General features: G+C 34.7%; 20 protein-coding genes, 3 non-coding genes and 1 pseudogene across 28 annotated transcripts; 12 read left to right on the forward strand and 12 right to left on the reverse strand.

The window, feature by feature from the left end:
• Positions 1-6044: 6044 nt before the first annotated feature.
• LOC125217309 (U6 spliceosomal RNA) lies at positions 6045-6147 on the forward strand. The gene has a single exon (XR_007175721.1). It is a non-coding gene; the product is annotated as a U6 spliceosomal RNA (small nuclear RNA).
• Positions 6148-6344: 197 nt separating this feature from the next.
• DEG15 (protease-like protein) lies at positions 6345-13055 on the forward strand. Its single transcript, XM_048111315.2, has 15 exons — positions 6345-6496; positions 6629-6760; positions 6962-7008; positions 7192-7336; positions 7442-7489; positions 7587-7652; positions 7887-8024; positions 8717-8842; positions 8979-9079; positions 9371-9456; positions 9539-9633; positions 10266-10971; positions 11660-11855; positions 12185-12276; positions 12527-13055. The coding sequence occupies exons 2-15, from the start codon at positions 6695-6697 to the stop codon at positions 12775-12777; spliced, it is 2163 nt and encodes a 720-aa protein (XP_047967272.1). The 5' UTR covers positions 6345-6496; positions 6629-6694; the 3' UTR covers positions 12778-13055.
• A 566-nt stretch (positions 13056-13621) lies between these two features.
• MBAC1 (Mitochondrial substrate carrier family protein) lies at positions 13622-16737 on the forward strand. Of its 2 annotated transcripts, XM_048111316.2 has the most exons (8): positions 13622-14007; positions 14715-14804; positions 15172-15273; positions 15452-15556; positions 15630-15728; positions 15798-15986; positions 16076-16174; positions 16264-16737. In XM_048111316.2, exons 1-8 carry the CDS (start codon positions 13903-13905, stop codon positions 16396-16398), a joined length of 924 nt encoding a protein of 307 aa, XP_047967273.1. In that variant the 5' UTR covers positions 13622-13902; the 3' UTR covers positions 16399-16737. The 2 variants fall into 2 exon arrangements, with proteins under 2 accessions (XP_047967273.1, XP_088924680.1); XM_089068554.1 differs by lacking the exon at positions 13622-14007 and having other exon boundaries at positions 14715-14823.
• Positions 16738-18048: 1311 nt separating this feature from the next.
• Positions 18049-19506, reverse strand: LOC125211736 (squamosa promoter-binding protein 1-like). Its single transcript, XM_048111650.2, has 2 exons — positions 18987-19506; positions 18049-18423 (listed from the first exon to the last, which is right to left on the reverse strand). Exons 1-2 carry the CDS (start codon positions 19286-19288, stop codon positions 18321-18323), a joined length of 405 nt encoding a protein of 134 aa, XP_047967607.1. The 5' UTR covers positions 19289-19506; the 3' UTR covers positions 18049-18320.
• A 3884-nt stretch (positions 19507-23390) lies between these two features.
• LOC125212922 (dof zinc finger protein DOF4.1-like) lies at positions 23391-24534 on the forward strand. The gene has a single exon (XM_048113219.2). It carries the CDS (start codon positions 23490-23492, stop codon positions 24120-24122), a length of 633 nt encoding a protein of 210 aa, XP_047969176.1. The 5' UTR covers positions 23391-23489; the 3' UTR covers positions 24123-24534.
• A 7043-nt stretch (positions 24535-31577) lies between these two features.
• On the reverse strand, positions 31578-33253 carry LOC125212909 (uncharacterized). The gene is made up of 2 exons (XM_048113203.2): positions 32995-33253; positions 31578-32571 (listed from the first exon to the last, which is right to left on the reverse strand). The coding sequence occupies exon 2, from the start codon at positions 32563-32565 to the stop codon at positions 31876-31878; it is 690 nt and encodes a 229-aa protein (XP_047969160.1). The 5' UTR covers positions 32566-32571; positions 32995-33253; the 3' UTR covers positions 31578-31875.
• A 4789-nt stretch (positions 33254-38042) lies between these two features.
• LOC125211687 (uncharacterized) lies at positions 38043-38986 on the reverse strand. The gene is made up of 2 exons (XM_048111585.2): positions 38810-38986; positions 38043-38746 (listed from the first exon to the last, which is right to left on the reverse strand). The coding sequence occupies exons 1-2, from the start codon at positions 38927-38929 to the stop codon at positions 38159-38161; spliced, it is 708 nt and encodes a 235-aa protein (XP_047967542.1). The 5' UTR covers positions 38930-38986; the 3' UTR covers positions 38043-38158.
• Positions 38987-42172: 3186 nt separating this feature from the next.
• Positions 42173-47676, forward strand: LOC125209106 (signal recognition particle subunit SRP54, chloroplastic-like). The gene is made up of 15 exons (XM_048108715.2): positions 42173-42401; positions 42474-42609; positions 42948-43015; positions 43094-43195; positions 43491-43643; positions 43763-43840; positions 44794-44919; positions 45009-45111; positions 45325-45425; positions 45879-46016; positions 46109-46252; positions 46393-46468; positions 46769-46854; positions 46944-47069; positions 47188-47676. Exons 1-15 carry the CDS (start codon positions 42255-42257, stop codon positions 47290-47292), a joined length of 1689 nt encoding a protein of 562 aa, XP_047964672.1. The 5' UTR covers positions 42173-42254; the 3' UTR covers positions 47293-47676.
• A 305-nt stretch (positions 47677-47981) lies between these two features.
• LOC125212252 (protein ORANGE-LIKE, chloroplastic-like) lies at positions 47982-51002 on the forward strand. Of its 2 annotated transcripts, none has more exons than XM_048112360.2 (8): positions 47982-48297; positions 48463-48580; positions 48656-48763; positions 49078-49164; positions 49299-49375; positions 49491-49618; positions 50032-50165; positions 50673-51002. In XM_048112360.2, the coding sequence occupies exons 1-8, from the start codon at positions 48116-48118 to the stop codon at positions 50748-50750; spliced, it is 912 nt and encodes a 303-aa protein (XP_047968317.1). In that variant the 5' UTR covers positions 47982-48115; the 3' UTR covers positions 50751-51002. The 2 variants fall into 2 exon arrangements, with proteins under 2 accessions (XP_047968317.1, XP_047968318.1); XM_048112361.2 differs by having other exon boundaries at positions 48466-48580.
• A 150-nt stretch (positions 51003-51152) lies between these two features.
• Positions 51153-51232, forward strand: TRNAL-UAG (transfer RNA leucine (anticodon UAG)). Its single transcript has one exon. It is a non-coding gene; the product is annotated as a tRNA-Leu (tRNA).
• Positions 51233-54410: 3178 nt separating this feature from the next.
• Positions 54411-55348, reverse strand: LOC125212423 (VQ motif-containing protein 4 pseudogene; annotated as a pseudogene).
• Positions 55349-70113: 14765 nt separating this feature from the next.
• On the reverse strand, positions 70114-71175 carry LOC125216340 (pistil-specific extensin-like protein). The gene is made up of 2 exons (XM_048118030.2): positions 70888-71175; positions 70114-70620 (listed from the first exon to the last, which is right to left on the reverse strand). Exons 1-2 carry the CDS (start codon positions 71135-71137, stop codon positions 70310-70312), a joined length of 561 nt encoding a protein of 186 aa, XP_047973987.1. The 5' UTR covers positions 71138-71175; the 3' UTR covers positions 70114-70309.
• Positions 71176-71968: 793 nt separating this feature from the next.
• Positions 71969-72272, forward strand: LOC148930136 (signal recognition particle RNA). Its single transcript, XR_016137492.1, has one exon.
• Positions 72273-73743: 1471 nt separating this feature from the next.
• Positions 73744-74709, reverse strand: LOC125216998 (transcription factor bHLH162-like). Its single transcript, XM_048118813.2, has 3 exons — positions 74474-74709; positions 74092-74397; positions 73744-73988 (listed from the first exon to the last, which is right to left on the reverse strand). The coding sequence occupies exons 1-3, from the start codon at positions 74600-74602 to the stop codon at positions 73908-73910; spliced, it is 516 nt and encodes a 171-aa protein (XP_047974770.1). The 5' UTR covers positions 74603-74709; the 3' UTR covers positions 73744-73907.
• Positions 74710-93679: 18970 nt separating this feature from the next.
• On the forward strand, positions 93680-95093 carry LOC125211103 (uncharacterized). The gene is made up of 3 exons (XM_048110798.2): positions 93680-93992; positions 94139-94352; positions 94447-95093. The coding sequence occupies exons 1-3, from the start codon at positions 93747-93749 to the stop codon at positions 94863-94865; spliced, it is 879 nt and encodes a 292-aa protein (XP_047966755.2). The 5' UTR covers positions 93680-93746; the 3' UTR covers positions 94866-95093.
• A 4725-nt stretch (positions 95094-99818) lies between these two features.
• Positions 99819-102864, forward strand: LOC125215136 (DUF2921 family protein, putative (DUF2921)). Its single transcript, XM_048116460.2, has 2 exons — positions 99819-102589; positions 102671-102864. The coding sequence occupies exon 1, from the start codon at positions 99849-99851 to the stop codon at positions 102579-102581; it is 2733 nt and encodes a 910-aa protein (XP_047972417.1). The 5' UTR covers positions 99819-99848; the 3' UTR covers positions 102582-102589; positions 102671-102864.
• Positions 102865-103089: 225 nt separating this feature from the next.
• LOC125212815 (putative 2-carboxy-D-arabinitol-1-phosphatase) lies at positions 103090-105495 on the reverse strand. Of its 2 annotated transcripts, none has more exons than XM_048113078.2 (8): positions 105169-105495; positions 104699-104850; positions 104233-104352; positions 104059-104158; positions 103806-103945; positions 103652-103731; positions 103434-103560; positions 103090-103314 (listed from the first exon to the last, which is right to left on the reverse strand). In XM_048113078.2, the coding sequence occupies exons 1-7, from the start codon at positions 105302-105304 to the stop codon at positions 103434-103436; spliced, it is 855 nt and encodes a 284-aa protein (XP_047969035.1). In that variant the 5' UTR covers positions 105305-105495; the 3' UTR covers positions 103090-103314. The 2 variants fall into 2 exon arrangements, with proteins under 2 accessions (XP_047969035.1, XP_047969034.1); XM_048113077.2 differs by having other exon boundaries at positions 103090-103267; positions 105169-105494.
• Positions 105496-105895: 400 nt separating this feature from the next.
• On the reverse strand, positions 105896-106863 carry LOC125209033 (CASP-like protein 1C1). Its single transcript, XM_048108616.2, has 3 exons — positions 106553-106863; positions 106348-106450; positions 105896-106270 (listed from the first exon to the last, which is right to left on the reverse strand). Exons 1-3 carry the CDS (start codon positions 106858-106860, stop codon positions 106037-106039), a joined length of 645 nt encoding a protein of 214 aa, XP_047964573.2. The 5' UTR covers positions 106861-106863; the 3' UTR covers positions 105896-106036.
• A 936-nt stretch (positions 106864-107799) lies between these two features.
• LOC125216579 (DNA ligase-like protein) lies at positions 107800-110475 on the reverse strand. Its single transcript, XM_048118332.2, has 8 exons — positions 110202-110475; positions 110005-110094; positions 109272-109331; positions 109130-109169; positions 108935-109028; positions 108340-108399; positions 108158-108249; positions 107800-108069 (listed from the first exon to the last, which is right to left on the reverse strand). Exons 1-8 carry the CDS (start codon positions 110306-110308, stop codon positions 107983-107985), a joined length of 630 nt encoding a protein of 209 aa, XP_047974289.1. The 5' UTR covers positions 110309-110475; the 3' UTR covers positions 107800-107982.
• A 5069-nt stretch (positions 110476-115544) lies between these two features.
• Positions 115545-117240, forward strand: LOC125210972 (E3 ubiquitin-protein ligase RMA1H1-like). Its single transcript, XM_048110634.2, has 2 exons — positions 115545-115691; positions 116413-117240. Exon 2 carries the CDS (start codon positions 116443-116445, stop codon positions 117142-117144), a length of 702 nt encoding a protein of 233 aa, XP_047966591.1. The 5' UTR covers positions 115545-115691; positions 116413-116442; the 3' UTR covers positions 117145-117240.
• Positions 117241-119958: 2718 nt separating this feature from the next.
• LOC125214701 (heat stress transcription factor A-7a-like) lies at positions 119959-121617 on the forward strand. Its single transcript, XM_048115830.2, has 2 exons — positions 119959-120237; positions 121032-121617. The coding sequence occupies exons 1-2, from the start codon at positions 120010-120012 to the stop codon at positions 121338-121340; spliced, it is 537 nt and encodes a 178-aa protein (XP_047971787.1). The 5' UTR covers positions 119959-120009; the 3' UTR covers positions 121341-121617.
• Positions 121618-121689: 72 nt separating this feature from the next.
• Positions 121690-124686, reverse strand: GRXS17 (thioredoxin family protein). The gene is made up of 3 exons (XM_048115829.2): positions 124414-124686; positions 123457-123531; positions 121690-123126 (listed from the first exon to the last, which is right to left on the reverse strand). The coding sequence occupies exons 1-3, from the start codon at positions 124594-124596 to the stop codon at positions 121897-121899; spliced, it is 1488 nt and encodes a 495-aa protein (XP_047971786.1). The 5' UTR covers positions 124597-124686; the 3' UTR covers positions 121690-121896.
• A 3147-nt stretch (positions 124687-127833) lies between these two features.
• On the reverse strand, positions 127834-129087 carry LOC125215632 (stem-specific protein TSJT1-like). The gene is made up of 4 exons (XM_048117104.2): positions 128853-129087; positions 128515-128755; positions 128226-128346; positions 127834-128134 (listed from the first exon to the last, which is right to left on the reverse strand). Exons 1-4 carry the CDS (start codon positions 129041-129043, stop codon positions 127962-127964), a joined length of 726 nt encoding a protein of 241 aa, XP_047973061.1. The 5' UTR covers positions 129044-129087; the 3' UTR covers positions 127834-127961.
• LOC125215804 (heat shock 70 kDa protein 15-like) lies at positions 129027-134875 on the reverse strand. 3 transcript variants are annotated; one of them, XM_089069410.1, is made up of 10 exons: positions 133507-134875; positions 133125-133355; positions 132919-133014; positions 131759-131974; positions 131098-131289; positions 130870-131016; positions 130618-130779; positions 130462-130544; positions 130021-130254; positions 129027-129154 (listed from the first exon to the last, which is right to left on the reverse strand). In XM_089069410.1, the coding sequence occupies exons 1-9, from the start codon at positions 134596-134598 to the stop codon at positions 130023-130025; spliced, it is 2451 nt and encodes an 816-aa protein (XP_088925536.1). In that variant the 5' UTR covers positions 134599-134875; the 3' UTR covers positions 129027-129154; positions 130021-130022. The 3 variants fall into 3 exon arrangements, with proteins under 3 accessions (XP_088925536.1, XP_047973316.1, XP_088925535.1); XM_048117359.2 differs by lacking the exon at positions 129027-129154 and having other exon boundaries at positions 129817-130254; positions 133507-134640; positions 134713-134875; XM_089069409.1 differs by lacking the exon at positions 129027-129154 and having other exon boundaries at positions 129817-130254.
• Positions 134876-140829: the final 5954 nt, after the last annotated feature.

Genomic DNA, 140829 nt, shown 5'->3' on the forward strand with positions numbered 1-140829 from the left:
TCGGTGAAAGATTGCAATATTCATGTTGATGAGATGCGGATGTTAAGACTTGGAGATGAAGATGATAATGCCATTCAACATATGTTTAAGAGGCTGCAACAAATGATAAAGACTTTTTTATTTGTTCGATATTGTTGATGACTCTAAACTCCACCATGTCATGCGGATTCGTCCGTGAGTCGAGCTGCATTCCAAGATTTTCACGACGTCGTGAGCTTTGACACAAATTATCTCGTGAATTATTACAATATGCCTTTTGTATCTGTGGTCGAGGTTAATTTTCACCACCACTCCATTATATTAGGATGTTGTATATTGAGCTATGAGCGTGCAAAATCATTTAAATGATTTTTTTTAAGAATTGGTTGGATGTAATAGAAGGTGTCCAACCGATGACAATTTTGGATAGTTAAGATGAAAGAATTACGATTGTATTGAGTGACGTATTGCCTGTCAGTATACATTGCTTTTGTTTGTGGCATATTATTTCGAATAACTCAAAGAATTTCAAAGGTGTAGTTGATTTTGAAATGACTTGTTTGGATTTCATTAGTGTGATACATGGTAGACGGTAGTTTTAGTATTACAGAATTTGAAAAGAGTTGGGCTTCATTTCCAAGTTAAGTACTCCCTCCGTTCCATAGTAATAGAGTCATTTTGTCATTTTGGTACGTTCCATAGTAATAGAGTCATTTCACTTTTTAGTAAAAGTCAACACATTTTCCCACGCCTACTTTACTCTCTCTTACTTTATTCTCTCTTCATCTCTCTACCTTTTTCATTTTCCATTTTACTCTCTCTTTACTTTAACTCACCTAACACAATTTTTCTTAATCTCCGTGCCGAAAAGAAACGTCTCCGTTACTATGGAACGGAAGGAGTATAAACTTACAGGAAAACCACTGGATCAAAAACTTATACATGATTGACTGGTTTTCTGCACGTGTTTTGGAAAAATGATACTCCATTCGTCCAAAAAAATAGACTAGTTTTACCATCTTGTGGCGTCCATAAAAATTAGATAATTCTAAATATGGAAACTTTTAAACAAATATTAATCTTACACATCATTATGAATGTGGACCTCATAATCCAATAACACTATTTCCACCATCTTTCCCCCCCCCCCCTCTATTTCTCTACCAATTACGCATTAATGCCATTTACAATTTTGTATGTTTTTTATGGATAGAGAGAGTAAATAATAGTTAGAGTGAATAGAGAATAATATAGAGGAAGACCTCTTCAACATCATTCTCTCTCTTAGTTTTACTTTTTCTCCACTTTAACTACATATTATCATTTTCCCAAGATAACGGTAAAAAAGAAATCAATCACATGAGCTGGCCTATCACTTGTGCGCTGGAGTTTGTAATCACAATTTGCTAAAGTGTACACTCATAATATTATAGAGCTACTTCAAAAATAAATGAAGAAGATTTAGAATTGCAATCTCATTTTGTTGGAGTCTGATGATAGTAGTGTAATGGACAAATATAATATTACTGAGACACGTACATTGAGCAAGTATTTCTCTCCCAACAAGCTACATTTCATTGTTGAACATTGGCTTACTGGAGGCTATTTTTAGTGCAATTGCAAAAACTTAGAGAGCAAAGGTATTTTATGTTGTCATATATTTTAAAAAAAAATAATCATGCCAACGAAGATAAATTTTGTGGCGATGGCGAAAGGATGTATATATGTCATATTTTTGCATTTCTTTTTTACATGTGCATATCCACACATGTCCAAGGAGTACAAAATATTTCAAGAGTTGCAATGAGAATTCATAAACTACAACAATTTAACAATTGATTTAAGGAGAAAAATCTATTTTGTCAAAGATAAATTCAAAAAAAATTCAAAGAGATCTTAATAGATGAAATCCCGCCAGCACAACTACTCTTCGAAGTCAAAATACATTTGGAGCAATTGATGTACTTTTTTTTTTATCACTAAAAATAATTGCAAGTATGGCATATAATTTAGTACTCCCTCAATTCCATGCTACTTGCACATTTCATTTTTGGACTCTTCCAAACTATTTGCACTATTTTTATTTTAGATAAAAAATTATGGTATTTAATTATGATATTAGAGTTAGTTCGTGTTTCCTTTATCAAGTACCTTATTGCACTTAAAATTTTAATTTAATTACATTAATTACTTATTTTCAAATTTACGCTTCAAAGTGAAAATTGCGAATAACATGAGACGGAGGGAATACTATAATTAAAGGTCAATACCAGATATCACATTCAAATAGTTTCACAAACTAGCTACCAAGTTCAGTTTCATGTACTTTTTGGACAAACGTGGTTTTTGGGATGAAAACACTATTAAACAGGGGTGATCCAACCCATTGGCAGAAGGGGCAAATGCACCCTCTCATCCCCTATTCACAATGTATATTTACGTATAAATTTCAATAGTTATACAAATATTTCAAAATTTTCTATATATATATTTTTCCCCTCCTAACGGGGATTCATGGCTACGCCCCTGCTATTGAACTAAATATTTATATTTATCATATTATGATGTTTATTATTAAATTATTTATTACATTTTATAAGTTTAATAAATAAAACTATGTACTAGTATTTACTTATTTTATAAAAAAATATATAAAAATAAGATCTTTATTTATTTATTACTTAATTAATTAATTTATTTTTATTTCTTATAATTCATATCGAAGTGGGATATTTAATCAGAACGAAATACTAACAAACATAAAAGTATACTCGGTCCTCATTAATTGACACCAGTTGACTTCGTGGATTTAAAGAAATTTAGTGTAAAGTGGATGGAAAAACTAAGTGAATTGTGGGTCCCACTTTTATATATCAATTTTATATTAAAATGTTAGTGGAATGAGTTAGTGAAATGTGAGTTTATTACCAAAAGTGGTAGAGTAAAGAGTAAGGGTGCCAATTGTAATATCCCAAAAATGACCCTAGACTGGATTTTCCATTCCGGCTTAGAAATAGTAGAATCAACCTTACGACAAATAATTCTATATAAAAAAATAGTGAATTTACCTCGTCAATAAAAAGTCAGTACATGAAGTGGTTAGATTAAAAGTTAAAGGAACAATAACAACTATAAAAATGGAATTATGTTGGTACTATTAACTTACATAATATATATTGTATGAGGTGATCACACTCATGCAGTTGGCGAAAAGTGAAGGCGTGAGACTAAGATAACTGTTATATGAAGACGCTTTGGGCTTTCGAGGTAGGATGTCCTATGTTAGAACTCAATTTCGTTAATTACGTGCATATTTTGTTAAATAAGATTTTTATTAATACTAGTAAATGTATGTTGATGTGACCATGTGTATTAAGTTTGAATGATGTGGATTATACATTCATGTTGTGATATAATTAGTAGATATATATGTGAATCTGTTAATTTTGTTACATGTTTACGTGAGATTTGATTTTGTTACATGTTTACGTGAGATTTGATGTATTGAGTGTGGTCCTATAGAATTTTGATGGGTAATAGTATGACATACAAAAATGTGTTTATGGATTGTGCTTGAATATATTCATTGAGTATACTTGCTATGTCATGTGACAACAATTATTGCATTATACGTAATCACTTATCTTCTGGATAACTGAAGTGGGGATAGTTTGTTATCTGATAGGCTCTTATCTATCTGTCTGATATACATTGCTCTTGGGAGCATCTGACATAATTTGTTATGAGAGTTTCTGATATGATTGGCTCTTTTGGAGTGTCTGATACGATTTGTCGTCTACACCCTAAATGGGTGGTCCGTGGGGCGTCCTTTCAAGGGCAATAGCTGCGTCTGTATTTGCATCGGATTTGACCCGTGTACCGATGTCTGTTACTAAGCCAAATAAAGGAGTTGTATGTGTTGTACTATGCTATTGTGTGAAATCTCTATTATAATTAGGATATGTCTTGATATTTAGGGCATGACATAGAGTTATGTTATGTGTGTTTCTGTGGAGCTATGATATAAGTGTTGGAAATTTGATATTTTGCTAATATGATTTGACAATGTATATGAACTTATAAGTTTCAGAAGTCTAAATATGGGATGAGGATTCTGTAGCTGTAACGGGAATATAGATAAGTTTATTTACTAAGAATATTAATTTCTAATGAGGTAAAGATCATTAGATATCTACTTACGTAAATATGTTGGTTTATTATTTCTCAGTTCTGAATAATTTTGTTTTAGTATATGAATACTCTACTGGGCTTTCTAAGCACTTTTCCCTCCCTACAGGTTAAGCATAGATTTTGACATCAGAGTAGCGCAGTGGCTGCATCTTCAGCGAGTCTTTAGTCGTTTGAGAAAGTTTATAAAGTGTATCATGTTTGGTATGAAGCTTTGATAGTCCATTTTTGCTGTAATGTCCTAATATGAAAAATTTTCCGTAATGAATTTTTGTTTGAGTTTCCACAAATTCCAATTGATGACGTCATTATGCGGTGGATTTTTACCTATCGAGTAAGAGATGTTACACCAATTAATCGGGAACGGATAAAAAAAGGAAATTGGTGCCAATTAACGGGGGGACGGATGTAGAATTTTAATTCTTATGATCCTAACTACTCCTCTCGTCCTTGAAAAGTGTGAACTATTTTTTTATTGATCCGTCTCTAAAAAGTATGAACTTTTTTATTTTATAATAGTTAAACAATACATTACTACTACACGTCATATTATTTTCAACTTATACAATCACAACAGAGGCGGACCTACATAAAGCCTTGGGGTCCTATGGAACCCCCAACTTTTTTATCTTTGCCTATATATATACTCCCTCCGTCTTCGATTAAGAGTCACACTTTGATCGGACACGAGTTTTAAGAAATGTAAAGAAAAGTTGGTTGAAAAAGTACGTGAGAACCATATTTTTATATTGGTTTTATAATAAAATGTGAGTGAATTGAGTTAGTGGAATGAGAGACCTACTTACTATTTATGGTAAAAATGAAGTATGACTCTTAATCGGGGAAGGGGGGAGTATATATTAGATTCACAAAGGGTAAGTGTACACCTGCTCGTGCAAGTGGCTGAAATATAGGCCTTTCACTTGAGAGATTTGAGTTTGATGCGAGGGCCATAATTCATCCTCAATTTGTTATAACTTTTTTTTTTCATTTAGTTAACACTTCTCATTTTTTTCAAATAGTCAAGTTATTAATTTTAAAATATACTACTCGATTTGCAATAATTTTTTAATTTTTTTTATTTTGTTAACCCTTTCCATTTTTTCAACTACTTTTAATAATCATATGTGTATCTAGTTATTGTCACACTTTTATTATTTGTCATTCACTATAATCTATATATGTCACAACTTCCTTATCACTTATGCAACAACTACTTGCGGTGATATCAAAAAATACTCTGCAACTATTAAAGTAATTTGGACCCCCCAGTTGCAAAATCCTGTGTCAGCCACTGAATCACAATACACTAATCCACTCTCAACTAAAATTACTTAAATCATTCTTTATCTATCGTTTACATTATTAATGGAGTACTATAATTAAAATTTGTGCCTCATACTTTTGTTGGACACAGATTGGGAAGGAGATCCTTTGTTGTGTTAAAAAACACAGTAGGCCTTGCAGTGCTCAGAACGCAACAAAACCCAAATAAGATGCAACTTCAAATCCTTCCGTTTCTTTTCATTTGATATGTTATATATTATTATTAAAAAACTAATTTAATAATAAAATATATTCACATCAATTGAAAAGGAACAAAAAAGGAACAAAAGGATTTTTACTACGTTTCATTTGATTTTTGCTGCATTTTGAGCATTGCAGGGTCTGCTGTATTTTTTTAACATAGCGGAGGATCCCTTCCCCAAAGAGTGTATATCTAAGGTTTTTTTTTTTTTGAGTAAAAGTCAATTTTGATGCTTAACATATGACTAAAATATGAATTTAGTCTAAAATATTCACTTTTGAAAAATAGGTCCATAACAAATAAAATTATTATTGGAGTGGTCCTTTTTGGACGATTCCGTCAAAAACTAGTCCCTTCGGGGACAACCGATAAAATTGGAACGATACACAGAAAATTAGCATGGCCCCTGCGCAAGGATGACACGCATAAATCGAGAAATGGTTCGTTAAAAAACTAACGGTCATGCCATTGTGCAATTAGCGTTGACTGTTAGTTTTTTTACGGAACCATAAAAAAATAGGTTTACTTCGCCGATATTTTCATTTGTTATAAACCTATTTTTCAAAATGTGTATATTTTAGAATAAATTCATATTTTGATGGTATATTTTAGGACTAAAATTGATAATTTTACTCTTTATGGTGGTTAGTTTTTTTTTCACAGGTGATGTTACCGTACTTCACTTCAAGAATTCCCAGTCTCATAGTATCAGATTATGGGAAAAAAGGGGCAGAAGCGAAGGAAAAGTTTCCAAGCAACAGCGAATTGCGGCGGGCCGGCAAACGTCGTCGTCTGCTCCTGGTATGCCTCGAGAATTGGAATTTTCCCCAATTCAATTCAGTCAACTCGTGTGATATGCGTGCATGCGAACTACCGATTCACTCAATCTAAACTACCGATTGATTGTTTTTCTAAAATCACTTAAATCCCTAGATAAGAAGGCGGCGCGGTGGTCTTATGCAACTTCACGGATAGACCCTTGGTTCTGAGCTTGTCGGCATGGGTCTCCCTGAAGTTGCTGAATTTGCTCGCAACTTCGCTGTGATGGTCAGAGTTCAAGGCCCCGTGAGTTTCTCAATCCATTCTTCACACACATATCTCTGTGTATTATATCCATTTTTCATTCAATCTTTCATTGAAGTCAACGCTTTTGATATTGAGATTCGGCCTTTTGTTGTTTCCAAGTTTTGTTAATTTCTTATTTTTTGCTCAAAACTGATTGATTTTTGTTATCATAATATTTTTTTGTTCCTTGGTTCTTCTCAGGACCCGAAGGGTCTGAAGATGCGAAATCATGCTTTCCACCAGTATAAGTAAGTTCCAAGTCTCATCATATTAATGCCACATAACTTGTTATTGTGTGGAATTGTTTGATTGACTTGTATCATAAATGCTTGATGTAGAGTTAGATATATATAAATTAATTCAAGTAATATCTGTTGTGTTTCTGTGGACTTGTAAATTGAAATTTGAAGCAAAATTTTCTGTTTCCGTAGTTCTGGCAAAACTATGCTATCAGCTTCAGGAATGGTTTTTCCAGCATCCAGTAACTTGGAATTGTCAGAGAGCGTCTTGGTCGTGACAGCTGCATCTGTGGTGGAACCATTTGTATCTCAGTCATACCAGGAAAGCAGTTCAGAGGTTTGATATTTTCACATATATATGTGCAGAAATTATGGTATATCAAAATTTTCAACTAGTGTCTTGGTCATTCAGTTATCTGACAGTTATTTTTCAATTTTGTAGAAGAAGCCTCGTTTGATACCAGGTGTTCAGATTGATATACTAATGGAGGTGCACAACTTTGTACTAGAGATATAATTTTCGAGCCAATCATTGGATGATAGTGTAATTTTGGCTGACATAGTTGTATGGGTTTTTTGATGATCAGGCAAAGTCTATGGTAGATGGAAATGTCGAGTCTTTACCTTGGCGTCCAGCTCAACTACTAAAGATGGTACACAATTATCTAGGACACTTGTTGTTAAATATTCTGAAGGCCTTAGGAACAATAAGTTACTAAGGTGTTCAATATATAAGCTTTTAGTAGTACAACAAGTTGTGTGCACAAGTCATTCTTCAAGGATGCTACTTTTTTTCAGACTTTTCATGCTCAATAACTAGTGCTTAATTTTATCTAAATATTCGTCAACAAGAATTCCTGACAATAGTGGTACATATTCCTCTGAAGCTTGACATTCCACATACATCTGCTGCTGTCCAATCTCTAATTGAAGCTTCTTGCGGTTCACTGGAACATAGTTGGGAAGTTGGTTGGTCTCTAGCCTCTCATAGCCGTCCTCAACATATTGACAGCTCCCATGAACAGGTAATTTCTTCACCTTTGTGTTAACATATAGTAGTAAGTTTTTGATAAAAGCCAACATGGACAGTGATCTCCTGAAATTGTTTTTGAGACAAGAAATTGATGGATCATAACTTCACTTTCATATTGTTTACAATTCTCATTTCAAGTTGAGCTCTGGCTTTTTGCTGCAAACCATGTAGCTTATGAAATGCATAATAGATTCTATACATTGACTTCTGCTGCAACAATAATGAAGCTCCCATAAACATCCATATCCACTCCATTGTCATGGGCAGGTAGGACTCTAACCTAAGCAAGTATAAAACCTGCAGTTGGAAACCTTTCTGGATGCTAGATTGCTAGTTATTCCAATTATTTGCCATTTTTTCCACTGGTGTAGCCACTGACACTGGCCTAATCAATGCATTTGAGGGTCTAGTTTTATGAAGCTAGTTATAATGCTTGATTAACACTGCAAGCTCCCACAAGATGAGCATCTTGCCTCACGAGACCTTTATGCCTGTGGGCTTCAAGTCCATCCTTTTCTGTCATGCTTAGATTGACTATTCTGAAAGTTTTTGACAATGTCACTGTCTTTGAATTTCTGGACCTTAAAAAATGAAAGATTGGCGTGCTTGTCTGGGAAAACATATTGATATTTGACATTATAGATGGTGTATTATGTAACAGGAACTATCAACTGCTGATTTCAGGTTGAGCAATCACCCTTCCAGAATCATTTGCCCATTGGGAGTATGGGATCAAGCAGTCCTAATCTCTTGGGGCAATCAGCTACAAGAATTGCCCTGCTAGAAGTTCCCTCCAAATTTTCTGCAGCTGTATGATTTTTATTCTAGTACTGTCATATTAATATTGCATGCCCAGTACAAATGCTAAGTGGTCATTTTGCACCATCGTATCATTGAAAACCATTTCCTAGCTCTGATTGTAAAGGTCTTGATATGTTTTTTCCAGAATTCCCTGAAGGTGCTGAGATCTATTCCAAAGAGAGGCGGTCTTCTTCTGGCGATGGGATCTCCTTTTGGCATATTATCCCCTCTACATTTCTTTAACAAGTAATTTATTGCTTCTTCTTTATACTTGCTCCATGATTGTGCTTTGTCTTTCCATGCCATTCTATTAATTCATACCTGCATGGAGTGGCAACTTAAAGAATGATTTTTCCTGCACAATTGTTGCCGTATTATGTCTGTGAAACGGTTCTGTTTGTTGGATGTATGATAGTACAATGTGTAGACAACCTTCAGCTTTAGGGTTAGTAATTGATAGTGTACACTTTGAATCTCAACTCTCAAGTGATTGAGTGCTGGATTGCTATAACTTATAAATATAATCTCTGCGTGCAGTATTTCAGTTGGGTCAATTGGCAACAGCTACCCACCCAGTTCTTCAACAAGTTCTTTATTGATGGCTGATATTAGATGTCTTCCTGGTGTGAGCAAAAAGCTCGTCAAAGTTGTTCTTTGATTCTTGTATTTTTCTGATTCTCATAGCATTAACCTTGAATATCTCAGGAATGGAAGGTAGCCCAGTTTTCAGTGAACAAGCGCAATTGGTTGGTCTTCTGACGAGACCACTGCGGCAAAAGATTAGCGGCACTGAAGTTCAGGTGTGCAGGATGATCTCTCTTCCCTTGTTTATGCAGAACTTGTATTGGTCAGTCTTAGGGGAAGATTCCATTTTTAGGACGTGCCTTGTACAGGATAAGATTTAGGGGATGTTTGGCAACAACTTATAAGATTTTTCAAGATCTTATAAGTTGTAAGATCTCAAGAGCTTATAAGTTGTCAAAGTGTGTGGATAGTTGAACTCACAAGCTAGAGAGAAAAAGTCCTAATTATAGAGAGAAAATCCTAATTAGAGAGAAAATCAAAGATATATGAAATTGGATAGGTATATGTTTGTAATAACAAAACAACGTAAGCTGGGTCTAAGAACTTATACTTAGGGGGTGTTTTGTAAAGTAAATGTTGCTTATAAGATTCATGCAAAAATAAGTTGGGGTTGAGGAACTATCTTTTGGAGAGATTATAAGCTATTTGAGCTTACTTTTACAGCTTATAAGTGGTTTTGGAGCTTAGTTTGCCAAACACTTTCCAAGAGCTTATAAGCTCCTCAAACAACTTAGTTGTTTGAGGAGCTTATAGGCTCGGCCAAACATCCTCTTAATTAGAATGGACCATGTCTATCGTTTGAATACTGTAACTATTTCTCTATATGTCTGTGGTTGACACTTGACAGATGGTGATTCCATGGGAAGCCATTGCCTCTGCATGCAGTGAGTTGCTGCTACAAAAGCCTCATAGTGCCTCAGACAGAGTCAATGTTGTTGAAACTTTAATACCCAAAGACTATGACCTTCCTAATCATTCTCATGCGCCGAGTCCATTTGGTTCTCGGACTTTGTCTCCAGTTGAAAAGGCTATGTCTTCGATTTGTCTTATCACCACTGATGATGGATCATGGGCATCTGGTGTTTTGCTCAATAAACAAGGTCTCGTACTTACAAACGCTCATCTCCTTGAGCCATGGAGATTTGGAAAAGCAGCTTTGACTAGTGACAGAAAGGAGAGGAGATCGGAAGTTTCTATTATTCCAAATGTTCATACGAGGCTTGAGACAATTAATATTGAAAAATCAAGTCAGAATCTGCTTGCTACAAATCTAAAAGCAGCAGACATTTCTTTGAAAAATGACGATGGACTTTCTCGATTCAGCTTGCCCAAAATAAATCACAGAAATATACGCGTGCGCTTAGACTTTATGGATCCCTGGATTTGGACTGATGCTACGATAGTCTATGTCTCCAAAGGCCCCTTAGATGTTGCACTACTGCAGCTTGAGATAGCTCCTGATCAGCTTTGTCCCATTTCCTTGGATGTTGATTGCCCCTCATCTGGATCGGAGGCATTTGTCATTGGGCATGGATTGTTTGGGCCTCGTTGCGGTGATATTTCTTCCCCACCTGTGCTTTCCTATTAACTATCTGACTGATGGTTATACAAAACTATACCTCATATTTGTTTCGATATCTTTGGCCTTGTTTTTCTAAGTGAATATATTGGATGTTTATGTGGAGAAAGTGAATTTTATGTTGGCACATTAAAGGCTCCTGTGGCTAGTTTTATGTGCTAGATCATTAATCTATTTATTCAAATTTGTTGCTGGCTACGTTAGCTCTGTTAGCCTTCCTCAGTCCTCAATGAGGAGAAAAAGCTCATTGTGCGGGGCACCTGGCACCTGTTAACTTTTTATGCCTTGGTTAAGAAAAGGGCTACCCACTTATTTACAAGGTGAACAGCTTGACTTACAGCACAGCATGTTCATCACCACCAGTATGGCCGGTGCATCGTCAGCTGTGGGCTTGCCTGCTAAAATTTCATAGCCCAACAGGCTATAACGAGAATTTCCTATTCCATTTTCTGGATTAAGACAATTTGTTTTTCCTATTCATTAACTGTACTGCCAATCTTCTGCGTTGAGTTATTAGCCCAGCCCCAGCAGTACATTTAGAAGTACATTATGTAGCAAGTAAATAGTCATTATAGTATTTGGTGCTGTATTTTTTTCTTCTCAGTGTCACTTCTACATCCTGTTACCCTCAGTTAAGGTTTGGTAATTTTGAAAAAATTCAGATTTCCTTCCATCTGCTTGCGTTGGTGTGATAGCTAAAGTAATTGAAGCTGCTAGATCTCCAGAGACCAGATCCGGTAAACTGAACTCATGTGAGCGATTCCCGGCCATGCTTGAAACAACTGCAGCAGTCCATCCTGGCAGTAGTGGTGGTGCTGTTGTCAACTCAAATGGTTGCATGATTGGTCTCGTCACAAGGTATGTGTTCTTCATGGACAACTAACATGTCAATGGGACACTTTTTCTCCAGCTAACAAGCTATGTTTATGACTTGCCAGAAGATCCAGAATATGTCTCTTTCTTCTTTTCGTTTTCTCTTGAGATATGAAGTTTAAATCATTTTACAATTGCTACTGCATGTGACTACTGTCAATATTTGTTGAATAGAAGTTGGTTTTAAGTCTGTATTGTCCTCATAATACTTTTATTCCTCCCCCCTTCTCTGATCTTTTTTTTTATCTTTGCTTACGTAGTTGTTTGTATCTTGGATCGTTGACCCTAAATTTTGTTACTTATTTCTTTGCTAGCAATGCCAAGCATGGTGGAGGAACTGTCATACCACATTTGAACTTCAGCATCCCATGTGCAGCGCTAAAGCCCATCTTGAAGTTCGCTGAAGGTTATTTTTTTTAATTTGCATTTGGTACCAATTTGCATTCTTCATTCTATTTAAAAAACCAGCAATGGTAAAATGTGATGAACAACACAAACCAATCAGTAGATATTGAAGAAAATTTGCTAGGGCGATCCTACTTGCTGTACTCAATCTCTATCAAAGGCTATTCTTTCCTGGATCATCTTTTGTGCTTCTTGTTAACAATGAGGTTAAGAATTAAATTTGATGAGAACCCATACTTCCTCTTTTCCAGATATGCAGAATTTTGCGGTTTTAGAAGAACTTGACAAGCCTAACGAGCACCTTTCGTCTATATGGGCGTTGATGCCACCTGTATATCCCAAGCCAGAGCCCATACCCGATATACTGAAATTCCCTGCTGAAGACAAAGGTAAAGGTATAAAGGGTTCTCGTTTTGCCAAATTTATAGCTGACAGAAACAAGTTGCTGAAGACGACAGCACAGCACAGGGTACCTACTGACCTTATACCAAGTAAGCTGTAATCGTCCAATGACTCTTCTTCAGCGAATGAAAGATGTTATACACTCCCATCGAAACAATAAATATTGCCAAATATTTGGAAACTTTATTTGTTGTAATTGATAAATATATGGTTAAGTTTGTCATCGGTTGTGGTGATCATACTTACTGGGATTAGTACCCGTATGTGGCAATGTTGATCCATTTAGATGATTGATGTAACAGTTATAGTCATATGTTGTACTTCATCCAAAGAAAGATTTTGAGGTCTCTATATATAGCTAAGCATGCTTCACTTGAACCATTTTTGAGGTCTCTGGAGAGAAAAGATTGCCTTCTCCAGTGGTTACTAATCAACGGCTCATCATACTTGAATGAGATCAGCGGGTTGAGATCCCGGGAGATGGTCACGACCTTAATAACATGAGAAGAGACATTGGTCTGAAGTCACTGTACCAAAGAGAAGAACCTCAAACTAACTAGAACCCAAAGAGAAATTGTACTAGACTGATCCCAAATTAACGCCTCCATCGCACCGTACCAGAGAGAAGAGACGACAGCCATGGAGAACTAACACTACCGCAGTACTCATCGTGTTTCTCCAGTCAAAGCGACGAAGAAAGGAAAAGCACATGGGGGAATGAGAATGAATGAGGGTACTACAGTCGACTAGAGTTACACCGGATTCTTAAAACGAGTCATATATACAATAGCATGATATTGTTGTGATTTCATATCCGGTAGAAAGAATACCTTTTTCTGCAAATAAATCTAAATTTAAAAATCGTATCGTATCATCGTGGATTCGAACTCAAAACCTTTTAAGTCTCACAAAAGTATAAATCTTATTGATATCAGTTCTAGCAAAAGCGTGCTAACCAAAGTATAAATCTTATTGATATCAGTTCGAGCAAAAGCGTGCTAACCGTTCATAATCAGGGCACGAACACAATTCCACTAAAGGGCGCTTACCGTCTTTCTCAGCTGCCGACCTATCTCCGCCGCCGCCGGAGTTTTATCAACCGTGAGAATTTGATTGCAGTTAGTACAATCAAAAAGATGATACTGCCCAATGCGGTTTCTCATAGATTATTCACGGGATTTTGAGTTTCTGGAGTGAGAGAGTGTTCATATAAGAGAAAACAGAAATGGGGGAGAATGCGGGTTTTATGTCGGGTTACAAGGAGTATTTTGCCGGTATGCTGGCCGGAGTTTCCACTGTCATTGTTGGTCATCCATTCGATACTGTCAAGGTCCCTCTCTCCCTCACGCACACGCACATTCCTTAATCGTTTGAGATTGCTTTCTGGCCCAATTTCTGATGACTTGCTGGTTGTGAACTGATCCTTTAGTAATTTTGTTTAGTAGAGAGATTAGATAATATCTAAGCTGATTGAAATAGGTTTGAATATACTTGGTTTGCTGAGGATTGATCTCTTTGAACGAGTTAGCATTTAAAATATACACAGTTGATCTTTGTATTCAACCTGCATAAATACAAATGACAATCAGAGTTCGAAATTTAGGAGTTCGATTATTTGCAATGGACTGAAATGCACATTCTTGCTGCCGTTAGTTCACATTTGGATTTTTTTCACTGGCCTTGTAGTCCGTCATAGATTAATTCAGGATAAATCCTCACATTATTGGTTTTTGGTGTAACTTGACCAATAGCCTACAATCATTATCCTGAAATTGTACTTCCTATCAAGTGTTCGTATCAGTAGTGTTTCTGATAAATACAACACAGCCAGCCAATTCTTTTAAGCAATTTATGCCGAAAATAATCACAGAAACTGTCTTAGTTGTGAATTAAATTAACATGCCTTTCTGGCTACCTTTTATGAGTGATGGAGGTACTTAATGAATTGCACAAGCACCACTGTTATTTAGGAGAACTTGAGGGTAGTCCATCACTTGGTATCTATTTTTTTTTGTCCTTGTTGATCTGTATTAGCAGGTGAAGCTGCAAAAACATAATACTGAAGCTAATGGGATCAAGTACAAGAATGGTTTGCACTGTACTACAAGAATATTGAAGACGGAAGGAGTATGCCTCTTGAATCCCTGTGAGACCTTTATTTTTTATTCACACATTTCAAAGTTATTAACTTATTTTTGAGTTGGCTGCTATGTGGCTGAAGATTCTCTTTATTTTTCTAGTATTGATTCCCCTATTTTACTGTCTATGATGGTCACCGGAGTTATCTCAAGCAATAATGTTAGTCCACCCAATAAAAATTCTTAGTGCACCCTGTTGTTATCATAATTCCACAAATCCATTTCATTGCTTCAACTTCACTGCTTCGTATGCCATGGTCTCATATCATGTTCTAGGTGATTCATGGGTTTGATGCAAGTTGTCTAGGTTAGTATTTGCTTCTTTTTTGTATGGCCAACTCTTTCTATTTTGACAGGTGAAAGGGCTCTATCGTGGCGCAACGTCTTCTTTTGTGGGAATGGCCTTTGAAAGTTCACTAGCCTTTGGAATATATTCCCAGACAAAACACTTTCTTCAGGTTTGTTATGCTAATATATGTTGAATCTTACAGACATCACCACCACCATTCATGCTTTAGAGTGCTCTGATGCTTAATTGCTGATGATGCTGAAAAGTAGCTAAGCTACAACTTTACAGGTTGCTTATATGATTACTCTCTCCCATATTTCATATTTATTTTTGGGGTACCTTTGAAGGGAACAACACAAAGTGGAAAGCCACAGCTTCTTTCCATAATTCCTTCAGGAGCTTTTGCTGGAGGTGTTGTTAGCTTTATACTCTGCCCATCCGAGCTGGTAAAGGTAAGTGAAATTCAGGAGCTTGACATTTCTTTATGAGATGGTCACATCATTGGTGTGATTGTGGGATTTTCAGTGTAGAATGCAAGTTCAAGGCGCTGATTCTTTCCTTCAAAGTACAAGTCGGTACAGCAGTCCGATCGATTGTGCCCTTAAAACTGTAAAAAGCGAAGGGGTGAGAAACATGATACTCAGTTGATATAATACAGTGAATTACTTTCTAGCTGAGATAATTTCACCTCAGCTTACAGGCATTTTCCGTGGAGGAGGTGCCACGTTTCTTAGAGAATGTATTGGAAATGCTGTCTTCTTTAGCACCTATGAGTACATGAGCTATTACATGCATAAACCACTCAGGGATGCCTCCTCTGATCTAACCCATGTGATTGATGTGGGAGTTGGAATTTTTAGTGGCGGGCTTGGTGGGATAGCCGTAAGTGTTCCAATTAATTGCTCTTTCTGAATATGTTAATCTGCACCAATTTTACTTCTAACTTCTTTAATCATTTCTGCAAATGTTAGTGTTGGTCTGCTGTTCTACCATTAGATGTTGCAAAGACCATAATCCAAACTTCAGCGGACAAAAACCATACAAGAAATCCAGTCCAGGTTCTTGAATTGGTATGCAAGTTATTATAGTTATGCAACAAGGTTCTGTTTCAGGTCTGCCGTACATTAGCAATAAATGTGTAATTCTTTCTCACTGATAGATTTATCGGAGATCTGGAATCAGAGGATGCTATACAGGACTTGGTCCTACAATAGTTAGAGCCTTTCCCGCTAATGCTGCTGCTATTGTCACATGGGAACTGGCTATGAAAATTCTGGGGATCAAGCATGATTAAGCCTGGTGTGCCTTCTGAGGTCATAATTGCTGATTAAATTTCTGGTTACTCTAAAAGAGATGGTGCTACTCTTTTATCGGTGCTAAGTGTGATTCCACCAAGATTACTCCCAGTATTGCTCAATAGTCTCAAAGTCATCTGATAATTTACATACAAAATTTATTATGGTCCAATCATACTCGGGTTATCAATGATTGAAGCTTGATTTGATGTATTGGATTGTTTGACATATTTTGGTTGGATCAGTTTGTACTAGAAAGGACTAAGCATATATCATGGACAAATGCATATGAAATTCTGTTCTGGATGTGTTCAATTCAAAGTATTATTTTCTTTTTATTCTTTCATATTGCAGACTCTAAATTTTGATAGATCAGATGGTCTTTTAAAATCTGTTTTAACTGAAAAATTGTTGGTTGGACTATGGAGTTGCTCTCATAATCTTATTTATACTTTGCCTTTTCAAGATAGGGATTTTCGTAACAAATCTCCGTGTTTCAATTAACTTCTCTAAATGTTAATGTTTTTGGTTGTCTTGGAAGTACGAACTCTACGCTTGTCCATGTTATGACATACATGAATCAGACATTCTAAACATTTGTATAAAATGTGTTCTTCAGTTGATAACATATGGATTCGATAGTCAAAGCACACAGGTGCTACTTTGTCAAATTCCTGGACATTAATTTTGTGCAAGCTACACTTTTTCATGTGTTATATATGAGATTTTCTATAAGGCTTAAAGGCACGGACATTGAAAAAGGTATAATGTGTTTCAGCCATTTTCATGGATAATTGCAACTGAGGTTGGCCTATGGAGGCCTTTTTGGCAGGAACCCAGTCCTTGACTCATGCTTATACGGCTGGGGCTAAACTGTGTTTACTAGAATTATGTCAAGAAGGGCCAACAATCAAGAATCACTAACCACAGCTCAATGTTTAAAAGGTCTAAAATATTGTCACATGGATTGGAGTTATTTATAGCAGCATTATTCTGTGGTTAAGAACAAGGGTAGATTGCAGCACAGCCCATATGGTTTTATGAGTATGTGATTTCAAAATTTTCACTTTTACTTGATTCTTTTGCTGTACTCTTTACATCTGTTGATGATGATTAATTGCTAGTATATATTCTTTAAAAGATTTGCAGGTGTGGAAGTATTTCTAAGTCCTTATGATGGTGTGATTTTGAATATTGGTTGTATCTCTTATTCAGGTTGTGCTCATATAATCTTATCACTGTTCTAGAAAATAGTTCCCTGTTAAATTTCATAATTTTGTGCTGATGTTTCTATTATAATTTTACATATCCTATTGGAAGCCTGGTATAAGTTACAGAAAAAGGTGTATCAGCTTGAAGGTAATTTACTTGTGATTGCAGGCAGGTACATGTGATTGCTACTAGTATTTATGTCCTGGATTATAGCCAAGACATTGAGGTATGATATGTTATGATATCTTATTTCAGACATCACCTTTGGAAGAAGCATAACAGCACTCAGGGAAATCTTAATAACATTAAGTCCATGGTTTGATGTCGAAGATCTATGTCTCAACTCATTTTCTGAAACCAAGCTTAGGAATGTTCATGATAAGTTCTAGATCTCATACATCACTTATTGGCTGTAGAAGTTAGGTAATTGATAGGTCTAAAAGATCAAAGTAAAGATAAATAAAGCTTCCTTGGGTGGCATGACACATGTTGTCAATACCAATCAAACCACAAGGGCAAGAAATGGTTTCAAAGTATTTGACTCATACAGAATGAGCTGGTTCTTCGTGCAAAGAAATCCAGCAATTGACAGAAGATAGAGAGCACACTGAATCCTCAGGAGTAGGGCCCATTATAAGGCAATCCTCACCAATCTGGATTGAGTGAATTTCAGTCCTCTAGAGACTAAATTATTTGATTACATCTCCTTTTAGTGAGAATCATATGAACTCTTGCGCCGTCGCTCATTGTGCCCTGCCAAACGCCTGCGGCAACTCCTTTTAGCTTCATCAAACTCTGATAGTTCATGAAACCTGCACATGATGGAGAGAGAGTGAATACTGAATAGGATGCACATATTATATCTTATTTTCTTCATACATATGTTTTTCTATCCTGGCTAAGTTTGGCATCAGACTGTCCTTGACAATTCATGAGGTGTTTGTTTTTCCAGCTGAGGATTATAGGATATAGGGTACCATGGCGGCATGGCCCTAGATAAACATATACTGTTATAAGTAGCATGATCTATAGGTTTTTCTGCATCAAAAGTTTTTCTTTAGTACACGCCTGTTAACTTTTGCAGCTAGATGCGCTAGATTTTGAGTTCTACTGCACAGAATAAGTCTTGCTGAATCTACCACATCAAATGATTATAACTCTTCTTCTCTGCAGAACTGTGGTCTTACTACCTAGATTCTTTTCATATATTCCTCTAGTGTCCTGCTTCCAATTGTACGAATGGAGCAGTATATGATTTGCCACTATCCATACCAGGACAACTGAAACAAAAGCTCATGTTTTTCTATCCTTAATGAGTTATGATATGTACATGTATGCATATAACTCAACTTAATTGCAAATTTTAGGAACAAACCTGCTACACTGTTGGCAGAAACGCTGTCTTATGCCAGAAATAAGAACCACTGCAGCCTTGGCATGAAATTCACAAACTTTATGTCGACGATGATAAGGCTTGGCATCAGCCATATCAGCAGTGCAGTCTTCTGCCTGACAAGAACGCTGTGTCGATCCTCCTGCACTAGATACTCTTCTTTTGGAGGGAGTCAATGCTCCTTGTTTCTTGTTATCTTCTCCGATGTCTTCGTCATCGTCACCGTCCTCGTCGAATTCAGTTTCCTGGATGATCCTTTTCCCTACTTCCTTGTTGGTTTCCATTCTTTAGGCGTACAATCCTGGAGAGTGAATGCCCGGAGAATAGTAACCAGATGACAAAAGGAAACAAGGTGAATAAGTCAAGCTTGACTGGTTGAAGAGAGAGCAGAAATAGGCCAGGACCACAGGTACTGATGCCATCTTTTCCCTTTTCCTTTAGTCTAATTTTGTACAAAAACAATTTTGGTGTTAAAGCATGCTAAAGTGTGTGATGGTAGGGGTCATTTGCAACCCTATTGATGTAAGAGATAAATAAATTTGAGACCACTCTTAATCTTTCGATAAAACTCTTTAATGTGACCCTACATCAATTTCTTGATATAAAGCTTGGACTGTACAACTCATCTGTCTATACATGCATTTATCATGTTTTTCTGTTCTTGTAAAGCTTATCCCAGCGAATCATGAATCGGTTCAACTCCAGAGATTTTTCTAAGGTATTTTCATACCAGAGCCTTTTTGATCTGAGACGGTTAAATTTTGTGTGCCTCACACGCTTAATACCATGTCACTCTGTGGATCACTTTCTAGCTCTCGGTTTCTTCCTCATTATTACCCTGGATTAGTATAAATAGAAAATGAAGATGGTACTGAATAATAGCTTGTTCGTTAAATTATTCTTATTTGCCACTTTAGAAATTACTCCACCTAGAAATGATTTTCATCTTTGTTTTGGTGGTCGTTGTCCCAAGAGGGTTCCCCACATTGTATTGTTAGGTTAGGTTCTTGGCTGGAAAGTGGGAAGTTCAATAATTGTATATTTTACTCCCCACTCATATCCAGACACGTGTTTTCCAAATTTATTAAATTGTCACATTATATTATATTTTCCCACATGAAGTTTTGGATGCTAGGAGCCAATGAATTTGAAGCAAAGTGGGGACTTGGCTATTTTTGTTGTGAAAGTAGCGAGTTTCAATTCAATGTCTTGGTACAAACATTATTAAGTCTTGTTAGGTCATAAAGTTGTGGGTACTGTGTGGAGTATTTGTTTTGGTCCACATTTGTACGAGGACAGCTGTTTAGCTTGTGCTACGTCCAAATCCTTGATTTTTCTTGTGATGGACGGTGCAATAGTTGCATTGTTTTGTCGAACAAAGATTTATTAGGGCCTCCACATAGGGGACCCCAAAATGGGGTTTTTTACTGTGGTGGAGAATAAAACGTGGGGATTTTAGTTACGGGTTCTTGGTTGGGTCCAGGTTTATTAATAGGCAGTGGGCCCCACAGGAAAACAGAGGCGACGCCCAGTATCTGGGATGCAAGCTCAGCATGTACACTGTGAGAGTATGGTGCTCGTGTCCGCTTCGCAACTGGGCGACACGGCCACAGTTTTGGGGTATGGTCGTGCCTTAGCCATTTTAGAGTCAGTTGTTCAAGTAGGCAGCATCTTAGGAGTCTAGCCTAATCTAAGTATGATAGTCTTCTCTTTATTACTCTCTTTGTCTAGTAAAGTTTCCCACATCTTAACAAGATACGATTTTAAGAATTGTAATGAAAACTGGGTTAAAAAGTTAGTGGAATGTGAGTATTACTTTTGTATATTAGTTTTATAATAAAATGTGAAGGAGGATGATTTAGTGAAATGTGTGGTCCATTGTAAAAACTGATAAAAGTGAAATGAGGCAAATGGAAATGGAACTATGTGATTATAGGACAGAGGGAGTATCTGATTGTGATTTAGTCATGAAATAATGAAATGCAGAGTTTTACAATTTATTTGATTGTAATGAATCCCACTTCAGTATTTGATATGATTATGTTGCTTCTTTGAGAGTCTTGTGTAAAACATCCACTATGGATCCAAATCCATATGCAATGATACATTTGCTATTATAGATAACAAAGTTATAAACATGACGCATAAATATTAGTACTAGTTTGGATTCAGAATTTGATGTCCAACTTCTAAGTGGTTTTTTGTGTTTATTTTTTGTTTCCTTGTTGCTTCTCTTATCTAATAGTGCGGTACTTTTCGAGCTTGTTTACTTTAATTTTTACTCATTTCTTTGCGTTTAATTGCACCATTAAAAATGCTTATTTGGGCGGTTAGGTTATATCTGTACTGTACTGGTCTGTCAATCGATATTCAATTGATTCTTGTTGCCAGTAACCGGATGCTGTGACCCAAGAAATGCTACCTTCCTTTGTAGTTGGTGTTTGCCTTTTCTTTTCATCTTACACAAAATTGAAAGATGCATCCAATCACATGGTTAGATGGAAAGCTTTGGGCCAAATGCGATTTAGCCCATCTTTATAGTGATAGCATCCATCTAGGCCTAGAGTGCATCCACCAGCCCACCTACATTCCTCCTCTCTTTGGGCTGTAGACGATATAAATATACCACTCCCTCCGTCTGCCATCTGGAGTCCTATTTCTTGGTGGCACGAATTTTAAGAAATGTAAAAAAGTGAGTGGAAAAAAGTTAGTGGAATATGAGCCTTACTTATATATCTATATTAGTTTTAAATTAAATGTGAGTGGAACGAGTTAGTGGAATGTGAAACCCTATTACCATTTATGACAAAAGTGACCCAAGACTCTTATTCACGGATGGACTAAAACATAAAAATGAGACTCTTATTCATGAATGGAGGGAGTACAATATTGTATACGTATTTCCTAATTCGTTATTGTTAAAATCTTCAACAATATGATTTGAATGTTTTTTTATAATCCGTATCAAATAGTAGGAGTACAATTGTTCTGTCACTCAAAGGACCACAAATCCAGGATAGAGACTTGTGGTCCCCATATTCGGCAGCCAACATAATCCATATTAGTCTAATTATAGCCACTATATACCTGGATTAGTGTCCTCCATTTACTTATAACTCGTGCTTAATTAATCCCTTCATTGATTATCTATGTCTATTCCAAGCAACATCTCCATTGCCCATTGGTATATTTCTACAATCACTTAGAATTATAACTCCGAATATTTATTTTCTATTTGTTTACATAACATTCTGTGAAGATGGCTGTTTCTTGCTTTCCTATAATCCTATAGTAAATTAACTATTCCTACTTTTCTTTAATGCCGGAGTTGTTGGTTAATAAATTCCTTAACTCCATTGCTTTAATAATGTTTATCTGCCTTCATTTTCGCGTTGTAAGTGTGTGTTTGTGGTGTGATCCTGTCTATTTCCATTCTAAGTTAATGTTTTATTGCATAAAATCTTGCTATAAAGTGCGCTGCAACTATATATGCTTGTGACCCACCCACACCGAAAAATCTCTCTTTTCATTAATACAAAAAACTTACTACCTATATTCTCCTCTCTAATTAGACCGCCGGATGAGTTTGACTTCTAGCCATTTTTCTAATGTTTAGCAAAAGGAGGTTGAGGTTGGGGGGGGGGGGGGGGGGGGTTATAAATCCCTTACTGCAGAATTAACACATTCTAATTTATTGTATTAAAAAATGGATGATCAAGACTGTCTAAGAGCATCTCCAAGCAAGGGAGAACGGTAAATTGAGAAGGTATATTTCTCATTTACGTTTTCATAAAGGTAATTATACATTCTTAAAAACTAATATATTTTAAAAAAAGAAGGTAAATTGAAAAGACAAATAAAAATAACTAACATTTTACCCTTTCTACCAAGAGATAAATATACCTTCTCAAAATGAAAGAAGGTATAATATCTTCATATATACCTTTTTCATTGGAGCATAAATTTTTTTGAATAAAAGGTAAATATGATAGTTATTTTTCTTTACCTTTCCATTTACCATTTCCCTTGGAGATGCTCTAAGGCAAATCGCAAACGTACATAAAATGTGTGAAAACTCAAAAAGTAATTGAAGCAGTCTTGCTGCCCTTCACGTGAGTGAAACTAATTAACTAATAGTTGAAGAAGCAAATTGAACTCTAATTTGCATTCATGGCTTGAAAATAAAACACCCTCAGCATCTCCTTGTCTTGATATTGCTACTCTTTGGTTAAAAACCAGATTCCTCTTTGTGTGAAAGACGGACAATGGTAGGAAAGCGTGACAACAAGATCAGCTCTTCTCCCACCACTAATCAAATGGTTCCCTTCTTCTCTCTCTCATTGTCTCAATTATTACACTAACAAAAACGACCCCATCTTTTGTTTTATAGCTTTTGTCCAAGAATATCCGAATCGTGTAGTTAACATTTACCCTAAAACCTCCCCATTGAATGATCAGAAAATTAGCTCCACACCAAATAAAGCAATGGCCGATAAGCCAAATATTCCCCACCCTCTCAACTGCCCCCGCTGCGATTCCTCCAACACCAAATTCTGCTACTACAACAACTACAGCTTCTCTCAGCCTCGCCACTTCTGCAAATCCTGCAAGCGCTACTGGACCAGAGGCGGCACCCTCCGCAACGTCCCCGTCGGCGGCGCATGCCGCAGAAACAAGCGCCACAAGAGAAATCTGCCTCCGCCGCCTTCCAACAATCTCCAAACCCCTTTGTTCCCCAGCCTTAATGCTAATCTCAACTTTCCCCTTTCCAGTTTTAGGGTTTCTTCAGATGATTCTGGATTCGATCGAATCAACGGTCTCGGGTTAGGGTTTTCATCGAAGCCGATCCAAGTGGCTTCTTCGTCGCCTTTCGCATCAGCTGCAAACAATTCTGTCTTCTTCGGATCTTCCTCCTTCTCCACATCTTCAACAATGGCGCCTTTGCTCCATTACGATGATAGACTGGCTTGGAACCCGAACCAAACCCCGAGCCTAAACACAAACCCTATCGATCAGATTAATATTTTTGATCACGTATGGAACACAAGCACAAGCAGCGCCGGGGCTTGGTTTGACCCCTCAACCATGGGTGGCTACTCCGTTCCATCTCTGATTTAGAAGCTTCCGTTGTTCTTCATTTAATCTCATTCATTAACTGATTGGGTGGAGAATATTAGGATCGGAGGGATCATGTCAGCAGCAACAAAGTTCAGCCTGATATATTTTTGACATGGAAGGCTACTTTGCGCTGATGAGAGGAACCTCCGATCCTCTTCTTCTCGTATTCGAACACATGGATAGGTGAACCTTGAGTTATAAGTATATATGTTATCATGAGATTGTTTTTTTTTTTTTTCATTTTGGTGTATCATGTGTTTAGTTTATGTAGCATGTTTTAGAATTGGGGTTTACTATAGAGTTATACATCTACATCTTGATGAGGCAATTGGTAAAGTGTCTGTATTTCTTCAAGAATTTGTTTATTTTCGGTTTTCGAGGTGGTATACAAGAAAGAGAGATATTGTGGTTATTTCGTTTTCAGTTCTAACGCATATATTTGGATTCTTTTAATTCACAAACTTTCCTAGTAGTTCACGTAGCTAAACTTTTTTGGAGATTTAATGTAATTTTCTGGATAGTACTATGCTGTTATACTTGTTTAAATAACTAGCTAGTGGAACTATATACGTAGCTATTTAATGTATTTGGTTTAATTCCATGAATCTCAGTCATAAGATATAGTTGATGTAGTTAGTGGTCGTCATGTGGCTGCAGTACAAACTGCAGTGGTAAAGATATTTATATTATGTTTTAATTAAAAAATTACAACCACTTTTAAATGATTTTGAACTCGAGGAAAAAAAGTAAAATAAGCCCATGTAACTTTTTACCTTATACTGTATCTAAGTGAAAAAAAACTCATGTAGTAGCACCCATATATATAGGATGCTCAAGTAAGAGTGAATGAGATTTACTAATGTTTCTTGTTACTTTTGCTCTCACTATTATACTCCCTTCGTTCCATAGTAATATAATCATTTCTTTTTTTAAGTAAAAGTCAACACATTTTTCCACACCTACTTTACTTTTTCTTACTTTTTTTTCTCTCTTCTCTCTCTACCTTTTTCATTTTCCACTTTATTCTCCCTTTACTTAACTCACCCAACACAATTTTTCTTAATCTCCGTGCCGAAAAGAAACGCCTCCATTCCTATGGAACGGAGGGAGTATTTTCTAGCAAACCAAGTTACCAAACCACCATTATTTACTGGATGCGAAACGCATTAAAATAATAAGGAACCATGAAGTCAGAGTAATGTATATACGAGTGTGGGGAACTCAACTTAAGCTGTGATACTCTAAATAAAGTGAATCAGAAAAATCCATCTCTCTTAATTATCTCGACAAGTCCTTCTTCCCCAACTTGAACCAAACACCCCCTCATTTATATATTCATCAAATTATTCAAGTTTATTTTTTTATATAGACTAATTAACTTAATAATTTTTACTGCGTAGGAACTGCACTATCAATGCGCATTAGATAAAAGTTTCAATACCATCATTATTATCAAATATAAAGTCTCAAGTTTTGTTTGTCTTTTCTCTTCCATTTTTGGAGAAATGTCATGTTGAAATTCTGAATTCAAGTGGAACTTCCCTTTTCATCATTTTTGGCCGTCATGCTATTCCATTCACATCCACATTAGTTGTCAAATGAAACTAAAATCATATATGTATTAATATTTTCGGTAATTTATGGGCAAATACGTAAAAGGAAAGTGATGTAAAAGAAAAACATAACAATAGTCTTTCCTATATATGAATCTTTTTGGTCTATATGTAGAAAAGGAAATACGCATGCAAGACTAGAGTGACTAGATTTGTAGTTTTCTACACCTATGCTCTATTATGTTTAAATGGCACTTTATATATACCAATATGGCAATATGCACATGGGAGAAGATAATTTATGACAAAATCGTTTATTGGGCTGGGGCGGTCCAAATTTAGCTGGATTAGAGTAACTTCATACTTTGTTAGTTTGGTGGGCTTTACAATTCTACACACTTCTTTGCTTTTTAAGGCAAATATTTGTACAGTACATATGGTATAAACCACAGATAATGAACTTGTATGGGCAGCTAACATAAAATCTACTTTTAAATTATAAATTAAAAACCATGAATTTGTTGTGGAGCATGAATAAATTTTCTAGGAAATTACTATTTGAATCCGAGAATTGAAAATTTAGTCATCTTTAAGATTTTAACCAAAACCATGAATTCATTCAATACTGTGATAAATTCATCGTAGATCTACCCATTTATTAAATTTTGAATATCTATATATGATTGATTTTATGATCTTGCATAAAGACATGATCTTGAATTAGAATCTCCAAAGTGATAATTTAAAATTTTTGAATTTGTACAGTTTGTAAGAAAAATTATACATGCTCAACAATGATTTTTTGGTTCGTGATTTATATTTCAAATGTTTTTATTTTATTTTATTGTGATTATATATATGGAGATGATCAAACTAAAATATTTTTCTTATTTTCTCTCATTAAATACTGAAGATTTTTGGTGGATACATCTCTCTTCTGGATGAATGTAAATCTGGATTCAAGGAGTAAAGATAGAATACTGTTAATAAATAAATATGGAATGTTATGACCATAAAGAATCAAACAAATATGCCATTTATTCTAAGAACGATGAACTATATATAATTTTCCAACCATAGATCAAGTAATATGTTAATTATCGAATACTATTAGAACAAAAGAAAGAAACCTTGCTAGATGCGTGACACTTTTCCTTTGAATTTGACAATGCATGATTCAGCACTTTTAAAAGGTAGGAGACTTAAAGATGATGTGCTTCGTTGGATTTGCTAATCCTCGTAACATCCCCACTACCACATGTCCTTAATCACTAAATCTTTCTAATAATTCCACAAAATACAATGCAATTAGTTAATTATGAGAACTCCGGCCCACTGATTTTCCAATTATAATAATTCCTACCACAAATCCTTAATCACTCCATCACTTTTGAAAAGGAAGTAAAATGTTAGATCAACTCAAGATTAACTATAGGCCGCAAGTAATGGGAAAATTATAATGTACTAATATAATATGTTTCGATTTGAATATTCGTGATTCAATTCCAAGTATGGATTGCACCAAATGAATCTCAGAATTCTCGCTTATATTTAGATTAGGGGCACAATTTAATAAACTAAATAGATCAGCACAACAATTAAAAAGAAATGAAAAATAACTTGTCATAATTAGTTTATGTACATAGGATAGTTGAGTACATTATGAGCTTGATTGATGATATTAATGATGAAGTTGAATACTTAAGGTTGAAGAGAATTCGAAAGCCGTGACACGTAGGGGGTGATATATAGTGCATGATTCAGACAATTATTTACTCAAAACAAATATGTAAATGAGTGTGTGTGGATATATCAAGTGGATTAAAATCATATCGATCGGCACCACACATGACCAAAAAGTACAAAACAGTGTGGCTTCAAAAAGACTTTTAAAATTGGTGTAAAATGGTTATATGTGATTGGCTAAATAAAAAGTGTATAATCATAACAGAATCAAATTGACCAAAGACCGACGACCAAATTATGCCGGGTGCTTTTCATCATATTGATTTGTCATTTTCAGGTGAAAGTTTGCTTTTGAATTAAAGTTTGATTACAGCGAACATAAATAGGACAAATGTAGATGAAAAATGCACTCCATTGTGTCTCTAATATATTCATTTCTCATGTTTTCCGAATGGAAAATCTAATTAATGATGAGATATATAAATAAACGAACTTTAAAAAAAAATTTAATATCACCGAACACTGATATGCATGTAAATGTGCTATAGCATAAAATGGCGCCAAAGGTTAGCAAGCACAACATGCATGAGCTAATGTTGAGGTGTTGGACAGTTGGAGAGCTCTTGGTGTTCGGTTTCCTTAGATAAAATAATATCAAGATACAATCTAAGATTGAATTGTGAGATTATTATAATCATACGGGGTTAGCTATGACTAATTATTCCATGATTATCCATCTACGATTGAATTGTGAGATTGAATCTCATAAACCAAACACACTACAAATTTAATCTGAGATACAATCTTGCAAACCGAACACACTTAATGTGACTCCTTAGTATAACGAGTCTCTTGCTCCAATCCAATCGATTCCACTTTCCTCGATCGGTTGGAGCCCTTTTTCCGACCTCGATTCAACATGTTCCCATTTCGGTTATGCTCATTTTTTCATTTCCTCGTTTCTATCATCATCCTTTGACCTTTCAGACATTGTTCGGATCTTTGGACATGACTTTGCATTTGAAATGATTTATTCTCAAATCTGGTTCTTGGAACATGTTTATACTTATGTTATGTTATTTTGTGTTTCTAAATACACTAAATACGCTTTAAAAGTTTCTTCAATCTCCGTGTCTCTACTAAAATTAAGGAACGCAAACGAAAAAAATACTTCCTCCGTCCACCAATAAACTTACTCTTTTCTCATTTTCATTCGTCCACCGATAAACTTTCATTTTTTTTTACTATTTTTGGTAATAAACTATCATATTCCACAAATTTTATCTCACTCGCATTTTATTAAAAAACTAATATATAAAAGTAGTGTTCATCTTCCACTAATTTTTTCAATTAACTTTTCACTACATTTCTTAAAATTCATAATGAGTCAAAACTCTCCTTTATTGATGGACGGAAGGAGTAGTAAAAATATGACCCAGAATTCAATGCGAAGTAGCAATGCAGATGGAGTGGTAGTGGTAAAGGTCGACACTGGATTGTTCCATTAGAGCACTTGTCACCAATCCCTTGGAAAGTAGAGAAAATTAAAGTTGCAATTAATGAAAAAGAGAGATTTTCCCACACAATCATATCTATGTCATGCTTTAATTTGCCTTTTTAATTATTTTAGCTTGTTGGCTCCTATGGGCTATATCATCTTGTCATTGCTCTCTCCACCACCAATAATTTTCACCTCTCTCTATATATAGGGATTTTAAGAGAACTTAGACTTCTACAACTATCTCTCTTTCTCTCCACTCATCATATAGAAATCTACTTGACTCTTATATAATTTACGGTATTAATATGATGCGTGCATACACATGAAACATTCCAATACCTGTAGTAATTATATCGTCAACAGGTCCCAATTTAATATTCTAACTAAGTCGTATAAGATGGAAATGGTTTCTTTTACTTTGTTCCTGTATTTGTAGTTATGTGCATTAATAAAGTTCAAAATTATGTTTGAGGTATTTATATTCAATTTTGCGCAGATCAGCTTCTGCATATTTTAATAAGTGCATAAACTTAAGTGGTCAAGTGAGCTACATATGCTGCCGATATTTGTAGTATATAATTGATCGAATTTTTCTTAAATCTGCAAAAATCTTAGTATATTTTTTGTGCGGACTCACAAGAATCAATTATATATTGAATCATTGAATGTATTGAAATATAGAAAAATCGTTGCTCCAAATATAAGTCTCCCCAATCCATTCCTTCATCATCATCGTGATTAAGCGCACATTATACCCTTATTTTAATATTTTTGTTTACCTCCATTTGTAAAAAGTTGTATTACAAGGAGGAGGGACGAAGATACTGTGCGGCCAAGTGTGAAAAATGGAGAAGTAAAAAATACAAAGATACGCCGAAGAAGATTAGAAAATCGCTCTGTAACCGTCGTGAAAGAAATGAGAAGAGAAAAAGTGAAATTTCTTTGTGAAAGTGCTTAGGAAAAGGAATAACAACCTCAGCTAACTAATAAAATGCTAACTAATTACATTTTTATTTTTCAATTTTAACACCGGGCGGCCCATATTCATACTTATAAATAATCCATATATAAAAAAGTCCTCGCGCAATGGCTGACGGGAGGCCCATATACATACTTAGATTCTACTCCATATGACAAAACTCCGCCGTAGTTGGTAACTAATTTAGTCTCAATGACCATGAGATTCAGTATCACTCTGCCGCTTTTTTGACATTGCCATATTTTCGACATTATGACAACCACATTATATATCTCTAATTTGTATCGCTCATCTTCTAATTATTTATCTCATTAGTCATGTCACCCTCTCGCATCTTTCTAATGTCCATGTCAAGGTCATCATTGGCGGAACTACATAGAGCTAATAAGGTGCTTAAGTCCCTACTCAATTTTATTTGTTTATTTTTTTATTAATATTAAATCGTAGAATTTTTGGTATCTTATGTTAATCGTTGTGCAAAAGTTCCCATCATCAAAATGAAACATAGGGTAATTATTTTTTCAAAATTTCAAATTGAATTTTAGCGCCTAACAAAATAAATTCATGCGTCCACCCCTGACAGTTGTTTCCAGCAACGCCGATATAAATAAAATATCCACGATTATCTATTAACAGAGCTAAACATTAAATTCTACTCGGTCATTATTTGCCAGATTTGAAAAATGGGACGCATGAAACCTTCGACGTCGTTTTGATGATGGATTTAATTAATATATTAAGTTTGTAATGGTTTAGGTGTCTACCCGTCCCAGCATTGTCGTCATTGAATTCTAGTGTATTAGGTGGGAATAATGAGAAGGCATATATGTGAACAACATTACGAATGAGTCCTCTGTAAATTATACAAATACTGCCAACTTATTAATTAATAACAATACATATAGTCCATGGTACAGTTCATATGTAAACGTACGTTTAAATATATAGAGCTTCAATGGTGTAAAGCGTATCTTTTTGACTAATTAATAATGGATTTAGACACAGTGAAAAAGGTTGTTGTCGATGTCAGAAGACAGAGGTGGTGCGACAGACGTCACGGGTAAATGATGGCGAATGGACATAAAGTGAAGTCAAATGCTAAAGGTTGGGGCAAGGTTCCATAGCGTGAGATTAACGACAACTCTAATGGCCGAATTTAATAGAGTTTTCCGATCTCTATTGGTCGATAGTGAAATTGGTCACCCCTCTAACGCCACCTAAATTTGTCATCAAATTGACTTCAAAAAAACGTCTCTCATAGATGTGAAAGCTTACACAAGCACACACACAACGAGTGGTTGATTCTATACAAATTAAACAAGTTCAATCAGCTAACGTATAGAGCTTCTCACACAATGAGCAACTCAAATACTAGGAGAATGCGATTTGTCGAATAACACCACAAACAAGTTCATTCTCATGTAAAGTAAATTAGCAAGTAATTAGGGGGTAATTTGTGGGTAGGGGCAGGCGCATGCATGCGACATTACATAATAATCGATCTAATCAATCAGCTTTAGGTGTTAGCTTTAGCTTTAGCTTTAGACTGACAGAGAGCTCATCCATTCATGCATTATTCTCTTATCTTGGTTTAAATGACTTCCTTTTTCGACTTTACACAGTCTACGAAACAACACCTACTTAAATTATAAAGCACTCGTACAAAACCAATAATCTCACTCCCTTCATGCTCTCTCACAAGTGATAAAGTAGCATTCTAAATTGTCAAAACTGAATTAAAGCAACGGAAAAGCAAAAGGCATTACCATTAAACTCAATAAACTTTTGATCAAAAAGTTGAACAAGCAAACCTAACCCAACTTATTCTGAATCTCTATAAGATGGTGAAATTACAACATTTTGTATACTCAAGAAACATCCAATCTTGCTACTAGTAAATGTTTGCAACCTAAAACACCCATCTATTTTTTTTTTTCAAGAAAAACAAAACCCAAAAACTCAATTTGAAAATATAACGAAAGAGAAAAGACACACACGCCGCATGCAAATGAAATCGAAGAACACATCCAAAATTCACGGGGAGGATGGATCGAACCCCGCGTCGAAGGAAGGCCCCGCCAGGTCATCGCTGTCGCCATCGCCGCTCCAGAAGCTCAAGCTTGTCCCGGGGGAGGAGGAGGTCGTTGCGGTGGGTGGCGCGGCGTTGATGAAGGTTTGAGGCCAAGGAGCGCGCGCAGCCGGATTAGTCAGGCTGTCTGATGGGAAGCTGTACTGATTGTTCTGAAGAGGGAATTGGTGCTGCGGCGCCGGGGGTCGGAGAGTGACAGCATTGTATTGGCCGCGCGCGGCGGCGCCCTGGTTGAATCCGGGTTGCATGGAGGCGAGGGTGGAGAGGAAGGTGGGGCCTCGGTAGTAGTTGGGCCCGGCCGGAGGAGGGAAAGCGGCGCTCAAGGCAGCCAGGGTTTGAGGTGGGATCGCGGCGAGGACGGGCTGAATCTCGGCGGGGGAGGAGGAGGAGGAGGAGGGGCGGGGGCGCTTGGTCTTGCGGCAGCCGCCGCCGACGGGGACGTTTCGTAGGGTTCCGCCGTGGGTCCAGTAGCGGCGGCAGGACTTGCAGAAGTAGCGGGGCTGGGAGAGGCTGTAGTTGTTGTAGTAGCAGAATTTGGTGTTGGAGGAGTCGCAGCGCGGGCACTTCTGGGGCGGGGGAGGCAGCATCTCCGGCGGCTTGAGGCGGGGGGGCTGATCCGGGCGCTGCTGCTCCATATTTGACTGTGGGTGAAAGTGAATAATGTGAGAGGGGAATTATATAGAGAGGGGATTGAGTGCATGAGGAGATTATTCAACGGAAGAGATATGAATTCAATCCCGATTTGTTTGTTGGGATTAGGAGAATCGTGCATGAGCTTTAATTCTTCCTCTACCTGACAAGGGTTTGCCTTATCCTCTACTATACAAAGGGCAAACCAAATTTATGAATATTTCTCTTTCCAAACACAAAAAGGTAAAAATGTAAAAATCTCTTTTTTCACTCTTCAGCTTAACACTTACGAAAAAGGAGAGAATATAAAAGAGGGGCGCCTTTGTACGGACGTCTCCCTCTTTCTTGATAATTAATGAAATTGCATAATTTTGAGGATTTGTTAACAATTGAAAGAGCGATGATAATTGGATGGATTCATGAAATTGACTAACCTCAGATCAGAATGTCAGTTGAGGAAGAAGAGAGAGGGGGGGACCACCCACCCTGCAGAGAGATTGCGGGCGGCCGGCGGCTCCGCTGCCTTGTTGTGGCGGAGTGGTGGCTGTTGCAGCTTTATTGTCTTGCTCTTACGATAAAGATAATTAATCAACTATTCTCTCTCTCATACTTTACTTTAAGCTTTTTGTGTGGAAATTCAATTGTACTGACATCACTTGGGTTCGTCGGAATTCTCCTAAATTTTCCGATAATTTCTTCTCAACTAAATTAACTGACTAATTTAATAAATTAATTTATTTATTTTGTGGACGGCCCTTGGACTAAATTGTGTATCGAATATATCCTGTTATCAAATGTTATGTGTTGAATATGAAAATGAATATTGCAGATTCTCATTATATCAAAATTATCATAACTTGATCTCTAAATTTTCCTTATTAACTACTCCGGTGAGGTATGAACGTGTATACTAATTTTCCGGTGACTGCTTTTTGTACATATTTTACTACATACTTTTACCATCGTCTATAAATTTATTTTTGCATGAATTTTGAGAAATACTACTCTGTATAGAATAAAAATGTTATTTTTATATTAATTTAATAATGAAATTTAAATGTAATGAATCAATGGAATTTAGTTACTACTTAATGTTCATAATAATTTGAATCAAAGTTTCTATTATTTGAATGAGCTAAAATTCTAAAATGCAATACTCCCTTCCTTCCCAATATATGTTCCGCTTTGACTCGACACGAATATTAAGAAATATAATAGAAAGTAGGACGAAAAGGTCAGTGGAACGTGAGTTTTACTTTTTATAATAAAATGTAAGTGAAATTGAGTTAGAGGAATATGAGCTCCACTACCAAAAGTGGTAAAAATGAAATGGAAAAATTAATATGAGACCAACCAAAATGGAAAATTGAGACACATAATAGGGGACGAAGGAAGTAACTTTTGTTTAGGACAAGAGAAATAGTATTAAAATTCTCCGTCCCTCTCAAGTTAGTTGAGTCATATTTCGTTTTTAGATATTTCAAAGTAACTGGGTCATTTTTTCCCCCGCAAATTTGTATTTAACTGATACTTTACTCTTTCTTTCACTCTCGTATTTTATTTCTTTTACTTTAATTTTTAACGCATTAATTTCTTAAAATCCTATGCTCAAAAAATGTACTGTATCAACTATTTTACGATAAAAGTAGTAGGATTTTTTTCAACAATAAAATTACATGTACACTATGGAACATGAGCCCCATGTTATTCAATAATTTAAATTTATTGTGGGTATTATAGTACATGCATATTATAATTAAGGAAGTAGTCCACAAATTAAATATATATTCTGATTTTATGCGTGTTTTAAAAAATGTAAAAAAAATGAGTGAAAAAAATAAATATAATATAGAATTTACTTTTTTAAGTAATATTTTTAGTGGAGTGTGAAATCCACTTACTTAAAATAAAATAAAACTCTAAACCAGGGGCGTGCTGAAATGGCAAATTGAAAAATTATTTTGCAAATAGGAGTAATATAGCGGTGCAGCTGTTTACCGCGTTAGTCGTAGATTGGATGAGTTGGAGAGATTTATTCGGTCTTATATTTCCACTTTTTTCCGTTATTTATTACAATTTCTTATTTTTACGCACACTCTAATTGACTCATTTCTACTTTTTCCTTAGAGCCACATACTTTTTCGCATAACATTAATAACCTTATTTCTATTATTAAAAAATTATATTGTCTTCGTCCGTTAATAAAAGGCACAATTTGACTCGGTTTTAAGAAATTTTTTGAAATGGATAAAAAAAATTAGTGGAATATGGTCTCATTTTCATATATTAATGTTATAGTAAAATGTTAGTGTAATATGAATTAGTGGAGCATTGGGGCTACTTAATAAAAATAATAAAGTAAAAGTATCTTTTCTCGGTAGACATCCCAAAATGAAAAAAGCGCGTTTTTTTATGGTTCATGTCAAATCAATTTGCAATTTTGGTTATGTTAAAAATCAATAATTATATTATTGTTTTATTTCAAAAAAAAAAAATTTAACTTGCATAATTGATTGAATTGGTATTAATATAGAATATCAGTAATTTAATTTGAAAACTATGCCTTTTATTCTAAAACTAATCTATTATCAATATAAAGTTTCATCGTGGAGTTTTATAATGAAAGATGACTAGATTTATTATTAAAAGAATATTTTCCTAATATCAGTTGTGATTAAGTGGAAAAATAAAATATTATAGCAGTACTCATCTCTCTTGCAGCTCCCTATTGACCATGTTGTAGCTGATTCAGGTGTCACTAATACATAAATATGGCTTACAACTATAGTAGTAGGAGTACTAGTTTAGACCATATTCTGGTATTCTAATATCTAAAATAGAATAAGCAAATAGATAATAATACTACAAAACCTATGTCATTCTAGATTTTTGAACAAAGAATACTCAGATCACTTTTTCAAATTTTGGAATATAAAAATAAATGGATAAAAATATTCTTTTAAATTTAAATTTAGTGAAAAATAATTGGTGTACAATCATTATTTGCATGATATTTACGTTAAAATGAATTTGAATTTGATGTAAATAATTGTAGATGCTACTAGGGTCATCATCAAAATTTTCACCAATGTCCGTAAAATTGCAACTTTTCTCCAATAAAAATGTAATTGTACTTTCAAGTTATTTATTTTCACTGGTCCATGAACTTTGGTTTGTAAAATTGTGTACTCGTGTAATTTTGTTTTGGTCTAACGTCTTTGATGAAATCCGACTAATTTTGTTCGACCAGGTTTGCGAAGTAAAGTCGAAAGTCTTCCTGCAGGTGGCATAATTTAAACCTGTGACCTCTAGATCACCACAGCTCCGCGCTGCCAACTACTCTATGACCCATTGGTGAGTGCGTATAATTTCATTCATCTTATATGGATTAATATAGATTCTAATTTGACTTTATTATTTTGGACCGGACTATTGCAATCCCTAGAATTTACACTGTGTTTTCTTGGGTCCCCAAAATTAATAAAGTTTTGCTTTCTCCTATTTTATGAAAATTGCATTTATGCTCAGTTTCTTACAAATTTAAGACCATAAGGTATTTTTCACTTTTGGTGATTAATCTAGATATATAAATAAAATAGTATAGGGCTATAGGCTAATGCCGCATTTCTCTTATAACTTCAAATTCGAATGTACTGGAGTTTTTTGGATTAAAATAAATATTTAAATGCCATGTAATTAATTTTACTGCAGCTGAAGTTACAAACAACATAGTTACATCCTAGAATTTTGAACTTTAATTAATGTATTTATATTTTAATTAATTAATATATAAAAGAATGCAAACTCGGGAGTTCGAGTGGTGCAATATTGTTAGATGATGACAATTAAAGTATAGCTAACATATATCAACAATTATAACATTGATATCACACTCCATTGATGCATTTTTCAGTAATACTAACAATCAACCACAAATATACTCCGTACATTATAATTACTTACTATAAGGGGGAGTTGCTCCAAACCTTCTATCAAGGAATGACTTTCGAGAACAAGCATTTGATGAACTCATCAAGCGGAGGCCAGTTCTCAAGGATGAGAGTCAACATTGAATGAGAGCTTTGATTCAAAGGCTGGTGGAGGCCACTCATGAATACGATGATCCACAATGGAAAAGAAGCCAAACTACTGAGGCAGCAGCCTTGGAATGGAAATTGGAGGCAAAGATGTATGGGATGGAAATGTTACTTGCAAAGGTGGTCGATAGGGTCGAGAGGACGTAGGCTGCTCAAGGCAGTGTGCACTTTGTGCGAAAAAGATGGATTGGGATGGAGCAACTCTCTAGCCAGATGTGTAAGCCATATTTCAATGCTTTAATGAAATGTATACATTGCCATGCAATATGTAATCTGGGTTATCATTCTATCGCATCCCTATATATATTTACTTTATTTTCCAATTGCTGCATTCACAATTACATTACGAAACTATAAACATGTCATCAAAAATAGAAATCTTCCAAAACTCCACATTATATGCACACTTTATTTTCCAACCATAACATCTTGTTTTTCGTCTGCTTTTCAATTTGAGTTTTGCTTAAGTTAGCTAATTGGACTAGTTATAAGCCCACGAAGCCCACAATATGGAGTGGCCCAATTACAAAGAGAAGTAAATTCTCTGTTACCATAATTCATTTTGCTCACATCCCGTCTTAAGAAAAATACTGGGTCATTAATCATTAAAGAATAAATCAGCTATATTTGAAGAGGTTTAAATAAAAATTACTCCATCCATCAGCTAATAAGAGTTCCGATTTACTACTATTTTCTTGCTAATAGGAGTTCCGATTTACTACTATTTTTTTGCTAATAGGAGTTCCGATTTACTTATTTTAGGAATTCCGATTTACTATTTTAGTCCGTCCGCTATTAGGAATCTCAAGAGAATTAAATTATATTTCTTTTTAAAATATCCTAAAATAATTAAAATTTTTTTTTAACTTTACTCTTACTTATATTTCTTTTGAATTACACTTTTATCTCTACTAATATTTATTCAATCTTTATTTTCTAAAGATGATTGAATTATTATTCAAAACAGTTTCATTTTATTTAAAAAGTACATTATTCTTATTCATATTATACTTCGCTTTTTCATGTTTTTATTTATTCTTCCTTAATACTTTATTTCTAGAAATTATTGAACTGGCGCTTCCTTTCATATTTTAGTTCTCCCTAATATTTTATTTTTCTAAAGATAAATTGAATTGTATTCAAGATACATTTTCTAAAATTGAATTCTATTCAAGATAATTAAATCATTTTCTTTCCTCAAAAAACATTTATTCACATTTCACTCATATTTTCTAAAGTTCAACCTTTTTAACATCTCATACTTGATTACCTCAAGTTTAATCTTTAGAACATCAATTTCATAAATTCAACTCTCAAATGAGGCCCTCGTCTCGATCACAACAAAAACCAAGCAATTTTTGTGATTTTTAAGGGTATTCAAACTATTAACCCAAAAAGTATACTGTATTAATTGAAACGCTTAGACCGCATCTATAGAAGAAACATACATGGATCGTTTACATAAAATTATTCGATGCTTATAGTCGCTCTAACCAGAAAATCAAAGCTTGCCACGGTCGTGTTCGTCCGCGCGACGCCGCCTCGCGTCCACCACATCCTCATCCATGACCTTCTCACCCCGGTGCTCCCGGGCGGGCTTCTTCACGTGATCCTCTATATAATCATCCAAGTCATCCTCATCCGACTTCCCCACCACCGTCTCCTTGATCTTCTGCGTGGTCTCCTTGGCCGCCCCCCACGCGCCCTTGGCCGCATCCGCCACTTTCTCCTTGGCCCCCTGCGCGTACTCCTTCGTCTTGTCCGCAGCGCCCTTCACCTTGTCCGTCGCCTCGTGCGCCTGCCGCTTGGTCTTGTCGGCGACGCTTCCTGCAGCGTCGGCAGTCTTCTCCCTCATCTCGTAGGCCTTATCCGCCATGGATCCTAGATTTTCCTTGGTTTTGTCGTTCATCTGCTGCGCCCTCTCTTTTACAGAGTCGGCGGTCTCGTTGGCGCTCTCCTTGGCTCTGTCCTTCATCTCTTGGGTCTTTTCCTTGGCCTTGTCCATGGTCTCCCTCACCTCGTCCCGCGGCTCCTCGTCGTTGTAGGGGGTGTACTCTTTGCGGCCGGCCTCGCCCGCCATGTTTCGACCCTTGAGACGCGGTTTCGTGTGAGTGAAGGATTTGATAAATGGAGAGTGAGAGTGTAGTAGTACCTGTTGGTGTCTGGAAGCGGCGGCGAAGCAGACGCGGGAGACGGTGGGGCGGAGGGGGAGGGATTGGGAGAGCTCCGACGACTTGGAGAGGCTGAGAAAAACGTTCTTCAGTGCTGCCATGTTTGATTTGATTTTACTTCAAATTTGATTTGGGGTTGGAGAATGGTGGAGAGGGGGATAGTTATATTATAAGGTTTGAGTTCAATGGCGGAGGAAGGTGGCGGAGCAACAGTTGGACACCTGTATTGTGAGCTGCCACGTGCATATTAACATGCTATCTTGGAAACACTTATCCTCATCCTCTATTTATTTAACCTCTCTTTTACCGTATTTTTCAGTGCATGTAATTGAGGTTTGGAATTCAATTAAAGGTTAATCAGATACTTAGCAACGCAGTAAGCGTGAGTTTATTAGTTAATTAAATACTAATCAAAATAAAAATAATTTCTATTCTTAAATAATTAAGTATATTTAATATTTTTACTTATTCCAAAATTCTCTAATACCTATATTTAAAAAAATTCTATATCTATATAATTTTATTAAAATTATCTAGATATTCTGTTACTTATATCTAGAGAATAGTGGTACAGTATAATAGAAAATAATGGATATAAACCTAGATAATATCTAGATATTAATTGCTATATAATAACCAGATTACATGTGAAAAGTGTAAGGATGAGATTTGATATTTATAAGTTCAACATACAATAAATAATATTAGCACATAATGAAATCTATGCATGTAAATACAAGTATTTATATCCGTTGTGTTCTATTAATCTATATGTGATGGTTGAAAATAGGATATTCTTTTCCCCTCTATTATCTGTCGTTTCTTCTTCTCTCTCAATTAGAAGAAGATAAAAAGGACAAATTTGAAAGGCGTTCGGACGTCTGAAGAGAATATTTACACAAACAAACTATTAGCAGTGAAGAGAATATTTACACAAACAAACTATTAGCAGAGTGGCAGAGGTGGAAGCAGATCTCAGTGGACTGCACTGCGTATGACCATTGAAAACGGGTGGAGTGGGTGTGACTCTCTCCAAAAGTCACAGCAGCTCCGCCACAATCTCTTCAGTTTTCTAACTCAATCAAAACGTAATTTTAGATTACTCGTTTAAAACACTTAATTTCATTTCTTTTCTAAAACAGAGGAAATGAAGAATTTTATAGATGACTCAGTTATAATAAAATCCTAGCACGAATTTTAAGAAATGAAAAGCAAAGTAATTTAAAAAGTTAATGGAATATGAATCTCATTTTTATGTATTTGTTTTATAATAAAATGTGAGTGGAATAAGTTAGTGAAATGTGAGACAAAGAATGTAAGTGGATAATTAATAAAGGACGGAAAATGATAAAAGTGAACAATTAATGGAGAAAGAAGGCAGTAGTTTGTTATTGTAGTCATTGTTGGATTTCTTCTTTGAATAATTAACTCTGTGATACAAAGATACACTAACCGGGCGTAATATAACCCAAATGAAGAACGAAGATAAAAGTACAAGAATTGAAATAACAAAGAACAATAATCGAAACTATAAACCGTAAAGATATTAGCCGAGTCAAGGAGTCCTCTTTCCGCAAGACGAGATACGCCCCGGTAGTGCTCTCGGATTGGCGTGTCGTCCCCAAAGATAAAACGGTTTCGTCTTGTTCGTTGCAGCACCGCAAACATAACAAGCTTCGGCGAACTGGATGATGGCGAGGGCAGAGCTTTGATGGAAGACTATGCAAAGAGAGGGAGAGCTATGCAAAATGATATGCAATCTTGCACCGCAAACATAACAAGCTCCGATGAACTGGATGATGGCGAGGGCAAAGCTTCGATGGAAGACTATGCAAAATTATATGCAATCTTGTTGTGTCTCATGTTGTGTGTAGAGAATGCAATGGATGTATACCTATTTATAGGCCAAGTCCACTCATGAGGTATTGATGGAGTCAACGACCATCACACATAATGGCTTGACTGTAACCGCCGGGGTTACTAGCCGTTACGGGAGCTAGAGGAGACTGATGCATCTGGACACGCTACACGACGGGGTTCATTGTGAACCTTTTATTCACACGATGCGTCGAGGTCCATCGGGGACCTTTTGTCACCCGCTATGCGTCGGGGTCCTTCGTGAACCTTTTAGCACCCGTCCACTATAATTATTACACGTAATAATTCATCTTATTAAATCAATATTTAATAAGGTTCTCTTCACCAATGTGGGATAATTAACTCTTTTAATTAATCTATTGGTTTTACCTAATAGCTTCTTTATAGTTCACCACTGTGACAAACTTTAATTTATAATTTCTCACTCACCGGGAATCGATTTATAGAAAATGAATATACTACGGACATCTATTTCAAAAGTAGATCGTCGCTATTGCATTTAATTTTTCAAAATTAAATGTCTCATCATATTTATATTGGTCAAAGTCCATTGCCCAAACACGATTCCAACCATCATTTTATTTGTATTATCATATCATATATGCTTTTGACAAAATGTTCGTTACTATTTGCACATTCTAGCTTTTGGCAAAATCTACTCGTATCAACAGTACGCACTAATATTATCAATTTCATTTTATGTAATAAATTAATAAAGCATATTCCCTCTAGTCCCATTAAATATTTTATATTTGATTAGTGCGAGTTTTAAAAAATTATCTGACTTTGTGAAGGTAACTGGGAGGGGAAAGTTAGTAAAACATGGACCTCACTTTTATATAAAAATTTTATAATAATTGTGATTAGAATAAATTAATGGAATGTTGCATCCTTTTACTAAAAGTGGAAAAAGTGAATTGGGATATTTATTAAAGACCGTCCAAATACGGAAATATGAGACCTTTAACGATAACAGGAGAGATTAAAACTAAAATATTTTGGTGTTACTTTCAGGCTCTCTTTATGTGTTAATTTTTAGCTATGACTCTAATTCATTCGATTTTGGACTATAAGTTTAGATTATATACAAGCACTTTGTAAATAACAAGAGGTATATAAATTTAGTTTAATGCAAAATTAAAGGTTGTTTATTTATTGAGTAGTAGTATAAACAGATTATATAAATTTAGTTTAATGCAAAATTAAAGGTTGTTTATTTATTGAGTAGTAGTATAAACAGATTATATAAATTTAGTTTAATGCAAAATTAAAGGTTGTTTATTTATTGAGTAGTAGTATAAACAGATTATATAAATTTAGTTTAATGCAAAATTAAAGGTTGTTTATTTATTGAGTAGTAGTATAAACAGATTATATAAATTTAGTTTAATGCAAAATTAAAGGTTGTTTATTTATTGAGTAGTAGTATAAACAGATTATATAAATTTAGTTTAATGCAAAATTAAAGGTTGTTCAAGATGGAAAAAGAAAAAAAGATGAGATGAGATAAAATAGCGGATAACAGAATCTCTCTTGAAAGCTGCAATCATGGAGGTGATCTCCGGCGTTGCTTCCCGCCATTTCCCGGCTTCAACCTCACTCCAAATTTCGCAATTTCCACTCCGCAGCTCCCTATTCCCCAGGAGCTACGGTTCGCCGCAATCGCTCTCATTCTCCGCCGGCAACTCCTTCGCGGTGGGTTTTGCTGCTTCCTCGACTCTACTCATTGTTTGTTGACTGTTAATTTATTTATATTTGATGATTTAGAGAGAGGTGTGGGGTGTTATAAACTCTAGGAGCAGCGCCGTTCAGAGAAGGGAAATGCGAGGCGTTGTGAGAGCGGAGATGTTTGGGCAGCTCACCAGCGGCCTAGAATCCGCTTGGAACAAGCTCAAGGGAGAAGGTTTCTCGCTTATTTCTATTTTTCCTGATTTGTTCATGCTGTTTTTACATATTCAGCTGGAGTATTCATCAGCTAATCATGTATAGATGCATAAGTATACAAACCACGTTTCTTGTATTAAGCCTTAGGTCTCATGTAGCAAGTGTATAACAACAACTAGAGTTGATCTAATCACCTAGGCAACTGCAATAACTAGTGCATAAGGTCTCAAGCAGAAATAAGCTCCACTTTTTTTAATGTTATGAAGTGATGATTTTGTGCTTTGTCAATTCTAGGAAGCTAGATGCAGGGATTTGCCATGTTTAACTAATCTTGTTTCTGACGTTTCTGATATACAGAAGTCTTGACCAAGGAAAACATTGTGGAACCTATGAGAGACATTAGAAGAGCTCTTCTGGAAGCAGATGTAAACTTATTTTTTGTTTGATAATTACATTGTGATTTCCAATCTGTGTCCCACATACATTTTATTCATTGTTGGCAGGTCAGCCTTCCTGTTGTTAGAAGATTTGTGCAGGCGGTTAGCGATCGAGCTGTTGGCACTGGATTAATCCGAGGAGTAAAACCAGATCAACAATTAGTGAAGGTATATTTGTTAATTACTGCCATAGTTGGTCTTGCATAGTATATTGAGTTAGTCATTTCTTATTTCTTCATTTTCAAGTGCACTTACATTATATTATTTGTATTGGAAAGTCATAGTTTTTATAGTCAAAATACATATTGTAGGTTTTTTATGAACTTTCATATGCATATAGGCCCTTGCTTTGGTTGAAGTTGTTTGTTGATATTTATGTGTTATTTGGAGAAAATTGTAGAGAAAATTTCATGATGTTGAACAATACCCTTAAATGATCATTATATTTCTGTAACCTATGCAGATAGTTAGTGATGAGCTAGTAAAACTAATGGGAGGAGAAGTTTCTGAGCTGGTCTTTTCAAAAACCAAGCCAACTGTCATATTGTTGGCTGGGTTGCAAGGAGTTGGAAAGACAACTATCAGTGCAAAACTAGCTTTATATCTGAAAAAGCTGGTGATCATCTTGAATTTATATTTCTTCTAGCAGACTTCTCCTCCCTCCAAATTTTTACAGTCTAAATTATGTTTGCCTTTGAACTGACCTTGCTTGAGCTATAATGATATGATCAACAGGGGAAGAGTTGCATGCTAATTGCCGGGGATGTATATAGACCTGCTGCTATCGACCAGCTGGTTATTCTGGGTGAACAGGTAGCTTTCTTTCCGAGTTTAAGATTCCAATGTTAGTGTTAAATTCTGTGTCAATAATATAGGTCATCATCTCCTTTAACATAAAATAGTACATTTTGAAATGAGAATGAGGTCAAATTAAGCTGAGGTGATAATGTGGATGCATTTGTGTATCTTGAGAAGGCCTTTCAAATCATTGCATTATATCTCATGTATTCGTTGAGCATCAGATAGCCTAATAATACACAGCTAGCTGGTATGTTGATGTTTGACAATATATAACTTACTAAAACTGTCAAATGAGATATCAATGATAGTTTACACATGATAAGATGGCATTTATATGCTCAATGCATTTAGATGAATGACATAAATAATTAAGTGAATTAACATTGAAGATTGGATGTCAGTGTTTTTATCCTGTCCGAGTTCATGTTAACTTGAAATATTCAATTATCTCATTAGTTGCGACTCTATCTCTGATTAACCACATCCATCCCACCTGAAAACTTTAAAATAAATGCTGGTCCCATATAGTTCACCAGCTAAACAACAATTCTTGCCCTTAAATATTTGGTTGAATGTGTACATATATGATTGCTTGATATGGGACTAAAAGCTTATCTGAAGTGAAGTTAGGCATGCATGATTCATGAAGATATTTGTTAGTATCTTATTTTGACCAGTTTTTCCCCACAAAGAATAGTATGAACTGTTTGTAGAGTTTTTCCCTCAAAGCCTCTATTGCAAGCCTACCACTTGAATCTGAGTGAGTCTTCTGGTTTGTAATGAGTGTCCTGCGTGAATGTGTAAGTATGCTAAAATATGTCATAACATCACTGGAAACGTATACTCTGTAACATGTTGGCTAGCTATATTCAATATTGTATCTTTAAGTAAATTAATTTGTTGTCTCTTATCCTTATAGTCGTTCTCCTGACTTGATTCAATACTGACATGTAAGCTTTGAAAAGGTCGGGGTTCCAGTTTATGCAGCTGGAACAGATGTTAAACCTGCCGAAATAGCAAGGCAAGGATTGGCAGAGGCCAGGAAGAAGAATGTAGATGTAGTTATAATGGATACTGCTGGAAGACTTCAGGTAAGACTCCCGCTCTTTAGCCATGATATTTTGAACTTATGACCAAGTATTCTTCTTTCAACCAATAAGAAAACTTTTTTTCTTGTCAGATAGATAAAGCTATGATGGATGAACTGAAAGATGTTAAAAAAGTACTAGATCCCACCGAGGTTTTGCTTGTTGTGGATGCAATGACAGGACAAGAAGCTGCTGGTATATATAGTCTTTAACAGGAGTACTACCTTTTATGTACTTATCTATCTGAATTTTCCTCTTGAACTCCCATCATAGAATGTGCTTTCTCCGTATCATGCTGATAATTTTTAAGAATCATGGTTTGACAGTTACTTAAGCGATCAAATGCAGCGTTTCCTGCTATAAGAAAGAAAATTTATTTTACTTATAGTTTCCTTTTCTGTTATTTAGCATTGGTCACAACATTCAATGTTGAAATTGGAATTACTGGTGCAATTTTGTCAAAGCTAGATGGGGATTCTAGAGGCGGAGCAGCCTTGAGTGTAAAAGAGGTCAGAGATCTCTACCTCTTGTAGCTTCCTTCCCATATTGCATTTTCATTCTCATTCTAAGATTTGACATATGTAAGCCGAGGTTAACTGAACTTTCTAAGAGATGTAACATTTTGCTTTGTCGTGATATAGAGTGTTTTTGGTGGGAAATTCTTGTTTTAATAATAGACATGCCTTGGATTAAAACCCCTTGAATTGAAGTTTTAAAGAAGTAGAGGATTTTGAGTATTTTTGTTTATGATTACATATATGAGCAAGTTGTTCTTGTATGTGTAGATTTTCAGCCATTGCTGAATCCAAGCAAATTTACCAACCTCATTTCTGCTACTTGTTGTCTAGAGATGTTGTTCTTGATTTTCAATTTTGTGTACTTTGTATACATTGGTGCAAGAGTACTTGGAGATTTTTTTTGGTATGAAAGTTTAATTACCAATGGGCATGGACCTGATATAGGTATCGGGGAAGCCAATTAAGCTCGTGGGAAGGGGGGAGCGTATGGACGACCTTGAACCTTTCTATCCAGATCGCATGGCCGGACGTATCTTAGGAATGGGTGATGTTTTATCTTTTGTGGAGAAAGCCCAAGAAGTTGTGAGTACCATATTCTCCATCATCTGAACTGTATATATGTACGTCTTATTTATACCGTAAAATCATTACTCGGCTTCTGATGAATTGGGTAGATACGACAAGAAGAGGCGGAAGACTTGCAGAAGAAGATAATGAGTGCAAAATTTGATTTCAATGACCTCCTGAAGCAAACTCGTACAGTTGCACGGATGGGCTCAATGTCTCGTGTAATTGGAATGATTCCGGGCATGGGAAAGGTACTAGGAAGCAAGTGAGACAAGTCCAGTAAATATTTATCCATGTTCATCAAATGCAAAGATATGTTTAGAGATAATATAAGTTTCTATAAGGCATTTTAGGATCATAAACAATCTCCAAATTAATGGTATTCAAATAGGTTACTCCCGCACAAATTCGAGATGCAGAAAAGAATTTGCAATTAATGGAGTCCATGATAGAAGCAATGACCCCAGGTAATTTACCTCTCTTCCTTTTACCAAGACTTAATATTGTTTACATTCTTTCTTCCAACATCCTCCTTTTACACAATCACAAGGAAGTGTAGAGCATCTTGGCTGATTTATGTGTCTTCTAAGAATATTAAGTGGCCAGATTATTGAAACTTAAGCATCTTTCTAAATTCTCTTATGCTCCCATTAATCAAGCTAGATTTCATTGTTAAAATAAATGGTGTTGATTGAATTGTTGAGTTCCTGGTGCATGCTGCCTCTGATGGTGGAGGGCTGTATCTGATTTTAGTCATCTCAATGCAGAGGAGAGGGAAAAACCAGAACTATTGGCGGAATCGCCTGAAAGGAGGAAACGAGTCGCTCAAGAATCTGGAAAAACAGAGCAGCAGGTGTATATGGAGGGATAAGTTGGTAGCTCGAAATGATATTACTCTCTCCCATACATATCTTTTTTGTGACTGTCTGCATTCTTTTTTAGGTGAGTGAACTTGTTGCTCAAATTTTCCAAATGCGTGTACGAATGAAGAACTTGATGAATATTATGGAAGGTGGGTCGCTTCCTTCAATGAGCAACCTTGAGCAGGCCATGAGGGCAGAACAGAAGGTGATCATGTTTGTTTGCTTTATTTGTGTCTTTGTGACCATTTTTGCCATATCAATTTTGATTTCCGAAGTTTCTCTAATTTCTTGTGATGTGTGGCCCTTTTTCTCGTAACTTTCAGCCTCCCCCTGGCACAGCAAGAAGAAAGAAAAGAGCAGACTCGAGGAAGCAATTTTCAGACTTGGCTGCAAGCGCTATTGCTCGTGGCTTTGGGGATAAGAATTAATATGCAACTCTTTGTTTCAAATTCAACAGTTCATCACAAAGTCTGCTATTCAAGACTTTCCTGCTATTATTAACAAGAAAATGGCTGTCAAATGTCAACTGTTGTTGCTGGAGGAAACATAATTCAACAACATAAGCAGACTATCTCTAGTAGGAGGGAATGCTCGTGTCTAACAATATGGTGCTGTCTCCCAGCTACGTGAACAGCATTTCTATCACCGGAAAGAACATACCATGCTTTGTTTAGACTCTTCCTCTTGTAGCATATCTCGTTTTCTCTTTTCACTCTCAATTAGTATATTGTAGTAGTAATTTGTGACTGATGCATGCATATTTCTCTCCAATTTGTAAGTGTGTTGTATAAAATGAGTAAATTTTTTTGTCTTGCCTTAACTAGATAAAATGAAACTGTTGACATACTCAAATCTCATGAGGATAGAAAGAGATATAGTACTATTAATTCTATACCTTACAGGTGATTTAATACTATTAATTTGTTAATTTGCACTTCCTGTTAAAATGTCTATTATGAGTTTAGGACAACAAACGTTTGAACTGATTTGTTAATTTGGAGTCCAAAACTTGGAACTAAATAATTGTTAATGTGTAAAGTATGGACATTTAAATATCATTAATATTTAAAATATGGAGATTTAAATATTTAGGAAGGTAGGATGACGAGTAGTTTTTCCAGTTAAAAGATACCTTAAAGAATTCCATGAATGTCTTCAGTGGTTTCAGACAAATTCATCAAACTCGCCCATCCCCTGTCCACGCCGACCTCTCTTTCTCTATCTAAGAATTGGATGAGCTGCTAAAGCATTATGGCGTCTTTCTATTCTCCCCTGCCCCATTCTTACAACTACAAGCTTAACTTTTCCGGCAAACCCCTCATCTTCTCCGCATATCCAAAACGCCTCTTCTTCTCCTGCTCTAGAACCAAGCTCATTGCATCTTCATCTTCTCCAAATGATGCCTCCACCGCTCCTGGAGACAGCGCCGCGAGGTTAATTCTTCTTTTAATTTTATATACTATCAATTGGGTTGAGAATTGTTTCTGCGGAATTTCATTTCTGAATTGCTTTGAGAATATTAATAGTTTATGCATTAGTGGATAATTCTTGTAATTGGCTGATGTTGTATGGCTAAGATTAATTTTTTTTAGCTGCAGCAGTTTCTGCATTATAGAAGGGCCAGAGACTGTTCAGGATTTTGTTCAGATGCAGCTGCAGGAGATCCAAGACAGCATTAAAAGCCGACGCAATAAAATTTTTCTTCTTATGGAAGAAGTAAGTAAGCTCCCCCTAATCAATCTATTTCTTTTCAATAGTACTAGTAATATTTATCTGTTTCTTTCACTCAAGTTGAGGAGGCTGAGAGTTCAACAACGCATTAAAAGCATGAAATGGGAGCCTGATGATGAACATGAGATGCCGGATATGCCATCATCAATTCCATTTCTTCCTCATCTGGTAACTCTCCTCATGAACTTCAGCTCATCTTCATTCTTTAATTACTTGTTTCTTGTGGGACTTCCTTTCGCGGAGGCACAAGACATTTATAACATACTCATATTTTTCCCGGTTCAATTGTTATTTTGTTCTACGTTCTTTTTCATGATGTTACCATATTTTCTGAATATCCTATAGTACTTTTCTTGAGGTGACTTGAATCCCCAACCTATTGGTCGAAAGGAAAACATCTTACCAATTCAGTTGTGTTGCGTCGTATTTTTGAATATCTTGTGCAGTAGTACCTAACACGGTTATCCATTCTCTTGAAATAGACCCCAAAGACACTGAAGCAGCTGTATTTGACAAGCTTTTCGTTCATATCTGGAATTATTGTGTTTGGGGGTCTCATTGCACCAACTGTAAGTTTCTATTAGCAGCATTCCGTAAATGTTTCTGCCTGTTTTGTTACTTATGATCGATGCAAGAAATTATGGGGATTCTGTGTATAGTTCAAAGGGATGAACTGAAAATATCAAATCTTTTTACATTGTAGCTTGAGCTAAAATTGGGTATAGGAGGAACTTCGTACGAAGACTTTATAAGCAAAATGCATTTGCCTATGCAACTAAGGTACACGAATGCTTAAGTTTTAAACCAAAACTGTTCTTGTTATCACAATATTGTCACTCTTGAGCTAAACCTGATTTTGCATGGAATAATTTAGCAATTGCTCTGATTGTTCCAGTCAGGTAGATCCTATTGTAGCCTCGTTCTCAGGTGGGGCGGTGGGGGTTATTTCAGCGTTGATGCTGCTAGAGATTAACAATGTCGAGCAGCAAGAGAAGAAAAGATGCAAATATTGTCATGGAACTGGTAATTATTTACATTAAATTATCAATCCCAAAACTAGGAACGCTTAAATCACGACTTTCTTGTTAGTGCCATACTTAATGCTACGCATTCCAACATAGCAAAGTCGTCAACTTTGTGCACTAATACTTGGTATCTTAAGAGTTTCTCTTGTTGCATTTGAAACTAGTAAAGAAATGTTGAAACAGTTTATCTTTATGATAGTTAGGCCTTCGATCTTTTCTCTCCGGTTGGCCTAATTTGAAGATAACTACTTATATTACAGATCTAACGAATATTTTCTAGTTTGAGAAATCTGTAGACTCAAACTACACCATTACTTCGTAATCTTTTGCATACTTGAAGTTTTGTGGTCCAAGCCTTTTCTTGACTGATTTCATAGATAATGTTTCATCCTTTCTTATATTTTTGGATAGGTTACTTGTCATGTGCCCGCTGTTCAGCAAGCGGTTTGTGTGTGTCCATTGAACCCATTGTGACAAGCGCTACTGATCGTCCGTTGAATGCACCAACTACTAGAAGGTGTCAAAATTGCTCTGGTTCTGGAAAGGTATTTAATTATGTGATTCTATCATATGCATCACCTCTCCGGCTGGTTTATGATCTATACAGTTTGGAAAAAAGAACAAAGAATAAAATCAAGCAAAAGAAATCTTTTTAGATGGATATCATGCGACTCTTTCGCTTTCTTTGGAAAAGATTTACACTATTTCCTTATCCACTGCTAGTACTAATTCACTTATATTTAATGATTTAGCTTTTGATGCTATAGAAATGACCTTCTATGCCATATCTAATGTTACCACAATGCAAACAAATCTCAGGATGAAACTTGATGGTTTCAATGTGATGTAGCCTTTTTAACATTGAAACACATGTGGAAGTTAGGATAATTAAAAATTGGTTGATGTGAGTTTGCGTGGTTTGGGTTTTTATTCACTTTTGTATTGTTGTATTCCTTTGTGAAAGGAATAGAATTCTTGGATAGATTGAACTGATGTAGTGATGTGAGTTTGCTGAGTTTTTTTCTACTGATTAGTTTTTGGTTTGATTATAGGTAATGTGCCCCACCTGTCTTTGCACCGGGATGATAATGGCTAGTGAGCATGACCCTCGCATTGAACCATTCGACTAGAGGGAAAGGGCGGCTAGGCCGCTTAGATTGATTGGATCAATTCTAGTACCTCGACCCCAACTGTCTTGTTTGAAATAATATCAAGCTCAGCTGACCCCATTGATCATATTTCTACAATGTGATGTTGTATTATCGAACGTTGTATATTATGTTTGTTATGAAAAGAGTTGTAAGGAGCGTGGACGTCCTCAAACGAACGACAATTATATTTAACAAATGCTACCTCGTGTGTACCGCGCGATTTATTCCAAATTACCTATTCTATTTTATTTATTTATTTATTACAATCCTCAGCCTCAAAGGATTGAGTGTTCGCATCAATTTTAACACCTAGTATTTGACAGAATCCAGCGTTAAAATAAAACCTTTTTATATGAAAAATTATGCATTGCTATTAACAACGACAGTTTGGCCGAGTGGTCTAAGGCGCCAGATTTAGGCTCTGGTCCGAAAGGGCGTGGGTTCAAATCCCACAGCTGTCAATTTTTTTTATTTTAGAAATTTAAATAATAATGTCAGACTATTAATGCAAAGTCAATTTTAATTTCTCCTCTTCAGTTTGGATTTCTCTTATTCAATCATGTACACTTGCATTTGGTATATGATTATATACCAAAAATGATTTTTGATCGAGAGTGCATTGAGAAATTATATCTCAAAATTTATTGAAAAAATATATTAAAAATGATAAACATAATTATATAAAAATAATATAAGTTGCATTCCTAAAAACTTAGTACTTAGTATTTCTGAATGAGAATCTATATAATCTTTGTTGCAAAGTTAAAGATTTCTTCTTTTTCGGTTGTAACTTTTTTGTCCATAACTAATATTCTCAATGCATGATTCAACTTTTTCTTCACCATAACCTATTCTAGTAATAATCTTTGTACATACTACTACAAAGCTTATCCCAGTTATCATTAAAGATTTTAAATCCTTATAACCCCACCGTCGACCTCCAAGAATCACCGGAAAATGTCTTCTATCAGTCGCCGACCCCTCAGTCTCCGTGCTCACGACCTATATGTGTGAACCGAGGTTATAAGAAATACTGAGATGAGTTTTGGGGTCATGTTCGACCTATATTCACATAATATCTTTTTAATTGGGTGGAAAAAACGCTCCACATTACAATATGGATTTTTCAAAATTTGATACTTCATATATCTTCGTACAACTATTTTTTCGTATTATAATTGCTCAACGTTTTCAATTTTACGACTAAAATAGTTGATAGTTGTGAATAGTGCAATTTAATGTTTGTGGCCTGCAGGGTTATGGAGTTGTGGTCTTGAGACAGGGTAGTGGATGCCGTAAAAGTAATGACCTACCTCGTTGCCAATCAATAATCTTAGGCATTTTCTCTACAACTCATCATAAGAACTTCTAATTCAGATAATTACATACTACTATTTTACTTGCATTTTAGTAGTTTGCTTCTCAAATGTTATCCGCGAACAATGGCACACGAATATTTTTCTTTTGATATTTAGTAATAGCGCTATTGATATTTCGTTTTAACTTCAATGAGTGATTCAAATTAAGATTCCATAGCAGTTTAGTAAGGAAGAATTTATTGTGTTTTATCCTGTCATATTAATAAAACTTTATTCTATATAGGCATATCAATGAAGACAACTTATCAGATTATGGACCAGTCCTACTCATGGTAAATTAATTAGGTATACACCAATTAGGTTGAAATTTTATTATATTTACAATCCTAACTTTCAACCTACCAATTTGAGACTAGTTCAATATGCTAATCACACTAAGAATTTTACATAGTACTTAATATATAACAAAAAATAAATATACTAATCATATAACAAACATAAACTTAAACACATTTAAGTATTAGTATTATAAAAATTAAAAAATACGACATTAGATCAAAATAATGTTATATATATTCAGTAATCATATGATTTAATATATAAGAATTATAATGAATATTGGCATGTTAAAAAATAATCCTTCCTTTCTTTAAAATCAACAACTATTTTTATGGTGGTGTGTCCATTAAAATTATGCATTTTCTATTTAAGAATATTTTTTTTTCAGGTAAGACATTATTTTTCCACTAACAATATTTCAATCACTTTGTTTTTTCAATCTCTCTCTTTTTTACTTAACCAATCGTGCGTTAAAACTCATATCGTTTATAAACAGTTATTTTAAAAAAATAGGTGATTATAACTTAAAATTTGTAAAACTAAAATGAAAAATATAAACATATTTCGATAAATTTCAAAATATAATTTGGAATTAAGAATAATTCTTATATTGAACTTAAATTTTCCAACTTGTTTATTTGTTATTGTATTATATTAAAAAAAATAATGTGTATATATTATACATATAGACTAAAGTTAATTATATCTTATTTTTGTGTAGTTTATCAAATTAATTTCTAAACAAGGTGAACGAAGAGACAATAGGGCTAATCCAACGAACCAGTCGATTTGGGATTCAGATCAGCCCTATTTAAATTGCAGGCTAATCGAATTAAAATACTATCGAGTTAGAAATTTTCAGTCATAGTCTTATTCAAAATGAAAACCGAAACTCCATCAATAGCACTACTACTACTATTTGGATTACTATCGTTTGGAGAATTAGTGACATCCCAAACTCCACCCACATTGGATTAGTAATATCGTTGAAGAAGCAAGAAAGAAAAGTGGACCCACAAGCACAACAAACCAAGGAAAGCTAAAACACAGAAAGACCGCCTTGTTTTCTTGCTTTTCCTACATTCAAACTGGCTGTCCCTTTTAATTATTTGATGATCTATTTCTTGGCTTGAATCATCACAACAAGTCACACTTTTCTCCCTCCCACTATTCAATCACCTCTATAGTCAAAAAAGATCCTTGAGTGCGTTTCGGACACACAAAAATAAAGAAACATCATCATCTTCTCCCCCACTCCATTTTTTTTTCAAAAGTTGAATTTAAAGTATCCTACCCAATTTCAACGATCAACTACATTTTTGGGACCATCCCTCACCCCTTTAATTTGCATGTTTTACTAAAAAAACCACCATTAATTCCAACATGTAAAAGCCTTAGCCAAAGTCATGCATTTCTCCATCAACGGCCAAGAAACCTTCAAAGAATTCAATTCAAATTGAATGCCACAACAAATAAAAAGACCGTTTCATGTTGATATCATCGTCAACTTACTATAATTTGTCGAATTTATTTCCTACTTTACCCGTGAAATTTAAAATGTAGGCCAAAAATGAGTAGAAGTCAAGAAGCTTGGCATCATTGTCTCATTAATTATAGAGGACAAAGGAGTAGTAACATTTTGATGATAAGCACATAGTAAAACCTCGATGTCAAAATCGGCATCTTCGTCCCACCCCACATAGGAGATGCAACAAATGAGTCAAGATTCCTTTCCCCCTCCTTTCACTCTTTCGCTGACAGCTAATCCATTTTGGTTAAACCCCACTCAACAAATACCCTTTCTTTTTCCTCTAATCATGTGCCCAATTTTTATTTTTATTTTATTTTTTAATTCCCTAATAAAGTTTCGTATCAGCAACAATGTCAGTCGCCTCGACGACTTTCTTGAACATGCGTAGAAAAATAAGCCTAATTAATATCTCGAGAGAATAAAAGAAGTTTGAAAAAGGCGGGCAAGCAATTAATTAAGAAAGAAAGATAAATCCATTAATTAATTACACATCATACATGAGATGAGTTTAATTTAAATTTACTCTTCCTCCAAATTTTTTCCATGGATTCATCCCAAAATCAAATCTTTGTGATTGATTATACAACATGAGAATGAATGGTACATGACATATCGAAACACAGCTACCAATTTAATGAAAATTGATTGAAAAAAAAAACAAGAACTCACTCAAGAATCGGCAACTCTGGGTGAAGTGACCGGAAACAATGGCAAAAGGCGGGGCTCCGAATCCCGGGGAGTATTAACCGGCGATGGGTGGAAATAAAACCCTTTTTCTTTAATTGCCTTGTCCTCGGCCGAGGTGTTCAAGTTGCTCGCCCCGCGATTGAACGGGTCGGGTATGAGGGGCGTGACGGGGCTGAGCGTGAGCGACGGAAAATCGAGGATGCTCGGGGAGAGGGACTCGGGCGTGGCGGGTCGGGGCGAGCCCGAGTAGCCCGCTAGGAAGCCCGGGGCGAGCGGGCTGATCTTGAAGTTCTTGAGGCTGTTCCTGCGCTCGTACAGCTTGTCCTTTCGCGGGCCGGTCTTCATGGGCGGAATCGGGCTGCGGGTTGGATTTGATTCGGTGGAGCCCGTGAGCATTTGGACGACCTGCTTGAAGGAGGAGGTGTCGGCCTGGACGAAGGTGGTCGGGTAGGGGTTGTTCGGGTCGGATCTTGTGATGGGGATGGAGGAGGGGCGGTGGCGGAGGGGATTGGCGGTGGGGCTGGGGATTTGGGATTCTTGAATTAGGGAAGAGTTCTCCATTTTAGTGGCTTTGTATTTGTATTTTTTCCTAGCTTACGGAGAGAGAGAGGGGTTGCTGTTACTCTGTTATGGAGGAGAAGATATTTAACAGAGAGAGTGAGAGAGGAGGATTTAATTTGGGATTAGGTTGTGTGTTATTGCATCACTGGAGTGTAACTTTTTCTGGTTGGTAAGAATCCTTTTTTGAGCTCATTTCAAACACACCCTAACCGTACTTACAGCGTCAACTTTAAGATTTGTATTTTTCTATTTCTCAAAACAGGATAAAAAATTCATGCTTAAATTCGGTAAAATCAGTTTAGGAAAAATATAAATTTTGGATTGATTTTCAATCATTTCACGGCCAAGATGTTTGGTGGATGTAGGCAAATAAAATCGTTTTGGAATAATTGTGAATAAATCAAAATTTTGTTGTTTTCCAAATGATTTTTAGTTTATACACTTGCGGTTTTAACTACAATTTGACTTTGATTCATGATTGTTTCCAGCAATCTATCCTAAATTCAGTTAGAACTACTAAATGATGGGCACAAAAACATATGGGCACAATTCACAAACAATATTTTTCATAAGTAATTGAAGGGGAAATGTTGTTTCACGAGCAAAACAAGGATAAGTTGAATAAGGTAAATAAGTTATCAACGTTTAGGATGGTCGGATATTGTTAATTTTGACGTGGTGCACTTTGTTACATGTATATTTTCGAATAATACGTTGATGTTATAATATCGAAAATTGAACTTTCTTAGAGTTATTGATAAGATGTTTAAACATTGCAATAAATTGATAAAATCACAGAAAATACAACTGGAGCCAGAGTATTATTTGCGGTAAATGGAATTTCAGAGGAAGGTAGTGGGGAAATAATAAAATGAATAATTAAAAATTTGGAAGGAGAGGAAAATGTCAAAACAAGTTTCAAAAATTTGTCATTGACTCTAAATGGCGCTTTCAATGCTGACCGTCAAGACTACTACATTTGCCTCACTGTTTAAGACTTTGTATACAATGCTGCACTAATTAATTGCTGTCCCTTTCAACCAATTTATCTTCTCTATTACTCAGTCATAATTTTCATCGTAACACCTACTTTACCACTCAGTCACTCACAGATAAAAATTTTAAATAATCCAACTCTCAACTATGTGTCTACTTGATATATGTGGTTATCTATGATACTGAGTCCAAAATTTTTTTCTGCGATATTAATAATTACTTACTTCATCCGTTGCATTGTAAATGACACATTTTTATTTTTGGAATGTTTCACTCTAAGAGACACATTTTTAAAAATGACAACATTTCTCTCTACTTTTTCACTCTTTGTTACTTTATTCTCTTCACTAAACACGTAAAATAACACTATATAAAATTTCGTGCTGAAAAGAAAATACTCCACTTAGAATGGGACGGAGGTAAGATTAAATTATCTTCAAGTTGTAATATGGAGTAGCATGTTACTAGATGAGTTTTACTGTTTCGGGAATAAGATCTATAATTGACTTTCATGAATGGTATTTGGATGTATCGTATAATTGAATTTTATGAATATTGTTTGGATATGTTAAGATGACATCGTATTTAATAATGGAATAATTTCATGTAAGACTTTTTTGAGATTTGACATTCTCCTTATGATAAAATTAATCTCAAGTAATTTCGATTCAATAGTATCTTTGAATAATATTGAGTCTATTTTAATCACGAATAATTAAACGTATTTTATTATACTTCCTCTGTCCCACCAGAAATGAAACGTTTTTCTTTTCGCGTTGCCCCATTAAAAATGAAACGTTTCTTAAAATAGAAATAACTTTATCTCTACTTTTTCCCCCTCTCTTACTTTATTCTCTCTTCTTTAATTCACAAAACAACACTACATAAAATCTTGTGCCGAAAAGCAAACGTTTCATATTTATTGGACGAAGGGAGTACATGTGAGTCGATTTTAATCACGAATACTTAAACATCCTATTATATTATACTTCTACCTGTGATATGTACATAAAAAATATAATTTTAAATATACTTAATTATATTATACTTCTTACTTTATTTTCTCTCCACCGAACACACAAAATAACACTATATAAAATTTCATACCGAAAAGGAAATGTTCCACTTAGAGTGGGACAGAGGTAAGATTAAATTATCTTCAAGTAGTAATATATACGAGTTTTACTATTTCGGAAATAAGATCTATAATTGACTTTCATGAATAGTATTTGGATGTATCGTATAATTGAATTTTATGAATATTGTTTGGATATGTTAAGATGATATCGTATTTAATATTCGAATAATATTATGTAAGAATTTTTTCAGATTTGACATTCTCCTTGAGATAAATTAATCTCGAGTAATTTCGATTCAATAATATCTCTGAATAATCTTGAGTCTATTTTAATCATGAGTACTTAAGTATATTTTATTATACATGTGAGCATATTTTAATCACGAATACTTAAACATCCTATTATATAGTAATACTTCTACCTTCGATTTACATAAAAAACATAATTTAAAATATACTGTAATTACAGTCGATATACAGGCATATATAATAAAATACTAGAAATATCTTTTTCAGAAAAAAGAAAAGCATTGTTCCAGATAAAAAAGAAAAGCAAGAAAAAAGAATCCCTTTCATTTTGTAGAAAACAACTTATAAAGGCGTAGTACTTTATTTCGAATATCATAAACTTTTGTGAAATTTTACAAATTCAAAATTTAGTTTTTCTAAAGTGAAAAAAAAATGTCTTTACCAATATCTAGTCGATTCTAAACTTCAATTGGACCGGTCACGGGTCACCAATTTTTTCTATAGGTGTTCCTTAATTAAGTCGTACCTTAGTCGCCTCACAAATTTTTTCCCCATTTTCTACTAATCTACCCACGACTCTATCTCATATCCAGCTCATCTCTTTCTATTCCAATCTGTTCTACAATATTACTACTACTTGATTTCTATTTATTATTTTCTAATTTGCTTTATTTTTTCTTTATTTTAAATATTTATTAATTATTTTTATAAAATAACTGTGGAAAGAAAGTGTGTCAAGTACCATGGGACAAAATGAGTACTCCTTCCGTGCCACTTTAGGAGTTCCGAGTGTCTCACTTTAGGAGTCCTGGTTGGAATATTCCATAAATGGTATTAGGCCTCACATTCCACTAACATTTTTTCACTCACATTTTATTATAAAATTAATATAAAAAAGTAGGATTCGTATTCCACTATTTTTTTTCATCAATTTTTCCTTACATTTCTTAATACTCGTGCCGAACTCAATCGGGGCTCCTAAAGTGGGACGGAGGGAGTATTATATATATGGGTCACAAATCTTATAGTATTTTACTCCCTCCGTCTACGAATAGAAGGTGTTGTTTGACCGGGGACGAGTTTTAATACTTCCCCTATCACTCAAGATGTCCATCTTTCCTTTTTAGTTTGTGATAGTCAATATGTTCACTTTCCATATTTGAAAAATATCCATCTCTCCTCTCTCCTCATTAAAATATTAAATCACATTTTTCACTATACTTAATTTATTATACACAACACCTTCACCTAAAATCTTGTACCGTTAAAAAATATGGACGTCTTGAATTAGACGGAGAGAGTAGAAAAGTGAGTTGAAAAGACTAGTAAAAGGTGGGTCACACTTTTATAAATTAGTTTAAAATCAAATTTGAGTGAGATAAAATTACTGGAATGTGTGGGTAATTATCAAAAATAATAAAAAAGACAAATATGACATTTAATGGTGGACGAACAAAAATGCCATTATGAGATGATTGTTAGCGAACGGATGGAGTAATTACTTTTATTTTTGATAATTTATAATTTTGTATATATATATATGCTAATTTACAACATATATAGATTAGATTGAAAGAACATAAAAAATTAAAGCAACTAAAGCTAAAAAAATATCTTTTACGCATTTAACTAAATTATACAATAATTATTTTCTTGAAAAACACTGACATTAAAAATATAACTACATTATATATAATCGAACTAATTTGTTACTCTAAGCCTAACTTTAAGACGATTTTTATGATTGATATGTTATTGAATATTTTTAATTTAGCTCAATCTAAAATTTTCCACATTATATACATTCAATCTTTAGATATAAATTTGCATAGTTTCTTGCTATTCATGATAAAACTGAAACATGAGTATTATTTTAAAAATATTCAAGCATGTGATATAAGTTATTTAGTCCTTGAAGAACTTCTTTTATTAATAATAGTATTGAAAAATTACGAGACTATAAATTTATAAATTAATATCGCAAAATTTAGAATATTCCCATAATAAATAAAATTGATTCGTAAATCAAGGTAAAAATAAAGAAAAATTAGGTGAATAGAAACACAAGAAAAATACTAGTAAAAAATAGGAGTATATGTTTTATAAAGAAGAAATGATCTCATTTTATTATTTTTATATTAATTAATACAGATAATGATAAACTTTATATTAGAAAGCATAATATTGATAAAATTTTAATCATGTATGAAGTACTGAACTTATTAGAAAATCACATAAGAAGTTGTTGACAGAAGAAATGTGTCAGAAATCACGTGTCAATAATATAATGGAAGGACAAAAATGCACTTATAGGGCCTCGGTCCGATAAAATATCATTCGTGACTATATATATGGATATGGTTAGAGTTGTCTGCCTATTTTTTTTATTAAAGATTTACAGTGTAAGAATCCTAAAACTTAGAAATTAATGCGATTCAATTTTTTGAAAAACACAGTACGAAGGATAACTGAATATTTTGAGTGGGATCCCTAATGTCATATGAATGCACTGCATTTAAATATACTAATAATGCACACGGAAGGATTGGAATAAGATACTGAGTTGGGAAATTATAAACATTGACTCTTTAAGGCACGATATTAATTTGGGGGGTCTAATATTGGAATGTAAACATTGACTATTTGAGCCTGGATAAATATTAATTTGGGAATAGGTAATTGACTTTTTTTAGGTTTGTAAATGTCCCATCACGTAGTAATTTTATTTTAATTATTTATATTAAACTTAAATTTAAAATAATATTGTCTATATTATAATTCATTCGTCCTTAAAAAATAAATAAATTTTATCATTTTGGATCATACTTCAAAATTAGACCAAATCTTAATATGAAAAGTTTTTATTTTCTAACCAATTACACACTACTAATAATGTGGACTTCACAATCTACTAAGATAAGATCAAGATATATGAGTTATACTCCCTCTGTCCACGATTAAGAGTCTCATTTCTAAATGGCGCCGGTTTTAAGAAATGTTAAGAAAAGTCGGTGGAAAAAAGTTAATGGAATAGGGGTTACACTTGTATATATTAGTTTTAAATGATATGTGAGTGAAATGAGTTAGTGGAATATGGGGTCTCTTTACCATTTATGGTAATTATGAATCGGGACTCTTATTCGTGGACGGACAAAAATGAAAAAAAACGGGACTCTTATTCGTGGACGGAGGGAGTATGAATTATCTGGTTGTTTGGTAGATAATATAAAGTCATGTTAGGCCATCAAAGCCCATCTTAGCCCGTTGAGGCCTGAAGTGAATTAGTTCAAAAGGTATGGAGTACTATTATTTAACGGCCTAAAAGAGTGAGAGCTAATATATCAATATCTTAAAGCACATCTTAATTAATTATCTTGTGTTAATTTAACATGTCTACCATACATGTACACTCAACTTCCACTACTTTTTTCTTCTCTCTCTCTTACTTTTACGCATATCTAAAAATTATGTCATTCACAACTTTGTCTTTTTTTTAATCTTTTTTTAGGACGAATGAAACCGTACATTTCTTACTCACAAATTTCAAAAAAGTGATTTGAATTTGTTTTAGTTTAAATCTAAAATTAGATATATATATATATATATATATATATATATATATAATATTACTTAAAAATAAAACAAGATAATTTTTTTAAATACTATTGAATCTAATTGTCTACTCTATTTTAGATTTTAGTGTATTATTAAGATGGTTTTGGTCCTTTTGGAGCACGGACTAATAATAATTTAGGAATAGGTGGACATTAACTTTTAAACGCACGGACCACTAATAATTTAGGGTTTGATTAAAATTCTTAATCACAATGGCAATCAGTGTTATTGAAGGGTTAGTAAAAATCAATGATTATTATGTTGATTGTTCCGACGGATCAAGATTGCAATATTATTTTATTTATAAGTAAATTAAAAATTACGAATATGTTGTAAATTACGGGGACGTTCGGTTTAAGTAATAACACATGGTTGATAAAACAATTCAACTTAATCAAATATTTGGTTTTGCGCAAGTAAACGTACTTAGCTTAGTGATAAATAATTTGTCACACACATATTCACTTGTGATAAACAATCTAATTTAATTAAATGTTTAGTTTTGACGTTTTACATCTATAATACACTTATTCCTCACCTAATTCAAACACATTCTCAAATTCTACTTCTTTCATTTTATCCCATAATATCTATTTTAATTTTTTCTACTTTTGCATATGTTGAGTGAAAACTTTCGAGCAATTAAGATATGAAATCACTAAAGCCAATGCGCAATTGTCGTCAAGTGGTCGAATAACACCAGCAAACTCAATGTAATTATGTTGTTATTAATTATGTAATTATTGTTTTTTCAGTTATGTAATATTAATTCTTTGTTTTAATATAAATTAGTACCCCTTGTTTATTTATAGCAAAGTTTTTTCCTCAAGAATGAGATACTCTTTCATGATTTATAATTGAAAACACTTACAAGGAATGGATTGCATCCCCTAATTTTACATCCCCAACCAATCGATGCTTTAAAAACAATTTTAATGACGTTGGAGATGAGGTGGTTGGGAAATTGCTTATTACTATTATGAATCGAGGCCCATTATATGCCCAAGAACAATGCTAAAGAATTAAGGGATTTGTTTGGTATAGGCCTATATGGTCTTCTTAGTGTATGTAAGTATGTAACTCAGCGCCCAGTTTTAGTCTAAATTCTTTTTGGGAGAATAAGATACAAATATACAATTGAGAAAGTAGTCACAAGATTAAAAAAATTAGAAGTCTTCATTTTTTACACGAACAAGAAAAGTATTATTTAATTTTTTAAGAAAAAAACAATTCTATTTAGAAGTCTTCGGTACACGGACTAGCCGACTAGTACCGACGGCCGCAATGCATGTGATGTGACGACTTTTATGATTATTAGTCTTTTTATTTAATTTTATTTTAAAAGGATCAATAATACACGATTTTCACTTTTATTTTTTCTGTTCAAATACATACTACTAGTTTTTACTCTTATTATGGAAATTACTCTCAATTTATATTTACTTACACACGCTTTTTTATTTATATCCAATTTTTTCTTATATTTATTTTTCTCTTATTTTTACTATTTTAGTACTACTTGAATTTACTTCCACTTTTAATTTATATCCATTTTACTTCCATTTTTATTTTACATACATGATTTTTAGTATTATTTTCTAATTTATTCTCAAATTTATTTTTTGATTTACTTACATTATTAAATTTGTTCACGCACACTTTTTGTACACACTTTGGAAAAAAAACTTGCTCATTTGGTTTATCGGTTATCGTTTCATTAGAAAATGTTTGGAGTCTCATAGAAAGTTCCTTTTCTGCGGTTAGCGATTTTAACTTAATCGTTTGGTTTGTCAGTAAAAGAACATCAGCTACTGCCCACAAATTCCTCAATATCCTCATTCATTTTCTTATTTCCAACTTTGTCCCTCAAGAATTATAATTGGGTAAGTCATCACATCTCCAAAAAATTTCATGCATAGCCGCCGCGCACTTTCTTTTGTGCACCCATCTCACACCACAGCAACACAACATCTGTTTTGTTTAGAATGAGAAATTTATCCAAATCCTAAGGGCTTTGACTTCCAGAAATCCTACGGCAAAATTGATAAGAAAAAAATTGTTAAGAAAATGGGCCACATCCTCCCCCATCTTCCTCCACTATCTCTCCGCCTCATCCGACGCCGCAAAACCATGAACAACACACCCAAATTACCCGCGAGCGCCGCTGTCATGCCCTTCGTCTTCAACACACCTACTTGCAGGTACGCTGGGTCTCCGAATATGCCGACTTGAGCGGCGGCCGGTGGTTCTGGTGGCGGATGGGCCAGGGCCGCTGTGTTCGCCGACGGATCGGCGACGAATATGTGGTCGGATTGGGATTGAAGGAGAAAGGGGTCGACGCAAATTGTAAAAAGTTTGGTTGAATCTCTTTCTGCATAAGAAAGAAACAAAAATTTAGGAAGACAATTCAGGGACAAAAGTGTAATTACATGTTATTTATGGGGAATACAGATATGTATCGGACCAAATTTTACTGATAAGTTAACTAGCCATTGCAGCCTCCAAAGCTTGGGCCGGGGCCCATTGCACGGGCCATACAAAAAAGAAAACTGCCAAACCAAATGCCATTTAAGCCATGATACCAACAGCTAATTGTGACTATCAGACAAAGCAAACACACCATATCTAATTTTAATGATAACATCCAATGCAGCATATCTAATTTCATCACTCTTTATTTTATTATTTATCTCTCACTACTTTCTTCTATCTCTTGCATTCTCCGTAGAGTTGTCAACTGGGCTGGGCTGGCCCGGCCCACCAATGAAATGAAGCAGGCCTGGGCTGGGCTCATCAATTGAGATGGGCTCCGATTGGGCCATTTTTGTAAGCCCAGGACCAGGACCACCCGAAGCCCAGGCCAGGCCTGGACCGATCCAGGACCAGCCCGGGCCCGGGCCCATCAAAGGCCCACTGATACGAATCCGGGTAGCGCTAAACCAAGGAAAGTGAAGAGAAGAGGTGACAAAGAGTCAAGCCGCAACTGGGGTCAGATTCGAGCAAAGATTCGCCTATCCATATGATGTCCAAATGCTTTTCAAAGACCACCATTGTCTTCTCCATCGAAAGAGCTTCGCGTGAGTACCTTGCACACCTCAATCGGAGCTCGGATAAGAAAGTTATGGTCGTTTTACAAAAGCCGCGCAGTCGAACGAGCAAAACGCCCGACCACAGAGAGTTTGCCCGGCCTGGAGAGGAAAAAGCCCGACCCAGGCGTTTTGTGCTACTTGCGATTTTTGCTCATTTTTCCTCTTTTATTTTGCACTTTTAACCTCTACTATAAATACCCATGTCTAGGGTTTTTGTCATTAGACTTTGAACATTGTTGAAGAACAAAGACTCCATTTGTGAGCACCCATCTTCATTTGAAGATTTATCAAAATCCCTTGTGGTTGCATTCCAATCTATTGCCGGGCTTATGTTGAATGTTAAGGTATGCAATTCTAGTTCTTGTATTGCTAGTTTTGTGGAGCCATTAGATTTTTGCTTTGGTGAAAGTTGTCTTGGGTTGTCTTCATTGTTTTGTAGAAGGTCCATAGGTTCCAAGCATCTATCTAAATCATAACACCTCCATCCTCTTCTTTTTCCACCATTTTTATTGTTTCATTTCTTGTTGGGTTTGTTGGGTTGTTGAAATATTTACAAGAGCAAGTTCGGGGCAAACATATGTGTCTTGAATACCTAAGATTCACATTACCCACATTCTATAATTAGTGTTTTTTAATATAATTAGGTGATTAATCACTAATAATAATATATTTCTCTATTTATGCATATCATCTTGTGCACGAGACATGTTAATTTTGTCCATATCATTCCAATATTTTAGATATCTCCGAATTGACTCGAACAGTAATAGTTTAATATCAATATAAGTTTTCAAATAAATCATGAATGAAACATTCAATCTTGATTATATCTAATTTTTGTTTATAATTTTTTTTTCAAAGATGTAAAATAGATGATTATGAAGTTTAACTTTAAAAATATTAAGTATTCAAACCTTAATATATGTTGATAATAATAGAATTATTTAAATTTGTTAGTTCGTTCATATATTTGTTGCTTTAAAAATACAACATCAACCCATATATCATCATCTACTTACAAAACAAAACTAACAATATTTGTTACTACCTTAGTTATACACTTACTTTTAAATTAAATAAAAAACATGAGAAAAATATTATTGACACAAAGTCAATAAATGAACTTAACAACATTATTAGTCCAGAGCTTTTGTCCTAGCGGCATGGAGCTTAGACATCAATGTATGAGGTGCCGAGTTCGAGCCTTCTTGACGTCAGTTGTAATTTCCTCCTTCATATAGGAGTTAATTTAAAAAAAAAAAACTTAACAACATTATTAGATTTAGATTTAGTTAATGTGATATAAAAATACAAGTTACTAGTACATGTTTTATTTTGCATATAATATATTTAGGATATTTTTAAAATACTTAAACAAAAAATTCAAACAAAGTTCAGCCCACCCAGCCTAGCCCAGACCCACATACCAAGTGGGCCTGGGCCGGGCTGGGCTTAGCAAACTAAGAAAAAACCCGGCCCAGTCCAGCTCGCCTCAGACATGGGCCTGGGCTGGGTTGGGCCTCAATATAGGCCGCCCGACCCGGCCCACTTGACATCTAGCCGGCCCAGCCCACTTGACATCTCTAATTCTCTTACTACCCATCCGATAACTTCTTTGATGATATTGGGCTCCCAGCTTCAAAATATTAAGAATGACCATCTATTGTTATTACCAGTATTTTTGAAACCCAATGCATATATATTTGAGTAGGAATGTGATCAAATGAAAACTCTAGATATTGTACAAACTCAAAAGTCAAAACTATGATCTGGACCATTGAAAAATGTCAACAGATCATAAAAAAACATCAGCAGGAAAATGTCAACAGAATTTCAACGGTAGTCAATGATTGATGTTGTGTTGATATTGTGTTTATACTGTGTTGACATTAAAATCTTGAAATTTTACACTGTTCTGAAGCTGTGTTGACGAGTTTTGAGTTTGTACAATATATAAGTTTGCATTTTATCACTATCCTATTTTAGTATCCAGTATCCACGTATGACAGTTATATAACTTCTACTACTAGTGACTAGTACTCCCTCCGTCCGCGAATAGGAGTCTCGTTTTTCCATTTTAGTCCGTCCGCGAATAAGAGTCCCGATTCACTTTTACCATATATAGCAATAAGGTCCCACCTTCCACTAACTCATTTCACTCACATTTCATTTAGAGTGAACTACATAAACGGTACCTGATCTTTCACTTTCGCATATAAATGGTACATGATCTTTATTTTATATCGTTTTTGGTATCCCATGACAAAAATAACCCTGGGTACCAAATATGTGATTTTTTTGTTATGAAGGATATTTTCAAAAATTTTAATTAAATAGAACCAAATATGTGATTTTTTTTCTTCCTTTCTTATTTCTTTTTTCCTTCTTTAGTTTTTTCTTCTTTCTTTTTTCTTCAATCTTTTTAGTTTTATCTTCCTTTCTTCTTTCTTTTTTTTCCTTAGTTTATGTTTCCTCTTTTTTCTTTTCTCTTCTTTTTCTTTTTTCTTTTTAGTGTTATATTTTATACGTACATCTAATTGCATTTATAATATAAATCAACTCTTTATCATTATGAATACAATTCACAATTTTAAATTTTGATTAAAACTATATTGATTGTTTATTAATTTAATATGAAACAATAATTATTATTTATTAATTACTATTAGTTTTTACTATTATAACAATAATATTATTATAATAATTAAATATAATTATAACTATAATTATAATTAAATATATTAAATGATATTAAAAATAAATTAATTATAAATTTATAACATCAAAATAATAATATTAATATTGATTATTAATAATAGTATAAAGAGTGAGGAGTACGAGAGAATGTATTATAATATCACTTTTGGTACTAGTTTTGTCCATGCCCAAAATACTCTTCATGACACAAATGGAAAACCGAATTTGTTTAGAGGGTATTTTGGGGTGAAAGTTGCACCAGGTACCAAAAATGTGATTAATAGGTACCAAAAATGATATAAAATAAATATCAGGTACCATTTATGCGCAAAAGTGAAAGATCAGGTACCGTTTATGTAGTTCACTCTTTCATTTAAAACTAATACATACAAATGAGACCCTTATTCTACTAACTTTTTTCTACCTATTTTTCTTAAAAACTTTTAAAACTCGTGTCACCCACAAATGAGATTCCTATTGGCGGACGAGATTCCTATTGGCGGACGGAGACAGTTATAACTGTACTATTTCTGGCTTTCTGCCATCATCATTATTTAGAAAAGGAGAATTAATTACACACCCGTTTCACAGAAATTAAAGTGTCGTTCCCACTTCACATTAAATGAAAAATAATCGATATATTATGAACAAAATAAAATAATAGATAGATTGTTATTACATGCACCTTGTTTGCTTGCGTGAATTCCAAAGATAAAAACTTGAAAGTAAGCAACCACTATAGGGGCGGCGCGCCGGCCGCCCTGGAGGCGGCTTAGCCGCGGCGATCTATAGGGGGGAAGGCGTTCGCGCCGCGGGCGTCGAAACTCTTGGGGCGGAAGGGGCATCGCCGGCTTTGCGGCGAGGACGGGCCGCATGAGAGAGAATCGCGGCGGCCGCCGCGCCTATCTATTGCGCGGCAGCACCGCCACGGCGGTCGCCGGATTTTTGTTTTTGTTTTTTTGTTTTTTTTTTTAAATTCGAATTTTAATTCATTTTTTTGGCTTATTTAAATACTCCACCAATTTATTTTCCACTCCACACCCATTTTCACTCCACCCCCAATTTCACAACCCTAGATTTTACCAAATGCACGGGAGAGACGAAGATTCACCCGACACGGAAGAATCGGGATACGGATACTATCCTTCTTCCCAGCAATCTCAGTTGTGGGGATCGAGTCCCAGTCCCCCTCCATTCCAGTCGTGGTCACCGACATCCCCGTCGTGGCAACAAAGCCAATATCGGGGTCAATCTTCTCATCAGAGGAATTTGGGTCGTTCGGCATTTGGAGATTATCGACCCATTATGGACTCGCCCAACCATCCGCGGCCGGATACCCCTTCTCACTCTTTCCAGCGCACCCAGACTACGTTGTCTGATTTTGATAGGTTCACACTGGAGCAGATGATGGGGCTGATGATTCCGGGCCTACCGGAGACCCCGCCGACGAGATCTTCCGGCCACGGCGACGGCGGTGGTGGGAGGGGCGGCGGCAACGGTGGTGGTGGGAGGGGCGGCGGCAACGGCGGTGGGGGGAGGGGCGGCGGCGACGGCGGTGGGGGGCGGGCCGGCGGCGACGGCGACGGGGATGGCAGCGGCAGCGGCGGTAGCGAGTCGGCGGTAACAAGTCGGGGCGGGCACTACACCAAAGACGACTCGATTGCTGTGGCGAGGGCATGGGATGCCATCACATCAGACCCCTGTGTTGGCACCGATCAGACCGAGATGGGCTTTTGGAAGCGCGTCTTGTTGACCTACAATGAGTTCAAGCCGAGAGGCGCCAAACCGCGTGACGCGGAACAACTCCGGAAAAAGTTTGGGAGGATTCTGACACCCACCAAGAAGTTCGCGGGCATCTACGGCAACAACCTTCTCAACGCTGAGAGTGGCCGCAATGAAGCCGACGTGAAGGCTCTGTCTGTGTCCCAATACAACGCGCTATATAAGCCTAGGTTCAACCACTGGGATGAGTTTCTCGTTCTCGAGAACTGCCCGAAATTCAAGGCCATCTGTGCAGAGGAGACTGAGGGTCACGCGGCGAAGCGCAATAGACGCAACAGAGCCGGGAACTACAGCAGCAGCAGCGGCGGACAATCAATCGACCTCAACGACGCCCAAGCGGAGGAGCCCTCTGATACACACCAGGCGCTCACGCCCTCCGGGGCAGAAGGCCAGTATCCGCAGCGCCCGAATGTCTGCAGGTTCCTCCCGCTACTCGGCGGCCGCGTCTGGATCGCGAGGCGCGCAGGCGCCTTCTGGAGCTCAGTCCGTGGACCATGGGGCCCATGTGGTCTTGAACAGGAACCTGAATGTGCACTTGATGAAACAACTGCAAGATAACTGCCGTTTCTACGAGTCGGCCACCGACCCGATCACCAAGGCGATATACTATGAGCTGATGTGTAGGATCAGAGAGGATATGGGGCTGACTGGTCCAGGGGCGACGCCGGGGGCGGCGGGGGCAGGGGCGGCGGCGTCGGGGGGAGTGGGCGACGAAGATGAGGCAGAGGATTCCGACTCCGCCACCGAGTAGATGGTGGCGGTGTTTTTATTTGTTTTTGTATGTTTTTTTTTAAAATGTTCGTTGTGTAATTTTCCGGTATCCATGAATACAACGAATATTTGGTCTCATCGAACTTTTTAATTTTATTATTATCTCGTTCTCTAATTATTTATAGTCCGATAATTTTAATTGTAATTGAATTAAAATATACAACAAAAAAATAAAGTGAAATTTGTCCACCTATAGTGGATGCTTTACACATCATCTAAAAGAAGCGATTTATATAGAGAGAAAAACATGAAAAAGGACATTTATATATACTATATACTCTTTTCATTTTTAATTAAGTACTTTATTTAGTTTTTTTTTTCTAGTAAGTGTCATTTCAAATTTTAGTTATATAGAATATAAATTATAATTGTGGCATTTTTCTCATTTCACTTACATTTAATAATTCTTTAAACATGATAATTATATTGAATTACTATGATGATTAATAATACTATTATAAATATAATATCTTTGTTTATTCTAATACGTTGGATTTTACTTATTTAAAACTTGCTATTACTATTTAAAACAGAAGAACAAAACCCCATTCCATAAATCATGCACCTATGTCTGCTTTCATATAGCAACACAAGCACAACCATTCCATTATTGGTTTCATTGTAAAAGTTGTAAAAACTAATTACACTTTATTAACGACTTAATAAAGGCATTATACAATCCCGAACGCTTAATTAGTAGTACTACTATTATACAAATACAAGAACAAGCAGCATACTACAGCACGAAACGACGACGTACTAACAGAACATAAACACAGACAAAACAATTGAAAATCCAATATAAAGAAAGGTAGCTTGATTTACTAGTAGTGACATGGCAGTTTCTTGGCGGCATCAAAGGCGAAGGGTCCAACCGTAAAGAGCTCAAACGGCAACGGCTTCGACCGGGCATCCACCGGCTCGCGGAGAAGGATTGCTCCGAGGGCGCCACCGTGGAGGTTGGTGGGGACGTTACAGGCCGCAGAGGGAGAGGAGACGAGGAAGACCTTGCACTTGTGGGACCCAGAGGTGGTCAGCTTCTGCGGCATGAAGAAGAAGTAGCCGTTCTTGTCGCTCGTCTTCTTCTCCTCCATGCTCGTCTTCGAGTTGTTGCATTGCAGCTTAACCACAGCACCTGAACCATAAACTTAAATCAATGTGGAGTTTTGCCTTTTGGTCCGTTTTGAATATGCACATTTTTTTTATCGTTAAGGACGCTAATTTGTGTTTATAAATAAAAATTAAGAGATACAAATAAAGCAAAAAAGAGTACGATTTAGTGGACAATTATGCTCTCAACTAAGGACCTTTCTTTGCACCCTCAATTTTGGTTAATTTTCAAAATTTTCAACGTATCTAATTTTGTGTCCTTATAAGATAAATTTGTTGTAGCGAAAAGTACCAGCAAGAGGAGTGGCTCCCGTGAGAGTGTCGACTCCTCTATACTTGCAGGACTTGCAATAGACGACGCCTTGAACAGCCACCATCTTCCTCACTGGAAGGTGAGACGGGGCCGGGGCAGGGGGGTGATGGTGGTGTGGTGAAGGAGACGGGCGAGGGGCTTGCGCCGTTGGCGGTGAGGTTGCTACGGTGGCGTTGGCGGTGAGGAAGAGACAAAGGACAAAGGAAGTAAACAAAGAAACAAAAGCCATAGTGTTAAGTGAGCTGAAGAATGAGGAGAACAGTTGCAAGGGGACCAATTTATATGTAGGGATTCTTCTAATCATAAAACAAAAGAGTTTGGTGAACTAATGTTGTTTAGACAGAATTAGTAGAGTTTTAGCTAGTGTAATTGTGCAGAAGACAGATGGCATCCCACTTCACATGCATAGGATGTACGTAGGAGCATTTATCAACCTGTTTGTACAAGTTTCCAATGAATTTTCTATATTGTTATCCTTGTAGTGATGATATTGTCAAATAGTGAAAACTTATATGAGATTCATTGTTGAAATTTCAACAAAACCCATAATTTGTATGTGCTGAATATGTATAGTAGTGTAGTATACGTAATAGGGTAGCAGAATCATGATTATCAGTGGCTTTAAGTGGACTCAATGCTAGGCTTGTGTTATTGCACATTTATTGACAAATGACAATTGCTACCAAGCCTGTCTAGATACGGCCTCAAATAAATAAGAGTCCTCCATTATTTCACAAGATCAATTTTTTTTTCTCCTTTTTATTTTTTCTAATTTTTAAATCTATTTAAGACTATATTTTTATGTACATTCAGTTGGGCATTTTATCTTTGCATTTGCTCGACTGTGACAAGAGTTCTATTTGCAGTGGTAATTTCCGAAGGTGAATGACCGAGATTGTACTCATTCAAGTTAATTTGTGAACTTTGTTTTAAACAGAAATGATGTTATGCAATGTGCTCTTACCACAAGTAAGCAGAACGAAGACAAGTGATATATCCCACATCGGTTACCGTACAATAATATTTGGTATTTATAATAGCAAAACTTACACAATATACTGCCGAGCCTTGTAACGAGGGCTTGTGACCCAAGTGGGGGCATCAAAGTAATTGAACGTTGGGCCAGATCATTCAGCTGGGCTTCGGGTAGCTTTTCCGGCCTGCCCGTTCCAAGCGGCGGAGTTGGGCCGTGCGGTCTGTCCGAAGGGATGGGCCACTTGGTTCCTAAAGTGGAGGGCACCGTGTCAGGCTGGTTTCACAGAGCAGCATTAAACTTCCCGCTCTCTGCAGTGGAAGGATTACGGGCCGGTGCTCTTCTGGCCCATTCAAGTTGATTTGGTTGGCCCAATTGAACAATTACTTTTTTTTTTTTTTCACTCTAATTATACTATTCATTTCCTCAAAAAAATGTGCTAACTTCAGCTATTTAGCATAGCAAATTTGTGTCGGATCTGTCCTCATAAAAAGTAAATACTACTATTACTGTATAAATATAGGCTGTGAGTGTGTGTGTAAGGAAGGCATGTGCTGTTCTGCACGAAAGAAAAAAACATATGCACTTTAGAATAAGATTTGATAAAAGCTATAAATCGATAGAGAAGTACGTCTAACGAAATCTATCGCAATCTCACTCCACATTACATGGTTCGGCGCTTCCCACGTTATCCCCTTATCCCACTAGCTTTTTGATCTTAACATCATATTGTGTTGGAAGCCTTTGTATTTCACATGGTCCGACCCTTTGGCCTTTCGGATGACAACTCTATCAAATTTTTCGGTATTCATCTGGTTTGGTTTCGAGGTACTTATACACAATTAGAGAGAGTCATTTTATTTTTGGGGACATTACGTTGACCACCAACTGATGCATATTGCATAATATGTTTTGTGGAAAGATGGTTTTGATTCAGACATACAATTAGTTTGTTGGAGTATTATTTTGTTGTAATTTCTGTTTCATTTGTTTTGTTATTTTTTCAATTTAGAGTAGTCTTCATAAATATTTATAGTCTGGTTAAATATTTATATTCGACATTACAGTAACCCATATACACGGCGTTATAATCTCACAATATATTTATAAGATACTGATTGATCAATTTCATTTTTGGACAAGAATATATATAGATCAGGTCTTTCAACAGTGGTCTTTTTACCTTTATTTAATGTCTGTGCTCTGACAAATATCTATGTAAAAATATTTTCCACTATACTGCTATAAATAAAAATTAATCAGGTACTCTATCTACTTGACACACACACACATTGAGGTTGTATTAGTAATTGGCAATTCGAACAATGTAAGGTTATTATCAATCTGAATTACTTGCAGAAGATCTGTACACACGCATGCTCAACCGAAAATTGGTAAACAAAAAGGGATTTCTAAATTTGTACTACCTCGCAGGTTAATGACATCATGTACATATATATATATATATATATATATATGGTATATGCTGAATTGCTGATTTCATCACATGGAAATTTTCTATCCACTATTTACATTGTTGGTAATTAGCTATTACAATCAAGCGATCCATACTCCAACATGTTGACTAGCAATTCATATGGTATAACCATATCAGGATGGTCACAACAAGTGATATATAGTACTCCGTATATATTTTCTATATTTAAATTATGACCTGGAGAATTAGTGGGCTAAATAATTAGGTCTGGACCTCATATGACTTTACATAAATTAACACATCTTCTAGGTCTCATGCCAAACCATGAAATATTTTCCCTTATACATTATGGTGATCAAAAAATGAATTCCCATGACACCATAGGGTAATTAAACATGTATTATGCAGCTACTAGACATTCACATTAGTACTAATTCTTTGGAACCACATTAAATTCAGATGGCAAGAATAAAATCATATTAATGAGCTCTCTAGAAGAAAAACTAGAGCCTTACTTACACCAAATTCTTCTCAAAATCACACAACAATGAACAGCTCGTTCAACACCTCAAATGCTTGAATAAATATTTAAATACAATCATAGGCAAATTTCTGCAATCTCTCTGAAATCCTCGCAGCCGCATGATTCTGTTCAAACTGATCTCCAATCTTGACAAATAAAACAAAAAAAGTAGGCAATGAGAAACAGATATATAAGCAAATATCAGCTTGTGAGAACTAACAAAGCTATATAAACCTACTATTATACTACCTGAGAATGAATAGTGTGGAAAACGGTGTCGTTGTGTACAGAAAAACTAGCATCGACAACTTGAGCTCCTTGTTCATGCAACAGCCTTATGATCTGAGTGAACATGAATTGAGAATTGAGTCCAGTTATGAGCACCACTTGTAGGTCTGAACCCATTACTCGAACATCGATGTTTGGTAAATTGTTAGGCCCTCCTTTGCTCCAAACAAGGCAGTTTTTCTTCTGTTTCATCTTTTCCAGTTTAGCCTCCTGCATCTTTATGTAGTTTGTCGCGCCTTGTAGCTGATCCGGCAGCGAAACCATATCCTAACACACAAAAACTCAAATATAGTTAAGACTCTAAATTGGAAACCAAGCAAGCATAAATGAATTAAGGATTAACCCTAGGTCTAGATTGAGGAGGGATTAGAGAGTTGAGCTTGTTGTAGAGGGCCTTCATCTCATTTCTCCGGTTCTTCTCTATAGTTTTTCTGTCTACGACCATCCTTGAAGAACTAGGGTTTTGATCCATCTCTGCCTCCAAATGCAAAGAGGATGTGTGTGGAGTAGTATTATTTAATGTGTGTTTGGGTTTGGCTACAAATGAGTGATGGTGAAGATTGAGAAGATAAAGGTGAATATCTTGAGCAGAAAAGGGATGAGCAGTGGGCCTCTTGTGGCATGATTTTTGACCATTTCATTTTCTCGAGTTTAGCTAGTACTATCATCCAAGGTTTTGAAATGGGCTATACATACGAAACTACAATAATTATTTATTCAAATATATTTTTATTTACTAATTAATTTAAAATTTACGAGACTTTACTACAAGTATACCAATCACCAGTTTGTGTAGATTCTTAGCTAGTACTCCCCCTCGTAAAATATATTTCATTTTCTTATTTAATTATCCTACTAAAGCTATATTTTCATTTGTACAAAAATTCTCTCTCACATTAATATAAATGAAAAGTATTATGTTTATCTCACCATTTAACACACTAAATAAACTTTCTAAATCTTGTATTGTTCCCACAAGTATGACATTTTTGTGTAACATAAGGAATTCTATAAAAAATTGAGAAAGAGTGTGTTTCACATGAGAGTGTAATATTATATTTAAAGTACGGTCCCAAGTCTTGTGGAAAACTAACAAATACAGTCACATTTAATATTACATAACTAAAAGACAAAAAAGTGACGACCCCTCAATTCTAAAGTAGCTTTAGAGGGAATAATAGTTGCAGTTGTAAAAAGAGAGGGGTTTTGGCCTCAATTTCAAATTAAAGGAAAATTATCAAAAAAAAAATACTGCTAAATTTTAAGAACATTCGTCCTTAAAATTATAAATTTTAAGCAAATTTAGGTATTTTTAACTAACTTTAAATTTATTTTAAATTCACAAACTTTACATGTTATTTCCTACCGTAGGTTAATTACTATATCCTACTTGTCACGAACTTAAAAATTGGCCTAAAATTCTCCATAAATATTTTAATGTTACCCACATAAAATAAGTTTTTAGCTTCACTACCATTGCCCAAATCACAATCTTTCCCAGCACTTAGCCCAGTTCGGAGCTGAAATTTGAATTGATGGAGAAATCGCAAACTATCTGAAGTGCAAGTCATCGTCTTCTTTGTTATTTTCATCCATTCCTTGCCCCAAGTTGTCAGCTTCTTTCACTGCTTTCTCAATTCAATTGTCTAATGTGAAACTTTTCATTTAATTCAATTGTCGAATGTGATACTTCGGTAGATTGTTGCTGTAGTTGGATTTACGTTTATATGGATGGTTGTCAAAGATGGAGGGGGTCGAGATGTGGTGGATGTGGATGAGGAGACAAAGGTGTAAGTGGATTTAAAGACTTCAGTCATGCTACAATATTGTAGCTTTTTTTTATTTAGTGAATGTGTAACCACTGCGTCCCAAGGTGATTTATGGTGAGAGAGAAATATGATCAGACAGATGGATGGATATAAGAAGAAAATGTTGGAGTTGTGAAAGGTTTTGACTGAATCGTAATTGTGATGGAATATTTAATTTTGTGAAAGTAAATGATATAATGTCAATCTATGTTCAGAATAGATGACATTGGTATATTCATTTTCTCTAAACGGATTTCAGATAAGTGAGAAATAATGGATTAAAGTTGGTTATAATAAATGAGTTAAAGGAAATAATATCAATAAATTAATAAGAGTGTATTAATCATCTCATATTGGTTTTGATACATATTCTCCCTCCATCTTGAATAGTTTCTTTTTTGTAAAGCGGGTGTAAAGAAAAACTGACTCAGCCATTTTGAAACAGTAATACGTTATATACTATACTACTATTACTTTACTTCTAAATAATTTTGGTTATATGTTCAAGTTATCAGTAATTTTGAGAAAAAATAGTTAGATCATTATGCATAAAAATAAATATTATACTCCAATTTAAAGCTAAAGTATTAAATATGTTGGTATATAATAGTAGTAGTATATTGTTAGCAAGAGAAATCTAGGTGATATTGGAAAACCGGTGTGTATCACACTCTCGCTTTTTATTAATTAATTTAGATTAATGAAGCATAACATGATTTGCCTTTAACTTTTCTTAATTATACTCCTATCCATTCACTTTTCAGATTTTCTATCTTGAAAGGCAGTGGAACGAGTGGGGATCCATTAAACAAAGTGACAAGGCAGAATTTTGCTTCCTTTTTCGAGTCCAATCAGACTCCAGAATATAATATACTCCTACTTAGTAAAATATTTGAAATTTTGTTGTTTAAGCTTTTACATCGGAAGAGAGAGAGGTTAGAAAACCTATTGTAATTCATGATTAAATTTTTGCGCTGTAGTCTGACAGTGGCGGAGGCATACAATTAAGAATATTTCTACTCCTATCATATACTATATACTATGAAATATAAAATAATTAATTATACCTTAATACAAATTAAATAAAAGAGTTCAGTCTAAAGACTAGTCTTTTTAAGTGAGAGAGTCTATTTAGTCTATATATCAAACACTGAGTCGTAACATACCTAGCTTCACCGACCTAGCAGTCTAGCACTCATCTAAATTCGTTACTGATCCATGATCAATTGGTTGGTTATGAAGTGTCGCAACAATTACGATATGCTTAATAGGATAAACGGTAAAAAAACAAATTATTAGAATATAATAAACTAAATTTAAATATGATAATTTTGAAGAAAATAAAGTTTTCTAATTGTATGCAATTATGCATGCATTTGCTCCACTTTGGGATAGTTCAAGAGTGCGGCTGCAATTTTAAATTTTATAATTAACCTTCATATGTTCATTGGTTCCTAATTATTGACGTACGTGGTCATCTGATGTCCATAACTTGAAGTAGTAAAATATTAAAAAGTGTTGTGTTGCGCTTTACTTATCTTGTAATCTAGAAAGATGAAACGCATCAAAACTAATATTCTCGTCAGGATTAATAGATAGTACTACTAATAAAGGTATAAGTTAAGTTTTTATTTTTACTAAGATAGATTGAAATTCTAGGATATTTCAAGACTTTATTTCTTTGATTGAGCTGATTTTTCTTGACCGGTAGGTCATTTTGTTAGAGTTATAGTAAAAGTATAATATTATAAAAGTTTTAATAATAATATGAGGTTCGTCGGATTGACATTTTCTGAAAAAATCTATCCTAAATTCTAAGAGCATGCACATCGGTGCTCTTAGCTAAGAGCAGCAGCCGTGTCGTCGGCACGACGGGTATCCTGCTCGCTGCAGTGCTCTTGCCGACGGCACGACCCTGCTTTTAGCTAAGAGCACCGCCGTGCCAACGGCAAGAGCACGAGCAGCCAACATGGCATGCTTTGATTGGTCGTTGGTTTATCTTTTTTTTTTTAATTCAAAAAAAATCTTAAAAATAGAGATTTAATAAAAAAAAAATATTTTTCCACTTCCCAATAGAATATATTCATTTTTCCACACTTTTAATTTACTTTTTTATTATTTTTATCCCAAAATTCACACTTTCATCTATAATTACCTTCATTTCAACACAAAAAATCATAGTACTACACCAAACAACTCTCTCAACCTCAATTTATAGGATTTTAATTATGTAGTGTTAATTTTTTGGATTTTAATTATGTAATTTTTCACTTTTTTTTTGTAATTTATAATAGTAGTTCAGGTATTTTTAATGCATTTTAATATTGTGGAAATGTTTTATTTAAATTGAATAATAAAAATATGGGACATGCTCTTGCGAAAGAGCATGAATGTGGGTGTTGTGCTCTTGCAGAAGAGCATAGAGTAAAAAATGAACAAAAATTGGATCCGGGTCTATATCCATGCTCTTTGGATGCAGATACTATGATAGTTCTTTCTTTGCGTTGCACCCCAACATATTTTGTAAAATATAGAGAGTTGAATAGGAATGGAAAAACCTCCATGGAAGGAGGAAGAAGAAAACGATTGTGAGAGATGAGAGAAAAAGAGAAATTCATTTATGGACTACATTTTGTAAAGTGTTAATGCAAAATACAATGGAAAACCTTATATATAGGCACAAAAATAACAACTAATAAATCCTAAACTAATTCTTAATTCTATTTTTATTTTCAATTCTAATAGCCTCCCTCAAGATGGAAGCACAACAATTGCTACCATCTTGACAACAAGCATCAAATCACAAAACAACTACAAATCTATTCTAGCAACCCTTAGGAGAAAACATCTTGATCTTCATAGCGATAGGCACATTCAAAAGCCTTGATTGTTGATACAAAAGAGGAGTCAGTTGCTGCTGAAAAAGTTTGAATCAAGCTCCACCCCAAATTTCAGCAGCAACTCCATAGACTTGAGTTGTTATTCACTTCCATTACAAAGGAAACTTGTCTTGCAGTTTGGAGTGGTACGAACCTGCATTATCAGGTACTGTACCTCCAACTGAAACAAAAGCCAAACAACATGCTAGAACAGAGACTATTTCCCAGATTTTGAAGATCTCGATCAGAGAAACCACAAAAAAAAAAAAAAAAAAAAATTAAAAAAATTGGAGAAGATCATGAACAAAAAAGGAAATAGATCGGGAGATAAGGCTCGATTGCGATTGTTCATCGCGATAGGAGAAGATCGATCGGAGAAGATCGAGATATGAGAGAGAGAGATTGCGGAAGCTTTCGTCACTGATACCATGTAAAATATAGAGAGTTGAATAGGAATGGAGAAACCTCCATGGAAGGAGGAAGAAGAAAACGATTGTGAGAGATGAGAGAAAAAGGGAAATTCATTTATGGACTACATTTTGTAAAGTCTTAATGCAAAATACAATGGAATGGAAAGCCTTATATATAGGCACAAAATAACAACTAATAAATCCTAAACTAATTCTTAATTCTATTTTTATTTTCAATTCTAATATATTTCCTTCAAACAAGACAATATAGGATTTGATTTTGTTATGATGGTTCTTCAATTCGTTGCACACTGAAGGTCAATGATATTGTCTATTTTATGCAACACTTTCACGGTTTTGTTTTTTATTATGTACGTACTTCTTATTAAAAGAGTCTCATTATAGTTTCAACATATTCGGGAGTATTATTTGTTCTTTTATTTATTCCCCAATTAATGTGAGAGTGCGATGGTCTCATTTTCTCAAGGAAATATAAACTCCCTCTAACATTATAGTCTCATTTTCGATTTTCATTATTCAATTTCTGTGTATTTAAAAGAACAATGGAAGTCAACAATGGAAGTCTTAGTAAAATTTTGAGTTTCTATGCAATATATTGTCGTTGGTGCACACAATTTAATTTCAAAATTCTTACCTGATTCCCTTTTCTCAACATAATATTTTTTAATAATTTTACTAACTTATTCACCATCATATTTGATATGACTTTTGGAACATAATCATTAATCATTTTCATATTATTGCGTTTTTCTTGATTAAACTAATTCACGGTCTGAATTTTTAAATTAAATTGAAGCTTTTGTATGGACATTGAAATATGATACTCTCGCTTTCACTTAAAAATATAAACTTTAAAAATAGCACAAATTTTAATTCACAATTAATAAAGTATAAAAAATAAATTAAAAAATAATTAAAATATTATTATTAAAAAGAAAATAATTTCTTAAATTTAAAAGATCACAATTTTAAAGGATAAACTAAAAGATGAAATACTATAACATATTGTTGGCTCGGTTAGACAATCCAAATCCACTGTCAACGATTGGGCCACTATTATCAGTTTTTGTGATTCATAGGGCTAGATTAAGAATCATAAATCAGGCCCAAGCCCAGAAATACCAAACTTCAAATAGTTTCTTTGACTCACGACGGAAACAATTAAAACTAGAAAACGATGCAGACGCATCGCTACGCAAGGTTAAACATACTTTTTTTTCTCATGAAAATATGTACATTTTTTTAAAAATAAATATATTTTTATTTATGAAAAATTATTCCTAATTCATTATTCATATACATACATTAGTTTATGAACAACTTATATGACTATGGTACATCACTAAAACTCATTAAACACTAATAATAGTGTGGGATTTACTGTTTACGTACACTACTTTAACTATCATTTTCCTCATCTCTCTTATTTTACTAATTGTATATTAATTTATATGTTATTTTAAATGCACAATAAAATGTTTGAATCTTTAGATCATTTCATAAATCAACAAGGAAAATTAATTTTTTTACCATCCGAATTTCCACGCTGATTTCCATCGATCTATTTTCAACTACCAAAAAACCACTGCGTTACGAAAAAAATAAAACCACGGCCAAAATTATATAAACTTATCCAATTAATGTTCCAAATTTAACGTCCCTTTATGGACACCGGGTCTAATTTAAATTTAATAAAATAACTAAACTTCCAAGTTGATTAAACTTTTCAAAGTAGCATTTATTTGATAAATGGTAAGTTATGGTACTGATAAAATGCAAACTCCAAATTATAATTTTGATGGTTAAAAAAAAGTCAACCGATGATAAAATAACAGTAACAAAAATATCAATACAGTGTCAACACAACATCCATTATTGACATTGTGTTAATATTTTTGTTGTTATTATTTTATCATATGTTGACATATTTTAACAATTCAAATCATAATTTGTTGTTTGTACAATATTTAAAGTTTGCATTTTATTACGTTTCTTTTTAACTCTAAATTTCAGCCTATTTTATTACATCTCTTTTTAAGTCTAAATTTCAGCCTCTCTACTCTCTAGTCTCTTCTCAACTCTTCTCCTGGGTCTAAATCTTTCAATTTCTATTTGGATTCCTCGAATTTCACTCTCTTCATTGTTTAGAATTAGAAGTTTCGTATACATTCCATATCCTATTTACGGATATAGACACGTGTTTGGTACAAACTGCCTGTAGTGAAATGTGTGAAGGGTAGAAAAGACAGTGTTTGCAATAATTCTGTGTTATCTATAATTTCATGTAAACCTCTATATATGCTATAATTTCATGTAACTCTATATATCTAATAATGACACACAACCATGTGTGTTAGGCTGTTAGCATACATGACTGCTATTTTCTTTATGGACAACAAGATGTTTATTTGCAATCTAAACTATTCAAGAATCCAAATGCTTTTCTATTGTGGCATGTGTCTGATTGTTTTTAAATTATTTTCTTCATCCCATTATAAGCGAAATGTTGTTTTTTTTAAAAATAAAAATAAAATTTGAGACATTCTATGTCCCTTGTTATATGTTCCAGTTTTCTGTCTTAGTTTATCACTTGTTAAATATCTCACTCCATAGTTGGAGTACTATTTTTGGTAATTGCCTCACATTCCACTAATTAACTCATTATCTCTCACATTATATGAAGGAGTATATAAAAGTAATATTCACAAACTATTACTTTTTCAACATACTTTTCTTTACACTTCTTAAAATTTGTGTCTGGTCAAAGTGGGACACATGTTAAGGACAGATGGAGTATAAAATAGTACTCTGCAGCTCGTACTTTACATTCTCTCCATTTTAACTATTGTACATCATTTTTTCAAAATAGTACTCCCTATAAAAACAAGCGTCTTCCTTATTTATGGTAAGATGAGGGAGTACTACTTTAAGTTGCATTATTTTAAGAGTAAAGGCCAAATGTGGTCCCTAACATATGACCGTTTTATCAATTTGGTCCTTAACATTATCTTTTTGATTATTTGGTCCCTTACAAATAAACTCGGACCCGAATCGGTCCTCACTTAACAGAACCGTCAAAAAATAGACGGTGATTGCAATTTGACTATATTAAATTACTAATGGTAATTAATTATATCTAATTATAATTCTTTTTCTATTAGCAAAATTGGAAAAAAGATAGTATCAGTTGCAAAATGAAATGAATAATTTGTAATTTAATAGGAATTAAGAATTATAATTAGGTATAATTAATTACCATTAGTAATTTAATATAGTCAAATTGCAATCACCATCTATTTTTTGACGATTCTGTTAAGTGAGGACCGATTCGGATCCGAGTTTATTTGTGAGGAACCAAATAATCAAAATGATAATGTTAAGGACCAAATTGATAAAACGGCCATATGTTAGGAACCACATTTGACCTTTACTTTTATTTTAAATTTCTCAAATACAAAGTATATCTCTTTATTTTTATTTTACTTTTGTCATATAGAAATTGGCTGCCCAGAAATTAGGGGAGACGGTTTTGGCACATCTCGAGCTTGCGTACAACCTGAATATAGTGGAACAATTTCGTTTAAAGTCTAAAGTGCTACACGTAATTAATGATTGAGAGACCACACAAATTTTGCATTCAAGCTATTTTTAGCAAAATTTCTACCTAATAAGTAAATGGTGGTGCTGAATCTGCTCATCCAGCAAATGGTTAGTTAGGGGGCAATATTAATTTTTGCAGTTGTATATCTAGCAATGTACTACTACTTATTAATTTAATTTTTGATTTGTATTATAAGTAGTACTTATTAACAAAATAAATTTTAATGCAAAATTGATGAATTAAAAAAAAAAGAGAACTTTTTTTTTTCAACCAAGGCTTTGTCATATTAATCTTTTGAGAATCTAAAAGTTAGCTTATCATATATATTAGAGGTCTATATAGAACATTTTTTTTCAATTTGTGAATTCTAATTGAAAGATAAAGATGAATGTGAGGCATTTATGCAGATATAAATGGATTAATGTTAATACATCAAACATTAAAAACCTTCAAAATATTCAAAATATATGCATTATGGAAAGAGTATTGGAAAGGCTATACAAGAAGATGGACTGGTACGAAGATTGTCATAATCAAAGATAGACTAATTATGAAAGAGTATATTAATTAAAATGAGATCTTTTCAACCTAAGGATGTGATTGAATGGTAAGAGACTCAATTATTTTTAATAAAATGATTAGGTAATCGATTCCTATTTTTACGTAAGAAACAATCTTAAATTCTTCTATCAACCTTCATTATGTCTGTAAATCGGCATGAAAAATACTCGCTTTATCTGCAAATAGGAGTTTCGTTTTTCCATTTTAGTCCGTCCGCGAATAGGAGTCCCGGTTCATAATTACCATAAATGGTAAAGATGCTCCACATTCCACCAACTCATTTCACTCACATATCATTTAAAACTAATATATACAAGTGAGACCATATCTAATAGTAGTAAATTTTTTCAACGGCTTTTCTTAATATTTATTAAAATTCGTGTCAGAAAGAAATGAGACTCCTATTCGCGGACGGAGGGAATAGTTACTATCTTTTCTTCTCAGAGTATTTATTGATATGTATTCTCTTGGTGTCTATATTCTTTTTATGTATAACATTATGCTATGTTAATTAGAGAGTATGACATAGGAACCAATAACAACGATTTGTTGTTAAACATTACAAGAAAATAACACAATGAAGTATTGTAAAAACAGAATTCCTTGTATATTTTGTGTATGCATTTGTCGAACTATGAAAACGAAATGAAATATTGAAAGCAATACGGTTGTACACCTCATATAATGTTTCTTCTATTTATATATTTACAAGACTTTACATCAAGTTATTATGCTTTGTTGTAATTATCCATTTGGCTTTGCAGTGGGTATACGTCAAATGCTGATATTACAGATAACTGCAACGCAGAAGGTCGCCATCCAGTAATTATCACCTCTTAATAGTTTATATTATCTTGTTTTAGGATTTATTACTTTTGTACACTTTTTTGTTCAGTTGAGAAAAGTATATCGTATTTAAGTGAACTTTTCAATCCACCATGATATTGATTAATAATTAAATATATTTCCTTTTCCACCACTTCAATAATTCAATAATCCACCATGTTAGGAGGCCCCAACTTGTGTGATTCGGTAATTAAAAAATTACAAACGGTAGTTTAATTACTACCAACGAATATTGTATGTATAAAAGTGAAAGCGGGATACTTTATCGTATTAATTCGGATTATTCACAAAAACTAAAGTAGTAATATCCTAAAGTTACATTTGAATGTGACAGTATATATGTTTTCTATGTTAAAACTTAAGACAGATGAAGAAAAAGTTATCTATATAATTTCCTAATCGCTACAAAACATTGCTGATATATGAATGAAATGATAATCGAATGGTAACCATCGTTCGTTCTCAATCAATAAGCATTATTTATTTTGTTTATAAATAATGATCTCGTCTTGATTTGACATGAATTTCAAAAATGAAAAAAAATAGAAAATTTAATAAATTATGCATAGGGGAGTGTTATATTGCTAATTCAATGCTTAATTGCTAACTACAACTCAATAATAGCCATTAGATATTCAAATTAAAGGCCTAAATTATTAACCACAACATATCAATACGATCAACAAAAACCGTCAATAAAGCTATAGGATTAATTCCAATAAAAATCAATAGGGGTATTAATGTCAAGTTAGTTATAACTAACTTTTAAAAGAAATCCCAAAACTTTAAATTCATATAACATATATCAAATTAAAGATAATTTTATAAAGATTCCAACGATATACTACATGCATATGTTCCGACGTCAAAATTTGAAAAAAAAATTCTAGAATTTTCGTATTTTTCGTACACATGTTAATGTCAATACAGCTAAGATAATATGTCAATATAAAGCATATATAATGTCAATCCTAAATTTGTGTTGACATTTTCAAAGCATTGTGTTGATATTTTCGAAACACTATATTGACATTTTCATCCAAAATCCTAATTTGGCGTTTTTTTTAATTTTTTTCGATTTAATTAATAAAAACAAAATTACACGTGGCAAATTGTAGACCATACGTTTTTTAAAATCAAGTGGCCTTAAATTAGTTGTAGTTAGCAATTAAATGATGAGTTAGCAATTGATCATTTCCCATTATGGATAAATATGAGTTATATTTTTATACATGTAATAAATATGGATGAAATTAATTTAGAGAATGTGTAATCGATTTATCAAAACTAAAAAAATTTAAAATGGAATATGTAATGATGAACCTCCAAAATGTAAAACTAATACTCCCCCCGTCCCAAGGTATTAGACCAACTTTCCTTTTTGGAATGTCCCAACATATTAGACTCATTTTCTTTTTTAGCAAAAAACATCTATATTATTTTATTCTCCACCTACTTTTTTCTCTCTTCTCTCTCCTACTTTTTCCCTCTCTCATACTTTACTTTCTTCACTTTAACTATTTAAATATCACTTCCTTAAATCATGTGCCCAAAAGAAGTAAGTCTAATACTCCGGGACGGAGGGAGTAATTAATAGTCAAGCCCCCTCAAATTATCGCCCCATCTTTTGAATTTTGATCAAATTATCCTCTCTCCCTTTCCAATTTTGATAAATCCTCCAGAATTATGGAGTAGTTGTTTATATTAGTATATTTCTACATCATCATTATAATCTATCGTATCATGAAAGCCTCTTTTGAATTATGATCAAATTATCCTCTCTTTCTCTCTCTCGAATTTTGATAAATCCTCCAGATATATGGAGTAGTTGTTTATCTTATATTGCTACATCATCATTACATATCATGAAAATAAGGAATAAAGACAAAGGATTAGTGGTGAGTTACTATACATGCATAAGTTAATGCCCAACCCACATTAGTTGTAAAAGGTAATCGTCGAATATTATATGGAATAATCAACATTGATCATTGGACTAGAAACCAAATACACTCAACTAACAAGTTAAAACTAGCATACTTAATTACTACATTGAATTGCACTTTACTTGTGGCTTTTGCAATCACAGAAAAAGAAAATGCTGTGGGACGTCAAAAATCAGATAAAAATAATCTAATATCTTTTCATTCTTGGAATTTTACTTGTGCTAAATTATAAGTAATTTGAGTTACATCGATTTTATTGTCAAAGTGAAAAGAGTTTTTAAGTTATTATAATGATCACTACTCTATCGAGTTTTAATTTAAATTCAAGTGTTAGTGAAAGGTGATTGTTGTCTTCTTGTAATTCAAAATAAATGGAGAATTGATTTGTTTATTTGTACTAGAAAACACCTAGTTACTATCTCAGCAAGTAAATTTATCTTGTGATAAAACTAAATTTTGGTTAAAAATTACTCCATAATCCCTCATTAGAGAAATAACATGCACTTAATTAGCGGTATGCATAAATCTTTAAAAAAGTGATTAAAAAAAATATTTTTTATAAATCACTGGCAGGCATGGTAGCTTACCAATAGTTATCCAAATTTCAAAGATGAATATCTCGATAGTCTCACACCCAAATAGATAAACCAAAGCCATCCAATTTGCAAGGTGTTACCAGTTTAACTTTTAAGAACCATCAGTTCTAGTTTAAAATCGTCATCATATTTGACGTGTCCGATTTTGAATCTGTAAATGGTGATCCGATTTTAATTTTGGTGATTTTTATTATTTTCTCTTGCTTTTCACATTTTCCTTCTTTTTCATTTTTTCATGGTTTTGGGTTCAAACTTCAAAACCGATGGTAAAACCATTTGTTCCAGATTTTAAAGTATATATTTGAAATATTGACATTGGAACTGATTTTGGCCAGTGGCAATTAAGTTTGTCAAAATCGGTTGAGATTTAAAAATCAAATCCATCAATTTAATTTTGGCCAAATCGACTATTCCAATTTTAATTTAACCAATCATATGTAGTGTGATCCACTTTTCATGTTCGTATAAAAAGATTGGTACTCCACTATATATTAATTTCATGGGACCAAGTTTTGGGTAGAGAAGATATAGAGGAGTATATATGAGGATAAGGCTAATTTGTATTGGATATGCAACATAAAGCCAGCACACCACCATTACAATCACGTGTACAGTTATTCTTTACTATCTTGGACAGCCTGTCCATTTTTGTAATAAAATTTTTTGAAACCAGATTCAAATTACATCTCACATTTCTTTCTCTGTCAATTGACATCGGATTTTCTAGTTTAAACGATTACGTATTTTTTTTCTAAATCACGTTAATGCAACATATATATATATATATATATACTATGACAACGGATCATATATCAATTTACCAAAGATATAACGTGGGATCTTCAACAAAAAGTGACACGTCACCTCATTAAAGTTTTAGAATAAAAGATCAATTTTTCTCACTGTTTATGTCATTTATTTGATAGTATTTCTTTTATTTTTATTTTTATTTTTGTAATTATCATTTATCAATATGTAGCAAATGTTTTTTTTTTTTCAAGAATAAAATACTACGGCAAATTATTTTCAGCTAAGAACGAACCACATAAAAACCAAATTAAATATTTAAAATTGTGTGCTGAATAAATATATAAAAAGATAATATTTATATCTGTACAAGTAAATAAATGGATAAAGATATATAATGAACGGGCTGAAGTTATTAGGTCTCTAAAAATATTAAATATACAATACCAACTTGATTTATAATCTAGCTAGAAAACCCATCCAATTAATACGATTTGATTTTGAAGTTTGAAGCATCAGAAAAATATGCTGAAATTTATCCCATTATTAAAAAGAGTACTGCATTTCCTATCTCTTTCTTTCTATGTGCTTCACGAAGTATATTCTATTGGATGAGATAGTTCCTGTTGAATTTCTTTGTCGTTATCAGTAAACTAATATGTGATGCATAGTGTTTGTCTTATAAGGCGTAAATCGTTTGTTAATTGTATAATGAAAGAGTATATTTTACTCCTTACAACTGAGAGGGAAATAATGTTTTTTTTTTTTTACTTTTTCTAAAATGTCACTGTCTAAGAAACTAAACAAACTTATTTTTTTATTTTTTTACGTTTTCATAAGACCTACATTTATATAGTAGTACTCCCTCCGTCCCACAAAAGATGTCACACTTTTCTTTTTAATTTATCCCACAAAGGATGTCACACTTTTCTTTTTAATTTATCCCACAAAAGATATCACATTTCCATTTTTGGAAAAAGTTCTCTTCCATGAATATAAAAATTATATTTTCTCTTTCCATTTAACATACAAAACAAAACCTTCTAAAATCTCGTGTCATCCCACAAATGTGACATCTTTTGTGGGATGGAGGGAGTACATTTAAAGAAAATGGAAACAACCGTTTTGGATTAACATTGACAAAAAATTATACTCCCTCAGTCCCAGATAATTCGTATCATTTTGACCGGACACGAGTTTTAAGAAATGTAATGAAAAGTAAGTTTAAAAAGTTGGTGGAATGTGAGTCCAACTTTTATATATTAGTTTTATAATAAAATATAATTAGAAACGAGTTAGTGAAATATGAGGTCCGCTACCAAAAGTGGTAAAAAGTGAAATGAGATAAATTATGTGGAACAAACCAAAATAGAAAAATGAGATAAATTATCTGGAACGGAGGGAGTATATTATAAGGCCCTATTTGATAAAGGTAGATGGATCCAAGATAAAAGAATTATCTAGACTCAATAGTCATTTAGTAACATAGCGGCCTAACAACCATTTGTTTAGCTAACAGATTAAATTAAGATAGGCACATCTTACTTGTCAAACAATACCTAAAAGGAGAGCTTAGATGATTTAGGAGCCATAGAGAGTCAGGGATGAAGTCACTGGCAGATCTAGGTGGGGTCGGAGGTTGGCTTCACGGTGCGCCACCTAATCTTTAAGGATTAGGTTCACTTCTGTTTTTTGTCCTCCATCTATTGTATTGTCCTGATTTTTGGTGCTTCTTCAATATGTCCGACTAGATCAATTTCATGAAATTTGTTTCTAGACGTGCTATTGGATAGATTGTGGGAGGCTATGAATTGGTCAAAATGAACTTGACATCTTTGAAGGATGAATTCATAGACTGTTTCAAACTTTTACAACTTGAATCTTTGTTGTAGAGTAGAGCAAACAAAATTCCTTCTCAGCCCACCAACACATAGTCACCTACCTCACTAAATATTCATACCATTTTCAACGGGGGGAAAAAAAGTTGGCACATTAGAAACTCATCACACAAACATATTGTTGTTTTATATCACGCCAGACAAACTATATTAGCCTTTTGACATTTTACGTGATGTGTGTTTTATTTCTAACCTAGAGTAATAAATTAATAATAATTATATTTTGGATAAGTAAATGGATCACATAAGGAAGTAACCAGTGCCTTTTCAAATAAATACTCCTTCCATCTCATCGAAGATGACCCACTTTCCATTTTAGTTTGTCTCATTCAATATGATTCATTACTAAAAATGAAAATTCCATTTATCACTACTTTATTCTCTCTCCTTATTTTACTCTCTCCATTTAACACATGGAGTAAAATAAAATTGCATAATAACTCGTGCCGCCCAAGTAAGGGGTCGTCTTTCTTGGGACGGAGGGAGTAAATTTTTTAGAGGGGTTGTTTTTATAAATTAAAGTGAAGGGAAGTATTATTCTATGTATTTTTGCGTTGATATACTACGACAACTTTTGTATTAATAGTATTATTTTAGTCGTTGTGTAATTAATAGTATCTTATAGTCACAAGTACATCGTTTGCATATACGTAAACGTAGCAATGGCTTAATTATGATAAAATATTAATAGCTACTATCTATTATGGAGTAACTGTTAATTGTTTTATTACTACTAATAGAACTTGAATAAAGTACATAAATGTGTGAACGGAATTGAAGTACATAGAAAACTCAACTGAGAATCCAAAGTTCAAAAAGTGGGAACATGGAGTGATGACCTAAACTAACAACAACTAAACACCCATCAAATTACTAAAATCATTGTGATTTCCTTTTCTTTATTGTTATCCAAATTAATTGAGTTTAAGATGTAGGTATCTCAAAACAAAAGCAATTGAATCATGGTCTATTACTAGTAGATTTCTTTATCATTTTAATGTTTTAATGAAAATGTATAAAATTTATGCTAATTACAAAGAGGCACTCAACGCTACAAATTTCTGACGTGCCGACGAGATGCACAATGCGGTAAATCCGCACAACTTTCTCAATTTACATAGAATTTGGCATTACTAAAAGGGCTTGGCATTCACATTCTACTCTTCTCTGATCCCAACACCCTTTGAAATCAACCAATTTGTGGTAGATCTTGGAAGTCAGCTAAGAAAGTCACTGAGATTCCATGTATAAGCCAATAAAGTATCTCCTCCGTTTCTTAAAAATAAAAATTATTTTCTTTTTTTAGTCCGTTTTTTAAAAATATAAACTATCCATTTAGGAAATGGACCATATAATTCACTAACAATAATTTTACTATTTTTTCTCTTTCTCTCTCACTTTACTTATTTTTCTCCTATTTTTTTGTTTTACCAATTTTGCATTAAAACATTTGAAGCTATCTATTTTTAGGAAACAAAGGAAATAGTAGTTTTGTGTACATCTCCTGAGAAAAAATCTCCTGAGAAAAAATCCATGGTCAGTTTCTTTAGCTATAAAATTTTTAAGTGAAAATTTTGAGTACCTCTTTACAGCTAACTAAAGTTGCGACATTTTCGTTAAAATGTAAAAAAAAATTCCTTATACATTAAACAATCAAATATAAAAGGGTTAATGGTCCTTGAAATTTCAAATTTAGCCAAAATTTGATATTTATTATGAACTTAAAAACGTAGTCGCTAATATGATAAAAGTTTGGCTTGTAATGAATTTCTCACAGATTCATTTTTTTTTATATTAAATTCGACGTGACATGTCTGATTATGTAGGTGAACAAAGTGATGAATATAAAATATAACGTCATATTTAATGAGTGTAAATGGCGTTATTTTGTGCATCACATGAGTTTTGAAATATCTCCCAAAGTTTGTCGAAATCCATTTCAAAATATGGAAAATTCATTATACTAGATTACTAGTACATAAGTTTATGATTTTTTCAACCAAGTTTTAAATTCATGTGCAATGGCCAAAACTTGTGATTTCATGGACCAATAGCCCAATTTAAAAAATACTCTCTGTCCTATTAAATATAAAACGTTTATTTTTCGGCACTGAATTTGATGTGGTGTTGTTTTATGAGTTAATAAAGAAAATAGAATAAGAGATAGAGAAAAGTAGAAATGATGATATTTCTGTTTTAGGAAATATTTTTATTTTTAATGAGATCTAAAAAGAAAAATATTTTATTTTAATGGAACAAACAGAGTACGCATTTACTTATTTTCGCAATAAGCCATTCACACTAAAAAGGTTAACACAAGTTGTCTGATCTTAATTAGAGTTATTCGAATATGCTTTTTTGCCATACTCGTGAAGCTGAACATGCAACTATGCATATGATAGGAGTACCATAAAACAGTGAAATAATATTTTAATGTAAAAAGTGTCATCTAACAAGAAAAGTTAGCTATAGTGGTTGACCCGTTTATCGTCTACGTTTATTAAACTTACCCTAAACACTACTAAGCACGTTTATATTTTTCCAAAAGGAGGAGAAAATAAATACTAGACTACTTTATAAGAGAACAAATGCCAACTATTTAACTTAATCTTTAATTGGCCACAGTTGATGACGCAAGGTTACTCTAATCCTTTGCATATGTTTGGAGATAATAGTACTCCTAGTTAATAATAGTATGATTATTAATTAAATTATTAACAACGGAGTACCTGGGATTGATAAGCCTTGAGCCTAATTTCCTTGACCATCTTAAAAAATTACTCCTTATAAGTAGTACATAAATTTCCCTTTAATTAAGTCTAGTCATCAGACCATCAATTTTGTCCATATTTAAATGCTACACATTCGTTAAACAAATTGTTGACTAAATTAAAACAACATGCCAATTGCTTCTTTAATATTCTCGGTGTAGAGTTATCTTATTTGTAGAGGGATGAAATCTCTTTATTACGTGATCTCACAGCGATAATTCATCTTCTAATTTCGAAATTCCTGTTTGTATGAAATTATGAATCTAGCAACATAATAGTATGCCTCTCTACTAGAGAAAATGAATTATTGTCAGTAGAAATTAAAACTTATTGAGATGAAATATTATCAAAAACTGAAGTAGAACTTTTATATATTTATTTAAAATAGAAAAACATTTATATATTGACTCAGATGAATATAATAGGTGTACTAAGTTTATTTTCACGTTTTAGTATATTATCAAAAGGAGTACAAAATAAATAGTTATTTTATTGAATAGAAAGCTGTTCGTGATATGAGCAACAAATAATTTCATCCGTAAACTCATTTTCTGCTAATTACTACTCCCTCGGTTTATAAAAAATAGAACAATTTGTATATAGCACGAGTTTTAATATAGAATTGTTAAAGTAAGAAAAAAAAAAAGTAAGATAGAAGGAGAAAAAGTAAGTGAGAAGTAGTGTTAGTGGAATAATATATAGTGTTATTATTTGTTGAAAACTTTTTATAAATGAATATGCTCTATTTTTTTTAGACTGAGGGAGCACCATTTCAACTACTACTACTTGTTATCGTTATTTATATCTTAGTCATTAATTATACATTAAGGTTATTTTTTAGGCTTAAAAGGGAGAAATTCGTAATTTGGAACAGCATTAGTCTATAATCCTCTAAATCATTATCTATAACTTCACTAACAAAAGCGAAACTCGAAGCCGAAAATCAATTATTTCCAACAACCGTATACTCTCTCAATCTGAAAAAAAATGATTGAGGCATGAATGACTAATATACCCCTTGTCACGTAGCCAGATATGCGGCAACTGGGGGGTAATCCCGGAAGCAAGAAGGTAGATGCAAAAAACCATGAACCTGGCGCCGCGTAAGTAGTGACAATGATTCTAGGTGCTGGCTCCACCTAATGTGATAAACCCAAGAAACCAACGTCTTAGATTGCGCCACGTGAAAGTAGTGGGCCAGGGCCCACGGGTACAGGATAGAGTAGCAACAAATATCGATTTAATAAAGAATATGCGAGTATATCCAGTAGCTTCCGAACCGATCGCATTATTACCCCAGAGTGACGTGGATCCTCTCTGTCTGGTCTACCAAATTGGACCATTCGAGGCCAAGCAACATTAGCCTGTGGAGGGTTCCATGGTATCCATGTGCACCACCCGCTTATATTTCCACGTCAGCTGATTGGGCCCAGATCTGGGGTATATATAAACCACTTCCAAGGTTCGTTGAATATCACAAATCTTTAAAGTAAATTAATCAATTTTGTAGGGTTTGGGTGGTGGAAATCCAAATGTCGAGAGTTCCTATAAACCACAGGATTTTGACCTGCGACGGCCGGGAATCTGATTTGTCCGGCGAAACCACCGTTAATTTATCCGACGACACCGTTTTCCAGTTCCTGAGTGAGGAATGCGAGGGGCTGAGTAACATTTTTGACGATTATGCAGACGACGATGAGAAAGAGAACGAAAACGAAAACGAAAATCCAGAGGCGGAAGACGACAATTTTTGGGAAACTCAACATCAATTATTGCAAGTAAGTTTTTTTCTTTTGAAATTCTCTCTTTTTTTAGCCTAATTTTTGGATCAATAAAGTGCAAGTTCGTCCGTTGTTTTGAAGAAGATAGGAATCTGGAAAATTTCTGAATTGGGTTGATTAACTAGATCTTTTGGATCCTGCAGTCTACTATATGCAGAACGAGCTCTTTGGAATCAAAAATCCGAAACATCACGAAAGAAGCAGTGAGAGAAGCTTGCGGCGTTTGCGTATGCGGCAGAGCTGCCGACGGTTGCCGGAAATGTCTAATGGCGGAGATGTGCCGCCGCCTCCAGAATTCGGGGTACAACAGTGCAATTTGCAAATCTAAATGGAAGAGCTCACCCGATATTCCTTCAGGTACTTGAATTTTTTAAAAACAATTGGTGTTTGGTATGAAATTGAGAAAAATTGGAGTAGTAGGGCTAAGATTTGGGGGTTTTGGTTGATGCAGGGGAGCACACGTTTTTGGATGTGATAGAGGGGTCGAATTCGAAGAGAGAAGCGAGGGTGATAATCGAGTTGAATTTCAGAGGGCAATTCGAGATGGCGCGAGCAAACGAGGAGTACAATAAGATGGTGAAGAAGCTGCCGGAGATATTCGTGGGGAAGATGGAGAGGCTGATGGCGGTGCTGAAGATCGTGTGCGGGGCAGCGAAGAGGTGCATGAAGGAGAAGAAGATGCACTTGGCTCCGTGGAGAAAGCATCGGTATATGCAAGCTAAGTGGCTCAGGACTTGCGAGCGCTTGGCGCCGTCTTCGCAAACTTTCTCCTCGAGCTACTCCGGGCGTCCGGCCCGGCCCGGGAGGTCGTTGCTGACCGTTGACTTGATGATGGAGAATCTGCAGAGACCGGTTGTTGCAGTCGTATGAAATTCCCAGTGTTTTTTTTACTCTTTTTTTGTTTATTTTTTTTTTCTTTTTGACTGTGGCTATCCCTTTTTCTGGATATATATAAATGAATAGTTGAGTGAGGATCACAAAGGTCCTGCTGTATCTTGACTGGTTTTGTATTTGCAATCCATGTGCGGATTAATTTGTGAAAAATGAGAATTGTAACAACGGCGTTATCCAACTATATAAATAAAGGTTATAAAAGTATTTCTTTTTTGGTACATATTTCAATTATTGTGTATGAAATCCAAATAGATGTAAAATCATATAAACCCAGAAGCAAGCGATAAAGTTGTAATCGGGCTATGAGTATTGGAAAATGTATAAATCTACCTGCTAGGAATTATAATGACTATTCATATGCTATTATTTCAGTGGGCCTCATTCAAATTTATTATAGTACTCTACTACAAGTATATTCTCCGTGTATACTTTTTTATGCCACATGGTTCATGTTTGAGTATTGAGTAGATGAAAAAACATTTACTCCGTATTTTAGTTTGAAGAAACAACCGTTCATAGTTGTTGCCCAAAAATCTTACTACCTAGTATTTTCCCAAAACATGTTCCAGCATCTTCCTATATGAATTTTGGAAAAAATAGTTAAATTATTCCCTATCATGTACACCACAATATATATGAAGTCAGAAACATAATCTAATACTCCCTCTATGGCAATTTAAAATCTCGTTTTAATTTGGCACAAGTTTAGAAAAAAATATGAAGAAAAGTAAGTAGAAAAATTAGTATAATATGAATCAAAGTTTTGATATTGTCAAAATGCAAGCGTAATATTTTTTAATGGAGTATTTAGTCCACCTATCTAAAATACAAAAAAAAAAAATATTATCAGATATTAAATTACAGAAGAGAAACGACAAATATGGACATAATTTTGTGGATAAAATGAGTATTTATTAGCTATTATTATAAAAATAATGATACGCTATATCAAGCTAATTAAATACTACTATTATGGTATCTACGGTGTCTCACGTTGAAAAATATTATCTACTAGTACTTATTTGTAAAAGGACACAATAAACTTTAGGCCGTGTTTGGTTGTCAGGATTCTATCTGGGAAAGTAATCTGATTCCTTAAATTTTAAATTCATGTGTTTATTTCGGTTTTTAATCAAATTGGGAAAGTAATCAGAATCCGAGAACAGGGAAAGTTAGTACAACTTTCCAGGATTCTGAATTATAACTTTTCTTAGGTATTCTTTTTCCCGTTCTAGGATTCTTACCTATTTAAGCAATATAGTATAGTTATTATTATTATTATTATTATTATTATTATTATTAATGACAATATTTTAAAAATAAATTAAAATTATAAATCATACTTAATTTTACTATAATAAATAAATATAATTAAAATTATCATAATGAAAATTAGATTTTATAATAATTCATAATAGAAATTAATAATTTATTAAATAATTAAAATATAATTATATAATGTAAATCATATAATAAATAATAATAATTATATTGTATAAATTGATAATTAATCAACAAAATCATAGTGTAAATTTAATTTATAAAATTTATTCAATTATAATATATGTAAATATTATAATTATAATATAATAATTATTGTATCTATTATTATAATAAATGAGTATAATACTCCACATAACTATAATAATAATTATATTATTATATATTAAGATGGATAATCCATATTTAAATTATCTATGGTAGTAATTAATATAATAATATAATTATTATTATTTATAGTAATTAATAATTTATTAAAAATTGTACAATATTATTCTTTTTTATAAATAAAAATAATAAGTATATTTTTAGTTTGTTGTTTAAATTAAGTATAAATTTAAAATCTTGATAATTTCCAAACACAGGAAAGTAAAGTTACTAGGAATCATATTCCCGGGATTCATTTTCCAAGGAAGCATTTTCCTCAACTTTACTTTCCTGCCAACCGAACATGCCTTAGAGTTTTGTCTCTTACTGAAAAATGAAAAGCATAACATCATAAAATGTTTATCTCACGCCTTTTAATATTTGAATAATAAATCATGAAATTATAAATTTTCTAAATTGTCCCATGATCATAATTTTAGAGTAATTTCGATGCTAAATGACTCTATAAATACAGAGAATAAAATAAAATAAATTTGATCAAATGAGATAATTTAGAATTTTTTATACCTCATAATCTACCATTCAAATTTTAAAAGTGTGGGACAAATCAAAATTTGGTACAAACTTTATGATTTTATAGGTAATTAACACCTTTTTAAATACACTATTAATCCAACTCTAACCTGTGTCAATACGATTACTTTGATATTATTTTTTTTAACAAAAATGGTTTTTGAAAATAAAATAATATTAATGAATACTCCACAAATAAAATAATTTCCCAGAACATATCTTCCCCATTGGTTTTAAAAAATAGGGATACGACCCAGTTCTACTAAGGACATGATAGTGACGGGCCTTGGAAAATTTAAAGCCCAACAAACTGGTTCTTTGAAGGCTGGATAACGAAAGATTTGTACATGGATAAAACAAAATTAACGCATAAAATAACATATATTTAGTCGGATAAATTTGTGCAAGGTATCAAGCACAAACCTCCTAAATCTAAATCATTCATGAATTTTAAGGATTATGTCATTTACAACTTCATGGGTTAAATAAAACTGAGATTATAAATATATTTGGTTGAGTGCATATGACTTAATATTTAATCATGATGCAGCACATAGGATTATAATTTTTTTTTCTCACAGTCGTAGATTAAGGGCATTCACAATAGCGCCCATAAATCCGCTCAAAGTGATTGCCGGGTTTATGTGCACTATTGCACGGGTTTGAACGATATACCTGTCTAGTCGTCCGCCCTTGGGATATGGTGATCGGCGCTATTGCAGCGCCTTCAACCAAAAATTCCATTTAATTTTTTTTTATGGAGTTTTATCTTTTACTTTATTTTTGCTCTATAAATACTCTATTTTAAACTCCTAGTATTTAAACTCCATTTATCATTCTTTCACTCTAATTTCTTCTCTCACCTCATTTCTCTCTCAAAAAAGTAAAAAAAATGAATCCTGGTGATTTTCCAATAAATTCCAACGGAACTTAGATATCCCCTGCCTTTAATTTAAAAAAAAATTAAAATAATGGTGAAAATGGTGATAGGTGGATTTTAAGGGCATGATTTAGTTTAGGCGCTATTACATATGTTGGGACTGGAAAATAAAATACTTATGTGTCAAGAAAAAATGCGTTGGACTAATGTATAGAGCGAGTTTAAAGGTCACGACTTTGAATAACCTAATTATATTTCGGATAGTCTTGATGCACAATATACTAGCACTAAAAATACCTGCAAGTTTACATGGTAGATCTAGTATAACTAAAGGTCAAATACTGGGATATCGAACACGCGGAATAAGATTGCAATTGACTATCATATACTAAGCGTCATTTACTATCTAGAAACACAGAGTATTTTTGGTTTTGGTTTTGGTTTTGGTTTTGGTTTTATAAACTAGACATAAATATAAACAAATAAAAGAAAGTATAAAAACAAAATAATACAAAGCAGGCAAATGAATTCAGAATTTTAGGATCCAACTACTACGACCTAGTGATGTTTACTCTCACAGAACCTTTACCTTTATGTGTCTCTAGGATTATTAGGAAAGTCGTGATTCTATGATAAACCTTCTCTCGAGTGCACTTATCCAGTAGATTAGAAAGTCTCCTTCCAATAGATTAGTTTCTAACTTCTTAAGTTCCTAAGACTCAAGCCCTCACAAAGGTCCCCTCTCTCGAGTGCAGATAAACCTATGCGTTGTACTTGTTCCTTTTACCACGTAAAACTAGCTATCTCTCGATTAATCTAGTTAAACGGACATAGTTCTAAAGTTGGCCAGGCAAAAAAACAATAAAAACATAAGAACAAGCAAAACAATCACAAGAGCTAGAAAAATGTTCAATTCAATAAATCAAAACATGTTCATAATAGTTTTCACCAAAAAATCTACAAAAGGATGTTTAACTACTCATAGACAAGTAGTAAAAACAAAAATAAAAGTACTAAACATGAAAGAAATTGATAAAACCCAAGGTTGAATCTTCAATCTTCTCTTGTCTAGATCTGCAGAGTTCCACTCCAATGGGAGATGGATGAATTATTTGTGGAAGATGGAATGGAAGAATGTGTAGAGGGGGAGAAGGATTGGAAACTCTGAGATCAAGATTATGAATTAGGTTAAGAGATATTTATAGGCTGGAAAAAGGTTTCGTTTTGACAATTTTCGTGCCTTACAATAAATGGGAGAGGTTCAGACACCCATTTATTTTCTTTTCTGAATTTCCGCCTAAATTTCCGTCAGCTTGGACTGCACAACGCAATGTTCGTAGAATGATCATAACTTTTTTCACAGAACTTCGATTGAGACGTGCAAGGTAGCCATGCAAATCCAACAATGCCGGGAAAATCGGCTTGAAATGAGGCAGTTGTACCTTGACCTTCTTGCATTTTTCTATCCTTTTTAATCATTTATCAATAAATACGTCAAAAATACCAAATTTATAACACATGGAATTTAAAAACATAATTTGCATGATTAACATTTAAAACGAACCAAATCTAAATCTTAAAAACATTCAAAATCTGTGTTTGTCAAGTCTCCAAGTAAGTTTAGATCGACATAATTAACCAATTGAAATTTAGAATTTGAAAATATATATCACATTTTCTTTTTTAGTTAGTATATCCCATAAAAATATTACATTTATTTTTATAGAAAAAATCATCTCACATAAAAATATATAAAAATATTTTCTCCTACCGATTAACAAAATAACATAAAAAATATTTTTATGATACTTTAGAAAGGGGAAAAACGAGTGAAAATCGGAAAACGATAAAAGTCAAAATTGAGGCCCTTTTCCTTTCCATCCCGTCCTTGTTCATCCATGATTCCACCGTCACAGATTCCAAATGCTTCTACACGATTCCACTTCTCCTCAATTTCCCAATGCATTCCGCGATTCATCGCTTTCCACTTCACGGCCACCGCCCTTCTCTTCCTCCTCACCCCCGCCGCTGCCCAAATATCCTACTCCGACCGCTGCGGCGACGTCCTACCGGATCAGCCCTTGCTTCCGGGCGATAATGCCCCGCTCCTCAACCCTAGGTTCCTCTCTCTCCGCCACGTCCACCTCGATTGCAAAACAACCGACTGCAGGAGGGCTGAAATCCCCGCCTCCCTAACCTTCTCCTCCCACAAGGCGTACCGCACCGCCGACGAAGCTGTCTTCAAAATTGAAGCTGTATTGAGCCTCAACGACGTCGGCCGCTCCCGCAATTTCACGCGCCGCGGGCTGCGCCTTGTGCATTTTCGCCCGCCGCGGATTCCGTTGCCTCCAGGTAATTCGTGGAATTCCGTCACATTTTCGTTGAAAGGGTTTTGGGATTCGGTGTCGGGGAAGCTATGTATGGTCGGCTCTGGTTTCGGGAAACTCAGGTACAACCATGTTGTTTTGAAGCTTGATTACTTGAATTCCTCCAATATTTTCACTAGTTTAGTTAACGGAACTTTGGAGAATGTGAATGTGAGCGACACAAGTGGTTTTAACCTCAAGCCGGTGTCGATATTGGGTGTGAACTTGAGGAATTATAAGTACGAGTTGATTGATACACAGAGCCAGAGAAATGTGTTCTCGCGGTTGGATGATTTGGCTAATGTTTCTTTAGCAGTGAAGGATTTGGGGCAGAAGGTGTGTGCCTATGTTGTGTCTGCTGGATTTGTTGAGCTGGAGTATGAAAAGGACTGCAAAACTGGGAATTGCAATTTTCTTGGGAGAGCAAATGGTGGTCTTCTGCCGAGTGTTATGTACTTCAACGAAATAGAGTGTTTGGGGGATGGTAGGGTGAGGTTCTTGTTGGGGTTTGGGGATTCGGGGCATAATGGAAATGGGCTGCCTTTTGAACCAAATGTGACTTTGGTTACGGAGGGGAGATGGGATTGGAAGAGAAAGAGGCTTAACATGGTTGGTTGCCGTATTTTTAGTGATGGGGACGAGGGCTTTGTTGGGGAATGTTTGATCAGGGTAAGTTTGAGATTTCCAGCTCGGTGGACTTTGAGGGAGCGGAGCCCTGTTGTTGGTGAGTTGTGGAGTACTAGGAGTTCCAATGAGTCTGGTTATTTTGGCAGGGTTACCTTGTCAAGTATAAAGAATAGGCATATCAGGGTGGCACAGCTGAGATATGAGTATACAGAGATTGAGAAGACGAGGGGACGTTGTGCAAATAAAACAATGATGCAGAAAGAGCTGGGGAGGAAGTACCCTAATGCATTATCATCTGATATGAGATTTGACATGGTTGCCGGAAATCGGAGAGTGAAGGATCTATGGGGTTACTCTTCTCCACTTTATGTAGCTAATACACCCTATCAGGTATCTTCCGTGTTTGGGAGAGGATCCCGTCAAGCAAAGCAAAACATTAGTGATGCAATTACTAACGTCAGCTATGTACTGACTGTTATATCTTCTCACTCTTTCAAGCTCAGCAATGAACATATGCAAATAAAATCATTTGATATTTCTGCTGAAGGGACATATGACACCGAAAGGGGGCACCTATGCATGACTGGATGCATGCATGTCGGGCCTCCTAAAGCAAGAGTAGGGCGAAATTCATCGTTGGATTGTGAGATTCTGGTCGACATACAGTATGCTACGCTTAATGCAAGAGCTGCAGGTGTTGTGAGGGGAACCATTGAAAGCACGCGAGAAAAGTCTGACCAACTTTACTTTGAAACGTTTGAAATATTTTCACATTCAGTTTATGAAGGACAAGCAAAAGAATCCATATGGAGAATGGATCTGGAGATCACAATGGTTTTGATTTCCAACACGCTTTCATGTATCTTCATTGGTCTGCAACTATTGCATGTTAAGAGGCATGCTGATGTCCTGCCCTTTATTTCTGTGGTAATGCTTATTGTGCTCACCTTAGGGCATTTGATCCCATTGCTCTTGAATTTTGAAGCTCTCTTCACAACGAGCCGCAACAATAAGAATGTTTACTTTGGTAGTGATGGATGGGTGGAAGTTCACGAAGTGTTGGTGAGGGTAATAACGATGATAGCTTTCCTACTCGAATTTCGTCTCCTCCAAATGACCTGGTCTTCTTCAAGATCTGGTGATGGAAGCCAAAAAGACCAATGGATATCTGACAAGAAAGTTGTTTATCTGTGTTTGCCATTGTATATTACTGGTGCTTTAGTTGCTTGGTTCGTCCACCTATTAAGAAAGTCAGTTTTGAGGAGACAATCTGTTTGGGGTGACCTCAAATCATACGCTGGTTTGATGTTGGATGGCTTCCTGCTGCCTCAAATTCTGTTCAATGTATTCTCTGATTCTAAGGAGAAGGCTCTTGCCCCGTCTTTCTACGTAGGAACTACATTTGTTCGCTTACTTCCACATGCATATGACCTTTACAGGTCCCGTAGCTCTAATTGGTCGTTGAGTTACATCTACGCAAATCCAAGAATGGACTACTACTCGACTGCCTGGGATATTGTCATATCAGTTGGTGGTCTTGTATTTGCTGTTATAATCTACTTGCAGCAGCGCTATGGCGGCCAATGCCTTGTACCAAATCGATCCACATATCAGAAAATCCCGGTGGTTTCTCCATAGATTATTTGGTAATTTAATGCTTCCAAACACATTTCTTTATTTTTGTATTGGTGCTTGCATGCTCACCCTTGCAATATTTGATATTGTAGTTTGGGAAGGTATCATATACTGTACAGCTACTGTTATCATATACTTTGTTGGCTGTCGTAGAATTGGGTGCAGCTCGTAGCTTGCTCTAAACTCGTTCTCATATTAATACACGCTGAACAGGCCTCGTATTCTTTGAGATTATAAATGTGATGTTATGAATCTCATTTAAAACGTAAATCATCTTTCTCATAAATTATGATAGTATAGTCTGCTCTTTTCTATTGGTGTGATACGGAACTCTGATATATAAGATTGAAAGGATATTGGGTGTAGAAATGTAGTTGGATTCTTGCAAGAACTTGCTGAGATTTTCACTTAGCCATTTCTGCATTTAACTATACTGCATAAACAGGTCATGGTAAATTATGGTTTTAAACATAGTATGGATGTGTGTTTTTCACTGTGCAAATGCAAAAAGTTACAAAATGGTGTCTATTAACAAATGAATAGATAAAAACAGATTGTGCATGTACAGTCCCATAAACAAAAATAGATATTACAACAATAATAATCTACTGTCATGAAGCTATTTTGTTGGAGAGCCGAATTTCATAATAGATTTCCTTCATCCTTGTTATAATCTGCTGCATTCATTTCTGCATAATGTCAATAGGAACCATCATCTTCATCACATATATAACACCTTGATCCACACAAACACTGGGACATCAGATGTCTTATGCAACCGATGTGGGGACATTAGAGTCCGTAATACATCTACAGTTATCAAAGTCGATTTTTTAAAGCAGTATGAAGAAGTACCTAGTAATGGTAGACGTGATCGGTGTACATATGGGCAGTCATATTCAAGGCTTTTAGCATTGCTTCTCCATTCTTGTTAAAGCTAAAGACGCACAATCCACCATTGTTGACATCCATTGCTCGGAACCTCAACAACAACAACAACATTTTCCTCAACATTTCATTTCGAACTCAATATATCAAACAAACAAACCATCATCTCTTCCAAACTTGTATACCTCTCTGGGCCAAGTCCAAGGGCTGTGCAGATCATTGCCCTCAAGATTGATTTATGAGTCACAACCAATGAATTTTCTCCCTGGCCATCAAACACATGTAATATAATTATATGAATGGAAGATTTATTCATCTGGCACAAAAATTATAATATACCGGTGTAAGTAAGATTTCCGACCAAGCTTCAAGAGCTCTCTCCCACAGCTTCTCTAGTGGATAAACTCCATTGATGCATAAATTGGAGGGATCTTCTCTCCATTGTACAAACTCCTTGGGATATAGTTTCCTGGCATCCACTGCCTCCAAACTATAAGTAACGTGATATACTAACGTTGAATCGCTATACTACTTTCTCATTTGACATATATACATACTCATGGAAGATCAAAGGGGGCAATATGAGACAGACCATTTGTAAGGCCTTCCAGGAAATACAGATGAGCCTCCTTCAGCGAGTCGAGGTAAATCAAAGGCTCCTCTTTCCCTTGCCATAAGACTTCAGCAGTAGACTGGACAGCAAACTCACAGCTTGAGAGGCTGAGGCATTATAAACCAGTGGTAGGAAAAACAAGCAAAAACAAACCTTGGCACGAGATATTGGACTTGAGAAACACTGGTCGAAGTGCATCTCAGACAGAGCTGTCCGACATTTTCTGGCTTGTTCAATACCTTCTTCGGTTAGGACTGACAGGTTTGAGCTGCCCTACATGGATGACAGCATAATAAGCACTCAAGAGACTATTATCAACCAGAAAGTGCATAGATGTATAAGTTCATCACTTGATACTTTTCCAAGATTATAGTCATGTATTAAAAAAAACAAGTAAGTCAAGCTGGTGACACAACTTAGTACTAACGCCAACAAATGTCATGTTTTATAAAAATAATAATACTAACACAAAGAAACTTGACAAGCAGAGTTTGAAGACCAAAAGGGAACCCAAATTCAGAAATAAACATAGAAAAATAGCTGTGATAGTAATATATGAAGTAAGAAGGGGAAATGCAGAAGTAACAAGTGCATGCATACACAGTAGTTAGGAACAAACCTGAACTCTACCTTCTTTATTCCAAGTGCTATAACCATGCCGAACCAAAGTCACCTTCTTTGGAGAAGACAACAATTTTTGAGTAAGTGAAGTAGTAGCTCTACCAAAATCATATGCTCCACCAGTCAGTGAAGCACTCTTTCCAGATACCTCTGTAGTGCAATGATTCAAGGAGTCATGCAAAAGTTTTATACAGCCAAAGTTGGATATGATATGCCAAATTGGGCGTTTCTTTATATTTATAACTAAAATCAGTTATCACCACAAAATATAGACAAAAATTGGACTGCCCTACCAATCCATTTTTGGTCATAGATTATCTCTTGGAGAAACCATAACTATTTTGCCAAAATTGAAATCAGCCAAGACAGTACAGTAAATTGCCCTTGTCTAACAGAGCATGTAAATTCAGCCAGAAAAATCTGAGTTGTTGGCTCATCAAATAAAGAAAGGCAAGTTATAGTGAATACCAGTGGCGACGGAGTATTCTGATGAGCACCGAATTCGAAGAGATGGGCCCACGCAAGAAAGAATTTTTGGAGGTTTTCTTGATTCTCCAATGGCAGAGTTGGACAAGAAGGGGTTCAACACAAGATTGGAACTCATTGATGAAACCTGTTTCTGTTACTCAAAATTCACCACTTATATTTTTGTCTTGTGCTTCACAAGTCACAACACAATTGAGATGCTCCCTTGTGCTAGAATGAATGTTGCACTGAAAATCTCAACTCAAACCGTTTCAGATTGTCTGACCATTAGTTCATCTTGTGTGTATGGTTATAATCTTCTGGTTAAGACTTACTCTCTCTCTTCTTTAATTTTATTTTTTCTTTTTTCTTTTTTATAGTGTATGGTGTGGATTTGTTGAATATTTTAATTTGCTAATTTCGAATTTATTTCTATTTTTCAACACTGGAATTTTCCATTTTCCGTTGTTTCTTTCTCTTAATTGTTTAATAGTTACACATAACATTAGCTTCATCAAAATAAAAATGATGCCAATCTTGCTAGAATTTCATTCCACTATATTGTTAAAACAAGGGAGAAATAGCGATTTTTTTGAAAAATACATTGAGGAATAAAACATTTGTTTGATGCATTCGCTCGGAAATACTAGCTAGATGATAGTAACATGATCATGTAAATTGATAAATATTCTTCAAATAAATAGAAATTGCCGCAACACACACCAGTAGATAATATTATATTGCCATCTTTACATATGATCATTGTGCAAGATGAAAACCAACAAGAACACAACCAGCTTGGTCCCAAATTTGCCAAATAATACAAGTGGTGGAAATAAGGTGAAGAGAGAGTGAGATGAAAAAGACACATTTAAGTGTTGGTGAGATTGAAAAGGTTCATAACATTATGAATGGAGTAGAGAAGTATGAGGAAATAAGCAAGCAGAGCCGCAAAACCAGCAATCATAGCACCGGTCACTCGATCACAAAACTTAGGCACTTGGTCGCATATTGGCAGCCAACCGGCATGGCTGTTCCCTTTCTTCCCCACCTGCCCTATCGCCACACACGCCGATATGCTCGAATCCAGCAGCACCAAAATCAGCTGCTTCAACCCACATCAATTTATTAATTTCTTCATACTATATATGTATAATCCAAATTGCAAAATCTCATACTTACCAAATCAAGAACCAAGATGAAGTGGCCATATGAGCTTTTGGAAGGGAAGAAGAGTAATATAAGGGTGTAGCCAGCTGCAATTGCATTCATCAGTACAAAGTACCTGCATGCATGCAACAAATATCAAAACATAGATTAATTAATCAAAATAATGAATATATTATATTATGTTACGTGACAAAATGAACTAATAATAATAACTGACTTGAAGGTGGGAGTGTTGGAGTATTTGGCTTCAAATTTCATGTTGAAGACGGTGGCCGAGTCACTGCTGGTGACCATCACTGCCGTTGCTGAGATGGCGGCAGCCAAGGCCACCAGCCTCAGCACCAAGATTGGGATGTTCCTGGAAAAGGCCATAGCTTTCTCTGAAATACTCTTTTGTAGGATTTGTGTGGATATTAATGAAGTAGAAGATGAGTTAGGAAAGGCAGATGGATGGGGGGTTATATTTTGTAATGGAGGGTCAATCTCTAGGTAACCTAATGGTAGCCACCCCATATGTTTCGCCATTTGTGGCATTTTCCTGAACTCTCCAATATTTCCCTTTACTTAATTATTACCGTAGTTTGTTACTTAGTAACCCCCTGGTATATTTAAATTTAATTGCGTGTTGTTTGAATTATTGGAAGGGTTGTATCATAAAAATTTAAAAATTGTGTGCGCTGATTTGTATGACGAAATGGAGCTTGATGTACAAATGATTTTGATGGCAATTTTAAATTGAGGTGAATCATTTTCGTGTCGTCACTTGTCGGTTCAACTACCTGGCCATAGGTTGAGTCTGTACGGCGCTTTACCTACAATATCAGCTACCGTATGTTGTTTATTTGCGATCTAGTATTGATAATTATATTCAGAGATACTTAGTCTTGATTAATTATGTCATGTTTTTGTATCAAAGTAAACTAGAGAGGGGAACTAATAGGCTTATATACAGTACGCATTTAGCATAGGCGTAACATAACGCAAATGTTTTCTTACTCATAAAATTTTAAATGTTGCAAAGCAAATAGACTTGAAATCTTGAATAACTTTACTACTAGACCAACACGCTATCATATTCTTTACTTCATTATGTCTCACTACACACCTTACTATCAAATACGGACTTCATGATTACAAGACACAAAATTCAGTCCACCCGTAATTTATAATTTAATTATGTATTTTTAAATGATTAAAGGTGGCACAATCTATCACATAATTTAAGAGCCAAATTTTTTAGTAACTTGACGGTTGACAATCACTATTCGTTGATGCACACTAGATTACAGACTTTAAAAAATTACTTTGTATGGATCAAACAAATAGTTACCGTGAATTGTTTATGGCCAGAAGCAATTGTAAAATTGAATTGTAAACAAATACTATATCACTTGGGCTACATCAACCCATCATAAAACAAGCCCATTTTCTTTCCAAGAAAACAAAACACAGCCATATGAGATATAATGCTCAAAATCTACGAATATGCATGACAATTGCAAAAGGCCAAATATTTCTCAAGAACAGGCTTGCACAAATCGAGCAGAAGAAGATAATAAACTCAGAGGTAGTCGTTCATGAGAGATGAGTTTTCAGAAGATTCACAGTTGCCATACATAAAAAGGTTACCCATGGAAGTAATATTACTCAGTCATCGGGAGGGAAGTCCTCATCTGAAGCATTTCCAAGAAATGAGCCCAGTGTCTTTCTCAAAATGCTGAAGGTCTTATCATCCTGCTCACAAAAGAACATTCCATTGATACTTCATTCTATAATCTACGATATCAATGAGCGCAGCAGAAGGCAAGAACATTTATTTCACCTGTTTCTTCTTCTTGAGGGATTCCTCCAGTTGAGCTATTCTTGCTGCATTTGCTTTCTCCACTTCAGATATCATATTCTTCTCTTTCTTCCCTGTAACCAGTTTTTAGCAATTATTCTAACGTGCTATCTTATACTAGGAGTATGTCGAATGGGGAATATGACAGAGTTTTCTTCGCTCACTCATTTGCTCGTATCGCAGAAACAACTTCTCCTTGTCCTCTTCATATTTGGAAATTACTTCTGTCAATACCAAAGTAGGAGATAACATATTAATATCAAACAATGTAATGCTGTATGGTGCCAAAGTTTATTTTACTTTGAGACAATTAATGCAGAACAGAGCCAATGTAGACACATAGGCACTAGTATATGTAACCGTAGCTTGTGTAGCTCTCATGAACAGTGTGAGAAGTCACTCTAATTATATCATTAATACTTCAGGTTATCGGAAAAGAAAAATGTTATCACAGCATCAGAGTAAAATGAATATGTTAACCAGGGGTACAAGTCTATATAACAGAAGCTTCAACTATTTAACTCGATCTTCCTTAGCCTTACATGGAGTACCAAATAGGAAAGACAGTACAACACCTGGCTTCAGACAAACATTCAACTTTGTACTTTGTAGAAAGCTGATATTTAAATCTCCTTTCAACTACTAACACCCTACATCCAGTTGTTCCAATCATCTAAAATCTGAACCTAGAAGTTAGTCCTAATCAAGTGGAGTACCAGAGAAGGCATAAACTGAAGACAGAAGATGTAGGAAGATTACCTTTCAAATCTTGCACATATGAAGATTTTTCCTTGCAGAGTGTTTCATAAACTTCTTGGAACTTGGCAGCTTTACTCTTCAGTAAATTTTCACACTACACAGATGCAAATACATCCAGTTAAAGTCTCAATGATGGAAGTGGTAAGGTATTGACAAGATCCAACTAGTTCTCTTTTGTATACTCCACGTCAGGACCTCTTTTGAGCTCTTCATGAGACCCTTAGCAAAGCTTTGCCTGTCAAATAGTATGAGGAAGTATTCTTGAGCTTAACCGAACAATGACAATATCCAGAATATTATGATGATAGCATAATTGTCCAAATAATATTCATGTCACCTGTCTTTCTCAAGTTTTGATTTCAACTCATCCAAACTAGCTTTGATCTCTGCAGACACACTGAAAGCAGAACATCAGAAGTTGATTGAGCTACTTATTACTCTGGCCTCATTAACAGTATCAGCCACATGTCATAACTAATTCTAAAGGAAAATAGCACTTGCAGACGTCTTATTTCTTTCTTATCTCCTTACTACCAAATAACAGAAAATGAGTCCATTTATCTTCATTTAAAAGAAATGAGGTGACTATGTATGAGATGAGTTTCATTCTTCTACTGACGGTCGATCCACATTTCCAAAGATTACCACCAACTATCCGTTTGTGAGCTATATGGGGAAGTATCTTAGGTACACAAACATATATGAACTCACTAGTATACTGAAATTGAACAAATAAATGAAAACTGTTTCCAGCCTATGTAGTTTGTTTACACATACGTCCGATAGAAACGAGGTAAAGTACTTAGTAGCAAATCCACACATGTTTCACATCTCATAGTCGTTCAATGCATAATGTTTCACATAATTGCTATTACTAATTTCAAATTCAGCAGAAGTCAGGCCATCAGATTCAGATCATAAGGTAAATCCCCAATCAAATTTGCAAATTCTATAAAATTAACACCAGTTAGAGCTAAGCGTAACATAATTTGAAACTATTTTCTGTATGATTAAATTAACACACATCAAAACTCAACCTAGATCGCCAATAAAGTTCCAGAGTTTTTCACCTAGAAATTGTCTCTTCGTTCTTCTTCTGATCATCTTTCTGCGCCTTCGCCTTGATCTGCTGAAGAGCGCTCATAATACCTTTAATATCACTGCACTTATTAGAAGAGAACTTCAGCAACACGTTTGACAAATTGTTTGGTGATAATAAAACTTGAGTAAATCAGCTAAGAAGAAGACTTCCTCGCGAAATGCTTACTCAGAAATTGCAGCATCAAAATCATCTTCAACAACGACTTTCTTTCGCCGATCCTTCAAATTCTCCGACTCGGAAACTCGCTTCGCGCTCGCTTTTGCCGCTGACATTATGAACGTCGCCTACGCAGCACTGAGATTTTGTGCTTATACTATCAGAGAGAGAGGGAGCGATGAAAAAGTGAAGCAGCTTGGAATTGGGATTGTAGAAATAGCTCTCTTATTAGGGAGGGAAACTATTATCATTTTAATTTATATCTATTGGGTTTGATTTTGATGAAAAATTATTTGATTTTAATAGTAGTAGTATTTGATATCACTCTATCCTAACAAAAAAAGCTTAATATTTGAGCACTTGATAAAATTTGTTGTAATATACAAATTAGATTTTCCATCTTCACTTTTATATTTTTAATTTATACGGAGTGCTAAAGTGGCTAATCAATTTTATTCAATTTCATTTTATAGTAATGCCTCATTTTATGTACTAATACTAGGAGTAGTACTTAATAATTTTTGTCATATCACTATCTACTAGAAGCTTAATTTTTTGTGTTTTGTATAATTGAGTGATAGTTTCTGTTTTGAATTTTTAGTCAGATAGTTTGAATATGTCGTTGAATCAAAACTAGTTTTCATTTTCATGCATCAGTCAAAATATTTAACTGGTATCATTTATTATTATTTTTATTTTAAATCACCACTGCATTTTTTTAATCTAAAAATAGACTATTAGTCTATTACTAATAGATTCAGTTTTCAAAGTCCAGAACGCTTAAGTCCATGGTTGAATTGCTAAATAATTTGACCACTTAAAACAATGTTTGATGTTATAACATAATAGAAAATGTAAAAACAATTGCCCCAATGCCCCAATAATAGAAAATGTAAATAAATGACCGTTCCGCCCATTCACAAGCTATGGAATTTGATCTAAGTGCTGTATTATAAATAAAAGACAAATTAAAATCACATAAGGCAGAATATAAATCGAGATTTTGGAGCCATTAATTTATACTATACCATTTATCAACCGCGTATAGGTTGATGAAATGGTATTCCTATGTAAAAGAATCAATAATAATTTTATTTAATTCTTGTTGAAAATTGGTAACATCAAATTGTGCAAATCAATATGATCTTCTAGATGGAAGGTTACCGTGTGCATCAAGTCCGGTGAACGCGTGCACATGACCTATAATAGTGTAGGAGTATAATATTCCAAAACCTTGGGCACATAATTCATCGTCAATTCTTGATTTATACTTAAAAAAACAAAAAACAACTTTTTTTTGGTGCCACACGAATCGAGCTAGTTGAAATTAGCTAGATGAATTCATAACCAGAAACTAGTTTCATGGGCGGCGGCTATCTTTTTTCTCAAATTCAAGAAAACTGCACATTGCTTCCTACCGAAATTTCCAAGTGATTTCTCTTACTTCTCTATGATACTACACGTGCATGGCTGAAATTTGACAAAATATTTTTTATTATCTTTTAACATACATAAAAAAAAAATAATAAATCATACTAATAGAATAGATGGAGGATATCCGATCAGTAGAAAACTAACATGAGAACAAACAACTATAAGAATACACAAGTACTATAGCGAATAGCCGAATATACGAGTAATCACATTCCCTAATCATTATAACACCAAGCGTGCAACTCTTGATATTCGACGAAAAATCACTTTGTGATTATATTTAATATCTTAATCGTTAAAATTTATAACATTTGGAGTAGTTCTTATAGGCGTTGTTGACATGTGAGACTTCACTGCCCTCTTTGTGAAGACACACTACTCTCTCTTTGTTGTTCTTTCTCAAGTTAATGATTTGTGAAAATTTGTTATCTTTGAGACCCCTATGACTCTCGAATTTTAATGAAGATGAAGGAGTTTTGTTCTAAACTTCTAATCTTCACGTATCTTTTTGTTTGCTCTAACATTTTAGGGTGATTTGGAGGATTAAATTAAAAAGAGTTAAACCACACCACAATTTTTCCTCACAGCTATTCCATCACCTTCGCATCAAACATCGCCGACGGTTTGGGATTCATCATTCATAGAATGTTGGGATTAGCTTTAATTTGATTTATGTAATTTATTTTTCTTAGTATGATTCAGCATTCATCCATATGACGATTAAACGTCCTGATATGAAGGATCTTTGTGAAATGATTTGTTAATACGGAGTATGATGCAATCTTTGTTAATCATTGTATCTATACAATATATAAAAGGAGAGTTTTGGGAGGTTTTGAATAATCATTTTATACCAAGGGATGTAAATGCAATTAATATAAAATTCAGAAATTAATTCTAATAAATATATATATAATCCTACTTAGTTGGTTTTTCATGTTTCTTCTTATTAGTGGAGATTAGTTTCCCATGTTTCATATATTCGTGAGTGAGTGGGAAGTTAGCAAAGATCATTTGATCTCACTCTTCGCCTTCGTATAAAAGTGGACCGGCTATGTATAAATTTCCGAGGCTTGATTCTTGTGGATTTATCACAGGAAAGCAATCATCGACGAGTGCTTTGCCAAGGATTATGTGGAGGAAATCTTAATATCATTTGTGAGTGATTTTAAGAATGTTGTATTTGTAATAGTGTACTTAGCGATATTCCCATTTCCCAGGAAGCTGAGGTGAGCAAAGAAGGAAATTTCTTGGCTGGGTTGTGCCGTTCCTTAAAGGCCTTAAGAGATCATCATCGCCCTCGGAGGAGAAGTGGGGGAGGAATCGTCGTCGGCCTTGGACGAAACGGCGTCGTCTTCATCCGACTTGCGATTTGCGAGAGCTTGCTAGAGATTGGAGACGAGGCCGGGAGGGAGGAAGTTGTTCTTCAGCGCATGAGTTGTCATTTTCAGAGTGAAAAGAGAAAAAGGAAGTGGAATCTGACTGGAATTATTATGATGGTGATGATGAAGACTAGTAATTATCCATTGTATTTAATTTTTTATTGTGATAGATTTTTATCTTCCTACTCTATAATTATTGTTTAAACATTATATTATGTATTTGTTTCAAATTTATTATGCTTTAATGTTGATTTTTTTATAGATTTTTTATTCTCATATAACTAAAATTGTTACTAATATTTTTCATTATTAATATTAATTCTAATTTATTTAATTAATTTAAAATTTAAAATTAATATTTAAAAATTATAATAATATGTGCATTGCACATGCTTGATTCTAGTTTATTATAAAATGATACTTCTCATGTAGTATATAAAGTTACGACCCGATCAACTGCTCAAAATGCAATTATATGCATTTTATTATAAAATTGTCAATAATCAATTTTATGTTTTGGGATGTGGATCTGAGCCTAAATTTCGATTGAGTAACATTGATATATCATTAAACGTTTTTTTTCAAATACAAAGCATGAGTTAGCACCAACACTTAATTACAATTGATTGACTTAAGTACTCAATTTTATTGTTAATTTCTAACATACTTAAGTACTCAATTTTATTGTTAATTTCTAACATACTTAAGTACTCAATTTTATTGTTAATTTCTAACATCTAGGCGGTCTTCTAGAAGAAGATTGCTTTATTATTATATATCCTCATGTCCGAGTCAGAGAGGTTGCAATCAACTTTTATGAGCTACCTACTAACAAATTTAATTTAATTTATTTCATCTTTAGTACTACCTCAAGTCAAATCTCACTTTTGTGGACTATTTATTTTCTGTAATTTGTTCCTAGAACGGAAATTAATATAGTCTGGAGTCCCAACCAAGAATAGAAACGAGTCTATGCGTAATTGCGTATATATATAAAAGGCTTTGGCTAATCAATTGAGGTCTTAACATTTTGATTTAAATTTTTGATGAATGCATGTATGTGAGCTACAATTTGATATTGATCGAGGACTAAAACTTAGTCACTACAACTATTAACTAATTTCCTAGCTAGGTACTTTATTAATTAATATGCACAACATATGGTTATGAAATTTTATTCTTCTGTCATAGTATAACAAAATAAGAAAAGAAGCGAGTGCATTTACATCTTAACTAGCCATTACAACACGGCAAGAGATTAATGGGCACATATTAATACATTTATTGCCAAACTCAGCAAATTAAATTAACTTTGACGAGCGTCGATAATTTATGTTTTAGAGGTGTTTTTTTTCTTTTTTTCTAATTATATATATGCACAAGAAATAATTCGGCGGCAATAGTGACAAGTGAGTTGAATAAGAAAAACGAATTATTCTAATTAGATAAATTATATTAGTAATTCATGAGTAACAAAAATACAAAAGTATACTTAAATAAGTAAAATACACACCCCCCCCAAAAAAAAAATTAATAATCAGAAAGCTCCCAACACGTATGAGTTATGACATTAACATACTTATTCAGTTATTTGGATAACTTAAATATGCATTTGATGCCTCCTTTTGCATCCATTAATTTATAAATATGTTGGGGCCATTATTTAAATTTTCTGATGTTTTGCTAAGACTTTGGTACATCTTGGGGCATGTGATCTGGCATTGCATTTACTCCCTTTCTAGAAGATCATCGTATAAAATTTGGGATTAGGGAATTTAGGTCAAACAAAAATTATGACATTCTAGAAGAGACGAATATTGACAAATCAAACACCCACCCATGCTGATTTTGCTGCTCCCCAACTGAAGTGAAGAGATCTTTATGTTTTGCTTTTCACCTAAAATAAATTAATAGTAGTATTATATGAAGAGATCCAGCTTGTGTAGACAACAATTAGTTATCCTTTCAATGAATCACTTGTCTCTAATATTATGCAACTTGTATAATCATCTTGTTGGATACTTTCATTTTATTTAGTTATTGGAGTTAAATTTTAAAATTCTGTCACATATTCATAAAAATGAACCACAATTCAATTACTAGTACTAGTAAGAGTTTGTGCGTGTGTTACACAAAATAAGTAGTAGTAGTACTACTACTTCTAATTACATGCATTCATGAAGCAATAGAGTATAATTCTGTTAATGAATTTTTGGATTATATTTTTGAAAAATTAATAGGAGCAATAAATTAATCATGACTATACTAATTTTGTGACATGTATTAAAGTTGATTGACCGAAATTGGATAGAGGCAAAATGCCACGTTGATGTAACGACGATCAGAAGCTTCCTTGCCAATTCACGTGGTGGGTCTTGAGCAGCCTCAATTATGACGAAATTATTTTAAACACAATTAAATTATTAAGTGAAACAGACAGAAACTAAGATTAAAAATATAATCGAGGGGTGCACTAATTTTTCTTTAATCGAGACAGCCGCGTCAGCGATTTGTTGTTTTCAGAGTTTATTCTTAAATCTCACCCCATTTATAAAACCCACTGCCTCATTTCAATGTTTCACATCAAATTCCCCTCTCTTTCTCTACCTAATTAATTCTCTCTCTCTAAGCTTTGTTATCTCAGAAAACTTCGTCGGAGCACCTACTATTATTCATCGATCTGGTACGTATTCCTGAATCTGCCAAACCTCATTTCTGCTCTTAATTCTCATAAAAAGCAAGCAATGGTTGGAATATGTGGACGATTTCAAAGGCGTTTAATTTCTGATATATTTTCCCCAAAACGAAACTAAAATTAAGAAATTCTCCCTATTTTCTTCTGAATTTGTGCCTTTTTAACCACGATCGTGGCTAGCTGCTTTCTAAATTTTCTGGAAATACTTCAATTTCTTCACGATTTCAATCTGGAGCTTGGCGAGTGATCAATTCCTTGATCAATTACCAAATTTTAACTAGAAGATAGGTTAGGGCTTCAAACATATCAAGTGGAAATATGCTAGGATTTGGATTATAGTGTTATATTGAGTTGGATCTGGTTGGATTTCTCTTATTCAATCTTGATTTTGAGGATCCTTGCGATTTCAGCAGTAGGTTTTTGCGAGTATTAAACCTTACAATAATTTTGAAAGTTTGTAGATTTCTGGGTTGGTCGGTGGTTGGGGTTTCTACAGGTATTCCTTGTTTTGCATAGGGGTTGTTTGTGAACCTATTTTTAAGCTGAAAGGGTTATAGTTTTCATCAAGTAGGAAACATGATCGTATTCGAATTTCGTCTGATTATGCTTTTAACAACCACCTCTTAGGAGTTTTTGATCTTGAGAAACATGTCTAAACTCTAAAGTAACATACGATCATTCAATAACGAAGTTTCGTTTCATTTCACAGATCAAGCAGCTCGAATTCAGGAACGGATAAATGGCATTTCAGCAGTACTTTATGCAGGGATGGGAATCTATTCCTCAGGCTTCTACTGAATCTGAGAAGCCGCCTTCTGCTTGCTTCGATTGCAGCATATGTTTAGACTTTGCCCAAGATCCAGTGGTCACCCTCTGCGGCCATCTCTACTGTTGGCCCTGCATATACAAGTGGTTTGACTCCCAAAGCTCATCCCTTGGTCCAGACGAGCGGCCTCAGTGCCCGGTTTGCAAGGCCGAGATATCTGAAAAGACCATGGTCCCTCTATACGGCCGAGGGAAGTCCCTCTCTGAAGCAGGAGCAGAAGGCAAAGTCATACCTCCTAGGCCACCGGCCTGTGGTATCAGGGGCCTTGCTGACTTGTTTAGTCCGGAACATCAGCTCCCGTCCCCTTCACGAGATTCCTATCAGAACCGGCATGATTTCCCCAATGCTCATGCCAGCTATGGTGTGGATTCGTCGCCTCAGCTGTTCAATCTTGGTGGTACAGCAGGAGTGCCGACCATAGGAATGTTTGGAGAGATGGTTTATGCAAGAGTCTTCGGTAACTCACAAAGCTTGTACACATACCCGAATTCATACCACACCGTAGTAAGTAGGTCGCCGAGGTTGAGAAGGCAGGAGTTGCAGGCTGATAAATCCCTTAACAGAGTCACAATTTTCTTGTTCTGTTTTTTCCTTTTGTGCCTCCTTGTATTCTGATTTCCTTTACTTTCTCTATAGGGTTTGTATACATTGTACAAAAATTATGCCTGTGGGCAGATGAGAGTATACAGTATTTATAGAGTTACATGAAAATTTTGCCCTTTTTTCTCCCCCCTGTTTGATCAAATGGGTCTTGTGTTTCATTCCTTATCATGAACATCTTCATCCAAGTCAGTCTACAAGTAACATTGCTAAATTTGTACTTTAAATAAATTATCTGAAAATAGGTGTTTTTGTCAACTGGAATGAGCGGTTGAATAGGATTGAGCTATGAATTTGAGCTCTACCCATTGGGCTTTTGTCTGAGCCCAAATTCAAATTTGCCCCTAACACTACTATATTACTCCCTAAAAGTGCCATTAAAACAAATAGAAAATCATTATACATGATGCATACCAATACCAATACGAAATACTCCATACAATCTAAATATCTAATGATCTATACGGTTGTTGGAAAAGCAGCTAATAGTCAAATTAAGTTTGCTGCCGACTAATCTTTAAGAGTTGTATGTTCCACATGAATCATTAATAATCTATATTCATCAAATCTATTTGTCACGTGCGATGCTTTACAAAATCTTTCCCTTAGCTTTCTAATCCTAATATCTCTATTGAACTGCAGAATATTTCTTCTCCATTGAACAAATAATTTAGATCATCCACGATGGGACGACCTATAGCCCGCCCTATAGGAAATCCTATCACCCGCCACATCTGTATTTTATCCTCCATCCCATCCACGTGCAATGGGACGCTCTATAGCCCGCCCTATAGTTTTAACTCCTATTTTATATTTGTTTTTTATTTTTTATGTTAGCAAAAATAATGTAAAAACACTACAAATTAAAGGCAAATCCTATTGTCAGTATTTATTTTTTTATTTTTTATATTTTATGTTTGCAAATATGGAAAATCGTCAGAATTCATTATTGAATTTATAGAGAGAAATTGAGATGTGGAGAGTGGAGTGAAATGCGTAAGATGAAGTAAAAAAAATTGGTGATATATATGGAAGAAAATATAAAATATAAAATAAAAATAGGAAAATGTGTTGCATCATCTGGACCCCCGCAATGGGGTGAAGGATAGAGTCCAGAGGATGCAAAATTTGCATGATCATCTGCGGAGGATGGATAGAGCACAGAGGAAGAAAGTCGCATCGTCCGTCCACCTACAGTGGCAGACGATGGGGCTGAGGATGCATCGGGCGAGCTATCCTCCGCCCCATTGTGCATGCTCTCACCAATTTCTATGTATAGTAGTATAATACACTTCCTAAATTATCATGCCAAAATCTTAAATATTTGGTGCAAACATGTTATCTTTTATTTAGAGATGTAATTTTGCAATCCAAATACAAAAACGGACTAATAGGCTAGCAAACTTGGGTTGACGGGTTAAACGGATTGGCCCGTCTAATTAGCTAGTACGTACGACAATTTGTAGATTTTAATTTAAAAAACTAAGTTATAGAGTTTTTCTTGAATTTTTGGATTTCATGCGCTGTATTTCACTACTCTTCTCTAATCTTCATTCTACACCATTGCACACGGTCCCGTACTACCAACTTTCAAGATCTACTTCGACCCATTCTTCTGTCTTCCTATCATCCCCACTACCAGCTTCCCACTGCCAAAGCAAATTAAGCCAAAACTGAGAATTTGCCCTTAAAAACACAATATATTTATCGTTATAATTAGTGGGTATGAACAATGCCAAAATAATGACACGAACACAAGCTTTAATTTAAATTGATTGTTCTGAATTTAATTTATCTTTGTTTTATTATAGTTGATCAAGATGAAAGACTCGTCTCCAACTATTATGGAGGAAAGTCATGAAAATGTGAAGATATTTGAAGAGAAAAATATCTAAAATTTAGAATCAATTTGCCGAGGAAAATTTTGATAGCATGGGTTTGTTTTCGAAAGTTTTTGGCCTGAATAGCCCAATGGTTAGCCTGAAACACGATGGATTAGAAGAGTTGAATATATATAATCCAAAAAATTCATAACCCGAATAAACCCCACCCAAATAGCCCGATATTTTAAGTGGGTTGGCCCGTAGCCGAATGGATTAACACAATTGATACCCCTACTTTTGTTAATATTACGTTATGCCATTTGGCAACATTTGTTTTAAATCGGCCAAATACTTTAATTTCCTGAAAAAGTAGGATAATATTATTAGGAAAACACAAAAACATGAAAAGACCAGCAAAATATTTGGTTGTTCAGCTCAGATATGACCACTGGTTACACGACGGTGAACTAGAGGCGTAGCAAGTTTGATGATAGCAATTTAGTGACATGCAATAAAATAAAATAAAATAAAATGGAGTAAGATAAAGTATGGGGCCATTTCGCGAGATTGTTCTTCTAAACGCATGAGTCAGACTTCGCGGCTCTTCTAGTTACTATGCCCTCCCAAAGTATACAACAAGATCGTGGTTGATGTCAGATCTTGACCCCACAATATTAATTCATTTGCACCAATTCATATTTCAACTTTTACTCTTTATGCCACAGTTTTAGTCACTGTCTCACACTGTATAATCAAATGGATAATACTACGAAATACGAAATCTAGTAACAACTACAGAGTGTATCTCCATAATCTAGTCTTGGTATAGGCAGAAAATTTTACTGATTTTATTGTCACTTGAATTAGTAACATTACGTATTAAAATTGGACGTAGGTTCCAGAGTCGAAAAGTGAGAAATAATAAAGCGAAAAGTGCAGCGGCGCTATAAATACAAAAATGGTCACTTAATTTGCTTCGTCATCTAAACTATATATCCACAACACAAGAAGAGGAAGAGCACACACATACATTAGATATATATTGTTTTAAGGATCCATGAGCCGCAAAATGAACAGCCCAGCTCCATTTGTGTCCAAGACATATGATCTCTTGGAGGAGGAGGAAGAAAAGCGGCACAACTGCGGTGGAGAGAGCATAGTTTCGTGGAATGTGGAGGGGAATGGGTTTGTGGTTTGGTCTCCGGCCGAGTTTTCTGAGGTCATGTTGCCTAACTATTTCAAGCACAACAACTTCTCCAGCTTCATTCGACAGCTTAACACCTATGTCAGTCTTTCTCTATCTCTCGCACCCTTTTTTTTTTTTATCTTTCACATTAACTTACCAAATTCATGTTATGGAACTTGTTTGATTACATACTTTGTAATAGGATGAAACTATCAACATTACTGGTAAATGATTTTGAGTGGAGGAGGATTATGGATTGTCTGATTTAATTAGAGTCAAAATAGTGGCGCTACCGCCTTTTAATACTGTACTTAATTTGACTGACTTATTTGTCATGAATCATGATTAAGAGCTAAATTTAATTAATAAAGTACCAATGATAAATTAAATTATTCAATACTAATCTCGTTCTTATTTTTATAGTAGTAGTAGTATATTTTAAGTGTGTACCAGTCCGAGGCTTTTGAAAATTTAATTGTCTGTGATGATTAAGAAATGTGATGGGTATTTATGCATGTTACAAATGTTAGTGTACACCTAGTAATTAACACTTTCTAGATAATTCGTTTCTAGTCAATTTATGGTAGTTCAAATTTGCTATTTGATCTATATTTCTACTTCATACATGACACACAAGAAATATAGTACTCCATCTGTCTCAATAAATATGAAACATTCACTTTCGGCATGATATTTTATGTATTGTTGCTTTGTGAGTTAAAGAAGAAAGGGAAAAATAGAGATAATGTTATTTCTATTTTAGTAAATATTTCATTTTTAATGGGGCAATCCAAAAAGGAAAACGTTTAATTTTTAATGGGGCGGTGGGAGTAACATATAACTCAGCATGCATGGAAGTGATACTGACACAGATATATGATTGATGGGCATAGGGTTTCAAGAAGATAGCATCAAGACGATGGGAATTCCAGCATGAAAAATTCCAACGAGGAAAAAGGCAGCTTCTTCTTGAAATCTGCCGCAAGAAATGTGAGCCCACCGCCTTTCCTCCTTATCTCAAATCTCGGCACAGACACGACGAAAAAGATGTTGAAGCTCAGACTATGAGGGAGCTGAGGGAGGAGAACAACAACCTCAATAAGGAGAAACGAGAGTTGGAAATGCAGATAGCTCATTTCAAAGCACTCCAACTCAGGTTGCTGCAATGCCTTTCTCACCAACAACAAACTCAATCAGTTTGAAGCTTTACTCAGCTGTCAATCAGCTTGGACGTACAACAAACACAAAGCTTGTTCTGTTTTATGCAATCAACAATGTCATCTTCCGTTTTTCCAACTCATGCAATTATGTATTTTCAAAAGAAATTGCAAACAATGTGAACTCCTTACATTAGAGAGAGAGAGAGAGCTTTGTATGGCATGTGACAAATCAAGATTATGGCAGAGATTTTTGTACGAAATGGAAAATGATGCCCACATTTCCATGGATTTGACACATATATATTGCCCTTAAGATTGAAATGGCTTGAAATACCCCAGAAAGGCTATCTCTTTATAAGGTAATTGCAGGAGAGAACTGATTGCTTCACAATTTACATAAACAGCCAACATCAATCAATTATATCTCGACAAAACTGAGGCAGTAACCATTTTAATGTATATAAAGTACTTAATAGAGTAGGAAATAGTAAAAGAAACTACAGGTCCAGAACATGACCATTTCTTAAAACATCACACAAGTACCGCAGATTTAGATCAAGGACAATATATAAAGTCGATATGCAAATCGGCCAAGAATTTACTCAGACAGGGTACTCTTAAGTTCGCCATTACTGTGGAGCTCCAGCACGATATCACAGCCTCCGATTAGTTCTCCTTTATAATACAGCTGTGGAAAAGTTGGCCAGTTTGAGAATGTCTTCAATCCTTGCCTCACCTCCTCGTCAGTCAGAATGTCAAAAGAACCAAATTCCAGACCCGCTTCCTTCAAGGCATTAACAACCTTAGAGCTGAAACCACATTTGGGAGCATCTGGTGTGCCCTTCATGAAAAGCATCACAGGAGAAGAGCTTATCAACTGTTTCAAGCGATCCTCAAGAGTTGCACCAGATGCAATTCCTTTCTCAGCTAGAACCTTCTTGAGCTCTCCACTCTTTTGCATTTCCAGCACGATATCTGATCCACCGATAAGCTCTTCTTTTATGTAGAGCTGAGGATAGCTCGACCAATTTGAATACACCTTCAGCCCTTGACGAACTTCATCATCTGTAAGAATGTCAAAACTTGCAAATTTGACATTCTCCTGTCTGAGGATATCAACAACTTTGCGACTGAAACCACATCGTGGCTCATCAGGTGTTCCCTTCATAAACAACACAACAGGACTTGAATTAATGATGCCTTTCAAACGATCACTAGTAGCAGTATTCAAGCCTGAGGAACCAGAAATGCCTCCCTTCCCTCCATTTGGTTCTGCTTTTCCTGTAGCTGAATCAATTATTTCAATATCGTGATCTTTGAAAACCTGACCAAGTTCTCCATTTTCATGCATAGCAATTGCAATGTCAGAACCACCAAGCAGTTCTCCCTTGCAATAAAGCTGAGGATATGTCGGCCAGTTTGAAAATTTCTTCAATCCCTCACGAACTTCATTATCTGTTAAAATATCAAAGCTTCCAAATTCAACATTTTCTTTCTTCAAGATATCAACTAGTTTTTGACTAAATCCACACTTGGGGGACTCTGGATTCCCTTTCATGAAGAGCATGACTGGGTGAGAACTAATAAGCTGCTGGAGCCTCTTCTTCAGAGTTTCGTCCATACCAGGAGAAGGTTGTTTAATATGGTGTGATGCACCATTTTCTTTAGCAAGCTCCTGGACAGTTTCAAGTATAGTGGGCCCTGCAGCCATCCCAAGGCTAGCAGGAGCTGCAGAATCCCCAGGCCTAATAGATCCTGCAACTTTGGCAACCTTGTTGGCCAGACTAGATGGATCAGCACCTTCCAATGTATCAACCGCCTTGCCATCCTAAAAGAATCAAACATACTCCAAATAAGAAAGCTGACACAAGTAAAGGCAATTTTTTTCTCAATATCCCAAAAAACTGTAAGGTGTCGAAATTGTTAAGAATTTGTCATGATCCAGAAGCGCCCATAAACTAATGTTCTCACAATTTGCAAAGCTTTTGCTTTTTGAAATGCAAAAATTTCTTAAAACAGTTAATCTTGTCCCAGGGGAAGTCTTCTCACAAATTCAAGACACACAATTAGGATGTTTGAAAGGTTCAATTAAAGACCTTAACTATCTCGGTTAAATAAAGACAAATATAATGATATATGCATCACAGGTTTACAGTACCTTAAAAAATACAAAGAACGGTACAGCAGAAACTGAGTGCGCTTCAGAAATCTCAGGTTGTTCTTCAGCTTCCACCTATAACAAAAAAAAAAAAGAGCGTCAGGCATGAAATACTTGCAAGGCTTCGCAATAGTATCTTTGATACCAAATTTTACACAAGATATACACACCAAGGTGAAAAAGACGATGAATAAATAAGAGAACACATTATCATGAAAATTACATAATGACAGTGTCAGCCTTCTTTTCACCACTCCTACCAAGGCCATCTACACTGTATCTTCCAGTCTCTAATTCAAACGGTTCTTGTAACTAATAAATATGAGATCAGAATCCCTATTTCTAGGTTGAAGCCTGATCTAGCAACAAAGGCTCTGCTAAGCACTTCTTTTCAGCTTCAACTTTGGTGTGTTAGTCTTCAGACTACAGCAATAAATATGAACAATACTCTATCGAGACAAGGTTCAAAAGAAAGAAATCCTCCCATTAAAGCAAACAAGCAGCTCTAGACAACAGCCTTCTATCCTCAACCCACAATTTTAAAACCCTACCAATTCCTTGTTCCTTTTTAATCATCCAATTTCTTTCTCAAGTTGAATAAATTGTTTTCACATGAAATTGTAAACAAAAAGCATCAATAGTTCTTTCAAATGTATGCTGTTATCACTTAAAACATATAAACTGAATAAAAACTACAAAAGCTAAGTCCAATTTCTCCAAGCAGAGGTGATTTCTCTAGTGTTCCTCTATCTAGAAGATGAAACTCCAAAGCTACACACTCCACATACAACATAAAAAAGCAAAAGACAAAATTACATCTCACAGCAAAAAGTTCAGCAATATATCATCATACTTGTACATCGACGATAACCTAATTAAACGAAAGCAACAAAAGGAGTGCAGAATCACATGTAAGGGGAGGAGAAATTGAAGTATTAGATAGAGAAAAATGCATACTCTTAGGAAGCGAGCGAGAGGGAAATCGGTGGAGAGATGCGAGAAGACTTGATCCATGTGCTTGGATGCCTCGCACCACGACGCCCAGAAGTGAAGAACTGCGGGAGCGCCCTCAGCGACGATATTGTCGAGTTCGGTCTTCGATTTGACCTCCTTCACCGTTCCTCCGCCGGCCGCCGCCATGATATATGCTGCACAGACTTTCACCGGTGAAAAAAGACTGATTGATTCGATTTGTATTTCGCTCTTGCCCTCTCCTCTCCTCTCCTCGCACCTGCTATTTATATTTAATTAATTAAACATTATATTTATCCTATCGAATTACTACGTTTTTTTATTCATTATACTATTTTCTAAAACCCCTATTTTATTTCCAGATATAGTAAGAAACTAACTTCTGTTTTCCTTATTTAAAAATATGCAGTCTGGGTTACCAATCAACTATAAATACGTAAATTACAACTGCACAATTCGTGGCCATGATTTAATTATATAATTTATACTAGTATATTTCCCCATTTATATTGTTTTGACCTATAGACATCTCAAACTTTTGCAACAAAAAAATTTAGTGAGCAAGAGTTGTATGAGTTATAAATACAATAAATTACCATAGTACAATTCATGGCCACGAATTAACTACAATTTATACTTGTACATTTTCCCATTTATATTGCTTTGTGCCTATAGACATCTCAAACTTTTGCAACCAAAAATTTAGTGAGGAAGAGTGGTATGAGTTATAAATACAATAAATTATCAGTGCACAATTCGTAGCCATGAATTAATTTATAATTTATACTAGTAAATTTTCACATTTATATTGTTTTGTGCCTATATATCTCAAACTTTTGCAACAAGAGTGGTATCAGTTATAAATACAATAAATTACCATAGCACAATTCATGGCCATGAATTAATTATAATTTATAGTAGTACATTTTCCCATTTATATTGCTTTGTGCCTATACACGTCTCAAACTTTTGCAACCAAAAATTTAGCGAGCAAGAGTGGTATGAGTTAGAGTGATTTAAAAAATGGCTATTAATGAAATCAGAGCCATCATCTTAACTATTTTTTTGTAATTGTTAGAGCATTTTCAATAATATACACTAAATTTAAATTTATTTTAGTGTAAATGTTAGTAGGAATTTTACTTTGATCATTTGCATCAAAATTAAATTTAAAAGAATATTTTCTATTTACTCAATTTTTATATTTACAAAATCTAGAAAACCGATTTTGATTTTGTTTTGGTGTAAACCCAAATACGAGTGTATCTTATTCGGAAACCCAAAACGGGATAATTTTTTGCAATACCATTGAAGCTATTTTCTTATGCTATTTTACATTAATTTGCGCTAAATATTCATTGTAAAATGCATCAACATAGATAATGTAATGCTACTTGATCAATATATAGGGTTACTTATATGTTCATTCTACGTTAAAATGCATCAACATAGATAAAGGCATTTGTGAAGCTAAAGCGGAATATAATAATAATAATAATCAAATAATTTCAGTAGATGTAGAAATTTGGTTTAGATTTGGATAAAATTCAATGTTTTGTCAATACTCCGAATTTGAAAAAAATTGGGAGTTTGGATATTCTGATAATTGTTGATAATTTTGGGAATTTTGATGGTTTGAGAAACAATAACTTGGATCCATGAAACCAAATTTATCAAAACAAGAACGAAAAGAAAGTTACTTTGTTTGTGAGGAGTTTTGCATGCTTAGTGGGATATATAGAGAAAAGATGAAGCACAATAAAAAAGTAGCAAATAATAATAAAAAAAAAATTAATCATAAATAAAATGAACTAGTTCACGTGAATTTTTCACAAGAAGAGCTCACATGAATGTTTGAAAGAATAATTCACATGAGTATTGAAATGATATTAAAGACAAATATAATAATAATTAAATAAATTAAATTAATAACTAAAAGTAATAAAAATAATATAAATTCACAATGTTCAAAATATTCAAAAATGTGATTAGCTTTACGTACAATTCTAAAACATGTACATAAATAAAGTAGTGATTAATTAATAATTAATAGTAGATACAAAAAACAAAAATAATACTACATTGAGCCAATAGAAAATGGAACGTGTCCTTTGCCCTCCACTTTATGTTGGGTCGGCTGATAAGACCCCAATTTACTTTATTTTTATTTCTTTCTATTTTGTCTTATGTGTTTGCAGTGGCGGACGCAGAAATAAATTTTAGTAGGGGCTTTACTAAAAAATTTTATTGTTAACAAAATATACATATTTCCTCTGTTTGTGAAATATTGCTCATTTTTGTCATTTTGGTCCGTCTTTGTTGTACATTTTTTTTATGGAGTCCACTTTCATCTAAATCATTATGCACATTCTATCGTAAAACTAATATATAAATGTGGGATCCATATTCCATTAACTTTTTCAACTCACTTTTCTTCGTATTTCTTAAAATCCGCGCTTAGATGTGGACAACATTTTACAGATGGATGAAGTATATATATAAAATATACTTCATCCATCCTAAAAAAAAAAGATTAGTTTTACTATTTCGGGTCATCCCGAAAATTAGAGTATTAATATGAAAGTTTCTACTACGACTAATAATGTGCAATCCACTAATACTATTTCTACTGTCTTTTTTCTCTCTCTTGCTTTTTTTTTCATCACTCTTATTTTACTAATTGTATATTAAAACTCTTGTCATTTACAAATTTATATATTATTTTAGAACAAAAGAAATATATGGAGTAATAATTATTATAAAAAATGCATACATAAATTTTACATAAAACTAATCCAACACAAATTTAACTATTTTGGGAAACCCTTTTCAGTTTTCAATAGTCATTTGAATAAAAAACGGTAGTGTCAATTTAGGATACAATTTTACAAGTGTTACTATTGAATGGATGATAACTTTAAATTTAGTGGCACTTTTTAAATTACTCCTATTTTAAATCTAAAAATATGCCACAGCCACGTATTTAATGAATAAGTAGGCAATTGATATTTTCAACTCTATTATTATTATATTCATTTTAAGTTTAACAGTTTATTCTCTTCTTCCCAATTCTACCGAGCGGCCATTAATGAAATGTAGGTAGTTTTCTCTGTAAATTTAATTTTCAGCCCCTCCTTTTCAATAAATCTTCAACCATTAGACTTCAAAGACATCAATTTAGTGAGGGCTGAAGATACTTTTAAAAAAAATTGAAATTTTTTACAATAGAAATATATTAAAAAGAAAATTTTGGGAAGGGCTTAAGCCCCTCCCCTCTTGAACGTGTGTCCGCCAATGTGTGTTTGCCCTCATCTAAGTCACCGATGAAGGTGGTTTAAGGGTGCGCATCATTCCTAGCCAATTTTTATTGATACTAGAAAATTTCACTTAGACATAGGTGAAATATATTTGAAGTAAATACACGAATTTCCATTCTCATCCACTAAAGTTGTAACAGTATGATCACAAAAGATAAAGTTGATTGCGACTTAATTATTTTGGAGAAGACAGAGCAAATAAAGTTGGTGGTTGAACTAGACGGCGTTGGCCCAATTGGCGGCGCTGCCGATACGAGGGATGCTGGGAATTCTAGTGTATGGATCCACTTTGAATATAACTCTGCCATCATCCTCCCTCATAAACCCTCTCACTTTATTTAGAGGGTGATCAAAACTCATCAGACCACTCCTATTTATGAATATGCACCCTGCAATTAATAGTTAACACACACATTAACATAACATTGGTCTCTAAATAAAGAAAAAAGACAACACTTCTAGTTCTAGTTTCGAGCTCACCGGGAGGAAAGGGTGTGTAGTGTTTGTCACAAGCTGCGGATATGACATTTGGATCGTCGCTGCACACCACAGATCCGTCTCCGGCTGTTCCCCAGTATAGTTGAACACTGCCATCGCGATCCTAGACAACAAATTTAAATAGACGGTTACACGTCAAGTTAGGAATAAAATTTCAATGGTCCAGACTTTGCAATTATGATTGGTTGGACACATTATGCGACAATATGTCTGGACCACTAAAATGTTACTCGAATTTAGTGAGATAGGATGAGGATGAGGATGGAAGTACCCTTGCTAGAAAAAGGGTTGGGGCTTTGGAATCGAAGAGTATGAAAGCAAATTTCCCTTGGAGCTCCTTGACGACTTGGTCGGGAGGGTAGGGTGCGCGATCACGTAGAACTTTGTAGGCCTCGACTATGATCATGGCTTCCGTGGCCTGCCTTGACAGCCCGTAGTGTCGTCTCATCTCGCAAGTGTTGTGCAATGCCCCCGAGAACATGCAAAAGATGTCATCTATCACTACAACAGACCTGATCAAGTTGCCAAATTAAAAAAAAAAAACAAATATCTCACATCAGTGTAAAGAGAGAACTGTAAGTAGTATATAAGTGAGATGGAGTATGTTACCTTGGAATTGCTGGATTTTCACCTTGATGGGACAAAGCGAGGAAGTTATCGCTGGAGAGGTGGTAAAAGGTGCTGTCGGATCTCCATGATCGGAAGATTTCTATGATTTCATCCGATCTGTTCCCTCCACCAACTGGAAGGCTAAGCTCTTTGGGTGGCTTGGAAACTGATTTCTCAAAAACTGCCAACATTCTGAGATGGTCAAAGCCTGAATCAAGATCAAGATGATGATGGCTTTATCCAAATAGATGGAAAGGGCTGACAGAAGGATACAGTGTGTGTAGGTGGCAGCCTCTGCTTATCTGTATAGTATGTACGTGTGATAAGATGAGGAAAAACTGGTGCATGAGCAAAATGAGTGTAGCTTATGAGACTCTGCAACTGCTTATGCTTACGCTCTTCAAGGAATATGGACTCTTCTGCGTCACTACCGCATGCAAACTTATAATTATTCAAATCATGACGCCTATCCACAATCCATACAACATAACCATATATATGAATACCACTCAGATTAATTTTTCAAAACTTACCAAGACCATCTAAAATCACACACCAAAATGTATTACATATAAGACGTAGACATGAGCATTCATGTTTTCGAAAAAAACATCATAAAAAGCAAACATAATTTAAAAATTATGCTTTTCTATAGCAAATTTAATTAATAATTATAGTTATGGTGTATTTATTAGTAGAGATGGCCAGATGGGCTTAGGCCAGATAATATCGAGTCAGACCCCCCAAAAATATAATCGAAACAATCAAATAATAAGAAACAAAAATTTTACTAGAGTGTGACATAAAAAAATAATAATAATACTCCCTCCGTCCCCAAAATTGGTCCCGTTTCACCTTTTACCATTTTTAATTTTAATAGTGTACCGCATATTCCACTAACTCATTCCTACGCACATTTTATTATAAAACTAAAATGAGCAAAAATGAGGATGGACAATCACTAGGCTCTAATACAAACCCTTTCTCAAAAACAGGATTACAAGGAATCACTTATACATCAACAAACCTTGGTTAGCTGTCAAAGTATATAGAGATATGATCAACATTATCTAACATTTGACGGTGATCACACAAGTCCCAAATCCAGGTTTTGCTAGTCATATAAAAAAGATTCAAGTATGCTGCAACTTAATATAGATATAACTACCATCACAGATTTTGGGAACCCTCGGATTTGTCTGTTCCCATGGGCTCTGCTGCTGCTGCTGCCGGTACTTCTTGTCCAACCCCTGCTCCCGTGTTTTGGCTAGGGCTGGAATCAGCATTGTTAGCCCCTTGAGGTTGAGACTCACTGCCTTGGAATGGACCTGGAGAGGCTAGCTCAGGAGTGGCTGGTTTTGCTGGCGTAGGGATTGGCTTCGTCATTATTGGCCGGCAAAACCTGTGAGAATATTGGGTCTTATTAGATACACAATTGAGAAGATGAAGGGAAAATCCAAAGTCTTGCTGTTTGTAGGCAAAAAATGTACATTGCTACTATGAACATGCATGCATGTATTGGACTAGAAAAGGCAAATGCAATAACAACTAAGTTTGAACTGGTAGGAATGAAAAGGATGGAGTTCTACTTTAAGGAAATGTATAGTACCTATCAAGGGCTTCACACTTTTTAATAATGTCTTGTACTTTCTCTCTCAAGCAAGCTTCAGCTTCCACACATTCATTCAAAACCTGGCAGTTGAAAACAATTAGCGGGATTTCTGTCATATAGCGCGTGTGAGCACTTACGACAAAGAATATATACCTTTTGCTTCTCTGCCACATCAATATGATCAAACATGGTATCAGTGGACATTGCTGCATCTTTGTAATAATTGATGAAATTAACGGCTTGGCAAATCATTCGGTCAATCCCATATCCCCTCTCTGTGTGCTCCTTGTAGCGCTCCTCTAGAGCATCACCTTGCTGCAAGGTTTTGGAGTGCTAGTTAACAAACCGTCTGGTAAAGTAGGAAGCAAAAAAAGCAAACATGACATAACGAGTTTCTGTTTTTACCTGCTTGAGCTCCTCCAGCATGGCAGCATACACACATTTGGTTTCATCTTTACCGTCCCCATATAACCAGTCTTCTACCTCCTGAAGTCCGGTAATCAATTGCTCTCGCTCTGAATCCGTGACAACATAATAATACTTATCATCAAGCTGCAGAGACAAAAAAAAAACAACAGTTCAAATAAATAATTAAGGTGACTCGCAGTACAAGATCAGGGCCTTTTTACGTACTTTATTCCTCATATCATAAACATAAGACTCGACATCATTCTTCTTGTCTTTGGATTCCTTCATAGATCGATCCTGCAAAGCCATCTCCAACTCCTCCACAGCTTTTTGTACATCTGGAGCAGCAAGAGCTCCAAATACAACTTCTGACACAGGCACGGTTTTCTTGTTAACCTTCTTCTTCGGAGCATCCACCTGATGAGCATTAAATGAATGCATTAATACAGTGACTTTCCGTGATATTACTAGTAGTCCAAGACAAACACAAACACCAAAAGGAAAGGCATACACGATAAGGAAATGAACAAGGAGCACTCAAAACACAACCCCTGCAATATTGAAATAATGTTATATGTAAAGTAACTCAACTCAAATGCAAATCTACTAGTTTGGAAGCCTAGAAAAGAGTTAATATTATATACCGAAGAGGAGTATAATAATAACTGGAGTTGCATGTCGAGAGAACATGAGAAAAAACAGTAAGGTTACATATGAAATAGTAAACAGATAAGTGACACCAAGAGAAAGAACCAGAAACGGGCATTCCAAAGTCATTGGTGGGGAAATACTCTACACTCTACAGAAATAGAGAAGTAAATTTATAGGAACATATTCATAAATTATTTAAACAATTATAGTATTTCGATATAAGCATGCAAATTACCTCGACATCAGTTTCCATCTGAACGGGATTATCTCCCGAATCCGGAATGCCATTATCAGCAGCAGGAGCTCCAGTTTCTGAATCCTGCATATTTACATCAGCAGTACTTGGGGGAACAGGGTCAGCAAGAAGCTCATTAGTCTCCATCTTAGCTGGCTCTTCGTCAGACTCTTTAACAACTGCAACATCTACTTCTTCTTCATCTTCTTCAAGCAGCTGTTTAAAGAGCGACCATCATGTATTTGGGGAAAGTCAATTTTCACAATAATAATGTAAATCACACATAAAAGGAACAACGCATAGAGCTATATTAATAGATGTCTCAGTGACCTCCTGCCAATAGTTATAGCACCCAATGACAATTTCCTTGATTACCAAAAGAACTAACACTAGCAATTTCTCCTTCCCTTCAACTCTATGTTTATCCCCATAATGATAGTCATTATCTTATACTGATAAGTATATAAGCTAGGGGCTCCTAACTTAAATATAAGATCCACCATACGAGATAAAGGGCTGACTCCCAGTATATGTCGTTCCACACTTTCATGTAGTTACAATAGGCATGAGATTCGTATCAATCCTTTTTCCCCTTTAGAACCAAACTGAACCAAACGTCCACAGACAGCTCAGACCAGGTGGAAAACCAAATACAAGACCCTCTCCATCCATTTGTTGCCCTTTGGGCCCACATCTTTGGTGGCACGGCTGGCACCCCATGGTCACACTGGGTAAACCCTTGTCTAGGCCGTCCAGATCCCGTTCCGTCGTTCACACACCAAATTGATAAGCATATAAGTTAGGGAGTTCTAATTTAAACATGTGGAATAACACAATTTTACACTACTGACAACATGCATCATTCATGGGAAAAACAGATAAAAGTTATGACATCCGACGTATTCCTACACATTAAGTCATTATTAAGTACGATATACATAACTGCAATCCAAGTATCCAACAATCTGCTAAGGCAATAATTTATTATTCATCACCAAGATAGTAAACTATAACTAGAACACGGGCGAAGAAAAGTAAGACTTTCCATTACCAAAGTTGTCCAATAATAAAAATTAGCATCAAAGGAAAAAATAATGAGAAGCCTTAAACTCGGCAGATAGGATGAGAGATAAAATTCATCATGAGAGCCAAGAGCTTACAGTTGCAGATTCAACAGACACAATACCATGAAGATTAAGACACACTGTGACTTCCAATTTTGCCTTCTGACCATTTGTGGACTGGAAAGGTCCAATCTGCAGTCAATGTGCCAATACAAAGGAAAATAGAAGCTGAGTAAGTGGTGGGGCTACAATCTACAGACTGTCGATTGTTGGATTAAAACAAATTTGCAAACCAAACTTACCGTATAACGGCTGATCTTTGCAGGAGCTTGCAATTCACTGACATCAGCATATTGAACATCTAATGCGAAGGTCTCAGACATATAGAACGTCAAAGCTTTCATGCTAGGTATTGGGCTTCCCTTCGGGAATACAACAGTGGTCTGCAGATTATCACCACCTGCTCTGTTTTGCGTATCGCCATCAGGAGTTTTCCATGTCAGAGAAATGGGGAACGGGAAGCTCTCGTTAACCTGCACAAGTAAAGGAAGGGTATATATATTTCAGCATTTATGTCACAGATTTTGAACAACGGATTACATGAACGTAGAAGTCCAACAAGAAGGTATAAGTATAACTGTGAACACGTTAGAAGACAAAGCCAAGATAGGAATGAAAATGCACCTGGAATTCCCTAACTTTAAATGAAGGACTAAGAATAGTACACTGTAAAGCACAGCCTAGGGCAACACATGCTTTTGCATTCATTGTCCGACTAGGCTCCATCCCGAAGAAATCAGTCAAGATCTTAACCATGGCAGGGACTTGGGACCTTGAGCCTACTATTTCAAATGAGTGTATATTCTGAATTGTCAGTCCAGCATCTGCTAGAGCCTTTTCCAGAGGCTTCTTCACAGGCTCCAGAATTGAGGTGCAAACTTGTTCAAACTCCTCTCTCTTGATATAGCCTATTTCAACTTCAGGATTATTAGCACTGAGCATTTTCTTCAGTATTTCACGGAGACTTTTACAAGCCGCTGCACTCTGATAAACATCAATCATATATTCATCCTTGAATTTTGCAGCAAAATATTGGTAAAGAGCTTGATCAAAATCTCTTCCACCCAGGGAACGATCGAAAGTGTGAGCCAAAATTTTGAGCTGACCTTTCTTGAATGCAGCAATACATACTTGCAAACTCGTTTGCCCCGCGTGAATAAAAGCGACATTTATTAGTTCATTTTCTGGTAGATCAGTTTTCCAGAAGCCATAGGCCAAGGCAGTAGCATCGGTCTCATGCATAAGACGGAGCGGGTTTAAACCAGCAATTGTCACAGCCCTCCTCTGGATATCAGTAAAATAAACAGGAATTCCAATGCAACAATCTACAAGTGGTGCAGTTAACTTCTTTTCTCCAATTCTCTTCAAATTGGAAAACTGTATTCCCAATAGCTGAGCAGGTGTATACGACTTACATTCTCCCAAATGCCAAGCATGTACTAAGGGATAGCCATCAGGGCCTTCCGTGACCGAGAAAGGCACTGACTCTAGATCACGCTGCAGGTGTGGATCAGAAAAATGGCGTCCAATCAGGCTCTTTATATGAGATATTGCATTTGTTTGGTTTGAATCCTTCAAAAATGATGCGGTTGCTACTGGCCCTACAAGAGGAGTTTCCTGGTTTGATTCATGATTAGGCACTACGCGAATACCTCCTTGCCTTGCAACGGTAACAACACAGTTCTGATTTCCAAATTCAAAACCACCAACAATCATGTTTGATTGGCTTGCAGCAATTCCAACCAAAACAAGCGGCAACTGGCAGCAATTAAAAGGAATCAAACTAAAGAAATCTGCTTCACTAAAACGAAAATAGAGAAATCAACTAACCAAAACAAAATGGAGAGACACAAAACGATATCAGCTAATCAAAATTAAAAGAAATCTGTAGGAAACGAAAGGAATGAAAGAAGATTATGACAAATTAATTCATCAATCGCACGAATTCGACGACACATACACAACCCTGTAAAACTTTGTGGTCGATATATACGTTTTAATTATCTCTCGCTCGTATTTTCTTGAGTTTATTTGTATTTACTTGTACTCCCTTCCCTTCGTCCCGCTTAAAATAAAATATTTGAAAATTGGCGCAGATTTATTTTGTAAGTTAATGAATAAAAAAGTAGAGATATAGTTGTTTTCATTTTAGGAAACATTTCATTTTTTTTATGGGACAATCAGAAAACAAAAACATTTCATTTTTAATGGAATAGGGGGACTATTGATTACAATTAATAATTTTAAAAATATAATTTGTAAATATTTAAAATCAAATAGTAGAATTCAATTATCCAAAACTACATTCGAAAAAATTGAAATTGAAACTTTACTAATCCACCTCAACCAAAAAACTGAAACTGAATTAAATACCAAAAATTCAAAATTCATTTCCTAGAACTTACGTACCAATGCACTAACCAACATACCCTAATAATTCCAATCATCGTAAAAATTCAAATACTAATAACAACCACTAATACCAATCAATTCAACATAAATATTAAATCATCATTACCAACAACAAAATATTCAGGATATCCACGATAACTATCTATCTATAATAACTACTATATAAAAAGGCGAATTTTTAGAGGTTTTGAAAAACCATTTTATGCCAGACATGCATAAACAAAAACTATTAAAAAATTTAGGTGTGGAAACTTTTAACGTGTGGCAGTAGTTACAATGATTATTTTTCATTGATTATTTTTAATTTATTTCATTTAGTAGTAACACAATATTCTTTTGGGAAACAACATTGATAATTACTACACCATATTACTTATTTGTAGTAAAATCATGAGAATCATTAATGAATATTCAACTTTAGATAATTCAAATATATGGCTAAATAACTTAAATGTTGGTCCACGAGGGTGAAACAATGTAATTTTCCAATAGTGACACTGTAACCCCATAAAAATAAATTAGACCGAAATTTGTATTCCGACAAGAAAATCGTCAAATTATGATTTATTTAACGATTCCTAGCCAATCATTTGTACACGTTGATGAATAAGGGCCCCTCACATTCCGGTCCGACAATATTATGAGGGGTGTTAAATCAGGGTACGCAGTGACTCATTAAGGGGAGGAGGGCCTAACCCACTGCCTATCAGAAGCTCACCTCCCAAAGCCTCACACTTGTGCCTAAAAAGTGTTGCAACTACACGACAGGGATTTGATCCTTGATAATGTGTTATTATACGCTCTTAAGTGCTAGTAAGAAAGTAAATAAGAAGATGTCTTTATTTGTAATGTGCGTCAGATGGCAAGCTAACTACGTCTATGTCCCATGAAGAAAACGTAAATATTTTCTCGATCTCTCCTTCGTGTTATTTCTCCGCCTTTTATTATTGATTTTCACTTAAGTTATTTCACACAGTTAATCCTCCTTCGTGTTATTTCTCAACCTATTGTTCTTTCCGTACCGTTAACCCTTGAAATGGTCCATATTCCTCATACACAGCTCATAAACTTAATCGCAGCTCCATGAGGAAAACGTATATACGCTCAATCTGTTCTTCATTTTACTTCTCTACATTTTATTTTTTATTTTCATTTAAGTTATTTGGCGCATAGTCGTTTTCCGGTTAATTTAGCTAAGTTTCATTAATCACTAACTTACCGGTCTATGTACCAACTTAATCGATGCCCCGTAAAGAAAACGTAAATATTTTCTCAATCTCTCCTTCGTGTTACTTCTCCTTTTTTTATTTTTGATTTTCACTTAAGTTATTTTGCGCATAGTCGATTTCCTGTTGATTTAGTTAAATTTCATAATCATTAGTTTACTAATCTATGTATATATTGTTGCTATAGTTTGTGTTTATTTTGAGTTTTGTTAAATTTCTTGTCTGATTCTACAAACATTTCAATAGGTTGAATAATGTCGTTTATTTTTTATTTGGGAGTGAATGCGAATCAAAACCATACGATAGTAAGTTGGCATTAGTACTTTACTTTGTTTTTATATTAAATGATATATTATCATCTTGAATTGTTGCTCTTGTTTTGTTATTTAGGTATAATCCCATGTTACATGCGTTCTCCGTAATGTGACCGGTTAACTGACTTCGTGTGGAGATACGGTGTTCGAACCTTCGACGACCTCGAAGGAAGATTCACGATTTGCCGTTTACGGACGATTTCTGATTGGCAGAAAAGAGAGAGCGAAAATATTCTAGTTGTACACGCTAGATTTAGGGAAAATATTCCATTTATAAAAAGCATGATAAATTAAATACCCTATTTATATGACTACGGACTCTAGGGCGGTTCGACTTAAATACTCCCTCCGTCCACAAAAAATACAGTACGATTACCTTTTTTGGTCGTCCACAAAAAATAGAGCACATTCATTTATGGAAAGTTTTCAACAAATAATAACCCTACACATCATTCCACTAACACTACTTCTCACTTACTTTTTCTCGTTCTCTCTTACTTTGTTGAATGAAATATTACACTAAAACACCACATATAAAAAAAATAGAGCAATTTGTGTATAGCATGATGTGTAGTGTATAATTGGTAAAGTAAGATAGAAGGGAAAACCACCACATCTAACGCATGTTCACCATCCAGAGACATCATATGTGGTGTATACTCCCTCTCGTTCTCTCTCGTTAGATGTCTCTAATTACTTTGTTGGTTGTATATATCTCCTTGGTACCTACTCCCGAGGAGTTAAAAACACCACATATGATGTCTCTGGATGGTGAACATGCGTTAGATTAAGAATTTATAATAAATAGGAGAGATGAAAAAAGTAGAAAAGATAAGAGAGAGTAAAGTAAATGATGGAATAAAGTAAGAATGATTAGATGTTTTGTCTTTTGTTAAAAAAAATAAATGACTCAACTTTGTTGGGACGGACTAAAAAGGAATACGACTCAACTTTTATGGGACGGAGGGAGTATGAAATAAGAATAATATATTTAATCAATAAATATGTAAAATACATATACACGTCGGGGGATGTCAATTAGGCCCTACCCGCTCGGGTTATCGGGTTATTCGACCAGTGAACATATTCTAATCCATAGCGTTCCATTATATCATTCATTGCATATCATATCAAATTCATCAGGCATTGTATATATTTTTAGAATTGTTTAATTAAATAAATTAAATTTATATATTAATTTATTGAATATATAAATTCCACATGAAACCTCTTGAATTGCATTCATATAAAAAAACTGCCATAATCCACATCTAAAATATAAAAATTAGTTTTAAAAACCAGTTTTAATTAAATTGAAATTTTTTAATTAAAATGATATTATTGTAAATATCCCCAAAACTCCCCTTTTATATAACAGAAAATCATTTCTCGTCATTCACTACAATATTATTGTCATTTAATTCCACATGAAATCTCTTGAATTGCATTCATATAAAAAAACTGCCATAATCCACATCTAAATTATAAAAATTCATTTAAAAACCAGTTTTAATTATCTTACTCTATATACTATTTTGGTGGGAAATGTGAAGCAAAACTGAATATTGAGCGGGAAATGTGAAGCGAAAACGGGAAAGCGGAAATTGTGATTTGACTCATGCTAAATTTGCAATAAATATGTCACCCACAAGTGTATGGGGTATGTAGCACGTGACAAGTTGAAATCATCGATCCTCGAAGACTAAATGCCGGCTTGAGTACTACGATGCAACTTTGAACACTGTCTAGACTAATAGAAAGGGTTTTTGGTTTTTCTTAACTAAGATAAAAAAACAAGTAAGCAAATAAGAACAAATTAGGAAACTAAAGCAAATAAAGGGTAGTTTTCACTCAAATTGGGAAGGTAGGGATATGGATCCGTTGGTATGGATCACGGGTGTTCACCTAGGGATCATGCTCATCTATTGGGTCTCATGTGTGGCTAGGAAGGTCGGGTTAATTGGTTAGACCCCCTCTTGGGTGCATCTAACGCGTTGATCAGCCTCTAAAGTCGGAGTCTCCTCCCTACACTTCGAGACCGACTCCTAAAACCTGCGGACCCAAGCCCTCTCTCTAGCTATGCATCTCTCGATAACTTAAAACGCACGGAGTTGTTGATTATTTAACAATCTAACCAAGCATCTCTCAATGACAATGATTAGAACAAGACATCCAATTGTTAGCTAAACAATTAGACAATGAAAAAGCACAAAATCCAACAAAACCAAAAACCACCACAAAGAGATAGATAAGCATAAATCAAGGTTTAACCCATGGATTCCATACAAACTTCATCAATATCCCTAATAAAGACTTAGCTACTCATAGTGGAAGCTAAGACAAAAGAAAATACAAAAGCAACAAAGGAAAACATAGTAGAAATGGAAAATAGAACTCCTTAAGGTGGACTTGATGTTGGGGAGAATCTTTCTTCTTCAATCTCTTGAAGATAGAAGCCTCCTTGCCTTCAATCCTCTTGAATCTCTCGATTTCTCTCTCAATTTTGCAGTGGGGGAAGTTGGGGTTCAGAAATGAGTGAGAACCCCTTTTATATTTGAAGCTGTCAAAAACACCCGACCGGGTGATTTGCAGGTGGCAAAACACCCGATCGAGTTTTCTCTCTGGAACCCACTAGTTGCACGAAACACCCGACCGGGTTTTCCGAGAATGGAAAACACCCGGTCGGGTTTCTTCTCTGGAATCAACCATTTGCTCCATTTTGACCTGTTTTTACTTCAAAACTCCGACAAACTCATTACTTCATCTAATTGATGACTATATGAGTGAAAACCTATTACAAACACCTTAATTCAACAAAAACATGGGTTAAACACCTCTAAGACCATCCTAAACTATGAGTTTGTCACGATTGTGAAGCGAAAATTGCCAAGAGGATTCGCGAAAGTAGTTCATTGTTGAAAGGGAAATTGCGGATATTTTGACGAGGAAATGGAGCAAGAGTCGTTTCAAATTCCAGATCTATCGGTAAGGGTTTAGGATTTAGAGCTTATTGATTTCATTGTTTTCTTGGAGAATTTTGTCTTTGTTGGACTTTTACTTGGATCTTTACTTGGTGAAATCTGCATTTTTGACTAATCTGCTTTACTTGGCGAATTTAGAATTATTTTTGAATCTGCATTAACCTTTACTTGGATATGACTCTTTTGTAGGCTCCAGTTAGTTGGAAAAATGTTAGCTGTATGGGCCTTCAGGTTACTATTCTTTAACATACCATTGGCATCTAATTAGTCCAAAGACAATTATAGACACTTTGGTTTTTAGTAGGTGGACGCCTGATCAAATTTTCTGCCAAGGAGTATGCCCTCATCTCGGGGCTCCGGTTTGGCACGTCCACTTTTCAATACAAAGACAAAAAGTACATAAATCCTCCTTCTTCAAGCCTACACACCTCTCATTTCAAGTATGCCCCAAAAAGAAAGTTAGAGTTGAAGATATTATGTGACGACTTCAAGCAAAAGAAATTGGATTACACAGAGAGCTATGTAAAAGCTGCTATGTTGATTATCTGCTTCTCCACTATCCGGTGCAGAGAGGATTGCACCATTGAGTCTTGGGCATGGCATCAGGTTGAAGACTATGACCAGTGGAATGCCTATCCTTGGGGGTCATTCTCGTTTCAAATGCTATTGCATTATAATGAGACTGTTGGACCAACTACCGATCAGGTTAAAAACACCAAATATGATGTCTATGGATGGTGAACATGCGTTAGATGTGGTGGTTTTCTCGGAAAATAAATAGGAGAGATGTCTCTATAGTTAAAAACACCACATATGATGTCTCTGGATGGTGAACATGCGTTAGATGTGGTGGTTTTCCCTTCTATCTTACTTTACCAATTATACACTACACATCATGCCATACACAAATTGCTCTATTTTTTGTTGACAAGGGAGTATACATGAGTATCTTAAATATTATGACTATTGCAATATTTTATTTTTAGTAGATGAGGAGATCAATTAAGCGTCAAG

The sequence above is a fragment of the Salvia hispanica genome, chromosome 3, assembly GCF_029641045.1.
Source record: "Salvia hispanica isolate PSC_SH4W2 chromosome 3, Shi_PSC_v1, whole genome shotgun sequence".
In the NCBI taxonomy this organism is placed as follows: domain Eukaryota; kingdom Viridiplantae; phylum Streptophyta; class Magnoliopsida; order Lamiales; family Lamiaceae; genus Salvia; species Salvia hispanica.

Coding starts and splice junctions, on each gene's coding strand:
- DEG15 (XM_048111315.2), top strand. CDS start 6,695: ATGGGTCTCCCTGAAGTTGCTGAATTTGCTCGCAACTTCGCTGTGATG. Junction 7,009..7,191: donor CATGCTTTCCACCAGTATAA/GTAAGTTCCAAG, acceptor CTGTTTCCGTAG/TTCTGGCAAAACTATGCTAT. Junction 7,653..7,886: donor CAGCTCAACTACTAAAGATG/GTACACAATTAT, acceptor ATTCCTCTGAAG/CTTGACATTCCACATACATC.
- MBAC1 (XM_048111316.2), top strand. CDS start 13,903: ATGGGGGAGAATGCGGGTTTTATGTCGGGTTACAAGGAGTATTTTGCC. Junction 15,557..15,629: donor GCCCATCCGAGCTGGTAAAG/GTAAGTGAAATT, acceptor TGGGATTTTCAG/TGTAGAATGCAAGTTCAAGG. Junction 15,729..15,797: donor AAACTGTAAAAAGCGAAGGG/GTGAGAAACATG, acceptor ATTTCACCTCAG/CTTACAGGCATTTTCCGTGG.
- LOC125211736 (XM_048111650.2), bottom strand. CDS start 19,288: ATGGAAACCAACAAGGAAGTAGGGAAAAGGATCATCCAGGAAACTGAA. Junction 18,424..18,986: donor TTCTGCCAACAGTGTAGCAG/GTTTGTTCCTAA, acceptor CATCATGTGCAG/GTTTCATGAACTATCAGAGT.
- LOC125212922 (XM_048113219.2), top strand. CDS start 23,490: ATGGCCGATAAGCCAAATATTCCCCACCCTCTCAACTGCCCCCGCTGC.
- LOC125212909 (XM_048113203.2), bottom strand. CDS start 32,565: ATGGAGCAGCAGCGCCCGGATCAGCCCCCCCGCCTCAAGCCGCCGGAG.
- LOC125211687 (XM_048111585.2), bottom strand. CDS start 38,929: ATGGCAGCACTGAAGAACGTTTTTCTCAGCCTCTCCAAGTCGTCGGAG. Junction 38,747..38,809: donor CCGCTTCCAGACACCAACAG/GTACTACTACAC, acceptor CCGCGTCTCAAG/GGTCGAAACATGGCGGGCGA.
- LOC125209106 (XM_048108715.2), top strand. CDS start 42,255: ATGGAGGTGATCTCCGGCGTTGCTTCCCGCCATTTCCCGGCTTCAACC. Junction 42,402..42,473: donor CCGCCGGCAACTCCTTCGCG/GTGGGTTTTGCT, acceptor TTGATGATTTAG/AGAGAGGTGTGGGGTGTTAT. Junction 44,920..45,008: donor ATACTGCTGGAAGACTTCAG/GTAAGACTCCCG, acceptor TTTTCTTGTCAG/ATAGATAAAGCTATGATGGA.
- LOC125212252 (XM_048112360.2), top strand. CDS start 48,116: ATGGCGTCTTTCTATTCTCCCCTGCCCCATTCTTACAACTACAAGCTT. Junction 49,165..49,298: donor GGGGTCTCATTGCACCAACT/GTAAGTTTCTAT, acceptor TTTACATTGTAG/CTTGAGCTAAAATTGGGTAT. Junction 49,376..49,490: donor CATTTGCCTATGCAACTAAG/GTACACGAATGC, acceptor TGATTGTTCCAG/TCAGGTAGATCCTATTGTAG.
- LOC125216340 (XM_048118030.2), bottom strand. CDS start 71,137: ATGGCTTTTGTTTCTTTGTTTACTTCCTTTGTCCTTTGTCTCTTCCTC. Junction 70,621..70,887: donor GGGAGCCACTCCTCTTGCTG/GTACTTTTCGCT, acceptor TTTATGGTTCAG/GTGCTGTGGTTAAGCTGCAA.
- LOC125216998 (XM_048118813.2), bottom strand. CDS start 74,602: ATGGATCAAAACCCTAGTTCTTCAAGGATGGTCGTAGACAGAAAAACT. Junction 74,398..74,473: donor CTCCTCAATCTAGACCTAGG/GTTAATCCTTAA, acceptor TTTGTGTGTTAG/GATATGGTTTCGCTGCCGGA. Junction 73,989..74,091: donor TCCACACTATTCATTCTCAG/GTAGTATAATAG, acceptor TTATTTGTCAAG/ATTGGAGATCAGTTTGAACA.
- LOC125211103 (XM_048110798.2), top strand. CDS start 93,747: ATGTCGAGAGTTCCTATAAACCACAGGATTTTGACCTGCGACGGCCGG. Junction 93,993..94,138: donor CTCAACATCAATTATTGCAA/GTAAGTTTTTTT, acceptor TGGATCCTGCAG/TCTACTATATGCAGAACGAG. Junction 94,353..94,446: donor CTCACCCGATATTCCTTCAG/GTACTTGAATTT, acceptor TGGTTGATGCAG/GGGAGCACACGTTTTTGGAT.
- LOC125215136 (XM_048116460.2), top strand. CDS start 99,849: ATGATTCCACCGTCACAGATTCCAAATGCTTCTACACGATTCCACTTC.
- LOC125212815 (XM_048113078.2), bottom strand. CDS start 105,304: ATGAGTTCCAATCTTGTGTTGAACCCCTTCTTGTCCAACTCTGCCATT. Junction 104,159..104,232: donor GTCCAATATCTCGTGCCAAG/GTTTGTTTTTGC, acceptor TTTGCTGTCCAG/TCTACTGCTGAAGTCTTATG. Junction 103,732..103,805: donor CGGAAATCTTACTTACACCG/GTATATTATAAT, acceptor TTTGATGGCCAG/GGAGAAAATTCATTGGTTGT.
- LOC125209033 (XM_048108616.2), bottom strand. CDS start 106,860: ATGGCGAAACATATGGGGTGGCTACCATTAGGTTACCTAGAGATTGAC. Junction 106,451..106,552: donor TCCAACACTCCCACCTTCAA/GTCAGTTATTAT, acceptor GCATGCATGCAG/GTACTTTGTACTGATGAATG. Junction 106,271..106,347: donor TCATCTTGGTTCTTGATTTG/GTAAGTATGAGA, acceptor GGGTTGAAGCAG/CTGATTTTGGTGCTGCTGGA.
- LOC125216579 (XM_048118332.2), bottom strand. CDS start 110,308: ATGTCAGCGGCAAAAGCGAGCGCGAAGCGAGTTTCCGAGTCGGAGAAT. Junction 108,400..108,934: donor ATATGTGCAAGATTTGAAAG/GTAATCTTCCTA, acceptor TGGTATTGACAG/AAGTAATTTCCAAATATGAA. Junction 108,070..108,157: donor CCCTCAAGAAGAAGAAACAG/GTGAAATAAATG, acceptor TTTTGTGAGCAG/GATGATAAGACCTTCAGCAT.
- LOC125210972 (XM_048110634.2), top strand. CDS start 116,443: ATGGCATTTCAGCAGTACTTTATGCAGGGATGGGAATCTATTCCTCAG.
- LOC125214701 (XM_048115830.2), top strand. CDS start 120,010: ATGAGCCGCAAAATGAACAGCCCAGCTCCATTTGTGTCCAAGACATAT. Junction 120,238..121,031: donor TTCGACAGCTTAACACCTAT/GTCAGTCTTTCT, acceptor TGATGGGCATAG/GGTTTCAAGAAGATAGCATC.
- GRXS17 (XM_048115829.2), bottom strand. CDS start 124,596: ATGGCGGCGGCCGGCGGAGGAACGGTGAAGGAGGTCAAATCGAAGACC. Junction 123,532..124,413: donor CTCTCGCTCGCTTCCTAAGA/GTATGCATTTTT, acceptor TTTTTGTTATAG/GTGGAAGCTGAAGAACAACC. Junction 123,127..123,456: donor CGTTCTTTGTATTTTTTAAG/GTACTGTAAACC, acceptor TGATTCTTTTAG/GATGGCAAGGCGGTTGATAC.
- LOC125215632 (XM_048117104.2), bottom strand. CDS start 129,043: ATGTTGGCAGTTTTTGAGAAATCAGTTTCCAAGCCACCCAAAGAGCTT. Junction 128,347..128,514: donor CAACCCTTTTTCTAGCAAGG/GTACTTCCATCC, acceptor TTTGTTGTCTAG/GATCGCGATGGCAGTGTTCA. Junction 128,135..128,225: donor CTACACACCCTTTCCTCCCG/GTGAGCTCGAAA, acceptor TATTAATTGCAG/GGTGCATATTCATAAATAGG.
- LOC125215804 (XM_089069410.1), bottom strand. CDS start 134,598: ATGATTGTTGGTGGTTTTGAATTTGGAAATCAGAACTGTGTTGTTACC. Junction 133,015..133,124: donor CAAAGATCAGCCGTTATACG/GTAAGTTTGGTT, acceptor CATTGACTGCAG/ATTGGACCTTTCCAGTCCAC. Junction 131,017..131,097: donor TTTATGATATGAGGAATAAA/GTACGTAAAAAG, acceptor TTGTCTCTGCAG/CTTGATGATAAGTATTATTA.